Source organism: Lotus japonicus, chromosome 4, assembly GCF_012489685.1.
Source record: "Lotus japonicus ecotype B-129 chromosome 4, LjGifu_v1.2".
In the NCBI taxonomy this organism is placed as follows: domain Eukaryota; kingdom Viridiplantae; phylum Streptophyta; class Magnoliopsida; order Fabales; family Fabaceae; genus Lotus; species Lotus japonicus.
In genome coordinates this window covers 10,230,311-10,374,120 of record NC_080044.1, presented here as the reverse complement: position 1 = coordinate 10,374,120, position 143,810 = coordinate 10,230,311, and the positions used below count along the sequence as shown (strand labels likewise).

General features: G+C 36.6%; 13 protein-coding genes, 1 long non-coding RNA gene, 2 other non-coding genes and 1 pseudogene across 18 annotated transcripts in view; 12 read left to right on the top strand and 5 right to left on the bottom strand.

Moving 5' to 3' along the window:
• Nucleotides 1–31,445: 31,445 nt before the first annotated feature.
• On the top strand, nt 31,446–33,336 carry LOC130713860 (uncharacterized). The gene is made up of 5 exons (XM_057563681.1): nt 31,446–31,974; nt 32,130–32,217; nt 32,326–32,396; nt 32,525–32,581; nt 32,717–33,336. Exons 1-5 carry the CDS (start codon nt 31,864–31,866, stop codon nt 32,936–32,938), a joined length of 549 nt encoding a protein of 182 aa, XP_057419664.1. The 5' UTR covers nt 31,446–31,863; the 3' UTR covers nt 32,939–33,336.
• A 3,742-nt stretch (nt 33,337–37,078) lies between these two features.
• LOC130712269 (uncharacterized) lies at nt 37,079–37,964 on the bottom strand. Its single transcript, XM_057562102.1, has 4 exons — nt 37,836–37,964; nt 37,643–37,742; nt 37,297–37,393; nt 37,079–37,208 (listed from the first exon to the last, which is right to left on the bottom strand). Exons 1-4 carry the CDS (start codon nt 37,962–37,964, stop codon nt 37,079–37,081), a joined length of 456 nt encoding a protein of 151 aa, XP_057418085.1.
• A 2,133-nt stretch (nt 37,965–40,097) lies between these two features.
• LOC130711023 (pescadillo homolog) lies at nt 40,098–44,725 on the top strand (annotated as a pseudogene).
• A 7,127-nt stretch (nt 44,726–51,852) lies between these two features.
• LOC130711024 (uncharacterized) lies at nt 51,853–52,301 on the bottom strand. The gene is made up of 2 exons (XR_009010539.1): nt 52,113–52,301; nt 51,853–52,025 (listed from the first exon to the last, which is right to left on the bottom strand). It is a non-coding gene; the product is annotated as an uncharacterized LOC130711024 (long non-coding RNA).
• Nucleotides 52,302–56,347: 4,046 nt separating this feature from the next.
• On the bottom strand, nt 56,348–57,375 carry LOC130715118 (extensin-like). The gene has a single exon (XM_057565163.1). The coding sequence runs from the start codon at nt 57,121–57,123 to the stop codon at nt 56,704–56,706; it is 420 nt and encodes a 139-aa protein (XP_057421146.1). The 5' UTR covers nt 57,124–57,375; the 3' UTR covers nt 56,348–56,703.
• Nucleotides 57,376–62,215: 4,840 nt separating this feature from the next.
• Nucleotides 62,216–63,689, top strand: LOC130712268 (uncharacterized). Its single transcript, XM_057562101.1, has 2 exons — nt 62,216–62,900; nt 62,992–63,689. Exons 1-2 carry the CDS (start codon nt 62,216–62,218, stop codon nt 63,687–63,689), a joined length of 1,383 nt encoding a protein of 460 aa, XP_057418084.1.
• A 29-nt stretch (nt 63,690–63,718) lies between these two features.
• LOC130712267 (uncharacterized) lies at nt 63,719–64,565 on the top strand. Its single transcript, XM_057562099.1, has 3 exons — nt 63,719–63,803; nt 63,883–64,001; nt 64,089–64,565. The coding sequence occupies exons 1-3, from the start codon at nt 63,719–63,721 to the stop codon at nt 64,563–64,565; spliced, it is 681 nt and encodes a 226-aa protein (XP_057418082.1).
• Nucleotides 64,566–68,165: 3,600 nt separating this feature from the next.
• LOC130712266 (probable WRKY transcription factor 3) lies at nt 68,166–69,247 on the top strand. Its single transcript, XM_057562098.1, has 4 exons — nt 68,166–68,454; nt 68,546–68,651; nt 68,741–68,902; nt 69,070–69,247. The coding sequence occupies exons 1-4, from the start codon at nt 68,166–68,168 to the stop codon at nt 69,245–69,247; spliced, it is 735 nt and encodes a 244-aa protein (XP_057418081.1).
• A 5,237-nt stretch (nt 69,248–74,484) lies between these two features.
• Nucleotides 74,485–76,606, top strand: LOC130714419 (uncharacterized). The gene is made up of 2 exons (XM_057564316.1): nt 74,485–75,755; nt 76,046–76,606. The coding sequence occupies exons 1-2, from the start codon at nt 74,618–74,620 to the stop codon at nt 76,078–76,080; spliced, it is 1,173 nt and encodes a 390-aa protein (XP_057420299.1). The 5' UTR covers nt 74,485–74,617; the 3' UTR covers nt 76,081–76,606.
• Nucleotides 76,607–79,902: 3,296 nt separating this feature from the next.
• LOC130714351 (leucine-rich repeat extensin-like protein 5) lies at nt 79,903–80,635 on the top strand. The gene has a single exon (XM_057564247.1). It carries the CDS (start codon nt 80,073–80,075, stop codon nt 80,544–80,546), a length of 474 nt encoding a protein of 157 aa, XP_057420230.1. The 5' UTR covers nt 79,903–80,072; the 3' UTR covers nt 80,547–80,635.
• Nucleotides 80,636–82,756: 2,121 nt separating this feature from the next.
• On the top strand, nt 82,757–82,820 carry LOC130716405 (small nucleolar RNA snoR101). Its single transcript, XR_009012019.1, has one exon. It is a non-coding gene; the product is annotated as a small nucleolar RNA snoR101 (small nucleolar RNA).
• A 16,859-nt stretch (nt 82,821–99,679) lies between these two features.
• On the top strand, nt 99,680–101,809 carry LOC130715787 (pentatricopeptide repeat-containing protein At2g01860). Of its 3 annotated transcripts, none has more exons than XM_057565910.1 (2): nt 99,680–99,815; nt 99,979–101,808. In XM_057565910.1, exon 2 carries the CDS (start codon nt 100,022–100,024, stop codon nt 101,462–101,464), a length of 1,443 nt encoding a protein of 480 aa, XP_057421893.1. In that variant the 5' UTR covers nt 99,680–99,815; nt 99,979–100,021; the 3' UTR covers nt 101,465–101,808. The 3 variants fall into 3 exon arrangements, with proteins under 3 accessions (XP_057421893.1, XP_057421892.1, XP_057421894.1); XM_057565909.1 differs by having other exon boundaries at nt 99,684–99,815; nt 100,035–101,809; XM_057565911.1 differs by having other exon boundaries at nt 99,685–99,815; nt 99,916–101,808.
• Nucleotides 101,810–102,418: 609 nt separating this feature from the next.
• LOC130716404 (small nucleolar RNA snoR101) lies at nt 102,419–102,482 on the top strand. The gene has a single exon (XR_009012018.1). It is a non-coding gene; the product is annotated as a small nucleolar RNA snoR101 (small nucleolar RNA).
• A 485-nt stretch (nt 102,483–102,967) lies between these two features.
• LOC130713586 (probable aquaporin NIP-type) lies at nt 102,968–105,470 on the bottom strand. The gene is made up of 5 exons (XM_057563361.1): nt 105,272–105,470; nt 104,671–104,901; nt 104,356–104,553; nt 103,567–103,628; nt 102,968–103,384 (listed from the first exon to the last, which is right to left on the bottom strand). The coding sequence occupies exons 1-5, from the start codon at nt 105,371–105,373 to the stop codon at nt 103,168–103,170; spliced, it is 810 nt and encodes a 269-aa protein (XP_057419344.1). The 5' UTR covers nt 105,374–105,470; the 3' UTR covers nt 102,968–103,167.
• A 22,755-nt stretch (nt 105,471–128,225) lies between these two features.
• On the top strand, nt 128,226–129,260 carry LOC130712264 (uncharacterized). The gene has a single exon (XM_057562097.1). It carries the CDS (start codon nt 128,226–128,228, stop codon nt 129,258–129,260), a length of 1,035 nt encoding a protein of 344 aa, XP_057418080.1.
• A 1,016-nt stretch (nt 129,261–130,276) lies between these two features.
• On the top strand, nt 130,277–132,282 carry LOC130712263 (uncharacterized). The gene is made up of 4 exons (XM_057562096.1): nt 130,277–130,477; nt 130,651–131,272; nt 131,456–131,688; nt 131,788–132,282. Exons 1-4 carry the CDS (start codon nt 130,277–130,279, stop codon nt 132,280–132,282), a joined length of 1,551 nt encoding a protein of 516 aa, XP_057418079.1.
• Nucleotides 132,283–143,004: 10,722 nt separating this feature from the next.
• The window catches only part of LOC130710423 (auxin efflux carrier component 4-like), a 4,560-nt gene continuing 3,754 nt past the window's right edge, over nt 143,005–143,810 (bottom strand). The window contains exons 5-6 of the mRNA XM_057559700.1: nt 143,653–143,729; nt 143,005–143,549 (exon numbers count right to left, since the gene is read on the bottom strand). Of these exons, the coding sequence (XP_057415683.1) occupies nt 143,483–143,549; nt 143,653–143,729 (144 nt within the window). The 3' untranslated portion in view covers nt 143,005–143,482. The remainder of the gene's footprint in view (nt 143,550–143,652; nt 143,730–143,810) is intronic.

The following is a 143,810-nucleotide window of genomic DNA, read 5'->3' as shown; positions in this document are numbered from 1 at the left end:
TCAGCTTTCCTTTTCCTCAAAAAACGCCTGAACTGAGTCCTGGTCATCTGTTCAGGAGCATAGTAGTTCTCAGAGCCATAGGAGTAGCTTCGTGACACACGGGAATTGTTGATGTAAGAGGATCCCTGGCCTAAGTCGATTTTCTGCCACTTAGGGTATGGTTTTGGCCTTGGAGGCGTTGGCCTGAACCATTGGTTTCTTGGCAATCCAGCATTGGGGAGGTAAGTTGTGTCTTTACTGCTTGTTTTCTAGCCTTTATGGCCATCGAGTTCCTGGTCTCTTTCGACCCACTCCTCGTGAGGGTACTTCAGTCTCCTGGATACAGGAGCCTTCCTCTGATAATGCCTTTTCATTTCTGAATCTTGATAGGCCTTGGCTGCGGATTTGTCGAAAACAGCGCTGCATCGAGGGCACAACATAACTTCTTTCTCGTCATCTTTGCTGCGGGATAGAAACTCGACAAGGGTTTCTCCAGCCTTGGGGTAAACCTCTTCCAAGTTCACTTCTTTCACGACGTCTGGTTCTTCGACAGCCGTGTTTTCCTCCTTTGCCTCCTCGAGTGTCAGGCCCAGATTCAGCTTCTCGGAAATGTCAACCATGCCAATGTAGAAAGGTTCCACGTAGTTGGCTTCAGCTACCTGCAGTGGGTCGGAGTTAATCTTCATTTGACTTTTGGCTTTTTCGTCATACTTGAGCCTTCCTGAGTCCAATGCCCCCTGCACGAGGTCCCTGAAACGAACACATTGTGAGGTCCAATGACCAAAAAAGTTATGATATTTGCAATATTTCTTCCCTTTCCTTTGTTCAGGAGAGGGAAGTTTTTGGTCTTTGGGGACCACAAGCAAACCATCAGACACAAGTATATCATAGATTGCATCACATTTGGCCACATCAAAAGTATAAGTTTTTACAGCAGGAATCGTGTTCTTGGGGTTTTCCTCCCCAAGTTTGTTTTCACGTGGTTTCAATGCTTTACACACATAAGGATCCCCTGGCTGAAGTTCAGCCAGATTGACGTCATTCAAATCGACGTCCGCAGGGACTTCTCGATAGACACATGGACTCTGACCTACTGAATCCGCATCTATGTACGCTACCTTCTCCTTCTTTGGCCACTTAGTAGTCTTGGCCCTTTCCTCTGACTTTTCGGCCTTTAACAATTCGATGTGCCTCACTCTATCTGCGAGCAAAGACATATCTCGAATATACTGAGTGTCGATCTTCTTTCTAATAGAATACTCTAGACCACCAGCGGCTAAGACAACTAGCTCGTGTTCAGGAACATGGGTGAAGCATCGAGATTTAAGCATCCTAAACCTGTTTAGGTAATCATCAATAGACTCTGCTGGCTTTCTTTTGACACTAGCCAGGTCCTTCAAACTTACTTTGCACTCTCCCCTAAAGAACTGTTCATGGAAAATTCTTTCCAACTGGGCCCATGTATGGACTGACCTAGGAGCGAGGGTGGTGAACCAGGTAAAGGCATTTTTGGTTAAAGAACTCGGGAAGTACTTCATTTTTAAATTTTCATTGATGGCTAAGTCTCCTGCTTCGATTTGGTACCTGGCTATGTGTTCTACCGTGGACTCTCCTGAATCCCCTGAGAACTTAGTGAATTTGGGGACCTTCCAGCCTCGAGGAAGTTCTGATTCGAGAACCTCCTCTGTAAAGGCTGACACAAAATGGGGTCTATTCGCGAAACCCACGTTGAAACCATGTTGGTTCAACAATTGCTCCACCACGGCAGCAACATTTTGTTGCCCCCCAGCGTTCTGGTGTCGAATTCTTTCTAGCACACCATCAGCGTGTTCTTCCCTGTTTACCATATACACATTTTGCAATGGTGGCTGCACTGCCTCGTACAAAGGGTTTGCCCTCATCTCTTGGTGTTGCGGCGCTTGATAGCGCACCGGGGCAGGGACATGGTTAGGCAACAGGATTTGGTTAATCCCTGGTGCCGGTTGGACCTCGACTGGTGCCCCCAGGGCTGTCGCCAAACGATCCATCTGTCATGCCAAATGCTGATTATTAGCATTATTATTTTGGAGCACAGGGTTGATTAGCTCACCTATCTGTCGAGATAGCATGTTAACCATTTCATGGTTACTATCATCTACTTGCTGCCTAATGGCTTGAAGTGAACCATTATTCATACCTGTAGATAAATAAATTTGTGAACTAGATCCAGGAATAGGGGGACTAACTCGACTTCCCAAGTTTAACATTGTTCCATTTGCCCCAAAAGGGGGTATGCTGAATGGGGGAACATTTTCAGGGAACGTCGAATACGTGCCTTGTATGCCTTGCATCATAGATGTAGGCATACCATAAGGCATGTCCCTCGTAATCGTTGAAACAATTTGTGCCTGTACTGATGTAGATACAGGCATTTCTGCAACTGCAGAAATTGCCACGTTCTGGGTTGGCATACTGGTGCCATGCCCCATTCCAGTAGACACTTCTTCATTATTATTACCACTACTTCCCCCGGGACTACTCTGATTACCCACGTTAGATCCTTGAGGGGAGGTTCTTCCTCGGTTGCTTGCCATACTCAAAGTCTTACCACTTCTCAGGTGCATATAAATCACAATCCAGGCAAGTAGCAAATACCAAATAGCATGCAGCAAACAAAACACACAAAACGCTTCTGTAAAACTTAGTTTTCACAAAAACGGTCCCACCAGGTGTGCCAATTTGTTTACACGGATTTTTGGTAAACAAATATCCTCTTAGTTCGACTAAAGGAAGTTTAGATTTCAGGGTCCTTTTGAGAAAACGTTTTGCCAAAGTGTAGTGTGTGGACGGATGTGTTTTCGACAACAATAAACAACTTCAAACGAAACTGGATTTTATTGAATATGAGTCGATTACAAAATAGTTAAGCAAACCAAGATAACATGAAAGCAAATTTCGACAAAACAAGCTACACATAAGAACTGGGAATTAACAAACTGCAATGCAAGGAAATTAAAGCGTTGGTTCTGCAACATACTCCTCCATCATCACGTTCTGCTCTCGAAGTCTCATTGATGCGGACGTTTAGAGCTTTTAGTGAATTTTCAGAGTTTTTTAGTTGGGAACCCCTTCTTCTGCTGCTGCTTCCTTTATTTATATTGTTCTTTCTGCCCATGTTCTTGGCGGTTTTCCTTGGATGCACGATGGCTTCGTGGGTTTTGAATTTTGGCGCCATACCCCACGTTTAGCCGATGGTCTTCGCGCACGTGACTCTATTGCCACGTGGATGGTTCTGAGTCGTGGGCAACCGTTGCTATTCGTGGCATCGTGGGTGTATGCACGTGCTCGTACTCGCTTGTTATTCGGTAACTGCCTCTTCCATTAAGGTGATCGAGATTTCTTCATCTTCTGAGTGTGTCGAGTTATGGCTTTTACTAACTTGTCCTTGAGGGACATCGTGTGCTGAGTTGCCGGCTTCGCCCAACCCCTTCTGTCGAGAAACCACTTTTTGTACCATGGTGTCGATAATTGTAATGCTTGTAATTTTGGCTTAACACTTCCCTCATCATCTTCATCTTCTTCTAGCTAGTTTCTCTCAAACTTCATCCATGTCTTCTCTTCTTGGCTGCGATGTTGGACACTATCCACCTCAGCTCACTCGTGACCTCAGCCTCCCAAAACCCCTCCTCCACCAAACTTCTCAATCTCGAACCCCATACATCAGAAATCGCTCTTCACGATTTGAAGGGAAAAAAATTCTCATAATAGTCTTAAATGCATTTGAAGGAATAAAAAATCTTGAGTCAAGATTTGTCTCTTCTTCAAATGCACTAAAGACAAGTCTGAAAGCATTTTCCCTATTTTCATTCATGTAGAACATTTTGTGAAAGTTTTTAGAAACATAGTTCAAAACTCTTCCCTTTATGTGTCGCTGCGATCATTAGAAAGTTATATTAATTATAAAAATTAATTATTTTTAAAACTAATATAATTTTGAAAATAATTTTTTTATAGACAAATGTTAGTTGTTAGTAAATTAGTACAAATTATCTCTCCTCAAGGTTCGAACTCTGACCCTTCACCTGCAATTACTCTTAGCTCAATCATGTGAGCTACCCACCCCACCCTATTTAAGTAAAAATAAATTTAGGTGAAGGTAATTTTTTAGGTGAAATTTATTTAATGGTGTATTTAGGTTATAAAAGATGAGGTAAAACTGCTTTGAAGTTAAGTAAAAAATTATTTCAGCTCTATTTTGCCGAATACGTTTTATTATTTTTATGTTCTTGTCTCTTCAGAGTTTAGGCTTTGGGTCTCAACTCTATGACATTTGTTGGTTTTCTGTTGTTTGGTATTTTAGTTTGCACAACTGATTTGGATCTCTGTTTTGCAAGTGTCATGCAACTTAATAGGATCTCGTTTGGTTGAACCTATCGCTGCTTTCAATCTAAATGGGGACATCGCCTAGTGGTGTAGATGATAGGAGTTGTTGGTGTGGTGTTAAAATATATGTTTTTATGCTTGTGGAGTTTTTTAGAGGTTTTTAGAGGGTTTTTGATGTGGTAGTTGGGCCTTTGCCAACTTTATGTGTTGGTTTAGTTAATTTTCATGATGAGAGGTATTGTTTCTCACAACCACCCCAAAAGTAAAAAATAATTTCAATTATATTTCATTTTTTGTCGAACACGTTTTATTTTTAAATTCACAATTTAAAAAAAAAACCTGAAAACTCACTACTACCATTAAGTGACCTCCTCAAATGGGGTAGCATATAACTGTCCGGAATGATGGTTGCTATGTTGTCATCATCCACTTCAGGATATCGAATTAGTTCTTAAACACAAAGATTAGCATGAGGACCATAGGAAGGACTATATTCATCATGTTTTGGCAATTCCATGACCAAAAAACATAGTCAATAAGTCACTTCTCGTGCTATGTATGTCTCCCTAAATTGGTCGGCTTGACCATATTTTCCAAAAACTTGATTAAGGAAATGCCACAACACCCCACTAACCCTCAATTCGTGTTAAGTCGCACTCAAAATTAGATTTCTCACTAATTCAGATCGGTAAATACTAAATATCACGTCATAGCTAGCTAGGTGGTGCTCATGCTGAATACCTAAACATTTTTTTTTTGGTTATGTAGACCACATATGAATGCATGTATTCTCCCCGATGAACTCATATCATGGTAGCATAGCTGTTCATAATAATACCAAGTATTTAACGCAACTGCAATGACAGTAATTAAAGACTCGATCCATGTTGTGTTTAATTATAAGAGCATCTCCAATGCAAGTTCTTATTTCTTAGTTTTTAGCACTATTTATGTGAGCCCGTATTGTCACATGTGCTTAAGCAACTCTCAAGCAATTTTGCTCCAACCATGAGTTTTTAGTTCTTAGTTCTTACCACTATTCATTTGGACCCACCAACCACATTATTTATACTTTTTACTTTCATAAAGTAATAAACAAAACTCATAAAGTAATAAACTAATTTGTATAAGAGAGATATAATTAATATTTTAAGCTAAGAACTCAAAAAGTAAAGCTACTTATATAAGAACTGAGTTCTCATTTTTAAGAACTAAGAGCTTTATGTTAGCACATCCAATGGTAAAGTTCTTAGTTCTTAATTCTTAACTCAAAAATAAGAACTAAGAACCTTGCATTGGAGATACTCTAAAAAGGGTTGCATATACCTCTTCATTTCTGATTGATTACACTTGCATTGCATTTATCGTTGAAATTTGATGCTACAGTGACATGGTATGAAAAAAAAGGCAATTAAAGAATTGTGGGGCTCCCATATAGGATGGTAGAGGCTTTCAACTGGTTAAAATTGATGCTCTCCTGATAGATTAAATAGTTCCTTTGCTTTTTTGTACAAAGTTTGGTAGCTCCTTTTAAGTCTTGCCCCAGTAATTACGGTTTTACTGCTTATGCGCTTTTCAACTAACTCTAGACTGTAGTTTTTGTTCCTAAAGTAGGCACTTTTCTGTGGTATGACTCTAGGCCTTATAAATATTTAGTTGCCTTTATTCATTGCTGTATAATTCTGAGTGTTAGGTGATGGAGCATTTTCTAGAGCAAGTAAATTTAAATTCCAAGTCTCAAACCTTCAACCTCCAAATTTAATTTATGTTCTACGATTCTATAGAGGTGACTTTGCGTTCCATGAGAAAAGTGCCCATACCCTACCATAAATAAATGTTTATGTGTTAAACACAGTTATTGTTCGGTGTGTGTTTATTTATTTTCTGCAGAAAACATGTATGATTCCCTGCTGGGGGATTTTGTACTCTTTTATTTGGAGGATATCAATGCAGACAAGAGGTGGTTACAGCAGATTACAATGCCCATTTTCATGTGTCTCACTGAAAACACTTCACGGATCGGACCAACCAATAACCATACATATGACCCTGCCCATTTGATTAACTATAAGTTTAATTTAGTTTTTCATCATTAATTAAAAAATTACGAAAAGTAGTGTCACACGAAAGGAAATATGAGTCGTTCTGGATTTTATAAATGCAATTTCTTCGGTAACCATTTATAATTTAAAATATATTTAGATTTAATAATTTAAAAAATATTTTTGAATGATAGTAAAAGTAGTAAGAGCTGATGAACATATGAGTTTATTAGAAATTGGGAGGCCTATACTCAACCACAAAAGCTAGCTCAAGAGTTGAGGTTTGCACTACCCTTATAAAGGCTATCTATGCTCTATCTCTAGCCAATGTGGGACTTCTAACACACCCCCTCACATCCAGGACTGAACAACCTGGAACGTGGGATCAACAACAACGGGTGGCCCAATAATGGGAGGTCTCCACAACAAACAACAAATGGATCTAGGATAGGCTCTGATACCATATTAGAAATTGGGAGGCCTATACTCAACCACAAAAGCTAGCTCAAGAGTTGAGGTTTGCACTACCCTTATAAAGGCTATCTATGCTCTATCTCTAGCCAATGTGGGACTTCTGTGGATTTAGCAGAAGTTCGAAAGGTTATTCAATTTCAAGTATAAGAAGTTGTCTTTTGCCGCCATGGATTTACTAGAAGTTTGAAAGGTTATTCAATTCAGAGATTCGCCAAGACTGTCATTATTAAGGGATATCTATTAAGATAATTTTCTTCTTGGGTTAGATTTTGTTACAAGCTTAAAGCTAAGTAAGTTTTAGCTTGAGGGGGAGTGTTGAATATCTGTTAAGATTTAGTTTATTATGAGTCTTATCTCATGGAGATATAGTTAAGATTTGTTTATCTATTTTAGATTAGTATCTATTTAAATAGAGATGATATCTATTTAAATAGAGATAGGTTTAGATAGATTTAGTTTGTTTTAATCTCTTTGTTAGTCTATATATATTGTAGTCTAGTCAAGTATTATGAATGAAATACACAATAATTATTTTATCAAATTCAAGTGAGTTGAAGAGAGAAAAGTTCAGAGATCAATTTTAAAGAGCTGTAGTTTATCTTTCAAATGTATAAAAAAAATTAAAAATAGATCGAAGGGTACCAGACCTTCTTATTTTAAAAGGGTACCTGAGAAATAACCTTTTATAAAACGTGCTTTTATCCATAAATAAAACATGTTTAGATTCTCTTTGCATCAAATTTAATTCTTGCTTACGTAGGTTATTTGCAAAAATATATTTCCAAAATTAGCTTTTCTTTATAAGCAATTGTAAAATGATTTTTATACATGCACTGAGTTGGGATCCTTCCTTCTCGACCCTTTCTTTAGTGTGTGGTTGCTGATTCGTAAGCCTTTGGTGAGACGGGACTGTTCTGAGGTAGTGGTGGAGCCAGGTTCGCTGGGTTCTGCTGATTTAGGAGGCGTTTGGGGTTTGGGTTCCTCGTTGGGTGTTTCTTGGCGATGGTAGTTGGGATTTCACTGGTGGTTAGGGGTCGATATGCCCTTTGCTTGACGTGGCTCTTAGCGTCTTGTGGTTCTGATTCAGCAGCGCTCCTTTCTACTTTGTTTTGCTTCTGGTTTGGTGAGGCAAGACAAATCCAGTTTAATGTTGAGCCTCTTATTGGTGTGCCTCTAGCTATTTTAGATTCGTCAGTGATCCCCTCTGCCTCTTTTGTTGTTGGTTCTCTTTGAAGCTACTCTCTGATTTTGAGGTTCTTTTCTTGGGTGTTTTGGTTGTTCTCTACCTAATGTGCGTCTCTTCAATGATGGGATGTGGCTCTGTTTTTGTTGGGTTTATGTGACTTGGATGGATCCCGAATTGATTGATTTTGTCGTTGTGGTCCCTGATCAATGATTATTTTGACGCTTGTTTTGAGTTTTTGGTTGTTGGGGTTGTAATATGCACAAGTTGCTTTAGCGGGTTTTTCTAGGCATTAGCAGGTGTGTTAGGCTTTTTTTACCGTCTGGCTGTTGTTTTTGGTTGGGCTTGTCGTGTATTTGAGGGTTTTTTGGTTTGTTTGTCTTTTTGAATCTTTTTAAAGATGGTGAATATCATGTATATCTCCTCATATTTATCTCAACACATTTTTGGTTTCGGGAATAAAAATATTTCTATCTATAGAAATATACATAATCATTAAAAAAGAATAATTCAAGTGATAAGAACTAGTGTATACATGGGTTCAAAAACCAACTTTACGGGTTATAATTTATCTTTTCGATATAAAAAAATAAAATTTTATAAGAATCGTGGCCTCTATTGTTAATCCCCTAAATATGCCTTGGTCACAAGGTTGGAGATAAAATTGAGATTTTTCTCCTTTTGAATCAAAACAGTAAAGCGAAATTATGTTGTTTAACCTTTTACGACTAAATCTGTAGATCCAATCAGGTCATAGATTTTTTTCAAGTTTGCGTGCAAAGCTCTAAAGTTGAGCTTAGATAGCAACTACTTATCCAATAGGTCTAAATCTAATGCTACTAGCTAAGATATAAAATGATAAATTATATCACATAGCTCTCAAAGATGCGGCAAGACTAAACATGTATTTTACTTTTTCTGTTCTTTTTTTTGGTCAACAAACATGTATTTATAATTTAATTACTTGATGGCTTGAAAGATTATAAAGGAGATTTTCCGCAGACCATAGAGTTTGAAGATTTAAAGTGCCTTCCTTCAAGATAGAGTCGTAATGGAAATGAGAAGGGAAAAAGCCTGCAGACAAGGCGAAGAAAAGAATCATAAATTAGGCTGAACAATGTGATATAAATTAGACTTCTATGATTATATAGTTCAGGGTAAAATATTTATCCCTTAATCGTGACAAGGACAAGTCATTAATTGTTTTCCTATTTTTAATTTTTTTTTCAATCAATTGCATTTTTTATTTCTTTTCAAAACTACACGGAACAATTTTGAATACCTAATTTTTCTTTTTACAGCAAAAAAGAGCTTTATTGAATAAGTGAGAATAAAGAAATATGAGTACCAGCCTCTCATGGAAGCTAAATTGAAACCAAACCACACTTATACCATTTTTGAAGGAGCACACTTGGGAAATAACATCATTAAAACCTTACTAGAAAAAACTCATTGAGATAAAAACCAAGTTAGCGAAAAAAAAAGAACACCCAAATCACCAAGTGACAATAGACCTAAAAAAATCTCATTACATCCACTAGTAGATACCAAACGAACCAAACCCAAAAAACCATTACAAAACAATTAAACAATATCCTCCTTTGTCCCAAAGTTAAATATCACCTCCCAGCCAACATCCCTTTATTTGTCAAGGTTATTTTTCAACAAGCTACAGCCGCAACTAGAAAATACCTAATTTTTTAAAAAACTTGTTTAACTCCAAAAAAAATTAATACACATTACTGAATTATTCTATAATAAATGAAGTAAATGCTAAAATGTTTTATGGCATAAACATTCACAAAATCTCGTGTGTTTAGAAACCCGATCGATGCAATTCTTCATTGAAAGGGATATACTACTATTTTTCAAATAGGTGGTGATATCCATGAAACACTAAAGGAAAGAAACCTGATTGATAGGTTTACAAGTAACTTTAGTGGAGGAGAAGTGATCATGATATTTTGTTGCACGTGTTGGTTTTGCACGTGTTGGTTTTGCAGTGGGAGACTTCATAATCACTTTTGGGAAGAAGTTACAAAATATAACTTATGGAGTTATCGTGCTTTGGATTGTGTTCCCACTACAACAAAGGCAGCCAGCTAATGCTAATGTACTAAAATGCAAAAGCTAACACAAAAGATGAATTAGGATCGACGTTTTGTTGAAGTCATGTTGTTTGAGATATTGATTGATATTAAAGCATGTTGCTTGAGATATTGGTTGCTATTGAAGCATGTTGATTGAGATATTGAATGCTACGGAAGCATGTTGTTTGAGATGTTGACTAATATTGATGCATGACTAAATGAATAGTATGCAAGTACAAAATGGTCAACCGATGTTTGTCGCATGAATTGTCTCTTATAGAAACAATGTGTGTCGTTATAGATCATTGTTTGAGGGTTGCTTGTGCAAGACAACTCTGTTGATTGATTATTTTGTTTCTTGACTGAAGCAGAACATTTTCTGCTTGTTCTTGATGCGTTAAGCACTAACTTCTTGCCTTGACTTGTTCGATTCTACTTCTACCAAGACCTTAATTGCAAATGTTGTTTGCCCGCATTTCCATGTGGTATTTTAGGCAATGATTCATGTGTTATTGTTTGTGAAAAGACGTATGCATGAGACATAATCACTTGATGGTTGCGTATATGTTTTAACTATAGCAATTATACAGGGTTTAGAGAAGTTTGCTAAACCTAAAATCTTGTTTTGTACTGATGTGTTGGTAAGAAAGATAGAAGCTAGGGAATGAATCATAGTAGAATGTCTTATGGGTGCTAGAAGCGAGATGTTAAGGTTGTGTAACTTTTAAGGAATAATTGTTAAAGGTTGATATAAGCTTAAAGAAATCTCAGATTATGTGTGACTGCTTGATGTTAGAAATATTGAGAAGAATCAGCTTTGATTTGAATTGTTGATTAGTTGAGTGTGGGAAATAAGTTTATGTTAAGTACTTGATTTATTTTTGAAGAGGTTGTAATGTTAAGAAATGAATTTTCACTTGAGAAGTGTTGAAGAGTGAAAGAACAATAAAGGTTCAAACTTGGTGAAAGTTTAGATTCTAAGCTTATGAATTCTCGTCTTGAGTGTGTAAGACTTGGAGTTTTGTCAGATTTTGATTAAGACTAAGAATTGAATTGATGTGAGAATGATCAAGCTAGAGAAATGAAGTCCCTTAGTAGGGATGGCAATGGGTCTCGGACCCATAGGGTACCCGTAAAAAATATTCACGATGGGTAGGGTAAAAACCTGCTAGATGGGTATGAGGTTGGGTATGGGTAATTACCCGCAAAATGTAGTGGGTATGAGGCGGGTTGAGTATAGTACCCAACCCGCCCCATACCCGCACACGCATATTATTATTATTTAGTAATATATGAACAAATTAACTTAAACTATAGCTTTCAAACTTACTTATTTTAAAAAATATGTGAGTATTTAAAGTATTCATAATCATTGTTAATTTACTCTCACTTATTTTTAAAATTAGTAAGTTAATAACCTACAACTTTAGGACTATATTATAATCCAAAGTTAAAAATTAAAATTATATCTTTCTTTCTTATTCGTTCTAAGAATAAATATTCTTAGTTGAATGATTTTATTTGTTAAGTATTTGGATAATCTTTTGTATTTATTTTAGTGTTTTTTATTTAAAAAGTTAGTTGTGCTTTTTGTTTTCTATAAACAAAAAATAGTGAAAAATATATTTTGGTTAGCTAAATTGCGGGTAATGGGTACGGGTACGGGCATATAGGTACCCAGAGGGTACGGGGATGGACATTCAAGTTGCCATACGGGTATGAGGACGGGTACAGGTAATTTTTTAAAACGCGGGTATGGGAATGAGTACTATAGTACCCTACCCAGACCCTACCCATTGTCATCCCTATCCCTTAGTATCAAGTTGAATAGTTGATGTTATTATATTCAATCAATAATATTTAAAACATATTTAATTATAATATTAAATAAGGATAAATTAGTAATCTTCAATCATTTTCATTTTTGTTATACTATCACTTTTCTATTCTTTTTTCCAATAAAAAAAATTAAAAATATCTCATTTTCACTTTGTCCACACATTTTTCGTTTGTATTCATTCCTCTTCTTTTCACTCATACTAGTGTTTTTTACCCGCGCGTTGCACGGGGAATTTATCTATTGTATTTGATACATCGATCAATATTTTAAACTATAATAATTTTAAGATACTAAGAATGTAAGAACAATCATAATAAAGATGTAGATATTTAAAGAGCATAAATTTAGACATTCAATTCTAGTGTTTTGTAAGCATACATTGAATTAACTAATATAAATTTTTTGAAAAACACAGGAGTTAATATGCCAAAATCTTTAAGTTTTGCATATGTGAGGTATAACTGAATTTTGTTTGCGAAGATGTATACTTGACATATAGGGTGTTGTTTTTGTGGTTTAGATATGTAACTATACATAAATATATAATTATTGTTTAAATTATTAAAATTACACTTAAGTTATAGGAAAATGGAATTATATTTCTTTGGTGAAGAATCCACCAAATTCTTATTGGCCGGACCAATTTTCCCCATACCTCCTAGAGTTTGAAATAAGGTGGTTAGTTAAGCTTAAATATCACCCAAAAGCAAACCTAGAGTCTGATATTTGAAAAAACTGAAATATCACTTTTCATAGGGCATGGCCTCAAATAAACCATTTCTCAAAAGTTGTTATAAAACAAAACCTTAAATTTCAATCAAAGCTTGAATCAAATATTCACACTCAGATCGAATACATCCAATAATTTTTTTTCCACAACAACTAACTACGACAGATGATTCATACGATTGAATAAAACTATAACTTCCCATGGGTATTTTTTTTACCGAGTAATTTGAACAAAAATGAATGTAGACTATAGAGTTTATATTGATTTATGAATTTAAATTCCATTTAAAAAATTATTAAGAAATATTTATCTTTCTAGAAAATCTGTTGGTTCTTATAACCTTCTAAATTTATGCTTCATCTTATATTGGCACTCTGTCTAGTAAGCACCAAATATAAGCATATATTTAAAATTAACTAATTCATTCTCAAATAAAATCCAAAATGGAAGCACCGACTATTGGATTATTGGTACAAAGGAATCTAATAGAAGCATGTATACATTGCTAGTATTGTTCCTACAATTTTAAAAATCTTTGAGAGCATCATGTGTGAAGGAAACCTCATAACATTTCCCTGCCATGTATCTCATTCACAACAACCTGTATACAACAGAACCAATAATGGTAAGCATGGAGATTCTAACATGCTGATATAGAAATAAGTTAAAAAGTTTTTTGAAATGATGCACTATTTTGATATTTCCAGTTGAATTGGTATGTTTTCAAGGACAGCTAATTCTGCCTAAGGAAAAACTTTCATAATTGCCATGAAAATTTAAAGATACTTATCATAATGAGATCCTACTTGTGGTTAGTTGGTTTTTAGATCGATTAAAGCTATGTCAACCAAGTTAATGTGGTAGATTACTATCAATGATAGTTGAAGTTGAATTTTTTTGATAGATTGCTAACAATATAAATGAAAATTTTCACAAACTTCAAAACTTTTGGATTGCAACTTCCAACTGTGCTTCTTGGGACAGATTCAAATATTCTCTTAGCGGCAGTTAGAGCATAGGGGGACTTACTTCGTTTGGAGATGCATCAGCCACATGAAAATCTTCATTCAGCTAAAAAATCGATACTTCAAGGCTCAAGTGTGTGGCTATCACCATCATGAGCAAAGTTCATTAGCATATTCAAAAAAACTGGGTGACCAAATGTAACACCATCATAACGAACACTTGTCACACAATGTCACAATGAATGTCCATATTTTTTTCCTGTAGAAAAGAGATAAGAAATCAATGCTCTGCAATCAGGAGAGAGACAAATAACCATTCAATCAGAAATGTGAAGAAAGTGAAGTTGTGACAGATCCACCAAGTAACATTTGTAGGGAACCGGGTAACATGTAGTGCATAATCTGAAACTGATATTACATCATTACTAACAATGATAATTCATCCTCAAATATTTTCAGGTTGGCATGGAAAATTGGTATCTTTACATACAAATAAAGAATCAAAACATTTGCTTTAAATCATAAGTATAAAGACTTACCTTGCCTACATACTCGCAAACTGTATTTGAAGCTCTCAGAATAGAATATTGTTGCGAGAATAGTTCATGGGAAGTACATATTAGGGCAGTTGCAACAATAGTATCATGGACATGGCTAAAAATACCTGATCTCAAGATGTAAGATGAATCCAATTAATTGGGGTCCAACTCAAAAAAAAAATACATGATGAAAAATTCACTGAAGTAATTCAAACCTAATAAGAAAATAAACTACAAAATCACTTATAGATGAGGAAGTTTTCTTATCCCTCATCAAATCCAAAAATCTCAATAACATGCAACTCAAGTGAGAAACATAGAGCACATAAATCAAATAAAAATTTAAATTTCACATAAAATTAAATAAAGTAGATTCACAGAAAGGAGACTCACATGATTAAAACAATATCTCCAGCTTCAAAAGTCGACCCTCTTCAAAAATCCATCAAATACTACTCGTCATGGGTACGATTTAGCTTAGTTGTTGAATCGGACATTCAAATAGTATAAGCTTTATTAGGGCTTGAAATATTGATCAAATGAAAGTTTCAATACATAAATTATTGACTCAACATTTAATAGAAACATAAAATTAACAAAAAAAAAAAGGAGCCATAATTTGTGCTATCACGTTCAAATAGTATGACCATAATTCATCATAGAAGCATGGAGAACCTTGGGCGACTTGAGACCTACAAAAGAGCATATAAGAATCAGATTTAGAGAATAAAATAGACTTGGATGATGAAAATCACTCTAACAAATATATCAAAAGAGGATGAGGAAAATAATCTAATTACTCAACAACATTTATATCAAACACTTACACAATTATCAACTTATACAATTATCAACACCACATGAAGCAAGTTGCATACTTGAGTGATCTTCCTCATTTTTCCTCCATGCCAACCGGTTCACAGTAGAGACATATAGGGGAGGAGATGGCTGATGCAGTATTAGTAAGGAGTAATCTATGTAAATCTTAGATAATTAAGACAAATCTTTTTAAATTTTAATATTTTATGAAAAAATTTCTGAGATTTAAAATTACCTTTGAAAAATCGGTTTCAAGATGTGTTATGGAAATAAATTTTAGGTGTAGAAAAAGTTTATTTTTAGAGTATTAATTAAATTAAATTTTATGTTATTTTTATTGAATTTTCGGATTTTTATTTAATTAAGGATTTTATAAGTTTTTATTGTGATTTGGTAGTTTTTATTAATTAATTTTTATAGTATTTTTATTGAATTTTTAGTTTTTTATTTAATCTACGTAAATCTTAGATAATTAAGACAAATATTTTAAAATTTTAATATTTTATGAAAAAGTTTCTCAGATTTAAAATTACCTTTGAAAAATCGGTTTCAAGATGTGTTATGGAAATAAATTTTAGGTGTAGAAAAAGTTTATTTTTAGAGTATTAATTAAATTAAATTTTATGTTATTTTTATTGAATTTTCAGATTTTTATTTAATTAAGGATTTTATAAGTTTTTATTGTGATTTGGTAGTTTTTATTAATTAATTTTTATAATATTTTTATTGAATTTTTAGTTTTTTATTTAATCTACATAAATATTATATAATTAGGGTAATTTTAATATTTTATGAAAAAGTTTCATAGATTTAAAATTACCTTTAAAAAATCGGTTTCAAGATTTATTATGGAAATAAATTTTAGATACATTATATGCTCTAATTTAATCTAATATAATAATTTAACAAATCTAATTTAACAATATGACGTTTTGTTTGGTTTCAAAAAAATTTGACGTTTTATTTGGTATCTCCTTTTCAATTTTCTATTTATATAATTATTAATGTTTCCCACCAATCTGTATCAATTTTTTTCTTCTTGTTTATTTTATTATAAACATCCAATTATAAGGTTATTATGACCCAACATGATTTTCATGTTTCTGGTATTCTATCTTTCAAAGATTGTTTATTTTATTATAAACATCAACTCTTAATGATATTATGAGGCCACGTGAGATAAAAAAATATAATAAATTTTTTGGATGATTTGGTTTGAAATCAAAATAGGTCACGATTGATAAAAATCTAGCAAATCACAATAAAAACTCATAAAATTCTAGATTAATTAAAAATCTGAAAATCCAATAAAAATACCATAAAAATTAATTAATACTCTAAAAATAAATAATAAGATAAAATCATGAAATAAACAACCTAAATCCTAATCAAACCTAAAATTTAAAAAGGTACTAAATAAATATAGATAAAAACTATCAAAATCTAGCAAATCACAATAAAAGCTCATAAAATCCTGAATTAATTAAAAATCCGAAAATTCAATAAAAATACCATAAAAATTAATTAATACTCTAAAAATAAATTAAGATAAAATCAAGAAATAAACAACCTAAATCCTAATCAAATCTAAAATTTAAAAATTTATTTTTTTATGAGAATTAACCTGAGAATGACACGTGGAATTTTTTTTATGAGAATTAACGTGAGAACGACACGTCACCAAGAATTAATGTGAGAATGACACGTCACTAAATCAGTCTGATGAGAGTTCTTCTTTTCTAATATATATTGATGATATTGATATTGATGATATTGATATTGATATTGAAATAAAATTTAAAAATGTACTAAATAAATATAGATAAAAACTATCAAAATCTAACAAATCACAATAAAAACTCATAAAATCCGGAATTAATTAAAAATCCAAAAATTTAATAAAAATAACATAAATAATAATTAATACTCTAAAAATAAATAATAATATAAATTAAGATAAAATACAGAAATATACAACATAAATCCTAATCAAATCTAAAATTTAAAAATGTACCAAATAAAAATAGATAAAAACTATCAAAATCTAGCAAATCACAATAAAAACTCATAAAATCCGGAATTAATTAAAAATCCGAAAATTCAATAAAAATACCATAAAAATTAATTAATACTCTAAAAATAAATCAAAAATAAATTAAGATAAAATCAAGAAATAAAAAACCTAAATCCTAATCAAATCTAAAATTTAAAAATGTATTTTTTTATTAAGGAGAAATAAGGTAAGGAAAAATCAGGCACATGTGGCAAGTGGGGCCAAGGAGAAAGAGCTTACATGTAAAATATTAGGTGAGAATTAATCTGGGAGCGACACGTCACTAACTTGGCCTGTGAGAGCGACACGTCATGCTAGAAGTTGTTCTTTTCTAATATATATAGATAGATATAGATATCCAAACATAGCATAAAATTCAGAGTCTAAATATAGCCTTCCCTTTTCCAAGCCTACGTATGTACAAGTCAACAGACGAAAGATGCAAGCCTACAAACACACAAAGTAAATGTCATGAAACAATTTCTTGTAAAAAATTTCTCTTTCTGATCTCTCTGCCCATGTCGTAGATTCTAAGCATCACATGGATCTGTTATTTTCAAGTGACTAATCTAATCTCTTTCGTAACTAAGACAAATTAAATGAACTTTCCTAAACAGTTCTTATTCTTTTTGTTACATTGAAAAAATAAATTGCACCATTTAAAAATTTATCCCTAAACTCCTCTACTCAACTCATATGTTTCTTAGTTCTTACCGCACGAGCTATCATTCGGAGACCTAAGCATGTGTGTTATTCAATAAATCAATAATGATTTCACATTTAATACATTCAGAAACCAATAATTTTTTTATTTTCTTTCCCTTGTATCGTATGACTGACCTTTGAGGAATTGTTATCTAAAATGAGCTTGCCTTACATTTTAAACAATCAGAGAAAATAGAATAGTTCTTGTGTGTGGGGCTATCTCCATGACATGGAGGGGGAAAAAGAAAACTAGTTCAAGAGCCATCGTACCCTTTTATGCCCCATGAATGGAACTCTTGGGACAAGCACGCCAGCGGGTTTTATTATTGAATGTCAAGTACATGAAAATATATTAAGGAATGGCACTCACGCTTTTGGGTAGAATTGAATGATTATTTTGGTACAAGTTGCACGAATTGAGCTTACTTTCGTATCTACCCTCCAACCAACTAATGGCCAAAGTACCATTCATCTCATGATTCTCATCTAATGTATATATACAATTTTCACTGGATCGCACGACATCTCTTTAACATACATGTTTAATGATAATTTTTAATTGCCGCTAAATGTGAAGTGTTAAAGAAAAAAAGTTTAACGAGACTTATCAATTGCCGATAAATGTACCTAAATGTTGTGACGGTTATTATCGCATTTTTAAACCGTCGTGATTCTTTTAAAATACAGGAAATTATAAATTGTGGCAGTTAGAAACTCTCAATTTTACATATGTTGGATGAATGGATGTCACAATTTTAGTATGTATAACAAAAATTACCCTTTTTATAAACACTATGAAATCTTTGGTAATTGTGCATTATAACTTTAATTGGAGACGTACTTTGTCCCTTATGAGTTATGAGATACATAAGATATACAGAAATGAGAAAAGCATTTAGATTAGGTACTGCTAGAGGAAAAAAACAAGTGGTCACTTGATATCAAATGCAGCTTAATTACCGAGCAAAAGCAAGAATTGAATGCGTCTCTCAAACTCTTCTCTTATGTTCCCTAACTCTTATCACTTGAGCTAACCTGGTGACATGTAGAATACATGTGTTTCTGAAACAAACCCGCGAGAGAAATAAATATTTCATAAATAATAAGAGAAATGCATTAATTAACTGTAAATTCCCCGAATGATAGGATAAGTAGTAAGAGTTAGGGGACATGTGAGTTGGGTGAGAGAAGTCCAGAGATCAATCCTTGGCGGGTGCAATTTATCATTCTAATATACAAAAAAAAAATATTGTTTCGTTTTCATTCTTGGATCAATATTGCATTTTTTTTTTGGTTGAAATCAATATTGTTGTCACTCTGAATAGCTTTAAAATGTGAACCCAATCAGGCCTCCTGTGAGTTAAACTGCAGCCCAACTCAGCTAGCCATTTCTATCAAAAAAAAAAAAACTCAGCACTCCCAATTTCCTTTTTATTTTATTTTATTTTATCGAAGAGTGAAGTGAAGTGCTCTTCCTGGGATAATTTAGAGCAAACGATCCCAAAAGATAGAAACCCTAGGAAAAAAGGGGCACCAGATTATTATTATTGTCTCCAGGTGCTGCTCCTCCTTTCTGGATAGTGTCATTATTATTATTATTATTGTATGATTTACAAGCTCTAGTTTTCTGTTAATTAGCTGTCTAGTTGCTAATAATGTAAACAGCAAACATTGTATCCTAGTCCCAAATGGTCACAACCAAAATTCGTAGAAATTTTTATATTTGTAAGGATTATATAATGTGATGGTTCTTAATTTTATAGGGTAGCTGAAGGGCATGCCCCTGCAATTGTGGTGGCATAGTTGCACTTGGAATTAGAATTTCATTGGAAATGTCAGGCAGAGGAAGTGGAAGAGGATGGGGACGAGGGGGAATGGGAGGCAGAGGCATGCATGTCCCTCCAAAGCCATTCGTACTTTATCCCGAGGTAATTCTATTTACATTCATTCATTCATCCATACCATAGTTTCCTGAGCATATATTTAAGGTGATACATTGTAATCAACTTCCCGCTGCTTATTACACATGTTTATCAATCTGATGCTGCAGGAAGTTAATTGTCCTGGTAAAATCGATATAAATGATGATTATATGAAAAACTTGCTTAGCTGGAGTTCTAAGTTTCAAAGGTATTGAAAAGCTTCTCCTTATCTTCTGGAGGAGAGAACTTTGAAGGGTGGTAAGCATTAAATTGTACTTTACATGATATATGCATTGTGAGATTATCATACCAACATCTTTGACTTAAATACTAGTTATATTATTGTCTCTGGTAGTGCATGTCTTAGTTTGAATAACATTTGTAATTCTGTTAGTGTCTTTGTAAGTCTGATATCTGCACATGTGATATGCCAGCTGGCTGTTAATTATGTATTGTCATAACAGAATTAGGTAGTTACTATAGCTTCTCCCATAAGCTTCTTGTGAAACTCATATAAATATAAATATGAGAACCTGTGTATCACTCATTAGAATAATGAATACAATTTCATTTCAACATATCCGGTTTCTGTTCTTCTTCTGCTTCCCCTTCCAGTAATAGTCTCATGTATGACCTTATACTATGTAATTATACTTCCCACATCAGCTGGGGGTGAAAGGACCCTGTGAATATGATAAGGTTTACACCATGGAAAGCTGGGCAAACTGCTTCTTAAACATTTTCAATGCTATCATGGAACCATATTTATCCCTAAGTATGTGGACCCTCCCTACTCCTACAAGGATACTTCATTGATGTATATTAATTTTCTTGTGTCAAATTTCATTGAAGTGTATTTTTCTTGTTTCGTTGTCAGAGAACAGAAAAATGCACATAGAAAGATATTCTGACAGGAAGAGGACCATGCTTACTCGTGATTCTCTGTCGCAGGTTTTAATGTTGGACAATTTGCCTGAGGAATTGACACAAGTCACAAGGTGTGAAATATGGAATAGACTTTCACGGCAGTGGTTAAGCTTTTTGTCAAAATGTGCTTCTGCTTTTATTATGCATATAAGGTTCATGTTAACATTTGAGTTAATCTTAAATTTGTATTTTTCAGGTACATCTAAGCGAAGCCGAAAAAAATTTCAATGGAACCCAGAGGCAAATTTAGGTTTGATGATTTCATATAACCCTCTTTTTATTTGGTTAAACTATGAGTTATCTACAAATGTGATTGAGTTAATCAGAGTTTAAAGATTAACACAACACAAGGTTCATCTTCCTAAATATATCCCCTCCTCCTCGTTAAATAACTTTCTGAAAATTTATTTACTTAGGAATCGCATGTAAGCAATTGTACTGAGCACTGAGCAGTATACGCACATATGGTTTCCCTTTGTAATCTGGGTTATAATAATATTGTTATATAAGATTATAAATATGTTGATTATTTGATAGCTTCTATTGCTGAAACTATTTTGTACTGGTTTAAAACTTTTTTTCTGGAACTTAAAGGCGATATCGTCGTTTATGATATAGATTCCTGTTTACTTATATTTATGATATAGCCTTCAGATTTTCTTTAGACTGATAAAGATGTTTGCGTGACAGAGAAAAAGCTAGATTTCTTCGAACAAAAAGAGAAAAGGAACGAGGTATAGAATCTATGCTTTACAATTCTTTCCTTTATTTTTTCCATATTAACAGGAGTTACAGGACTGTTAACACTTTCAGTCATATAGGTATGGATATATGTTACTGGATCGGGATATTGTAGGTTTCTAACAAATAAGGATTTGTTCCTAACCACATGTTTTTCTACCCATATAGAAAATAGGAGCATAATCCTAAACCACACTTGATTAACCCATACCCGAAAAACATGATGAAGATCTAGAGCGGAAGCGTACCTGAATGAGCCATGGGAATCGCTGAAGGATCTGGGGTTGTGATCTTCCAATTGTAGATCACCCTTAGGGTTTCCTGATGTTCTCCTCTGATGGGGATGAGGAGAAACTTTTTACGTTGTTACGTTGTGTCTACAATTGGGGACCATAACCCTATAAGTAACTGCATCAGTTACAATTATGTTTTCAATATTTCTAATTTGGCCCCTCATCAAATTAGAATATTGCCTTATGGTATCTGCACAATACCTTTTCATAACACATATGCCCTTCGCCATAAGATCAATATTAAATAGACCACTTTAGTTTTGGCTAATTAAATAATGGCCCTAACACAATTAAAAGTTACATTTGTGACCCAAAATTCTAACAATCTCCCACTGGTCACATATGTAACTCTACACATGTGTTAGACTTTATGAGCTCAAAAATGCCATTATATACCTTAAGCATATCCAAATAATCTCGTCCATTAGCCATGCTAGTACATAGAACCAAAGTGATTTTCGTTATATCAATCATAACTAAACCCATCAATGATTACTAGTACTGACATAACTAAATGACATAGATTCATTATGAAATGTGCAGCATGAAAATCACAAGAAGGTGGCCTGTACTTGTCAATTTTCAACTGGTCCTACTTTACTTTAGTGAGATCATTCAATAACCTTATTGTACAAAGCATAAATGAGAGAATATCAAACTTTATAATTAACCAAAAAATATCCAAATACTAGAGTATGCATGCATAATACCAAACATAGAACACAAAATTTATATATGAGTAACTCCCACTAAACTAAGCATTCCTCACACTGCAAAACACCCATGTGAGCAGTGTGCTCATGAAAGACCTTAGGCGGAAGACCTTTTGTAAGAGGATCTGCTATCATGGAGTTTGTCCCTATGTGTTCTATAGAAATCTGTCCACTTTGTACCCTTTCCTTAACAACTAGGAACTTGATGTCAATATGTTTTGACTTGGTCGAGCTCCTATTATTGTTGGAAAATAAGACGGCTGATTTATTGTCACAGTATAACTTAAGCGGTCTTTCAATTCCTTCCACAATTCGCAGCCCAGTGACAAGATTCCTCAGCCAAATCCCATGGTTAGATGCCTCAAAACATGCTACAAATTCTGCTGCCATGGTGGATGAAGCTATGAGAGTTTGCTTGGCACTACGCCAAGAAACTGCACCACCAGCCAACATGTAGATATAGCCTGAAGTGGATCTCTTACTATCTTGGCATCCAGCAAAATCAGAGTCAGAATATCCAATGATCTCCAATTGGTCTGACCTCCTATATGTGAGCATATAATCTTTTGTTCTCTGTAAATACCTCATAACCCTTTTGGCTGCTTTCCAATGATCCATTCCTGGATTGCTCAAATATCTGCCTAACATCCCAACTATGAACGCTATATTTGGACGCGTACAAACTTGGGCATACATAAGACTCCCTACAGCTGATGCATAAGAAATCTTTTGCATTTCCTGAATTTCTAAGTTTCCTTTTGGGCATTGACTGAGACTAAATTTGTCTCCCTTAGCAACTGGAGTATCCCCTGATGTACAATTCTGCATGCCAAACCTTTTAAGAACCTTTTCGATATAGCTCCTTTGTGACAATCCCAGAATACCCCGAGATCGGTCTCGGTGTATCTGAATTCCTAATACAAAGGAAGAGTCACCAAGATCTTTCATTTCAAATTTTCTTGATAGAAATCTCTTGGTTTCGTGCAACATGCCTATATCATTAGTGGCAAGCAGTATGTCATCAACATACAGAACCAGGAAAATATATTTGCTCCCACTGAATTTGTGATACACACAATCTTCAACAACATTCACCTCAAAACCGAATGAGAGAATTACTTCATGAAATTTGTGGTACCACTGACGAGATGCCTGCTTTAGTCCATAAATGGATTTTGTCAATTTGCAAACCGTATTCTTTGGGTCTCCTGACACAAAGTTTTCTGGTTGCACCATATAGATTGTCTCATCAATGTTTCCATTGAGAAACGCTGTCTTGACATCCATTTGATGGAGTTCCAAATCATAATGTGCAACAAGAGCCATGATTGTCCTAAAAGAGTCTTTCGATGAAACCGGAGAGAAAGTCTCTTTAAAGTCAATCCCTTCCTTTTGAGTATAACCCTTAGTCACAAGACGAGCCTTATACCTCTCCACATTACCATTAGAATCCCGCTTGGTCTTAAATATCCATTTGCAACCAATGGGTTTCACACTTTCCGGTAATGGGACAAGTTCCCAAACCTTATTGTCTTGCATGGACTTATACTCTTCCTTCATTGCTTCAATCCACTTTTCAGAGTTGGAATCCTGCATGGCTTGCTGGAAGTTGATTGGATCAGCTTCCATCATACCATTATTTTCCTCATGTTCTTGGAGAAAGACTATGTAATCATCTGGAATAGCATTTCTCTTTTCTCTAGTGGATCTCCACAAAGGTATTGGTTCTTGTAACACTTGTTCTTGAGGATCTTGAGTTTGTTCTTCATGAACCACCATATCATCTTGAGTAGGAGGAGATTCAACCACAATGTCTTGTAGAGGTCCCGTACTTGCTTCATCAGAAGCAACTGTATGAATCAGTTTTGGAATTGTTACCGACTCTTCCTCTAAAGCAAAGTCCCTAATCTTGTTCTCCCCTCCAAACTCAATTTCCTCAAAGAACATGGCTGTTCCCGTCTCAAAAATTGTCTTTAATTTGGGATCATAAAATTTATAGCCCCTGGATCTTTCAGAATAACCAATAAAGTAGCTGCTCACTGTTCGGGATTCCAATTTCTTTTCATTTGGCCTATAAGGCCTTGCCTCAGCTGGACATCCCCATACATGAAAATGTTTCAAACTAGGCTTTCGCCCAGTCCAAAGCTCATAAGGTGTTTTGGCAGCTGCTTTAGTTGGCACTCTATTTAGAATGTAAGCTGCAGTCTTTAGTGCCTCTCCCCAGAGTGACTCTGGCAAAGTAGAATGACAAATCATACTCCTTACCATATCCTTAAGAGTCCGGTTTCGTCTTTCAGCCACACCATTCATGCTAGGTGACCCTGGCATGGTGTACTGTGGGACGATTCCGCATTCCTCTAGGTATTTGGCAAAAGGCCCTGGACGTTGTTCACCTGAACCATCATATCTACCGTAATATTCACCACCACGGTCAGATTTGATACTCTTAATTCTTTTGTTGAGTTGGTTCTCAACTTCAGCCTTAAATGATTTGAACACATCCAATGATTGAGACTTTTCATGTATAAGAAATAAGTATGCATATCTCGAATAATCATCTATGAATGATATAAAATATTGTTGACCATTCCAAGAAGGTGTTGGAAATGGTCCACAAATATCTGTATGTATCAATTCCAAGATGCCTGTAGCTCTATATGCACCAAATTTCTTTGTTTTGGTCTGTTTACCTTTAACGCATTTAACACAAACATCAAAGTTTGTGAAGTCAATGGAATCCAAAATTCCATCTAACACTAGGCGCTCAACTCTATTTTTAGAGATGTGACCTAGGCGCTTGTGCCATAATGCTCCTGAATTGTTATTATCAATTTTACGCTTAGTACCACGTGATTCCACATTCAGGGATTCACTATAGGTGGCTACAGTGCTCAGCAAATACAGATTATCATATCCAATAAGTGAACCGGTTCCAACAATATTTGAATTAAAAGACACTCGGCTTTACTGTTTCCAAATGAACATGAATAACCTGATTTGTCCAAATTAGAAACTGAAATTAAATTCCGTCTAAATGACGGTACCACAAAAGTGTCTTTCAAATCCAAATAAAATCCAGTACACAATAATAATCTAAAATGCCCTATAGCTTCCACCTCCACCGTCTTGCCATCTCCAACATAGATGTATCTTTCAACATCATTTGGCTTCCGGTAGCTTAGGCAACCCTGCATTGAAACACTGATGTTAGTAGTTGCACCAGAGTCTAACCACCAAGTGTTTCTAGGTACTGAAGCTAAATTGACCTCAGAACAGACCAAAGCAAAAAATGTACCTTTCCTTGCACGCCAAGCGTGATATTTAGTACATTTCTTTTTCATATGCCCAGACACATTGCAAAAGTAACAGGTATCATCCTCTTTCTGTTTCTTTTGTGCTGGAGCATCTGCAGCTTCATTCTTGGGCTCAACAGTTTTCTTTCTTTTTCCCTTGTCTTTAGAGGTGCTAACAAAATGAGCACTTTCTTTCCTTTCTTGCTTCAACCTTTCCTCTTCTTGCACACAAAATGAAATGAGCTCGTTAAGAGACCATTTCTCCTTTTGACAGTTATAAGATATCTTAAACTGACTGAATTGTGCAGGAAGAGAAAGCAATACTAAATGAATGAGCAAGTCATCCGACAGCTCAAGCTTTAGCGCCTTAAGTTTTGAAGCAATATTTGACATGCCCATAATGTATTCCCTTATATTTCCTTTGCCCTGATATTTCATGGAAATCAAGTTCTGAAGAAGAGTACTTGTTTCCGCCTTATCGCTTTTTGCAAAGCGCTTTTCAATTTCAGCAAGGAAATCTTTGGCACCTTTTATCTCTTCCGAGATAGTACCCCTAAAGACCTCAGGAATGCCGCGCTTAATGATCATAAGACTCATGCGATTGGAGCGATCTCACTTCTCATAATCTTTCCTCTGTTCAGAGGTACTAGATTCCGTAGGAGAAGCGGGTTTCTCCACCCTTAGTGCAAGGTCAAGATCCATGCAGCCAAGAACAATTTCCATGTTCTCTTTCCAATCCTTAAAATTTGTTCCATCAAGGATCGGAACCGAATTCAGATTAGCAGATATCGAACCGATAGTAGCTGAAAATAGAACAAAAACAAATGCTATAAATATACTCACATTAAGAAAAATTGAATCATCAATACGTTCAAATAATGGCATAACCCATCTCAAGATACCTAGTGCACCATCAATATCATGTCTTTTGACAGTAATACTAATTGCTAGTGGTACTCTTGTTGTAATGATCAAACATTGATAATAAATCATGTCAAATAACAAACCCTTCTTTGGATTGATTTATCATTCACATGTAAACCCTTAAAATTATCACATGTTTATCATCACAGGTGTGTATGAAATCCGGCCAAGCATTAACTTTTCCTTTGGGGTCCATTAATACTCGCATGGATAAACATACACACGCACAAACTTTTAATATTTCTTATGAGCAATCTCCATAAAAAGATGTCACTTTTGTGACTTTCTTATTTTAATTGACTCATTTAAAATATCAAACAATTGTATAAAAATACAAACCATAACCAAAATTTGAACACACTAATAATTTTCCATATAGTTTCCATATATCCATATTGAAAACAAATTTCTATTGCCCAAAAATATACTAACAAATACTAATACTATAGTATCAGTTTAATATCCTGAGAGAGCAACAGACATGCAGTTTTCGTTTTTATATTGATTTTGATTCAAATCAAACCATACGAAATTATAAAACAAAATGGCAATCTAAATACAATTCCCGTCAGTTATACAAAACATCAATTCAAATTCAGTTTCGACTTCAATCTAAATTCACACTTATATAATCAATCGATGGTTTCTTGCAATGGCAAAAATAGAATTGAAGCTTAAATCACATATTGCTTGGACCGTATGAACAAATTGCAGCGAAGGTTAATTTAAGAAAACTCATGACCGGACAAAGATTATGATCGGAAAAGACTGAATTCATAAAAACCGACACTGCAAACAAGAATCAATTACCGAAAATTGAAACCCTAATTTTTAGAATTACCAAAGTCATACATGAATCAGGCATGAGTGGCTCTGATACCACTTGTAGGTTTCTAACAAATAAGGATTTGTTCCTAACCACATGTTTTTCTACCCATATAGAAAATAGGAGCATAATCCTAAACCACACTTGATTAACCCATACCCGAAAAACATGATGAAGATCTAGAGCGGAAGCGTACCTGAATGAGCCATGGGAATCGCTGAAGGATCTGGGGTTGTGATCTTCCAATTGTAGATCACCCTTAGGGTTTCCTGACGTTCTCCTCTGATGGGGATGAGGAGAAACTTTTTACGTTGTTACGTTGTGTCTACAATTGGGGACCATAACCCTATAAGTAACTGCATCAGTTACAATTATGTTTTCAATATTTCTAATTTGGCCCCTCATCAAATTAGAATATTGCCTTATGGTATCTGCACAATACCTTTTCATAACACATATGTCCTTCGCCATAAGATCAATATTAAATAGACCACTTTAGTTTTGGATAATTAAATAATGGCCCTAACACAATTAAAAGTTACATTTGTGACCCAAAATTCTAACAGATATGGCAACTTTCGGAATTATTTGTGTTCTTTGAGGTCTTGATGTCTTGTGTGGAACATGGAATTGGAACTGATTGGAATTATTAGACCTTGGAAATGGAACCCACAATTCCATTAAAGCATAATTAGGTTTGATTGAAAGGTGTCAAGTGTTTGTGGTGAATGTCCTTTTAACATTAAAAATAGTTGTGCTGAGTATATTAAGTTGATAATGGAAGCTTTGTTTGATAGCTTTATCAGTATGTAATCTTTTCCCTTCTTTGTTTTGATAAAGCAAGTCCTGCGGATCCGGCTGATGATTAATCAGCTCTCTGTCCGCCTTCACTGACACCCTAAATAAAAAATTGAAAAAGCGAAAAGATTGGTTTAGGAGAAGAAAATTGGGTAAATGGTCACATTGGTCCCTAAATGTGTCCGCCGACTTCAAAGTCGTCCCTGGAAGAATTTTATTGTGCTCGCGGTCCCCAGATGTGGCAAACGTCCGTCATATTAGTCCCTGACGTTAAAAACCTCTAACGGACGTTAACCCAATTAATAAAAGTCAACATTATCTTTCTAATTTTCTTTCACTTTGGTCCATTTCTTCTTTCTTTCATCATCTTCATCCCCTTTTTCCATCATCTTCACCAAAAACTCCTCCCCTTCTTCATCAACCCATTCTTCAACTAGATGTGATAATGAAGCATGACATAGAAATCCTACTATGTGCGTGATAATTACAGATCTGATAATGGAGCATCCCAATTCCCAAATAACTCAAAAATCCTACTTTTACATGCTTCTGCGCGTGATCTTCACTTTTACTTCTGAAATTGAATCATCCCAACCCAGTTGCAAAACTCAAAATCACAAATCCAAACAATCCCAAACCAGATCGGTGCGAACATGAAGAGGAAGAGATCAAGAAAGTGGAAAATATGCACCTTGGTCCTGTTCTCTGTAAAAAATTGAAAATATCTACCCGTTGATAAATTGGGGACAGTGGAAAGCGATTTCAAGTTCAAACTTCAATCTTTTTGCGGATCTCAACCCCTTTTTCCGTTTTCTTCCTCCCTCATAAACTTCGAACCCAGATGAATGGGTTGATGAAGAAGGGGAAGAGTTTTTGGTGAAAATGGTGAAAGGAGGGGGTGAAGATGGTAGAAGAAAGAAGAAAGGGACTAAAGTGAAAGAAAATTAGAAAGATAATGTTGACTTTTATTAATTGGGTTAACGTTCGTTAGAGGTTTTTAACGTCAGGGACTAATATGACTGATTTTTGCCACAACTGGGGAGCGCGAGCCTAATAAAATTCTTCCAGGAACGACTTTAAAGTCGGTGGGAACATTTAGGGACCAATGTGACCATTTACCCGAAGAAAATTAGAAAATTTAAACCTCAAGGGTTTAGTTTATCTAATTTTTTGCTTCATGCTTTGAAATTTTAGAAAGTGGATTCTATATGCTACTCTGCATTTGTTCAAATATTTACACATTGTGCTCACTCCCCTTCCACCACCAAAAAATAAAATAAAAATAGTGAGTTCGGACGGGAAAGAACTAGAAAATGAAATTCATGAGCTTGGTCTTTCTTTTCTCTTGTACATAGATTTGTGAAGTTTCTTGAAGATTGTATTTGTGAATTTATGTTAAACTTAGCACATTTGTTCAAATGTGACATACGCATACATTTTTCCTTTAGACATCTGGTGGTATATTATAACATTATTTCAGCATTGGAATATTTTTACAGTTTGGGGTTGATGGTAGTAGTTCAAAGGGTTATTTCACTATTCTTCCCTATGAAGCATACTGTTACTAATAAGTTTTGTATTTAAATTTGAGATTAGTTTCTATGCACTGATAGTGTAAAAAGTTTTACACAGTAATTCAAACACAACTTTCCATTTTCTATTTTAAATATTATTAAATTCAAAATTAATTATGTACTAGCAAAATGGAGAGATATGATTGAATGATTGTGTAAAACTTATTTACACTGCGGGTGCATAAAAATAAATCTCTATAAATTTTCACGCTAAAAGAAGTACTAACTCAATAATCATCTTGCAGAAGGAAGATTTTGATGATGATGAAGATGATTATAATGTTGTGGATGAAAGGGAAGGTATTGTCACGTTATTGGTTCAATGCTTTTTTTCAATTTTTCATTCATTTTAATCATTGTAATGCAATTTAACTGTGGCATGTTTGTGGAAACAACTTCTTAATGCTTTACGTATATTTTCATTTATTGCAGATGTCTTTTAGCATATATCCCTATGGACAAGAATGATCATCTCTACCATTCTGTGTCAACTTCTAAACCAAGTTGGAGATTCAAATTATTCCTAGGCCTTTTCTTGCTTCTAGGATTTTACTTGCCCCTATTTCAACTTACTCAATTACATACATACCAGTGCCTATCTTTTTGTAAATGTTTAGTTTTAAAGTATACTGCAAGCTGCTATATATTCTGCTTCACAGGTAGATAAGGCCACTACCGCAAGCCGATGTATCAAAAAACGTATTACCTTCATGATAAAAATATGAGATGTTCCATTAATTCCATAACTTTGACATAGTTATGACACCTCTCCACTTCTTTTCCATCTTCATTTCTATCTATTTTTCTTTTATCTATCAATTAAATCATATATCACATCTTTATTTTCTCTCTTATTTCTTCATATCTATCTCTTCCTCCACCTCTCCACACCTTATATTTGAGGTGTGAAGATATAATTATTCGAACAATAGTATCCTAACTGGTACTGTTACTGAAAAATGAGCTGATCCATGCCCAAAGCGTCATGGTAAGGTTATCCAGAACAAGCCCCTATTTTTACAAGTTTTCTTATATTTTTAATTGTATTGCACTAGGTAGTGGTTAGTTTTTTAAGAAACATTCTCATGATTTAAGTGGTACATGTTTCATTTCTCTTAAATAAAGTCTCGAGTTCGCCTTGTGAATGAAAAAAAATCCGACTGAGTTAAACTCCCGATACTGCAAATGTTTCCGGCTCGAACAAGATTGCCTAAAAAAAATACCTGGAAAAAAACAAAACTTCCCAGCAACGCCGTCCCATTGGTCCCACTGACATACAACACGTGGAACTGTGGAAGAACAAAATAAACTAAATTGGGGAAAGCCAGAAGATGAGTATGCGATAATATTATTGTGATCGCCTCCCTTCGAAATTAAGTATTAATTATTTGTTTTACAAAATTGTACGGGAATGATTTTGTGCAGTTGAAAGGCAACAAACTACCAACCGGTGGTTGGTTTAAGTGATACATACTTATTTTCTTTAAATAAGGTCTTAGATTTGAGTCTTGTGGATAGAAAACTCCATATTGTGAGAGTTAACCCTATTATGATATAGATATTTCCGACTCGAACAGAATTCTTAAAAAAACAAAAAGCAACAAACTGAAACTACAGACAATCCTAATCCGTGATGATGAAACTTCCGACACCAAAAATATCTCATCATCATCCAAACCACAAGTCCACAACTGCATTCTTTTTCCATTTTTGGTAATGCATACGAAATATCACTATCCCACGTCACGCAACCCCAAAAAATATCTATGTGTAGTACATTTCTTCAAGAACATTCCAGGCTTGAAATTATCACGTTCTGTGGTCACCACCACCCTTCTACGTGTCTCTGATTCTCAAGATATTTTTTTTCCTGTCAAGTTAAATCCTCTAGAGCTTTCACTTCCTAATTAACCGCCATAAACTCATGATCATAATTTATAAATAGCACCTTATGCTAGAGCATTCCCTTGCTCACCAAACCAAAGTTGGGTGCAATTATATGTCACACTAATCAAAGGTGAAAAATAGAGTATTTCATTATTTCAATGGTTAGAGTTTGATTTTTTGGATAATGGATGCGTGCAAAGAAGAAGGGTTATCTTCATCTTACTACACCATTCTTGGTGTTAGTTTAGATTCTTCAGTTGATGAGATAAGACGTGCTTATAGGAAACTTGCAATGGTTAGTTTTTTGTTTTTTTCACTTGAGGGCATGTTTCTTGTTTTGGATATGTGTGTATTGAATGCAAAATGTTTGTGTAAATGCTGCAGTGATGTTTTTGGTTTGAATTTGAATGCATGATGCTGATTTTGAGTGTGGTTATGAATTCAATGCAGCAATGGCATCCTGATAGGTGGACGAGAACACCTTCTTTGCTTGGTGAAGCCAAGCGCAAATTCCAGCAAATTCAAGAAGCCTATGCAGGTATGGTTCTTGGAATTGTTGTTTCGTATCTTGAAATTTTTGGTTTTGGTTTAATTTTTCCTTTTGTGATATTGATGTGATTGAACTTTGCTTATCTATCTGGTGCAGTGTTATCTGACCCCAAGAAAAGAACGATGTATGATGCTGGTTTGTATGATCCTCAAGAGGAAGAGGATGAGGTGAGTGTATTATTTTACAGATTTATATTTCTTTTATGCAGTTCAAGATTTGTTTCTTTTCTCCTATGGTTCATTCTTTGTGTTATGGTCATGAAAAGCTTGTGCTTATTGTGATCCTCTGCTTTCAGGGCTTTTCTGATTTTGTAGAAGAAATGGCATCTCTCATGGCACAAGTGAGGAATGAGGTATGATTGTGGAGTCTTCGAACTATGAAGGATCATCTTCTTGAATCAATGTTGGAATTTCAGGTTGTGGCATTAAGGATTTAGTGAAAATAGTGTATAAGTAAACACTACTCATAATTTTTGTGTCGATTGCAGGGGAAGGATTATGGTTTGGAGGAATTGCAGAGCATGTTGATGGAAATGGTTGAAGAATTTGAGTCTCCTTCAATGTACTCTTGTGAGGTACCATCAGTGATTGATGAATCCCAGTGCTCGAAGAGGATGCGTTTCGAGTTCGACACAACCATGGAGAACAAGGGATCACATTTTCAAGTGCCGGGTCTTAACTTCTATGAAACAAGAGGATACTGTAATTAGCTGTTTCACTTTGCTTTTTCTTTCTAAGCAGAATGCTAATTTGTAAAACTTGTTTTTTTTTTTTTTTGTCATTGAAGTTTAGGGGATATGAATTGGGAAGATTTTAGACACACATTGATTGGTTAGCTGGTAGAATTTTATGTTCATCAATGAGTTTATCCTTCTACGGCGTTGTGGAGATTTTTCTCTCTCTCTCTCTTTATAATGATATTTGGAGTGCTTCTGTTAGTAACGTTTCTGTTATCATTTGGAAATAGAAGTAGGTAGTTCTTTTATATTATGGCTGTGGATATACATTTGGCTGGATAAACCTTGGAATCAGGGGTGTTCACGGATTGGATTGGATCGGTTTTCAGAGGAAAAATCATACAATCCGATCTCATCGGTTTTATGATTTTATCATCCAATGAATTTTTTACTAAATTCAAATCCGAACCAATCCGATCCAATCTATAGCTGTTTGGATTGGATTGGATTGTTCGGTTTTTGTTTCATTTTTTTATACTTTGAAATTGTGGTGTATGAATCTTAAAAATATATAATATATAATAAATATAACGATACATAATTTATGACATCAATGTAACACTCATAAATTATAACATAGTCAATATATTTATAAGTTATGATCATAATTGTTTACTTTGATGTATGTATATAGTTTAACTAATTACTTGAAACATTTTTTATTCAAACATAATTTTATCAATAAGCATGCCTCATATAATAAATATATAAACAATAAATATGTACTATGTAAGTGTAAATGGTATGATATATGTATAACTAAAAGTATATATATTTGTGAATGTTCGGTTTCGATTGGATGGTTCGGTTTTGGAAATCGAATCCGAAATCCGATCCGATCCAATAAATAATTTCGGTTTTTTCAATTTTTAGTCCGTTCGGTTTTCGGTTTGATTGAATTTCGGTTTTTTTGGATCGGTTTTTCGGTTTTGTTTGGATTGGTTTGGTTATGAACACCTGGCATATAGTATAAGGCTTTATTAGTGGGCCTAGTATTTCCGCCAATGGCATTAACTTTTTATATCTACTAGCGTTTTTATCCCGTGCGTTGCACGACGAATATTGATCTCATTATTAATTAGGAACGTATTAATAAATTAAGATATGAAAAAAATGAGCATTCAACCAAATAAAATCACAATGAGATGTCATCAAACTTGCAAAATTTGACAAAAACTTCATATATATATATTTAATCCTAAATATTTGTTCCCAAAAGTTAGCAAAAGTAGTAAGAGAAATGAGACATAAAGGTTGGAGGAGAATGAAGAGTTGACAAAAATTATTACATTTCATATGAATTTTTTTGATGTAAAATGTTTTTACTTGTGGAAGTTTTTTACCATGTAAGTGTGTGTGTATATATATATAAGTGTATTTTTAAATCATATTTTCACTTTCAATTTATCATACAATTACTTATATTTACTCTTAAAGTTTTTAAAAAATACTTAAGTAATATGAAAAATCAATTTTGTATTAGTTTTAATATGAAAAATACGTATTTTTTTTTGGTAATTACAATATAGTACATTTGTACATAAATCAAATCCCCATAATTAATATAGGTACATAGTTAAAAAAAAAATTGGCACACACAACCGTTTCTTTTTTTTTAAATGAAAATAAATTAAAAATCACACGATATTTTGGTAAAAATTATCTTTAGACATAAAATAGGTTAAATTCATTAACCACCATCATTTTGATTTATTTATTGAAAATTTACAAAATAGTTTAAAGGTAATGTAATATATTTCCTACGAAATTTAATACAGTAATTACGTTGAGTGAATTTTAAAAAATCATGATACAAATTAACATTATATGAAAACGGTTTTCTTAAATGCATTAATTACAAATTATATTAAATGAATTAGTTACATTCATATTTAAACATATTTGAAAACAATTTTTTTTTTAAAAAAAAGAAAATTAATACAACAATTACTGCTAAATAAATTAAAATTTACTCCATTTTTCTATATTGTTTAAAGGGTTAATCCTCTACTTGGTCCATGTGGTTGTGTGGCCGTCTGAAATTAGTCCCTCCCCGGAAAATTTGAAAATCTAAGTCCTCGTGTTTGGAAAGTGTGTGGAGCAGGTCCTCGCCGGAGCCCGGAACTCCGGCGAGTGATGAATTGGCATGATGACTGGATAAATGAGGCTGATGTGGCAAGGAAAAATAAATAAAAAATAAAAAAATTACAAATCAGTTTTATTTATTTAACAGACCCCTGATTAACCCTAAAAAATAACTAATCATAATTAACTTACTAACACTAATTTAATTAACAAAAAAAAAATTCCTCCCAAATGATCTTCATCTTCATCAAAACCAAACCCATTTTAATCTTCATTAACCTCCCCCATCCAGTGGTAATGGATCTACTGAAGAATCAGAACAAAATAACAAAAGAAAAACGATTTCTCAGCCCAGATCAGCTTCCGGTAAGAGATTTCTCTTCAATTTCTCAGCCTGCACCTCACAATTCAGCGATTCCACATGCTCAACAAGGTTCCGATACAAACCCTTGCTTTCCACCCTCTTCAATTCCAACTCTTCAGCCTCTCGCGTTTTCTCCTGCAACCTCTCCTCACATCAAACCTTCAAACACAAATCAAAATCTAGAAGACAAAACCCCAATCCCCACCACCACCATAACCAAGCATACAAAGAATTGAAAGGGGAAGAAAAGAAGAAATGGATCGGGTCAAAGGGTCCATGGAGCTCCGACGAAGACGAAGCGTTAACGAAGCTGGTTCAGATTCACGATCCAAGGAACTGGACGACGATTAGCAAATCGATTCCGGGTCGATCAGGGAAATTGTGTCGTCTGCGCCAGCTCTCGCCGGACGTGGAGCACTATCCGTTCACGCCGGAGGAGGACAGGGCCATCATCAGGGCGCATGCCAGGTTCGGTATCAAGTGGGTATAGCTTGAATTCTCCAGCTTCACGGTGGAGTTTTGATTCGTGGTCTCGTTGATGGAGCCCTCACCTGGGTTCCTCATTCTCGATCTCTCTCATCTCCCAACGCGGGGGGCCACATGGTTCACCGCCTTGTTCCAGCCAGGGAAGGAGCTCCGTTTTGTCGAGGCCTTTCCTGAACCGGCTAAGGATTTTGGGGTCGGTGGCGGAGAGGACTGGCAGTGGAGAAATCGCCGCCGGGAAGAGGAGAGTGATGAGGAGGAAGGTTCCAGAAGAAGAAGAAACGTCCATGGCGGTGGGTGATGATGTTGTTCATGAGAGAGAGATGAAGGAAGGGTGTTTCTATTAGATTTAGATGATGGTTCATCCCCTGCATTTAGATCTGGAATGCAATGAAGATGGTTAGATGGAAGAAAAATTAGGGTTTGGAATTGGTGTGTTTCTGTATAGGTGATTTAGGATTTGGGGTTAATTTGGGGAGGGGGAATTGATTTTGTTAATTAGATTTGGATTAGATTTGTTAAAAGGTTTTATTTTGGTTAATTGGGTTAAATTATTTGACATGTAATTTTTTTATTTTTTTTAAAATCCATGTCAGCTCACTTAATTGAGTCAGCATGACACTTCATCACTCGCCGGAGTTCCGGGCTCCGGCGAGGACCTACTCCACACACTTTCCAAACACGAGGACTTAAATTTTCAAATTTTCCGGGGAGGGACTAATTTCAGACGGCCACACAACCACAGGGACCAAGTAGAGGATTAACCCCACCCTTGTTTAAATGCATAGACCACCATCATGGACAATTCGATTATGTTGTACTAAAGAATATAACATTTTGAAATAAAATATAGAATTAAATGCATTGATTACATTCATATTTAAACATATTTGAAAACAATTTTTTTTTAAAATGAATTTTAATACAACAATTACAGATAAATAAATAAAAAATTTCTCCATTCATAAAATTGCTTAAATGCATTGACCACCATCATGGACCATTCGAATATGTTGTACTAAAGAATATTTCATTTAAGAATGAAATATAGCATTTAATGCATTAATTACATTCATATTTAAACTTATTTGAAAACGGGTTTTTTTAATAATGAATGGGTCGCAATTGCGGTGATAATACAATTCACGCGAAATTTAAGAATGGAATATAGCATTTAATGCTTAATTTATTCTCACCGCCTTTATCTTGCCACATTGCACAACCACAACAGCATTGGTTGCATCAACAGATGAAAGATAACCAACGACTTCAGCAACATATTTTCCAAAAAAAACACATTCAACCCGAACCCTAATCACAAAAATAGTTATTAAAATTAATTTTCGTATACATAAAATTAGGATCGATCAATTGAATAAGCAAAGAACATGAGGTGTACCCATCTTGGTCATGTTCAATAGTTATCCTTTTTTGTTTAGTACCATCTTTCTCGAACTCTTGTTCTCCACTTGCTCTAGCCAGAATTCCAATTACATCTGGTGAAATACAAAAAAAAATGTAAGGAAAATTAATAACAATTTTTCAAAAACTCAAAAGGCTACATAAGAGTTAATACCTATAAGGAATGATGTATCAAGGTCCTTATACATTATGTCACCAAGTGGAACGAAAGAGTACGGGGTTAAGTTGATAGCCTTGTTAGGAAGCAATCGTACAGTAGTCTGAATATCAAAGTTGATCTTGAATGGATGCTCGGTTGGGTGAAAAATCACGACCGCTTTCACCAACACCAAATAATGAAATCTGGTATACTTTTCCTTCAGTTAGCAAAGACTGAAATCGATAAATCAAAGTCTTCCTAACTGTAGCATGAATCTTACAGCCCTGAAATTTTAAAAGTTTACAAACTAAGCAATTTATGAATGCATTCGAAAGATTACATTAAATCTGAGTGATTCAAAAAAAAAAGTGTTATACCTTGTCATCCATAAGTATCATGTCCATTGAAAAGGGTATCTTTGAGCCATATAAGCTCGGACTTAGCCATAGACGATTGATTTTCGCAACAATTGTCCAGGTCTCTTTGGAGGCATCGATTTTGGCCATATCGTCGATTCTTGAAGCCATCAGAAGAAAGGTTAATTTCAAATATATCAAGTGCTGAAAAATGGATGGAATGATGGAGGAGAAATGTAACATAAGGGGGTATATATAGTTGAAATTAGGGTTAATGATGACTAAAGTTGTCAAGAATATTCCATTCCCAAATAGAATATGTATTTTTAATTCAAAAACAGTTTTATTAGGCAACCAAAAAATCAAGTGTATTAATTTACCAAGGTACATAGTTCGTACAGTATAGTACATACAACCGTATTTCTATTTAATGATTATACAAACATATAATCAACTTTATTTTGTGGTATTCCACACACGCAAATACTGTTTAATTATTTTGATTTTTTCGAAAATTAATGACTTTGTAATTAGGGAAATATTACTTACTTGGATTAGTTATTTTAGAATCATTAATCACCTTAATTATTGCTTTTAAATTGGAAACCATTAATTATAAATAAAGTTAATAACGTAATTTTGGCTCAGAATTAATTGCATGACTATTTGAATTTTTGGCCTAGGATTGATGTGTAATAAAATACTTTTAATTCAATTCAATTAAATTTATGTTAAATAATGAAATCAGCGTTTTCAGTTTTTTAAATATTAATTAGTATTAAATGTTGTATTATGATGTTTTTAAATATGTCAACGAATTAAATGTTTAAAATTGTCAATGATACATAATTAAATTAAGTGATGGTAATAAACGGTTATAATTAAACTGTTTAGAATTAATCAATGAAATTCGAAAAAGAATTTCCTTAAACAAATTTTCATTGCATTAAAATGTAATAAATTATTTCAAATGAGATTTAAAAAAACGGATATACCATTTATTTAATATTGCATTTAAGTCATTTTATGAGTGTAAATACAAATTAATTTAATTAAGTGGTTTATTTAAAGAATTTGAAGGAAACAAATAATTAATTGCAAAAAATAATTTCCTTAAATAGATAGCTAATGAATTTAATAAGTAATGTATTATTTAAAACGTTTTTTTCTTCATTTTAAAAAAGGAAATTATTTCAAAACATATTTGCACTGATTCACGTCATTAATTAGTTTATATAAAGTTTGTTATTAGGGAAATAAAACTCATTTGGATTAATTATTTTAGAATCATTAATCATCTTAATTGTTGTTTTAAAATTGGAAACCATGCAATTATAAATAAAGTTAGTAACGTAATTTTGGCTCAGAATTAATTGCATGACTATTTGAATTTTTGGCCTAGGATTGATGTGTAATAAAATACTTTTAAAACTATTTTAATGAATATGAGATGAAATTAGCAATAAGAAGGTTGATTTATAGGAAATGATTTTGAAAATTTCATTTAATGGGGGACAAACAAACCAATATATAGGGAAATCAGTGCAAATAATTAATTTGTGTGAGTTGCTGTGACTGTGACACTTGTCAGCCAGAGAGGGGGTGAGATGAAATTGATTCTTGGAATGACATGTGTATAATTGTTTTGGATAATGTTGTTCTTTTTACCCAAAATTTCAAAATATTGTGGCTGTGACACTTGTCAACCAATTCCTTGAAGGTCATTTTTGTAACTTTTACTGAAATTAAGTATATTGGTTGGACATATGAAGATAAGTAAATGCACATATAATATTTTTCCAATATTATATCTAATAATGTATGTATCTACTACTTCTTATTCTTCAGTTTGCTTTATACTATTCCTAAAAGACCTCCAATGGCGTTTCGCCACCTGTCCTGCTCTTTTAACGTATCTGTTTATTTTTTTTTCAACCGGAGCCTGGAAAACGACATCGTTTTACACTCTACATTGTTTCTCTCCCTCTTCTCCAACTCGAGAGCTTCCCCGTTCCGCCTTTATCCTCCCCGGAATCCATGGGGTTGTGTCGTCCCCTTTCCTTTCTGTGATCCTTCCCCATGCAAACCCGTCCTTTTCCCCCAATTTCTTGCTTCCCCCACTGTATCAACGTCACCAATTTCCCTCGTGCCATCTGTTTTTGACGTCACTGGTCATAGAAGATTTCCTTCCACGATCTCCGGCGCCTTCACATGGCTTCTTCGGCGTTGGCCATCACGTCGGCCCATCAACCATTACATAGGTAAGGCATCGTTACAGTTCTTTCTTGAACTTCACTACACTGTAGCTTAGCACCTCTTTATACGTTTCATCCTAATTTCGTCCTTTTTACGAATTTTTTATCTAATATTGTTGATTACATGTGCATTTTTTTGGGGGATTTGGTATAGCTTTTTCATCTGTCGTTCCATTCTCATGTGAATTTGGGACTAGGTTTGTAGAGGTTTAGGGTTATAGGTGGAAGGTTGCACACAACCTTTTCTCATTTGAATGTTTCCTCAAATTTGCCTATAAATACTCACACAACACTTCCTCTACCACCATTCACACAACCCTCACCCCACCACAATTCACTCCACCACATTTCACATAAGTGGTAATAAGGACCAACGCACATTCATTTTGTGGGTGATATCTGTGTCTGGTAAGAACAGTAGTCTCTATATTTGTTATACTTCATGTTATCTAAATAATTTTTGGAGACTATGTATGTGTTGTGTTCGACTTCGATGTATGAATATCAATTGATATAAGATAAAAAATAGAAAAATCATTGTGTGAGAAAGGTGTTTATTTTTACCCCCTTCTTAAAAGGGAGCAAAACTTATACTCTTGAGAGAGAGAGAGAGAGAAGTATGAAACTTTTTGTTGTGGGTTCTGGAAATAGTGTTAGATTTTTGTTAGTTTTTTTTTATTGAAAAGCCTTATCATCTGTTAGTGGGGTTATCTACATAGCTTTTTTTTCCATGGGAACTTGGAAGGTATTTCAAGGAATCCTTCAAACCATTTGAAGCTTTGATTCTGTGCTGGTACGAAGCATTCCAGGTTATATTGCAAATTGGTGTATTTGGCTGTGGAGGAAATGATCATTGCTTCTGTATCTAGGTGATTTGGTGGATATGGCCTTGGGAAATGAATATGTTTCTAGATACTGTGGTCATGAAATGCATATGTTAATTTGTTGGCTTTGGTTACCCTTGGTGTTGGCTTATGTTACTGAATTGTTAGGTCCTAGCTTATACTGTCAAGAAAGCTTTCTGGCCAAATAAGAATAGAAATGACAGACTATAAAGCCAATTTGTTTGTGATCCTGTGTTTTTGGGATTCTATAGAAAGCTTTTGTAATGTTTTTAATCTAAATTTGTACATGGTATGGATATGGATATGGATTATGGATTGATTATATTGCTTGTGCAGGCCATGCTAAGTTTTCTGCAATTATACAAGGTCAGTTTCGTATTCATGTTTCTATTTAGTATTGTCATTCTGTTCACCCATTGATATATGTCATCTCAATTAATAGGACTATTAATCTAAATATTTGAATCATGTTGTATTAAATAAGTTCAAGTGTTCAACTGTTGTGTCAGGGTCATGTATAAACCCAATTTAGTTAACCAAACTGACATACATCTCCTAATTGATTTAGTTAGTTTTTTTTCCTGATTTGTTAAACTTATTTAATGAATTTCCGCAGCCTCTTCTCAGTTTTGTTAATTTCCGGCTCTATCATTCTATAAATTTGAAGTACCCCCATACTCGATCCTCAGTTGGAAGCTTTGGCAACAGGTACCATTTACTCAACTTAAATTGAACTTTAGAAATTTGAATTGCTACTAATATCATATGTTTCTGCTGACCAATTTTCTTTTCAAATTATGCAGATCTATATGCACTGTCAAGATATGCCAATGCTGATCCCAAACCCTCTTTATTGAATTCCAAAGCTTCTCATTTAGCTGGATCTGAACAAGTGGAATCCAAGCAAAATAGGGCTGTAACTGAAAAAGAACATTCTGAACTAAGACTTGCTCAACTTCAGCATCAACTTCCTTCTAATGAACCTGGTGCACTAATGCAACTGGTTGACGAAGTCGCAGGTCATGAAGTTGAAGAGGACCTATATACATTAGAATGTAAAAGTCTCTTTAAAAATATGAAATTCTTCTTGAGTAGAGAGGTAAGAACTTTTGATAGTCTTAACAAGCACCATATTAATTAAATTTATTGTGTCCGTAAATAGTTGGCATTCGAGCACAAAGCATGTGCCAGGTGTCATTTTTATTTAAATTTAAGAAAGTAAGAGAGTCAATATATGGATTAGTGATGCTAGAGAAGATATGTTATAGGCTCACCTTTAACTGATAGGCTCAGCGGGAAGGAGACAAATCTAAGGCTAAACAAGGAGGAAATTAAAGCGGAACCACTGTTAATCTATGTGTTTATATAAGTCTAAGGTGGGTTTATTTTGTAAGATTGTTTTTTAATCTCATTTTTTAGCTGTTCGAAAGATAGGACCTTTCCTAAAGGTGAGGTGGTTCTGCTGCTTCATTTTTTCTAGGATGTTTTTCATGTGACTGGTTTCACTTTAAATCAAAGAAAGGAAATACATTTGAAGCTGAATTTTCCCCCCTTCAAAATGCTCATCATTTTCTTCTTGATTAAACTCTAAAATTTCATTTCACTTAGAGTTATTCTGATTTTTCATTCTTGATTTATCAGACAATGCAAGAACAATATTACTGACTCTATTGTCATGGGAAGTTAACTTTTATACTTCAGAAGTACAAGGAGGGGAAGATGGCACAAGTTGTCCCTGCATCTCCACTCTATTTTCCTATTGGTATGTTTGTCTATTTCTTAGTCATACTCACAAGAGTTAATTGGTTTGGTGTGTCAGATAAGCTGTTTTTTATGATTTGTAGTTGAAAGTGTTGTTGTTTCCCTGTTGCATTATTTTTTCCTAATCTTATTCTAAAGTTTCCCAATCTGCTGATCTAATCATCCAATGTATGCCCACTTTGATGCTTTTATAGTTGGAGTTCTTATGACTATTAAAGTTGAAAGGCTTAAAGTTTCATATTGGAGAACTCAACAATCATACCTCATTGCTTGAAAGGTTTGTGTTATATTGATCTATCCAACTATGAAATCCTAAATTAGTTTCCAACTATGCTACAAAGAGAATGGGAGAACATGGCAAGTAGAGAAACCAAATTTTAGAATAGGAGACACCTCATGTCATGTACCATTTTATTCCATGTTTCTATATAAGATCATTACTTTAGAGAACGTGAATACACTTGCTAAGTTGCTAAACATTCTGTTTGCCTCCTATGGTTACTAATATTTTGAGGTTTAACTTTTGTTGGTAGAAAATATTAAAAGAAGGGAGGGAAGAAGGTTAGGTAGGAAAAAATTATGTAAAGAGTGTTTTAGGTTGGTTGGTCATTCCTAAGGGTGGACTTCTCTCACTTGAAGAAAGTGTTATTTGCTGGTCTTTGCTGCTTTACACATTGAAATTAGAATGAGTGAACTTTTAATTGGTGTTTACCAATTTATTAATTCTAAATTCTAATCCACTTGATTTTAAATTATATTTAGTTCTTTTACGTCACCTTCTATGTACTTCATCATTTTATTTTGCTCATGATTTATGATTTCTTTGTTTACTTCAATTTCTGAATTGTTCAAATTGAAGATATTTGGTTCTTAGCTTTTATTCTTGATAATTGTATATGACTCTAAAATCTATATAATGGATATTTCACCTTAACAACTCCACTAATTGGAGAAGTGATGACTTCTCCTTGGTAGTTGCTCGGAACACAGGGGCATCTCCTTAACAACCTATAGTATTAATCAAACTCCCCAAAAGTCAATCTCATCTAGCTAACTGCTTTCAAAACTTTATGCTTGACTGTGTTTTTTTGGGTTACTTTTTTAAGCAAGAAAACAACTTTTGATAATGGGACTGATAGTTTTGTCTGAGTTTCATTTTTCTTGATTTTCAGTGAAGAGGAAACTAAGAAGATTTTTTTTTTCCAGTATTTCTCGTGATTGTGAGATGAGATGTACTCTGGACTTGGATGCAAGATTGATGAGGAGACATTTGATAAGCTAGAAGGTCTGTAATAAAAGTATTGTATGTATTTGCCTCAGTAATTCTTTCTGTTGCAATTGTGTTTGATCTTTTTTTCTATTTCAATAGGGTTGCCTGTAGTTTTGTGTGTTCTCTTGGATTATATGTTGATCCTGATGAGCATCTAAGATGTGTTGATTTAAGTCTTGAGCTTTTATTTTTCTCCCTCTTATTACCATTCATGTTTGCGCACCCACCATTTTTCTTGCAACAATTGGATAATTAGGTTGATAATATACATGTTTACTTTTTTTGAGTGTCAAGCTGAGATTCTTCTAGAAGTGAAAAAAAATAAAGTTATCTGATACCTGTACAAGTGTCCATCCATATTATAGAGGCTGAATGTGCTGTTAAGATTTTATGTTTATCTTGGCGTTTTATATTTGGCCTCTTATTATATTACTTTTCAGTCTTACTATACCTGTAGAAGCCTGATTCTTTTGTGGTCCATTACTGTGACTATTATCTAAGGTTTTTTTTTAAGCACTATTGTCTAAAGTTGACACTTGCCTAATGTTGCTGGTGTATGTGAATTACATGTGAATGGAGAGACCCATACAGAAGCCACCAGCTAGGTTCTCAAATTCTGAGTTTATGTGAAGTCCCTAACATTTACTTTCCTTAGATTGTTGTCGTATGGTTAGGAAAAGATGTATTAGTTTTAACTTTGTGTTCAATGTTTTAGTTGTAGTAATGTGTGACTAAAACAATTTATTTTTCCTTATGTAATGGCGAATGTTCCTCTAATTGTTGATTAATCAATAACTGTTAAAGATAAATTAATTCATACCCAAGTATTTATCATTTATAACAAACTTATTCTGCATCTGCATTTGTTGAGAGAAACATAAATTATACTCCATATATTTAAAATGATATTTTAAATTGGATTAAGTTATAGATTTGTATTAAATTTGCACAAATATTTATTTATGTTCCATTCTCTTAATCATCTGTAGATAATGGACATTAATATTAGATAACATCGATTTTTATAAGGTGACCCATAATGTGGACCACTTTTAAAGTAGTCTAATTTTAGACCACTTTTTTTAACCTGCTATAACAGGTCAACACATCTTTTTTTAAAGATATTTAATATATGACAAATTTTTGATGATATTTTTTCTTAAAAAAAATAATGTGTTGACCTGCTATACCCAGTCAAAGTAGGTGGTGTAAAATTAAACCACCAAAAAATGGTGCATATTAGGTTCCTTTTTATAAATGTGTGAATTTTTCAACAACGAATTTCTTAGAAACATAAAGCAATAGTTTATTTTACGATTGTTCTTGATCATTTAATATCCATGTAGAAGGAGCATCGATATCCATTCCTTATTTTAAATGCAAATTTGGTATATTCAAAAGGAACACAATCAATACATTCACAGCAATAGTGAAACCAAATTTTCTCTTAGTTGTTACGTTCCTACTTAACTGTCCAGGAAGAGAAGAAACACACATATTAAGAGTGCAATTAATTTTGTTACTTTTCATAAAAAGTATTATTTGTTTTCCTATTTCACCCTTTAAATTGTATTTTATCTTTCCTCATTTATCGTTCCTGCAATGACATTTCTTGGAAAAACATCATTTAATGCTCTCTTGAAACTCTAAGTGGACATATATATAGGAACAAATTTTTTTCTCCAAAGTGGACAGTTAATAAGGAACGAAGGTAGTACATTCCATATGTTTATATGATTCTATACCAAGCATTCGACTCAAACAATTTATACAAGATGTTACTAACAACATTGTCTTCAAGAATTTTTTTTCAAAAGATTCACAACAATTAGTTTGTATGATTTTCTAATTTTTTTTCTCTCTAAGGATGGGTACTAATTGAATAAACCAACATTTGAGCAACATAATAACTGTAAAGGGCGAACCAATATATACCTTATTCATACTTCTTTATATGAATTATTTGTTTATCTTTTACATGCAAAATTGCGCTGGAAATCACACCCACAAGCTTCATAATAACTGTAAAGGGTGAACCAAACTTAATATTGCAGCGCTATTCAATTAATGTCTATGTAAAATGAAAAGATGAAACATAAAGGAAAGATAACAATAACATATAAGTGTTTCACTAATTAAAATTGTATGTCTTAATAAATACATCATTGTATTATTCAATGTATAACAAATAGTCAATAATCATAATTAACAATTGATTTGGTAAAAAATTACCCGTGCATCGCACGGGCAAACGGGCTCTATCCTAGTGTGATATAAACTTGACTTTCCATTAGTGATAATTAATTATTTATTTGATATGTAATACTTCCAGTTGTATATTAACACCAAAATATAATAGTATTTTACTAAGACAATACAAAGTAAAATTAATTCAAAAAATTGTTAATTATGATAACAACTTGGGAATTAAATTTAGAAATTATTGTAGCCGAAAAAAAAATTAGAAATTATTAAAAATACCTTCAATTATTAACTATCACATTCAAATACAATTTTTGTATTAAAGGTATAAATTGGTATAAAAAATTTATATCAAGTTTTTCTATTAAATTTTCAAATAATAATAAATATATCATATCAACAACGTGTAACAAAAATGGTGGATAATTGAGGTCCTCAAACATCTAGTCATCAACTAAAAAATATATTATTTTTAAAATATTTAATTAGTTCCTATCTTCACATTTAACTTTTACATTATATCATTATATATTAAACTGTGGTATCTTTTTTACAGCTGTTATATCTTACATTATATTTTATAAATTTATAATATTTTTCAGTCATAAATAATATAATATATTTATTAAAATGTTTAATTTTTCTAAGAATCTAGATATGCCCCACTCAACAAGAGGTGATACTCTATATGATCCCGATACACTATAAATAATGAGCAAGACACACTAGAGATCTTGTGAGAAAACAATATATATATATATATATATATATATATATATATATATATATATATATATATATATATATATATATATATATATATATATATATATATATATATATATATAGAACTTGAAAACCTTCAAAATGGTGGCGTACATCTATCCATCTCAGCTCTTGACTATATTCCTTGCTTTGATTTTGGTTTCAGGTATGGTGTAAAACATTTATTTGATTTCATGATGCATTCTAAAGAACAATTTACCAACTAAAATTCAAATATGATATATAATTTAAATATTATTATCTAGTGATAAAAAATAAAAACATTTGTCTTGTGTTGTAAATTAAGTAGTATTTAATAAGTTTTTTAGGAGATTTAATGTTTATAAATTTTATCGGCAGATGCACCCAACATATTAGATGATAAATGATAATTTGCTATTTCATAAAGTCATATTGGGTGGTTATATATCTACTTCTCTGAGGTGTGTTGGATTTTTTGTTTTCTAATTCTTTTAAGGTGTTGGGCTGTGTTTTTTGTTTTGTTACATGGGGATGCCTTGGGAGGAATTTTGTGTTTATCTGTGATTTCATCTGAAAAAAGTTGTTCTCATGAACTATTAAGTTATATAATTATTTTTTATTATATATATATAAACTATTTGTGCATTAAAATTTAAATTTTCTTTATGATAGATGCAGGACTAGCGATAGGTTTTGAGATTAATGACTTTGATCCTCCAGGCTTAAAATGCTTTGGACACGGTTGTAACTCAAATGTAAAATGCAATCAGCTGTGCCATATCTTCGGATACAAGAGTGGGGGCACGTGTTATGGCTTCATCTTTCCTGTAGTTGACACGCGATGTTGTTGTAATAAGTGATGAGATATTTTTTCTGAGTAATGATGGTTAGTATGATATGAAAGTTAAGAATGTTATTTTGGACTATTAATAGTTATATAAGATGGTAGTATTTATCAAAACTGCAAATTTTAATCAGTTTCTCTCTCCACTTTTATCTGTTTATAGTAATTCGTTTGATTTGTTTAAAGATTTCTTCGTAAGATATAGCAACACTCATTTTTTATTTAATGAAATAAAATATTGTTAGCCCAAAATATTTGGCCCAAAACGCATGAGGCAGTCGAAAATGGACCAAAGGAATTAAGAAAAAACGCCAAGTTAAAGAGGTAGTCGAATTCGACAAAGGGACACTGGTAACCGTTGCTACAAACACGGGCATATTTAACACGTGCAGCATTGACTGAGAAGGCTGAGTACGTGGCCAATAAGCAGTTGAAGCAGTTGAAGAACACGATCTCCACAACTATGCAGGGAACTTCCGGGGCAAGCATCAGATCGTGGGGGGAAATCAGACCCACTAACCCATACAATAAGGAAGAAAACCGCCAAGGACACGCGGGACATGAAGCTCTATAAATAGGAGAATCCAATTCAGAAAAGGGGTTCCCAACTCGGCTCTAAAACATCACTAAAAAAGCTCTCATGTCCGCATCAATGAGACTCAACGAGCCTAACGTGATCATGGAGGAGTATGTTGCCGAACCAGCTGTTTACAATTTCTGCACTTAGATTTTCGAATTTGTTGTCGTTGTTACTTTCGTTAGATTTGCTGTCGAACTTATGAGTTTGGATTTATGTAAAGCTTTTCTCAATTAGTGAATTTTATCCTCAAGCACTTTTGATTGCCTTGTGTTTTGTCTTCGAATTTTTATTTTTTTTTATCCCTTGACACACGGTTGTCGAAAAACTCAATTTCACAAGCGCTTTGACAATACGTTTTCCCAAAAGAGCCCTTAATTCGCAAAAATCTTAAACTTTTTCCAATTGAACTTGGAAGATGTTTGTTTACCAAATATCACGGTAAACACAGAGACAGATTTGATTCCCCATGACATGGTCTTATCAGACTATGAAGGCAAAACCAGCACATCCATGGGTGCGATCATGCTGAATATAACAGTGGGGACAGTAAGTAGATCGACCTTGTTCATTGTTGTGCCTTCAAAGGCCAACTACAACCTTTTATTAGGCAGAGAATGGATCCATGGAGTAGGGGCAGTGCCTTCTACCCTACATCAGAGAATCTCCATATGAAAAGCAGATGGAGTTGTCGAGAATGTGCAAGCTGACCAAAGTTAAATTGATAAAGAAAAAAAAAGGATAAACTAGACTATAAAACATAAAGAGATTTCAAGTGTAAAGGTTTTTTATTGGCTTAAATGCACTTTTGGACCCCCAAGTTTATATAATCTGCGATTGTTGACCCTGATCTTATTTTTCTACGAATGGAGACCCTAATCTTTTAAAATGTTGCACCGTTTACCCTTCCGTCCAAATCCGTCAAAAACTTGACAGAACCCACTTACCTGGCCTTCCGACGGAAGGGTAAACAGTGCAACGTTTTAAAAGATTAGGGTCTCCATTCAAACTAAAAATAAGATCAGGGTCAACAATCGCAAAAAATGTAAACTTAAGGGTCCAAAAGTGCATTTAAGCCATTTTTTTAAATCCCCCTTTTATCCACGTGGAAGGCCATATCAGCGTGTTCCGTCATGTTTTTGAGGATTTGGACAGAAGGGTAAACGGTGCAGCGTTTTGAAAGAATAGGGTTCCCATTCGTAGAAAAAAAAGATAAGGGTTGACAATCGCAAAAAGTTAAAACATGAGGGTCCAAAAGTACATTTAAGCCTTTTTTATTTTACGTAAGCCAAAGTTGATATATATATATATATGGGAATACTATGGGTACTCCAACCATTACAAAAGGCAAAGAAGTTAGCAAAGAACCAACTTCTAAATAAATCAGCATGAGGAGAAAAACTCACGTAGGAGCAAACCAAATCCCACTCAAAACAGATACTAACAAAATAGAACTAGTTCCCCACTAAATTTGTAAACAAATTAAGAAGTCCCAGTGGCAATCCTTGTGCTAATAGCTCCACGGAATCTGCAATAGGAAGAGCCAGGAAGGTACAACAGCGAAAGTAGGAATAGTGCTTCCAGACAGATAATATAAAAACCAGAATATGGCACACTGATTACAGGGCAGCAATAAGATGAGCTGGTTGCACTTGCCATTCATAGAGCGAGCAATGGAAGGTCTTTTTCCTTCCTCTGAGCCAGCTCCATGATCTAAATTGGATCCCATCCAGCACCTTATCAATGTCCAATTGATCATTCCTGAAGATGCGTCCATTCCTGAGGTTCCATAATGCCCAAATTATCGTAGTCCAGACCACCCAAGCACCTTATTTTTGTGAATTAGACCTCCATGGGTAAATGTGCTGCAGGAAATGTTCTTTCCCATCCTTTGGAAGAACCGTGGAAAATCCAAACCACTTATAACAAGTCATCCAAACATTCCATGCTCGTAGATGGTACAAATACTTGCAGAACATTCAATAGCTGATTGAGAAGCTCCACCTCGAAGTCTCTTAAGGCTCTTCTCCAAGTAAAGTGCAAACCCCAAGCTCCATTTTGCCAAGATCCCATCTCTTTGATAGAGTGCTCCTTTTGTGTTGACAAAGAATGCAGCTTTGGAAATCTGTCACTCAGTTTCAGATTATTAAGCCACACATCAGACCAAAAGAAAGTGTCATTACTTTCTTCTATTTTTCTACGCAATTGATCCTCAAACCACGAATCATTCCCTTGTGGGAAGCACATGATTTTCAGGTCTTGCCACCACGAAGAAGCTTTAGATACATTTGGGCCCTTATACTTTGCACAAAGCACCTTATGCCACAAGCTGTCTTTCTCATTCAAATACCTCCATCTCCATTTTCCTATTAGTGCTTTATTGAATCGTCCCCAATCCTTGATTCCCAAACCTCCCTCTTCCTTAGGGTTGCATATTTTTCTCCCAACTTATCCAAGCTATTTTATTGTTATCTTCTCCTCCACCCCACAGAAATCTTCTCAAGATTTTATGACAAGTGTTAATTACAATCATTGGTGCCTTAAAGAATGATAGGAAAAACAATTGGAGTGATGATAGAACACTCTTTATCAAACAAATCCTTCCTCCAAAAGAGAGCACTTTGTTCTTCCAAGGAGCTAATCTCTTCTTTATCCTTGATACCACCGGGTCCCAAAAAGCCACCCTTCTTGGGTTTCCTCCGACCGGTAACCTAAGGTATTTAAAGGTAATGCCCTCGATCCTACAATGCAGTGTATTAGCAAAGCCTCTCAGAATCTGATTCCCCATTGCAATCCCAATCAATTTGCTCTTAAAAAAGTTGACCTTCAGACCAGAAGTCAATTCAAAACATCTTAAAACACATTTTAAGGTTAGAGTATTATGTGGCGTTGCATCACCAATAAAGAGTGTGTCGTCTGCAAACTGTACCATTAAGATCTCCACTTCTTGATGCATACCCAACCTGAATCCTATGAATTTATTGAGGTGAACCGCCCTCTTGAGGAGGCCATTTAAGCCTTCCGCAACCACTAGAAAGAGAAATGGTGCTAACGGATCTCCATATCGTGTAATCCCTTCCACATTTTAAATTCCGGTCCAGGGCTACCATTAACCAAAACAGAAACTGAATTGGATTCCAAGCAACCTTAAGTCCAGTTGATCCACCGGCTACAAAAATTCATCCTTTGTAACATATATAAGAGAAAATCCCATCTTACAGAGTCATACGCCTTCTCATAGTCCACCTTGAAGATAATTGTTGGCTTTCTTTTCTTCTTTGCTTCATCAACAACTTCATTGACAATCAAAACACAGTCCAACATATTCCTCCCTCCAAAGAAAGCAAATTGATTCAAATCAATCAACTTAGGCAGCACTAATTGACAATCAAAACATTGTCCAACATATTCCTCCCTTCAAGTCTAGAGGTACTGGCTGTAGAGCAAAACAGACCAGCGAAACCCAGCAGTGGCAAAAACTTTAGAGAGTATGATGATAAACAAGCATTCACCCACTTAGAGAGTTCTCGCAAAAAATACCAAAAACTTTGTTTTTTTTTTGAAAATGGATAATATATTAAATCAAAACGCCATAGAAGCTAATACATCCGAAGTCACCAAAAGGTCCAATTCCGGGGGAACCTCCTCAATCCAAACAACGTTGGAAAATTTTGAGGAGTTCTTAGCCAAGAAATCAGCCACACTGTTTCCTGAACGGCGAACAAAAGACAAATCAAAACTAGTAAAGAAAGAGACCATGTCTCGACAATCATTCAAACCAGAAAATAAATAAGAACCTCCTGGCCTATTCTTCTTCCAAGCCTCAAATAATTGGAGACAATCTGTTTCGAACACCACCCGGAAGAATCCAAGGTCCTTAGCCAAAGATACGCACCATCGGAACGCTAGTGCTTCAGGCATTAATGCAGAAGCTGCACTTATAGAGTCAAGAGCAGCCGCGGCCATAACATCACCATTGTTATTCCTAGCGATCATACCAAATCCTGCACCACTTGTAGCTGTCCAAGAGGCGTCGAAATTGAGCTTTATTGTGTTGCCAATCGGTCTTCGCCAAACTATCAGAGTCCTCCACGCGAGCTGGAGCTGCTGCCTCAATACCGCTGCTGTTCGCGCATATCAGCGCCTGAACCCGGTGCAGCAACACCTCAAAGCTGGCCGGTACGCCGTTATGAACCAGATGAACTAAAAACTTTGTTAAGAATATAGCAAGCATTTAAAAAAGCTTTCACCCACTTATTCTTATGCCTACCAGAACTAAGCAATAAAATATCAATCATTTTATTTTAAATTCTATTTATCCTTTCCTCCGCATAAAAGAAAATGTAAACAACCATAAAACATTTTAGTTTAGATATCATGGTAGAATAATAGCACTTTTATTAACAAATCTTTTTTGGCGGAAGCATTGAGTCATTTGTTCCCTTGAAAATTCCACTTCTCATGAATTAGCTCTGCCTAGTTGTTATTTATTTTTATTTTCTTTTTTTCTTTTTTCATGACGACTCTACTTTTTTTTTTTTTTGACAGAATGACGACTCTACTTATTGTATCACTTTCCCAATAATTTCATAACATCAAAATAGAGAATAAGTAGCCAATGATCCGAAAGATAAACATTTATCAATATGGTCAATACTTTTGTCATATATGATACGTTTGGCTTCTGCTATACCATGAATAAACTAAACAAAAAAATATGCTCACAATTTTCATAATTTCATGAGATATAACAGTACTTTTTTTGGCAATTTGCTTTTTCCGTTCTCGTTTTGTTTAGCAGCAACGTCATCAACGCAAATAACGAATAATTTTTTGCTTTCAAATTATTGAAAAAAAAAGGGAAAAAAATTGCGCCCTAAACGAACCACTGTTTTGAAAACTGAAATTTCGGCAAACCACAGTGCAATCCAGTGATGGAGTGACTCTTCAAAGTTAACACAACCACATGCTAAGTCCTTTGTACTCAAAACCAAATCTCTACAGCAATGCTCAGAAAATAAAATGAGATGATCAAACTTCTTTTTTTGTTTTTCAATCTTGTCAAGGTTTATTCCTCCTACTCTTATAAAAAGGGTCATATCCTCTCTTTTACTTCGATCCTCCTAGCATTGAAATCCAATCCGAAGCCAAGATGGTGACTAAATTAAATGTTATAAAAACAAAGTCCATTAAAATAGTTTTAAAGCCTTTGAAGGTAAAAGATGTAACCAAAGACAAAGACTAAAAAACCATTTAATTGAGTAACCAGCCATATTGCAAAAAAGCTAACGGTGGATAAAACCAAAACTGACAGTTAAGAAAAAATTGCATACCATTATTTCCTACATGTTGTACCACTATAGAGCTTGGAGCCAAGGGATATGATTGTGGGAGGATTGTGCTGTCCAACATGCCTTTGCAGGGTTCTTGCTGCTAAAGAAAGACTAAGGGAGGGAATAATAATAGACATATATAAGTACATCGATGTCTCAAAGATAAGATTTGAGAAACGCACTAATTAGCAAGTGTAGTGTGACGTTGATGACTCAAAAACTAAAGTGACAAGAGTCCAAGATGATAACTTAAAATTAGATCTATAATAGTCCAAGTTTATGACCTACCCTGCCCTTTGATTAATGAGATTTGAAAACAGTACAATCAGGGATAAGTCCTACAAATTAAAATTAACAAGGCAATGTATGGCTTGTCGTATGTTTGACCATAATCGTCATACGCGTCAAATCTTTATTGCTGGTGCCTGGTGGAATCAAATACATGTGAATGTGTTTGTGAATTGTGACTAGCTAACAACTTATTCCCAGTCATTTTCTCGTTTCCTTTCATTGTTTTTTTGTGCTTGTTTATAATTGCAGTGAGTGTATAACATAATGTAGACTTTGATTTCAAATACTTTCATATATAGTGACAGAATATATTAGCTTGAAAATGGGAGATTTCGAAGAATTATAGAACTTGTGTGTGGAATCCTATGGTCAATAATTGGCTAACATTTTTGGGGTATAATGATCATGTGGCAACATGCAAAATGCCCATCAGAGAAGCCTTCATCAAGTGAAATAATTAATGCTGACGAAGGTGTCACTTAAGAGGAATTTTTTGTGCATATATGGTTGCACAAATGGTAGTGGTTGATTCATAGAAAGTGGAATATGGTTAGGATAAATTACCAGGTATATTGAGTTAATTACACAATGAATTAACCCGTATAATTTGTTTGTTAATTATATTGCAAGATCTAAGGAGAAGAGTAAAGTTGAAGGAGAAATTGAGGCAGGAGGATATGATTTTAGGAGTTGGTGTCCTCTGTTGTCGGGGTTTAAAGCTCCACAAAGGAAATCCCAAAGCTCATCATTAATTTTGAGATCCATTGCTATCTTGAAGAACACTCATGGGAGGGAAATGGTTCTTCTTTACAAAGGAAGCTCTCTAATATAACATTATATTAAATATTAAAAACTTGATGAATTGTCTTATAATATAAATAAACCCCTCAATATATATATTGACACAATGTTGAAAAGATTGGAAATTACAAGTCTCAACAAGTCACAAGTTATAATGAAGAACAGACAAAACACCATTGACAAAAGGAAAAATGACTACAAATTCACCGTTGCAAATGATATTAGTGGCGATTTATGATTTGATCACGATGAGTTATTTAATGCTCCCTATTTGGTCATTATATCCAATGTGATTGGATGATGAGTTATTTATATTTAACTCAAACTTTTTCATTAGTCATTTATACAATCCTTAGTATAAAGTCTTTCATTGGGTATAATAATTTTCGCTTCTATTATAACATAACAGGCCATGTGTGCCGATAAGGCAACGCCAAAATTAAGAGGCATGAATTATTATTATGACCAACAAAACTTGGACCTTCCAAGTGCTATGAGCAAGTTAAAATTGAGACGCATCGAGAAAACAATGGCTGGCTCAAAAAGGAGGTGTGGGTGGGTGATCTACATCGATCATATGTCTTCATTATAACTTAATAATGGATCACGTCGGCAGCAATTTAACATTATTTAAATATTTCATCATTACTACCACCATTGTATTACTATCATTGCATATAGGACTGGTTATCACATTTTTTTTCAATTTAATTAAGGCTTAATTGCAATTTTGGTCCCCGACGTTTACCAATGCCACGATTTTAGTCTCCCACCTAATTTAATTACATGGATGGTCCCCGACGTTGTAGGCTGTGTGCAACGTTAGTCCTACCGTTTATTTCTTAATGGATGAGGTTTACGTGGACGTCCAGTTGGAGAGAGAAAGGAGGTATGAGGAGAGAGGGAAGCACGTGAGTATCACGTGACCCTTATCTGAACTCATTATACCCAAACCCTTGACCTCCCTGGAACGAAGAAGGTAACGCGATTTAGATCCCTAGGGTTTCAGATTTGGGTATAATGAGTTCATATAAGGTTCACATGAGTTTACGTGCTTCCCTCTCTCCTCAGATCTCCTTTTTCTCTCCAACTAGACGTCCACGTAAGTCTCCTCCATTAAGAAATAAATGGTAGGACTAACGTTGCACACGACTTACAATGTCGGGGACCATCCATGTAATTAAATTAGGTGGGGGACCAAAATCGTGGCATTGGTAAACGTCGGGGACCAAAGTTGTAATTAAGCCTTTAATTAAAACTAAAATATAATTCCTGACATGCGTAAATTAATTGAACGTATGTAAATAAATTCACAATGCACAAAAATTTTCCTGGAGAAATTATGGTTGTTGCAATTTCTTTTTCAGTGCCTTGCCTTTTTCCTTTGTTGGTTGAAGCAGCGTCCTAGCGTCACTCACAACGGTTCTTGCCTTCTTGGCTTTCAAATGGATGGTTTGCTTCATTGTGCTTAATTGATGCATTGATTTCTATCATTTTTTATTAATATGATGATCCTTCCAAAAATAACTTATTTTTTCTTCAATCTTAATCAATAATTAAAAATTGAACTATTAGTATTACAATAACATAAATAGAGAGGGACAAACTTCACAAATTTAGAATAATAAGCCATAAAAACACCCCGATTTTTTGCATATTTGGAGAAATTACCTGGATAATTACTAATATATATAGCACAGAAATAAATCATTCCTGGCACATTTAGCAGAATGTTACAGAAGAAAGATTGTTATGAAGGAACAAATTATTATCACATATAGAAAATTAAGAAGAACAGAACATGATGTCAAGCACTAATTACTGAGTACAAAATTCTCCTGTCCATTATGTAAAATATCTGGTTATATATATTCTTGATTCTAACCGCATAAAATTCTTCCCCTGTTTTTGGGATGAACTGAACGATTGATCTTGATCAACGATCACCTTCTTCAGATTTCAATCACCAAAAAGCAACCACGGTGATGAACAACCCAATAAGAAGTGGCAGAAAGAAGCTCCGGTGGTGGCTCTTGTGGTTTGCTCCGCTGAAATTCGTGTCAATGGGATACAATTCCCCTGGTGGCCCTGTTATGTATATGTATGATGATGATGATGGCGCCGGTGGTGGGGGACAGTACACTGTTGATGGTGATGGTGGTTTCTTCGGTGATGGCGGTGGTGGCGACGGTGGAGGAATCGCCGGTGATGGCGGTGGAGGAGAGGTGTAGCCACATGGTGCGCACTTTTCATCAGTGCCGTTTACGGCAGGCATAGGGGTCTCATCAAGTTTCCTTGATTCAACGGCAGTGATGTAAAGAAGCATAAGGATCAAATTCAGAACCATTATTGGTACCTTGATTTTGTCTCCTTTAATGAACATGGTGGTGGTTGCTTCAATGGGAGTGAGTATTTCACTTCAAATATTGCTGAATTCTAGTTTGTGATAGAGTGAGATTGTTTTGGATTGGTGGAGAGTGAAGAGAGAGAGGAAAATAGGGGAAAGGTGAAGGATTTGTTACGTTTGGTGCAAAGGGACTATATAAAATTATAAATTGGTAAAATGACCTATTGGTTATGGAATTATGGGTGATTTGGTTTTCTAGAAGTGGGAGGTTGGGTGAGGAAAGTGAGTCATTTCTGTTTTGAACTCTTTTTGCTTCTTGAGAGTCTAAGTTACTTCTGGAATAAGGAAACCTCATAAGTCATAAGCATGTGGCTAGAGTATACTTGTGGGCTCCACTTCTACCATGCACATGAATATACAATGCATGTGCATAAGTCTCATGAAAATTTAATTAGCAATAATCTAGGCCACTTTGGACGGTTTAAGTTTTGGCACGATGGAGTTTGATCTTCGATCCCTATATTCCGTTGCTGTGTTGGTACAATTGGGGTCAAATCAATGGTCATCTTCCCATGAAATGTCCTCTTATTCCTAGTGTCTAGCTAGATCTTTAATTTGTTGAAATTAATGCACCTTAAAAGTTGATAGGAAAAGTGCAATAGCAGTTCATCAGCAGTGTCATCACCATACGTTAGGCGTATGTGTCAGTGATATCTTGCAAAGAGGGTAAGCAATTCCTTTACTTGGTGAAAACAACTTTCAAAAATTAAGGATTACATAATTCCCACGATCACATAATTTTTTATCTTCTAAGGAGTAAATTGTAATTTGATTTTTTCGAAAGCAAAATCATAATTATATAAATGAGGTGAATGTTATGATATGGGGTCAAAAAATCAAAACCAGCAACACTGGAAACAACCCAATCCAAGAAGAAAGACTAACAAACCTAGAAAGGATTCAAAAAAAGCCAAAACCGCCCAAAGCCTATAGACAAAACCTCGAGGCAAAATCCAACCACCCTCTAAGACCTTGAAAAACTAAAGGAACACCCAAACCCCAAGCTATCCTAAGAAGAAATGCGAGCAATGATCTAATTTTATTTCTTATAAGAGATTGGAATGCTCACGTGCCCGGCCGGTTGGAAGTAATGTGGTAAGGTACACGTGTATAAGTAAGTTTATGTGGCAGTCCACGTGTGTTTAGTTAGTTACACATCACCCAATTAAACCCATAATCCCCCAAATTAAAATTAAAATTAAAGGCCTTCATTCATTTTCCAAATTCATCTAACCTAATTAACTCTTCAATTAAATTGATAAAAGGACTACCTTGGTCTCTTTCCCCATGCATGTTCTCACATTAATTCAAACTGGTTCCTCTTTTTCGTCGTTTCTCCTTCAGAACTCCCACCATTGTCATTGTTGTTCTTAAGCTTGTGATTAATCTTCCATCGTGGTGCTTCACACTACTTCCTCAAGCTCAGTTCGGCTTCTCTAGGCTATTCTTGAACTCGCTTTCATGTTTTCATTTTTGTTTTTAGGTTTTCATCTGTTAATGTGTGTGTGTGTGTGTGTATGTGTGATAGGTAGCGGATCACACATGATGAGGTTGAGGGTGATAGGCAGGGGCATAAATGAAGAGGTTGGTGATGGTATTCAAAAGAAACGGGCATAAGAAACAAGCTATTGGAAAATAGAAGGACCTAGCAGAGGGCGGGACTGGAAGATCAGGAATACCTGCTAGCAAAAACAAGGATTTGGCAGACGATGAGACTACAAGTTCAAAAACAAGGGCTTCCATAAAGAAGAAGGTTGCACGAGGCAAGATGGCTCCGAGATAAGAGCAGATACTAAGAAGATCTTTAAGATTACACAAAGCTATTAGGCTTGCTAAACACATATTTGTTGTTGTTGTTGTGGACATTTGGGTTTTAGGTCGTTCTCTGTCCATCGTGGTTCATACTTCGAAGATGGATGTAGCCTTGCTTCTTTCTTAGTTATTTTTTGTCTTTTATGCTTGTTTCTCTTGGTTTTTCAAGTTCTGGTGTTTTACGTTTTGGTCGGATTTGCTTTCACTCGTGCTCTTCTCGTTGTTGTTCTGCACCTTTTCATTGTCAGGATGAGACTTTGTTTTAGTTGGGTTTGCGGCTTGGTTTGATCTTGTTTTGGTTGATCTGTTCAACGCTTATTGGTTCCTGATGGAGGCCTCCTCTCGGTGTGGGTTATTGATTCTATGTATTGTTTGTTGGGCTTGAAGCATGCTTTCATACTGGTAGGATTTTGTTGGTTAAGATCTCGTTTGATTATTCATGAGACTTTTTAGGGCGTTTGATTTTCACTACTAGAATTATGTCTTTTAGTGATAAAAGTAAGTGACGATTTTTTATTTTGTCACTAAATATCTATTATTTGTGACCGTTTTCTATTTCGTTACTAATACTATTCACAATAATGACCAAATCATAAATCGTCACTAGTACTATTCATAATAGTGACCAAATCATAAATCGTCACTAATACTATACCAAATAGTGACCAAATTACAAGTCGTACCTAATATTAAAACGGATAAGAATAGTACTAGTGACGATTTATGATTTGGTCACTATTATGAATAGTACTAGTGACGATTTATGATTTGGTCATTATTGTGAATAGTATTAGTAACGAAATAGAAAACGGTCACAAATAATAGATGACAGTGAAAATCATGGATTTTGAAAAAGGATGTGGCAGTGATGTGTTGTAGTGGTAAAGGGCGATGGTAACAACGATGAGTTATTCCAATCCGAAAACACATCTCATCCAGTATATTAATGCTGGTCAAGGATGTGCAGTGATGTGTTGTAGTGGTAAAGGGCGATGGTGACAACGATGTCCGAGGAGGTGCTGGCAACAATGATGGAGGTGGTGGTAGAGGGTACAGGTAACAATGGTGATCATGGTAGTGGTGGAGATTGCTGCTAGTGGTGGTGGAGCGGTGAAGGTATTACAAATATAGTGGTGATTTATAATTTGGTCACTATTACAATTAGTATTAATGACGAATTATAATTTGGTCACTATTGCGAATAATAGTAGTGGCGATTTATGATTTGGTCACTGTTGCAAATGATATTAGTGGCGATTTATGATTTGGTCACTATTACAAATTACATTAGTGATGATTTTTAATTTTATCACTATTGCGAATAGTATTAGTGACGATTTGTAATTTGGTCACTATTTCGTATAGGATTAGTGACGATTAATAATTTGGTCACTATTACGAATAATATTAATGACGATTTATAATTTGGTCACTATTTGGTATAGTATTAGTGACGATTAATAATTTGGTTACTATTATGAATAGTACTAGTGACGATTTATGATTTGGTCATTATTGTGAATAGTATTAGTAACGAAATAGAAAATGGCCACAAATAATAGATACTTAGTGACAAAATAAAAAATTGTCACTTACTTTTGTCACTAAAAGACATAATTCTTGTAGTGATATTATTATTGATTAGGATTTCTAATCCTATCACTCAACTACTTTTTTAATTTACTATGATTTCAATTAAACAACAAATACATGAAGCATTAGATGAATTTTATACTCACTGTAATCAATGTTTCGAGTAAGATCTATAAAATGATGACAGACAGGCGGGTAATTAGGATTAGTTAACTGTTTCTCCAAATTTCATCAATCGATCTATTACATATAGTTCATAATTAGATATTCAAATTTTTCTTTAGAAAGAGGTTAATAATCTTTTTTTTTCTTGGTCGCTACACTTAGGGCCTGCCCAACACTAAATGAGGCCTAAAGCCAACCTTAAAGTGAGGCATTTTTTTGGGGTCTTTTTAACTTAGTATTAATGCTTGGTTTTTTTGGGCATTTTTTACTTAGTAAAAAGAATATTTTTTGAGACCTTTTTTCCTTAGTAAAATATATTTTTGGGAGGCCTAAACCCCTTGCTTGGGTGACTTTACCTTTGGGCCAGCCTTAGTTGAACTATGAATCATGATTAATGTTATAACCAGTGTTGTCAATAGTGTGCTATAGCGCCGCTATCCCGGCGCTGCGTGGCGGAGCGACGGCTGGGCGCGACGCCGGTGGTCGTAGCGGCGCGGGAATCGCGTCGCGGTGGTAGCGGCTGGAATCGCGGTTGGTTAGGGGCTATAGCAGCGCGATCTGAATTGGGGAAGGGGATGAAGTCAAAATTCCGATTTTGTCCCTACTTAGGTTAAAAAAATGAGGGCAAAATTGTCTTTTCCCTCAATTAATGAAATATCTATACAGTTGTACTTCCCCCCCCCTTTTCCCTCCCTGCTTCCTCTGTCAAAACCGTACGGTTTTTCCCATCTTTCTCTTTTACACGCTTCTATTCTATTCTTCTTCATCTTTTACCTCACACTCCTTCTTCCTCTTCAAACTTCTTCTTCTTCTCCTCCACACCCTCACCACTTCCGGCGGTTTTCTGGCGTGGAGGTTCTGGGCCTTCTCAGAACAACACTGGTTTGAGGTGAGGATTTTATGCTCTGTCTTTCTTTTTCTTGTTTTTCTTCTCTCCTTTTCTAATTTTCTATGTTCTCTAAGCCTTATTTCTTTGTTTTCCATCTTCTTTTTCTCTATTTTCCATATCTGTTGATTCTGTTCCAGTTTTTTCTTATTCTTTTGGTGTTTGTTCTACCTATTCTTCATCTAGACATGCTCTGTTTTCTGTCTCCATATGTTCATGCCTTCATGGTCGTGTCTTGCTTCAGTTGATGCTCTGTTTTTCCTATCTCCACATGTTTGCTTATGTTGATGCTCTGTTATGGGTTCTTTAGGATGACTACTCCCAATGAACAAGCCCAAGACCCAAACTCAGCACCTGCTGCAGCCTTGTTCAAGCCCAAGGGTGATAATCTTGACATAGCATGGCAGTGGAATAGTATGAAGACTGTGGATAGTAGAAGATCAGTGATATGTGATTTCTGTGGTTTTTTTGTCAAATGGAGGAATTACCTGAGCCAAAAGACACCAAATGGGAATAGCGGGAGATGCTAAAAAGTGCCTAAAGTGCCCTGCTGAAGTGAAACTCTTGCTGAAGGAGGCTCTTGAAAAGAAATAAGGGATAGTTAATGACTCGATGTTGAAAGAGATGCAAGATGCTCATGATGAGATGGAAGAAGTGCAAGAAATTTTGAACCTCCAAAGTGGAAAGAGACATTTACCCCTGGGATCTCAGGCCTCTATGCTGAATTCCAAGAGAGTGAAATGCCCCTTGGATCTAATGTTCTTTAAGGATCCAGAGATAACTATGAGGTTGGCAAAAGACAAGAGGCAAACAAGCATAAATGATTCTTGTGACAAAGAAGCTAGAGCAAGAACCATTCAATACATAGAATGGTTTCTTTATTCAAATGGGATTGCTTTTAATGTTGTCAAATTAAAAAGCTTCAAATTGATGGTGGAAGCTCTTGGAAATTATGGACCTCACCTAAAGCCTCCTAGCTATCATGAGTGTAGGGTTCCACTCCTTAAAAAAGAGTTGGAATACACAAAGGCATTGTTGAAGAACCATGAGGAAGAGCGTGTTTTGCACGGATGTTCCATTATGTCGGATGCTTGGACGGATAGGAAGAATAGAACGTTCATAAATTTCTTGGTGAATTGTCCAAAAGGATCATTGTTTGTCAAGAGCGTTGATGGCTCTTCATTCATGAAGACGGGGGAGAAATTGTTTGAGCTCTTTGATAGCTTTGTCACGGAGATTGGAGAAAACAATGTGGTGCAAGTGATCACGTACAATGGGAGCAACTATAAGTTGGCCGGTAAGAGACTAAGAGTTATGTTTAGTGTTCACTTGTGATTATTATTTTATGTTTGATTTTCACTTATGTTGTTTGTTGATTTTGGTCTTAGGGAAACTTTTAGAGATAAGAAGGAAGCATTTGTTTTGGACTCCTTGTGCTGTCCATTGCATAGACTTGATGCTAGAGGACATTGGGAAGCTTACCAAAGTTCACAAAGCAATAGAGAGAGGCATCAGCCTTGTTGGTTTCATATACAACCACACATTGGCTTTGAACACAATGAGGTTGTTCACAAAGAAGATGGAGATGATTAGGCATGGGGTTACACGGTTTGCTACGTCATTCCTTACTTTGCAGAGATTGCATACTCAGAAAGATAACCTAGAAAAAATGTTTCGTTCAGATGAATGGTTGAAAACAAATGTAGCTAAAGACCGCAAGGGGAAGAAGGTGGCTTCCATTGTTTTCATGTCTTCATTTTGGAATGATGTTCTCTACACACTTAAGGTTATGGGGCCTCTTGTCCGTGTGCTAAGACATGTTTATCATGAGAAAAAGCCCGCAATGGGTTACATTTATGAGGATATGGATAGAGCAAATAAGGCAATTAAAGCTTCTTTCAATGACAAGGAAGAAAAGTACAAAGAAGTCTTTGAAATCATTGATAGAAGATGGGAGTGTCAACTCCACCATCCTTTGCATGCGGCTGGTCACTTCTTGAACCCCGGCATTTTCTACAAAAATCCAGCAGCAATTGAGATGGATGCTGAGGTGATGAGTGGACTTTATGTTTGCATAGTCCGCTAAGTCGAGGTGAAAAGGAACAAGAACAAATTATGGATGAGCTGGTGAAGTATAAGATGAGTGAAGGTCTCTTTGGACTTGGTTTGGCAGTTAGGTCAAGGGATACACTTTCTCCTGGTAAGTGAAATTGAATTAGATTTCTAATACATTTTATTTCAGAATGTGTCCTAATAAGGTGCATTGCATTGTATTGTAGCTACGTGGTGGAGTGACTATGGATCAAGAACTCCACATCTCCAAAAGTTTGCCATCAAAATATTGAGCTTGACTTGTAGCTCATCGGGATGTGAGCGTAATTGGAGTGTGTTTGAGCATGTAAGTAATCATGATTTCAATTTATGCTTGATTTGAAAAGTGAAAATGAAACTAAATAACTTATATCATTTATTTTAAATTGCATAGATTCATTCAAAAAAGAGGAGTAAGCTAGAGCATCAAAAGCTACAAGACTTGGTATACATCAAGTATAACCAAGCTCTTGCTCACCGCTTTGATTGTCGTGATGTGATTGATCCAATTCTACTAGATGATATTGATGGAAGCAATGAGTGGTTGATGGGACAAATGAGAGATGGTGAGGATATTGAAGCTGAAGATGATTTGCCATTTGAGGATCATATCTTGAATGAGGAAAATGTTGGTAATGTAGCTGATGTTAGTGAGCCTATTATATACACTAGGAGAAGGGGAAGAGAAGCTCCTACACTTGCACCTACACATGTGGCCTCAAGCTCTAGGGGGAGGGGAATGGAAGTGGATGAAGAATATTCTGAAGAAGAAATAGAAAATGATGAAGGAGTTCACAACAATGTAGATGAAGTCATTGATCTTAGTGGAAGTGATAAAGAGGAAGACCTCTATCTAGAGGATGATGATTGATTAAGAAGCCTTCACTTGATGATTTATGTTTATATTAGTTAGAACATTGCTGCCTTTTGTATACTAGCAGCTAGTAGTATGAGCTTTCATTTGTTGTTCATGGTTTTAGAAGTTAGAAGTAGAACACTAATGTCTACTTACAATCTAGAAAGCTTTATTATAATCACTCATGTCTTTTTGTAGCTAATTATGAGTGAAATATAATTTCAGACTTCAATTCTATTTATCATTTTTGAGCAGATATATATATATATATATATATATATATATATATATAGTATAATTATATGTAATATATATAAAAAATATGCGTAGCGGCCGTAGCGCTACCCGCTATAGCCCTTTTTGGACTTGTCGCTACGCGACGCTATCCGCCATTAACAACACTGGTTACAACATGCAAAAAAGGCCAAACTCTTACATAAGCCACGTTACGTTCACAGCAAAAATTATCATTATCACATCCGCTATATGGTTGAAAGAGAAGTAGCGAATGATAATTTAAATGCTTATGTATGTGAGAGTTCAATTGATTTTTTTAGATCGAAAGTGTCAGTTGCCAGTTGCTTAAAACGTCAACTCCCAACTTTTTCCTATATCTTTTCACTATTTGATCCCTATTACCGCTTCTAGGTTTCAGAGAGTTTCAGTGGGCCACCGCTTCTAGGTTTTGGACCTATTGGTGAATGTTTGTGTGTTATTCTAGAATTTAGTATAGAGATTCTCCATTCAATTGTGGTATGATTCGCAAAGAGCACGGTGGAGCTTCGAGAATTTATAGTGGAAGAGTACTTACAAAAGACACTATGATACTTCAACCAGAAAATAGAGAAAATTTCATAAGTATTGGAGGTCAATGTGAAAGAAATTACGAGTAATACTTAGCTTATATACAGTATGATCAAACCTATACATACATATTTCGAAGTGATAGGGATGAGAGTATTGTTTACCTTTTCCCAAGTTGTGTAGCTTACATTTGGGGTATCAACTCTGCTTTGTTGAAATTGTCCATCAACTATACCAACTTAGATAGCCTTATATACTAGGCAATTTATGGTCCACATGAGTTCTCTCTCAAGATGAACAAATGTTTTAATGATAATAAAACAATGAAAACCAAGACAAGACCATGTAGACTACAACAAAATGATAAAAATGACAAAGCAACAAAGCTCTCCTACAAGAAGATCAACATGAAGAATGAAGAAGACAAGTGCAAGCAAGTACATCAAATTACTTATAGAAGAGTCAAATGAAGTACTCAAGTCCAATTCAACAACGGTTATAGCATGGTATTGACTACAAGCGTCGCCTGAAGACTTCAAGAATATACAAAGGCACAAGCAGTGTCTGAAGATCCTTTAAAGAATGATTTTGTGTAGTTTGTAATGACTTATCTCATGCATCAACAGGAAAACAACAACTCAAATTTATCAGGCATCATGATTTGAGCGTCAAACATCTACTCTGCGCTTTAAAGAGTAAGGATGCTGAAGAAAAGAAAAATGTTGCAACATGACATCTATGAGGCAAAGCCAGAAGTAACGTAAGAGCCCTTTGGAATACCACAATAGCAGACATAGCCTCAAGTTGATACCTCATGGACATATGTGAAACTACTTGTTGTTAGTGTTATATTTTTTATTTATATATATTATATGAATTAACATCAACCAATTAATTAGAATGTGTGATGTTTGAATTATTAATATATCAATTAATTAAAATCAATATTAATTATGGTTCATAGCCACTTGATGAATATTGCAAATAATTTTTGTTATGAATTCCTTGTGATGGATTGGGTCATGCACTTATAGCCCATTTAGAGGTCCATGCTCTCATATGATTGGTTATAATAGTTTTGCCCCATTATATATTTTGATACAGTCCATACGCTTAAGAAAAAAAATAGGGTTTAGGATTTCTCTAGTTGCCGCTTCACAAGATCTTTGCTCGTGATTGCTCTTCAATCTTAGTAAGGGCTCTCCTTATTCATCCTTCACAAGAAGAAGGTTCAAACACTATTTATATGTAATTCTCTATTTCTTGTGATCGAATAAGCAGTATTGTGTATCTACATCATTAGGCTACTCATATAATTTCAAAAATTGGTTTCAAAGCCTCGCATATACATACTTTGGTGGTTCTTTTGTGTTTATCACAATTTAGAAATCTAAAATTTTTGAACCCTTATTTATGAATATAAATCGTATTTTCAATTTAGATTTGTTCTCTCTTCGCTTACGTGTTTATGAATCAGTTGTTTTATGAGAAGCCTGTTGATTTTTGTTTTGGGGGTTTGTATGCATCTTATTGGGGTGGATTGGTGAATCTCGACTTGTTTACCGCTATGTGCATTGGGAAATAATAGGGATTTTCATGAATAATTTCTGAAATTGCGATCAGAGCCTCACAGATACATACTCTGTTTATTCTTTAGTATTTTATCACAATTTACAAATCTAAAATTTTTGAAAGTTATTTATCAATATAAGTCGTCATTTCAATTTGGATTTGTTCTTTCTTCACTTACATGTTTCTGATTTGGTTGTTGTTTTGATAAGCTTGTTGTAATTTTGTTTTGGGGGGTTGCATGCGTCTCGTTGCGGTTGATTGGTGAATCTTGACTTGTTTTCCGCTATATGCACTGAGAATCGTGAATTTGAAATTGGAGATATTGTCATGATTTTCATGGATAAATATATAATTTATTAAATGTTAAGCTTTACTTTGAATTCTAAAATGCAAGTAACTAATATAATAATAATAATAATAATTATTATTATTATTATTATTATTATTATTATTATAATAATGATACATTGAACTGATTTATACCAATAATCTCTTAGATGTATTTCTTGTCACTTTCAATTATATCCAAAATATTATGTGACAAGTTCACAATTGGTATTCTCTTTATAAAAATGTGGTAATCACAAAATAAAATTGTGGGTCTTGATATGATATACAACATATATATCTAATTGATGTCACTTTCTCATTATATCTCTTATTTAATTGTAGATGTTTGATTCATTCTTTGCAATTTCATTTTTCTCTTTGATTTTCTTATCTTTTTCCATCCGTCATTCTTTATATGAAATATATGATACATATGCCCATCGTATGCTACGGTTTTAAAGCTTTTATGCTTCTGTTTTGGGTTGTGTGTGTTTTTCCTATTAATGATATTCTAGTTTTAGTTTCTCTTGTATTTATGTTAGGTGACTAATCCTATTCAAGTCGGAGAACGTTAGTAATTCTTGTATTTCACTTTTTTTTTTCTGTTAGTTAAAAAAATTACTACTCCATTTAGAAATTTGATATTCTCTATATAATTAATAGAAAACAAAGTAGTTATTCTCACATAAGAATTTCCACAGTTCTCTCTTCACAAGATTTTTGTTTATAATTTATCTTTAGATTTGAAAAAGGTTCTCCTTCTTCATCTTTAACAAGAACAAAGTACGCACAGTGTTTATTAAAAATTCTCTATCAGTTGCTATAGGACATGTTATATTGTTTATCTAAATCATTGATCTTGTACAAACTACTCTTATAATTTCAGTAGTTACACCCTCAGTGTCAGCAATGGAAGATTTTATTGACTTTTCTCACTTTGAAGGAGTGAATTCTTTTTCTCTGAATGTTGAGTTTCATGATGATGGCTACAACTGGAAGAAGTATGGGTATAAGCAGGTGAAAGATTTTTTGTTCACTCGAAGTTATTATATGTGCACACATCAAGATTGTCCCGTTAAGAAGAATGTTGTGCATTCTCTTGACGGCCATGTAACTGAATTAGGTTATAAGGGAAATCACAATCACCAACCTCATCATCCCAACAATCTCACTTCAAATGAAAGTTCTATTATGAAAGGTAAACTTTATTCAATGTGGAAGTATAAATATATTGAAATAAGTTCAAATTATATATGTTAGTTCTCACCCAATGTTTAATGTGGATTTAGAATCTATGAAAACTACAGTTCAACATGTGTCAGAAATAAGTGAGAGGCAGGAAATAGGTGGTCAAGAATTGGTTGAGAAAAATGATGAACCAGATCCTAAGAGAAGGTGAGGGTTAAGTTCATAATTTGAACATGATAATTGACATGATTAGTTGGCTTTAAGTGACAATATTTGATATTTTTATTATTCTGCAGAAACACACAAATGGATCTTGTGGATATTCCAATATCTTCACGCTTCAATACCTTAAAGGATAGACTCATTGTGAAAATAATAAGCGATGTGGATATTTTGGATGATGGATATAAATGGCGCAAATATGGGCAAAAAGCTATTAAAGGCAGCCCAAATCCGAGGTGACATTGTTTTCCTTAACACTTAGTTTGGACCTATTTGTTTGAGATTATCGAGAACATCTTTAAAAATAATAGGTTTCCCAAATGTTCAATTATTCATCACGCAAAGTTTATGGAAGTTTGTAAAACAAATTTTAAATATTAGTTCATGTTTTTATTATATGTAGGAGCTATTACAGATGCACAACCCCAAGTTGCATTATTCGAAAACATGTTGAAAGGGATCCTACAGATATAGCAACTGTTATAACAACATATGAAGGAAAGCATAATCATGATGTGCCACCACCTACTACTAAGAGCCTCATTCTTGCCAAAGCTAGCGCATTGCGGCTAAGATCATAAATTCCATACTTGAAGGGCATAGTTTCAGCAGCAGGACGAGACTCAGGTTCTAGTAGTAGCCTTAGTCTTTGTATGTCTAAAGGTTAAAGCTAGAGAAGATATATAATTATTTCCTATTTAACTATGATGTGTTTTTTTGAAACTCAACTATGATGTTCAATTTTATGCTTTCTTGACTCATGAGTTTAGGACCAAAGTTTTAATTAAGGCTTATCAATTCAATACATGATAGTCTGATACTAAAGTTTTATGTTATTTAAGATAGTTGTTTATAATCAAATTTCTTACATTTTATGTTGCGCTTAAGAAAGTACGAAAATATTTGATCAATACTCATTGAGTATTTATATTGCGCTTAAGAAAGTAAGAAAATATTTTACATTCAATAGTCATTGAGTATTTATTTTCATTGTAATTAAGATAAGTCATGTTTGAAATCTAAAATTGAATTGTTTTCTCAAGCAAGGTGACGGATAAAATTATTGTTGTTCTTCTGTAAAATTATGGATCTAGAGGATATTTCATTCTCTTCTCCCTTATTGATCTTGGGGATGTTGCTTATGTCAATCTATCTCTTAATTTTGTTGCCTTTGGCCATGGCCTGAGGGTGATCGGGATCTACAGCACCCTCCACCTTGGCTAGGTGATTTAGGATGCCAAAAACCCTGACCTATTCTGCTTTCTGCATTACGGTCACTACAAGAAATGATCAATTTAGAGTCAAAACTTTAGTGTGGGCGTCGGTTAGCATCGACCAAGCCAACTCAAAGGCGACATAAAATGGAAAGAATAAGGATTTTATTTAGTTAAAGTGTGCATCGGCCAGGTACACGCTATTTATTGTTGGCTACGCCCACTCAAATTCATCAAATGGTTGACACTCTTGTTTTATCTCATTAGCATCGGCCAAACCGACATCATTGTCACGAATCAGAAACTTGGCTCAAACATTAGCTTTGGTCCCCAAGCCACACTACCCTAAACCACACTGCGACAACTCCTCTCCTATTGAATCCCCACCACTTTATCTATGGTTGTGACTATACCTTGGTGTTTCTCCATCTCTTTGTTGAATTTCCATCTCGATTAGTGTTTCTCCTTTCCCAAAACCTCTTTTTCAAAATTCAAACCTTAGTGGTTCTTCCAATCTTTCTCTCAACGCCTTCTCATTCAATCCTTGCCTCAACTCCAGTGTCGTTGCCGACCATCGCGCCACATGCTAGCCCGACTCTGCTTGTGTCTCCTACTCCCACAATTATTAGGGCTTCCTCACCTGCCAAGTTTACAATCCTTCAATTTTAGGGTTATTTATCTGTTTTTTTCAACCATAAGTTTTAAATTTCTTGAGTTGCTTGTGATAGCTTATGTGCGGTTGTTGTAGTCATACTACATGGTGCGCCCGGTGTTGATACAACCATGGCGGCCTTTGGCTCTGGCCTTGCATGCTCTTATCGCAACGTGTTCGCAATGGACATTGACGAACACACAATCGTGATGCGTGTCAAAATATTTTTGCTATTAAGTGCAGTCCAAAGTGTTGTACACCAGGATCGTTCTCACCAGGACTTGGTGAAGAATTATTTGATATTAGCGTAAAACAAAAGTAAATAAAACAAGGGGGTTTTGATTGATATGATTGCAAGGTAACCAAGCAATAATTAAATAAATTAGATTCAGAAGACAGAAAGCGTTAGTCATCATATTATAACATTCAAGTGCAACAAAACTTCATTGGTTATAAAAGATTAATTCTTTCTTATTGTTTCCCTAATTCGTGAGAATTAATTAATTAAGCGAAAATCAATTCATAGTTTCAAAAACTAAGCAATTGTGAAACAGTTACGAATTAACACAAACTAAGCATTCATGCATTAACCCTTATTTCTAATACAACGGAATTAAGAAAACCTTAGATTTATAAACAGAGAGGAAGAGAATTAATAAAGAACGAATTTTCATTAAGAACAGAACCTCAAGTTTGCAAACACAATAAGATCAATAATCCTAAGACTAACTAAGGAGTTTAGCAACTCATACTAGAAAAGAGGAAGAGATAGGAGGTGTGGTGAGATGAGGTGACTAACAAGAGCATCAGCTAGTCTATTTATACTATTAGATAAACTTATTCATCAAGTAACAATCCTTGTTATCTAAATCTTTTCTAAGTCTTCACAAAATTGAGCCCACATAAAGGAGTAAGCTGTTGAACACTCAAGTATTCGTGGGTCCCACAAGAAGTCTGAATCTTCAATTGAAGTAAACATGAGAGTCTTAGCTCTTTAAGTCAACTTCGCGGGCCTTCAATCGGATCCTAATTTGGAATTCTATAGCCCAATATATGATCATTTTAGTGCATACTATTCCACACTCACAAGATTAGTGACAACAACCTTGAAATGAAATTTTGACCAAGTTAGAAGCTGATTCTCAAATGGTTATGAACATGAAAGGTGTAGGGCTTCCGATTAGCTTTCCAACGATATACTGTTTGGTTTATTTGGATAAATGTAGCTCCATATTCAACCTGTCCTAGTGCAGAGGGTCATAAAAGTTAAAAAGAAAGAATTAAGAACTTTTCTATGAATAATCCTAATAAGCACTAATGATCAAAACATGGCTAAGTCATAACAATTAAGCATTAAAATGCATATAATAAAGTTAGAAAGACACACATAAAGTGCATCAATTATGCGCTTATCAAACATCCACCCAACAATTAGGAAGGGGACTCTCTTCGATCGCGACTGTTGTCGTGGTTGGGAGAAACGATAACAGTAGCAAACATGCTTATTCAGTGGTTTTGATTCAACTCACATATGGACGATTGGGCTTATGTCGTCACACGCTTCCACTTCCACTTCCGCTTCTCTTCTCTTTCTCTGTTTTTCTGACTCCTCGTCTTATGTCACCTACAAATTGTGTATCATATTTGGTGATATGGGAAAGGTAATTTTCTTTCTTCCTATTGACCTTCTGAATTCTAACCATGTCTAAATTGAGGACCTTCAATTTCTCTAGCAAAAGCATAAGGTTTGCATAGCCATGTGGAGTGTTCCCTTAACATGTATTTATACGTGATATCTACAGAAATTATCCAATAATAATTTATATAATCTCAATTAGGAATCTTTATTCTCATATGTAGAACATTAATTTTCAATGTTAGACCAAAATACTCGGCCTATCACTTTACTCTTTAACACCGTCCAATGTATATAATTACTTGAGATTAGAAATTGATTTCAATTTAGTTATACGATTATGGTTTTTCAGTATACACTTCCTTGCCATTGGAGACATATCATGTGCAATCATTGTTATTCTTTGCCATCGAAACAATAGAAGTTTTTTATCCTAGTTTTAATTTTCCAATAACCCAAATGAAAGGATTTGCTGTCCTCCAGCCTCTTCACTCCTTTTTATTTTTGCATATATCAAACTAAACCATCTTTTATTTTGCTTATATATTAAACTAGACCAAAATTATCAACAAGGTATGGAGCTAATAGGGCTGCACATGAGTTGGGTTGGATGAATTTTCAGGCTAATCAAGATTCGAACCGATCAAAATTGTTTGGGTTGTGTTGGATTTTGTGAATTTTCACCTACAAACCCGAACCAACCCAATCCGACAATCTTCGGTTGGTTTGGTTGGATTGATTGGATCGTTATATTAAAATAAAAATAAATTTAAAATATTGAAAAATATTTTAAAAAAAGTACTTCGAGTCTTCGACATGCAATTACATCATAAGTTCATAACTAACATCTACCCACAACTATACAACAACAACACATGACTAAACAAGTACTTCAAGTCTTTAAAATTGCAAGTAATTACAAACAAGTTAGTTTTCAAGTCTCCTAAAAATCACTCTAGTAGTAGGACTCCAAGTCTCCATAAATCACATACCCTACTAGTAGGTTAGGTAAAAATTTAAATTATTAAAAATATATAATCAATAATATTATTATTATTATATAATTGGATTTCGGGTTGAGTTTGATGGATTATTTTGGAATCTGATATCCGATCCAAAAATGATTGAATTGTAATAAAATCCATCCGATGAACCCGTTTGCCCAATCCAACCTGCATTTTTACCATTGAATCAGATTGAGTTGGATAATTTTACTGGGTTGAGCCGGTCCATGTGCACCCGTAGAAGCTAATCTACCTGAAGGAGGCCTAACTCAACCACAAAAGCTAGCTTAAGAGTTAAGGTTTGCACAACCATATATAAGCAATTGCTTGGCCACATCTCTAGCCAATGTGAGACTCTAACACACCCCCTCACGCCCAGTGTAGAACATCTGGAGCGTGGAATGAAACAGGTGGCCCAAATATGGGAGGTCTCCACAACAAATGGATCTAGGATAGAGGCCCAGGCACATGGTCAAATAACCATTGGCTCTGATACCATGAAAGATGTCTAACTCAACCACAAAAGCTAGCTCAAGAGTTAAGGTTTGCACAACCATATATAAGCAATTGCTTGCCCATGAAGGAAGGCCTAACTCAACCCAAAAGCTAGCTCAAGAGTTAAGGTTTGCACAACCATATATAAGCAATTGCTTGGCCACATCTCTAGCTAATGTGGGACTCTAACACTACTGAAGCCGGATGGAGTTAAGGATACAAATTCCAACTTTGAGAAAGTTATCTATTCTGTTTTGTTGTCAAAGTTTTCTAAACTAATTTATATCCATAAAGAAAAAAAATCAAAAAGTAGTTAATTTATAGCCCTTATTAGCAAGACCAAAAATTTCTAAGCGATTTAAAGCCCAAGTTTGGGTAATGTCTAGTGTGGGTCAGTGTCAAACTGACCCACCGTGCTGCAGTTTCATTTTACACCAATAGATATAATATTTTTTTAATTCAATGGCCAAGATTAACTAACATTAAAATAATTTATTTGTTAAATATATATTAATTTACTAAAACACCCATACTTCTTTCTATTCACCCACACCATTATTTCTGGTGACATGTTAACTCCGACCACCCACCACTTCTTCTTCCTCCACTGCTACCCTTTCTTCTCCTTCCCACCGCTCTTCATGTTAAATATATTTTGATGCAAGATCTGGAAATTTTGAAGCTGTTGAATAAGATAGTGTTAGCTTACCACCTTAGGTAGTTAACCATGGTTTGCTCTACTATGGTTAGTTTAGTTTGTTAGATATCTGGTTAAGTTGTTAACCGGTTAGTTAGAGTTTTCTTAACAACTCTCTTAGTATAAAGCTTGTAATAACAGTAGATTTTACATTCATTCAATACATTCTCAGTTTTCTCTGCAATCAATCAAGAAACTTCCGCTTTGTTATGGTATCAGAGCTCTCTTAGAGAGAGCTCTGCTGCGCGCTCCCATGGCGGCGATCGCGACGCCGTACCCGTTCTCTGTGCAAGATGCACAAACCGCCTCACACGCTCTCTACATCCATCCCAACGAGAGCCCTTCTACCGTTCTGGTTTCTCCTCCACTTTCAGATGGAAACTACCACAACTGGGCTCGTGCAATGAAGATGAGTCTGATGACGAAGAACAAGCTGGGATTCGTCGACGGCACGATCGGAGAACCGCCGCAGGATCATCCCGTTCTTCCCTACTGGCAGCGTTGCAACATGATGGTGTTAAGCTGGCTCATCAAATCGATGAACGTGGAGATTGCCCAATCGATTCTATGGCGTGACAAAGCTGCAGATGTGTGGAAAGAACTCAGAGAACGATTTTCACAAGCAGATCTATTTCGGATTTCAGAATTACAAGAAGAAATCTTCAGCATAAAACAAGGTGATTCTTCTGTTTCCAAGTTTTACACAAGCATGAAGACTCTTTGGGATGAATTAGACATACTCAATCCTCTACCCATTTGTACCTGTAACCCTGTTTGTGCGTGTGGTGCGATCACGAAAATTGCTGAAGAAAGGAACAAGAATCAAGTGGTGAGGTTCCTTCGAGGGTTGAATGATCAATTTTCGGGTGTTCGTTCCCAATTGATGCTTCTAGATAATTTGCCTAATGTGAATAGGGTTTTTGCTATGATAGCTCAACAAGAGCGACAATTTTCGTCTGAAAATGTTTCTGGCTCGAAGGCTCTGTTAGCCTCAAGAGAACATGGTGGTAACGATTCCAGGGGGGTACAGGGTCAAGGCCAATCTTGTGGTCAATCTTCTGGTTATGGAGGGAGCAAGTATAACTCCAAGAAATGTTCCTACTGTGGCAAGATGGGTCACACAATTGAGGAATGCTACAAGAAGCATGGATTTCCTCCGGGTTTCAAGTTCAAGAATCCAAAGTATGCCAGCAAATCAGCCAATCTGGTTCAGACAGATGGAGATCATCAAGATGATGATGATCAAGAGGGCAAGGATGCTGGAAATACTCGTTTTGGGTTCACTGCAGACCAGTATCAGAATTTGCTTGCTTTGCTACCAACACAAGATCAGAAGGAGTCAAGAACAGCAAGTGTGAATTCATGCACACAAGTAATTCCAACTCATAATGGTAATTTTCTCAATCCTATCTGGGTCTTGGACACTGGAGCCACAGATCATATTTGCAACAAGCTTGAAGCTTTCAGTTCATACAGACATGTTCCCCCTGTGAAAGTTTCTCTGCCAAATCGTGTCATTGTTCCTGCCACCGTCAAAGGGACTATAAAAATTACACCTTTCTTTGAGCTACACAATGTGTTGTATTTACCTAGCTTTGAATTCAATCTCATTTCTGTTCATAAGTTAGTTAAATGCCTGAAGTATAAACTGACTTTTGAAGATGATGATTGTATTATACAGGATTCCATTGCTTACAAGAGGATTGGCACAGCTAGAGCAGTCAAAGGCCTATATCTACTCATGAAAGGAAATCCCAGGTCTTCTACCAAAGCCATTTGTAACTCTGTTTCAGTTCCGGAATCTATTGTTGATAATACAAACTTAGCTTGTAATTTCATACCTAGTATGCATAACCTTTGGCATTTTAGGCTAGGCCATCCATCTTTTGTAAAAGGGCAGTCCATTAGAGACCTATTTCCTTACATTGAGTGTAATAAAGAGCAAGTTTGTGACATTTGTCCTCTTGCAAAGCAAAGAAAATTGAGTTTTCCTTTGAGTAATTCTTGTTCTTCAGCTATTTTTCAATTGGTTCATGCTGATATTTGGGGTCCTGTGTCTACTGTTTCACTTAATGGTTTTTCTTACTTTCTCACAATAGTTGATGATTTTACTAGACATACTTGGGTTTATCTGCTTAAATCCAAAGCAGAGGTGAGACCCCTTATTCAAGATTTTTGTGTTCTAGTAGAAAATCAGTTTGCCACTACCATTAAAACCATAAGAAGTGACAATGGTAAAGAATTTGATATTCCTCAGTTTTATGCTTCAAAAGGAATCACACATCAAACTAGTTGTGTGGAAACCCCTCAACAAAATTCTATTGTTGAGAGGAAACACCAACATATCCTGAATGTGGCTCGTGCTTTACTTTTCCAAGCCAGCCTACCTACTTCTTTCTGGACCTATGCTATAGCACATGCTGTGTTTTTAATAAACAGGTTGCCTACACCAGTGTTGGGACATAAGTGCCCTTACCAACTTTTGTACCAAGAGCTACCTGACTTGTCCCATCTCAAAGTCTTTGGATCCCTTTGTTTTGTCTCCACACTTACAAGTCATAGGACTAAGTTTGATCCTAGAGCTAAAAAGTGTATCTTTCTTGGATATAAAGCGGGTACCAAAGGGTATGTGGTCTATGATCTAGGAACTAGAGCCATCTCAGTTTCTAGGAATGTTGTCTTTCATGAAAATGTATTTCCATACAAAATATCAGCATCATCTTCTCTTGAGAGTACCACTGATAGTACTTTGCCTTTACCTAATTTTTCATCAAAAGAGCCATTTGATTATTCACCCATTGTTTCACCCGAGACACCTATAGTACAACCAGTGCCAGCTAGTTTGGCTCCAGCACAAGGTGTTATCCAGCAAACATCACATCGAACCAGGAAACCACCTTCTTATCTCCAGGACTACCATTGCAATTTGGCTGTCTCTACTGCTGTGCCAGACACTACAAGCAAGGGTAATCCTTATCCTCTCTCTAGTGTTATTTCTTATGAGCATTTGGGTTCAAATTATCAAACCTTTGTTATGAACATTACTACTGCTGTTGAACCTACACATTACTTTGAGGCTGTTAAACACGAATGCTGGCGAAAAGCCATGGATCAAGAGCTGGAAGCACTAGAGAGAAATAACACATGGATTTTGGTAGACAAACCTCATGACAAGGTTCCCATTGGATGCAAATGGGTTTACAAAATCAAGCACAAGCAAGATGGTTCAATAGAGAGGTATAAAGCTCGGTTGGTGGTCAAAGGCTATACCCAGATTGAAGGGATCGATTTCATGGACACCTTTTCACCAGTAGCAAAAATGACTACACTCAGAGTGCTTGTAGCATTGGCTTCTTCTCAGAACTGGTTCTTACATCAATTGGATGTAGATAATGCATTCCTTCATGCCACTTTAGATGAGGAAATCTATATGTCACTTCCACAAGGGTTGTCCTGTTCTAAGCCTAATCAAGTGTGTTTGCTCCAGAAATCTCTGTATGGACTCAAGCAAGCAAGCAGACAATGGTTCTCTACACTTAGTAAAGCCATTCAACAGCTAGGATTCCAGCAAAGTGCAGCAGATCATACACTCTTTGTTAAGAAGACTTCATCTTCATTCACAGCTCTTCTTCTATATGTGGATGATGTCCTATTGACAGGCAATGATATGACTGAGATTGTGTCAGTGAAACAATCACTTCATGCTCAGTTTAGGATCAAAGATATAGGAGAAGCCAAGTTCTTCTTAGGATTGGAGATTGCCAGATCTACTGCTGGGATTGTTCTAAATCAGAGAAAGTACACTTTGGAACTCATTTCAGATTCTGGTTTGCTGGGTTGCAAACCTGCTTCTACTCCAATGGATCACTCTCATAAGCTTGGAGTATCTACAGGAAAACCACTTGATGACATTGGCTCTTATAGAAGGCTCATTGGCAGGTTACTTTATCTCACAACTACAAGGCCTGACATAGCCTTTGTTGTTAATCAACTCAGTCAGTTTTTATCTTCTCCTACAGACCTTCATGAGGCAGCAGCTCACAGAGTACTGAGATACCTCAAAGGTACTCCAGGTTGTGGTCTTTTCTATCCAGCTACATCTTCCACTACCTTAACTGCATTTAGTGACTCTGATTGGGCTGGTTGTGTGGATACACGAAAGTCTATCACTGGCTATTGTGTGTTTCTTGGTAGTGCACTGATTTCATGGAAGTCAAAGAAGCAGACAACCACATCTCGTTCGTCTTGTGAAGCAGAATATCGGGCCATGGCAGCAACAGTGTGTGAGATACAATGGCTCAATTACCTTCTTCGTGATCTAGAAGTTTCTCATTCTACTCCTGTATCAATGTATTGTGATAATCAGTCAGCTATGCACATTGCTCACAACCCAAGTTATCACGAAAGGACCAAGCATATTGAGCTCGACTGTCACATAGTCCGTGAGAAGCTTCAACAAGGACTCATTCATCTTCTACCAGTGTCTTCCTCTTTGCAAATTGCTGACATTCTTACAAAACCTTTGACCCTTGCCCCATTCCATAGTATCTACTCCAAACTGGGGATGCATAACATCCATTCTCCAGTTTGAGGGGGGCTGTTGAATAAGATAGTGTTAGCTTACCACCTTAGGTAGTTAACCATGGTTAGCTCTACTATGGTTAGTTTAGTTTGTTAGATATCTGGTTAAGTTGTTAACCGGTTAGTTAGAGTTTGCTTAACAACTCTCTTAGTATAAAGCTTGTAATAACAGTAGATTTTACATTCATTCAATACATTCTCAGTTTTCTCTGCAATCAATCAAGAAACTTCCGCTTTGTTAGAAGCAAAACAGAAAGAAACAGTGATATGGAAAGTTTTAATTTGCAAAATTAGAAGTAGATTTCAGAAGCCCCTTCTCCCTCCCTCACCACCCACCCGTTCTCATTCGTGAACTGCCATGTAGCGTAAAATGCAGTTTCTGGGTTTGTCAGATCTAAGAAAAAGTTTGCGTTTTGTTTTAGAAATTGGTCTCATCCAGTTAGTTCATTGTATTTGGAAGCTTGCATCCTCAAATCGTTGTTAAATTTGCAGCGTGATAATTAAGAGGGATGCTATTTTACCTGGACTCAATCTCCCATTTAGATGGACCTGAAATTTGTGGATTTAAGATTTTTTTACAGATAGGGTGAAGCCCCATTTTCTTCCTTCAGATCCCATTCACTTTCAAATCACCAATTTTTTCATGCAAATCTCAACCAAGACATAATAAAATGGAGACATTTGATTTTAGCAGAACCCCCTCTCTCTCCGATTCGTTGTTTTCTGGGTTCATTGCATTGGAGAGAGACAGTGGGAGAAAAGGAGAAGAAAGGAAGTAAAAAGAAAAGGTGGGGGTATTTTTATAATTTAAGTGTAAAACAGTAACTGTACTACCGTGGGTCAGTTACGAAACAACCCACAGTAGACGCAGCCCCAAGTTTGACTTCTCCTTCCTCATCATCACTCCAAGTAGCTACTACTTTCTTTTCGATCCTTGCCTCCTCTCTATTTGTTGCAATGTGACAAAACACCCGTAGCAATCTAATAAGACCACCCACACATTTCTTACAACCCACTTGTTTCCTCACCCTAATTAACAAACTTACAAAGCACTTGCTTCTCTTCCTTCTTCTTTCCCACCTCATCTTTTATTGTTTGGTTTCCCATCTTTTTCCTTCCATCCTAACATGTCCTCCTCTCACTCAAACTCATCTACTTCCACTCTCTTCTTGCTCTCAATAATCCTTCTCTGTTTTCCGGGCACAACAAGATCCGACAACCCATGCGCATATCCATGTTACCCTTCACCACCAATCGTTGGCGGCACCACTCCTACAACTCCTTCAGGCTCAACTACACCACAGACACCGCCACAAACCGGGTTAACATACCCACCACCTTCAGGGTATTACCCTTACAACCCAACACCCCCTTATGGCGGCGGTGCCGGTGATGGTAACAGCGGAGGTGGTGCTGGTGGTGGCAGTTTTGGCACCCCACCACCCCCGGATCCTATTCTACCTTATTTTCCATTCTACTACAGAAAGCCTCCTCACCAGACAGAAGATCAATCTTCAGCATCAACTACTTTGGTGAAATGGACAGGGATGATTTCCACTACTACTACTTCTCTATTTTTATCTTCACTTCTTTTTGTCTAAATCTAATTCATGTGATCAATCTTAATGTAGCCGAACATTATTATTCTATTTTCTTTTGCCAAACAAGAATATAGTGCTTGTTTACTTCATAGTAATTTATTCTAGTTTGTTCATCTATAAAAGTTAACGTTGTTTAAATGATTGTAATTTGTAAGTAAAATTTTGGTTAAATCATCATAGTCTTTAAGATATGTGTGTTAAAAATCGAACTTTACCTAAAATCATTTAAATAGTTGTTAAATATACGTGTGTTTCTCCGAGGATGGTAAAAGATGAGAAGATGAGGCACAGAAAAGGTTAGTAGAATTTTGATGTTGAAGAGCTTGTTAGAAAAATAAGATTCAAAGACAAAAAAGATTGGAGGTATAAATTTAGCTTGGTATTCGTAATGTAAATTTAAAAATTTGATTACTTTCAAAAAAAAAAATAATTGATCAAAGTGTCGTTGATTTTGAGCATTTTTTTTCTTCGGTGCCGTCCCGTATATCATTACGACACTAGCATCACCTACTTTGGATGGTTGTGCATTTTCGGCTGTAAGCACTTTTAATTTATTTCTTATTTTTCCTTCACTTTCTACCTTATTGCTATTGCGTTTACCTTAATTTTATATATGATCAATCCCTCTCATGTGCCAAAAAGTAAAAGCAGAAAAGTATGATGCTTTAATAGAAAAGATTTCTAAAATTAAGTCCAGCTTTTTGTTAAAAAATTAAGCTCCGTACACCTAAAAATATAGGATTTGAAACCATAATTTCATCTTGTAAATCAATAATGTATAGATGCATGGTATGTTTGGGAACCATCTTTAAAGTACTTTAACTTTCATAGGAATGCAGGATGCGGCTTTTCAAGAAGAAGAAAAAGTGAGAAAACGTGAAAGCTAGAAAATTGTCTGGGAACTTTTCATATGAATGTAACTTTAAACAACAATAAGGATAGGTGAACATAAAGTGATGGACATCCAATAAACATGCATTTGTGACGGTTTGTAACCCTGCAAACATTTGTATAACAATCTGTATGTATGAAGGATGTTGCTAATTTTCAGATGTTCAGGTATACTTAAAACAAAACATACACGTCCCTCATGATAGAGAATCCTTTGGTGGCGAGACTTGCAAGAATTTTAATCAATGAAAGTGAGAATGTTAGAAAGGGCCTCAAAGATCCGTTGCAGCTCATTAGTTCTAGATCTGTTGCAGTGCTGCAACTCTTTGGTCAAGTTGCGTCGACGTCCTTGTCTCTACCAGACACTGATGGCAACTCTTTTAGTAATCCCGGGAGAGCTAGGCTTGAGGGAGTGGTTCGTAATTCCCTTGGGGTTGGGTTGTTGGCTATTCTTACTTGCCGGGGGTAATAGCAATTTTGGAGGCGAAGCTGGTTACTGTCCTTCACCGTCTGCAACATTATTGAGATCTTGGGTTCCGACAGATTGTGTCGCATACAGACTCAACCTCGGTGCTTCATCTTCTCTAACAAAGTTGGTTAAGGTTCCACCAGTATGCGGCTATTATTGGTGCTATTTGTGGCCTTCTTAGGCAAAATTGGAAGGTTGTGTTGCGTCATACTCTTCGAGAGGGAAATGTAGTGGCTTGTTGGTTGGCTAAGCATGGGGTGCTCTCATAGGATGCTTGTGTTTTTTTATCACCCTCCTTTGGGGATGAGCTCATTTTTGTCAGCAGTCTCTAGGGGATCCTTCTTTCTTAGAGGCTAGTTTGCTTGTTGGCCGTTTTGTTTTTTCCTAACAAAAATATATTTTTCTCAATATATATTGTTTTTGGTCCAATCAGCAATTTTTTTTCTGAAGCCATATTATTTGATAAAAAATTGCGGGCCAAATCTTGATTCAGATTTCTGGCCCAAAAAGAAGATCCTGGGTCACCCATGTACACTATATTGTGTCACCCACATACTGTGTTGGGAAAGGTTAAACCTAGCCGCTACCCCTTGCGTGGGTTTCATTTTGGTGATGCTTTGGTTATCTTTTTTCCCCTAAAGCTTAGTGATAGCAGCACACAGTTGATTTTGCTTTCTTGACTGTGAAAGAACACTATAGAACTCTGTTCATAATTGTGAATTTGTTGCATCTGTAGGTTTTATGCATTAGATGTTACTTGCTGTCTGATTTTACTTTACAGTTTGCTTTTTGTGTAATGGTCATGGTCATGGTCTTAAAAAGTGCAAGTGCGAAGATAGAGCATGTGATGCTTTTACACTTGATCTCTGAACTTCAGGTAAGTTCTTATGTTGACAAGCTCATTAACTGATGCTTTTCTTCGCACTTAATTGTGAATTTGTTTTGCCGTATGTTGTGCTTCTGAGTCATCTAAACAAGTCCTGTGATTATGAAAGAGGCTAGTTAACAGTTCATGAAGATACTTAACATATTTCTTTTTCAATCAAATTTTTTAACTTCATTTTTTTTCTTAGTCTAAGTGGCAAATTTGGTACCGGGCGTGCCTTGTGATTGTTCTGTGAATTCATCTTAGGGACATAGCTGCAACTGACATGACACTGACGTGAGTAGCTCTATGAATTTATGCAATTATGAGTTACTAAGTTGTTAGATGTTAAAATTACGAGCTGAAATTGCTCAATGGTTGCAACTTCTCCATCTGCTAAATTGTTGATTAGTTGTATAGGTGTTAAGCCAAAATTACAAGCATTACAATTATCGACACCATGGTACAAAAAGTGGTTTTTCGACAGAAGGGGTTGGGCGAAGCCGGCAACTCAGCACACGATGTCCCTCAAGGACAAGTTAGTAAAAGCCATAACTCGACACACTCAGAAGATGAAGAAATCTCGATCACCTTAATGGAAGAGGCAGTTACCGAATAACAAGCGAGTACGAGCACGTGCATACACCCACGATGCCACGAATAGCAACGGTTGCCCACGACTCAGAACCATCCACGTGGCAATAGAGTCACGTGCGCGAAGACCATCGGCTAAACGTCGGGTATGGCGCCAAAATTCAAAACCCACGAAGCCATCGTGCATCCAAGGAAAACCGCCAAGAACATGGGCAGAAAGAACAATATAAATAAAGGAAGCAGCAGCAGAAGAAGGGGTTCCCAACTAAAAAACTCTGAAAATTCACTAAAAGCTCTAAACGTCCGCATCAATGAGACTTCGAGAGCAGAACGTGATGATGGAGGAGTATGTTGCAGAACCAACGCTTTAATTTCCTTGCATTGCAGTTTGTTAATTCCCAGTTCTTATGTGTAGCTTGTTTTGTCGAAATTTGCTTTCATGTTATCTTGGTTTGCTTAACTATTTTGTAATCGACTCATATTCAATAAAATCCAGTTTCGTTTGAAGTTGTTTATTGTTGTCGAAAACACATCCGTCCACACACTACACTTTGGCAAAACGTTTTCTCAAAAGGACCCTGAAATCTAAACTTCCTTTAGTCGAACTAAGAGGATATTTGTTTACCAAAAATCCGTGTAAACAAATTGGCACGCCCAGTGGGACCGTTTTTGTGAAAACTAAGTTTTACAGAAGCGTTTTGTGTGTTTTGTTTGCTGCATGCTATTTGGTATTTGCTACTTGCCTGGATTGTGATTTATATGCACCTGAGAAGTGGTAAGACTTTGAGTATGACAAGCAACCGAGGAAGAACCTCCCCTCAAGGATCTAACGTGGGTAATCAGAGTAGTCCCGGGGGAAGTAGTGGTAATAATAATGAAGAAGTGTCTACTGGAATGGGGCATGGCACCAGTATGCCAACCCAGAACGTGGCAATTTCTGCAGTTGCAGAAATGCCTGTATCTACATCAGTACAGGCACAAATTGTTCCAACGATTACGAGGGACATGCCTTATGGTATGCCTACATCTATGATGCAAGGCATACAAGGCACGTATTCGACGTTCCCTGAAAATGTTCCCCATTCAGCATTCCCCCTTTTGGGGCAAATGGAACAATGTTAAACTTGGGAAGTCGAGTTAGTCCCCCTATTCCTGGATCTAGTTCACAAATTTATTTATCTACAGGTATGAATAATGGTTCACTTCAAGCCATTAGGCAACAAGTAGATGATAGTAACCATGAAATGGTTAACATGCTATCTCGACAGATAGGTGAGCTAATCAACCCTGTGCTCCAAAATAATAATGCCAATAATCAGCATTTGGCACGACAGATGGATCGTTTGGCGACAGCCCTGGGGGCACCAGTCGAGGTCCAACCGGCACCAGGGATTAACCAAATCCCGTTGCCTAACCATGTCCCTGCCCCGGTGCGCTATCAAGCGCCGCAACCCCAAGAGATGAGGGCAAACCCTTTGTACGAGGCAGTGCAGCCACCATTGCAAAATGTGTATATGGTAAACAGGGAAAAACACGCTGATGGTGTGCTAGAAAGAATTCGACACCAGAACGCTGGGGGGCAACAAAATGTTGCTGCCGTGGTGGAGCAATTGTTGAACCAACATGGTTTCAACGTGGGTTTCGCGAATAGACCCCATTTTGTGTCAGCCTTTACAGAGGAGGTTCTCGAATCAGAACTTCCTCGAGGCTGGAAGGTCCCCAAATTCACTAAGTTCTCAGGGGATTCAGGAGAGTCCACGGTAGAACACATAGCCAGGTACCAAATCGAAGCAGGAGACTTAGCCATCAATGAAAATTTAAAAATGAAGTACTTCCCGAGTTCTTTAACCAAAAATGCCTTTACCTGGTTCACCACCCTCGCTCCTAGGTCAGTCCATACATGGGCCCAGTTGGAAAGAATTTTCCATGAACAGTTCTTTAGGGGAGAGTGCAAAGTAAGTTTGAAGGACCTGGCTAGTGTCAAAAGAAAGCCAGCAGAGTCTATTGATGATTACCTAAACAGGTTTAGGATGCTTAAATCTCGATGCTTCACCCATGTTCCTGAACACGAGCTAGTTGTCTTAGCCGCTGGTGGTCTAGAGTATTCTATTAGAAAGAAGATCGACACTCAGTATATTCGAGATATGTCTTTGCTCGCAGATAGAGTGAGGCACATCGAATTGTTAAAGGCCGAAAAGTCAGAGGAAAGGGCCAAGACTACTAAGTGGCCAAAGAAGGAGAAGGTAGCGTACATAGATGCGGATTCAGTAGGTCAGAGTCCATGTGTCTATTGAGAAGTCCCTGCGGACGTTGATTTGAATGACGTCAATCTGGCTGAACTTCAGCCAGGGGATCCTTATGTGTGTAAAGCATTGAAACCACGTGAAAACAAACTTGGGGAGGAAAACCCCAAGAACACGATTCCTGCTGTAAAAACTTATACTTTTGATGTGGCCAAATGTGATGCAATCTATGATATACTTGTGTCTGATGGTTTGCTTGTGGTCCCCAAAGACCAAAAACTTCCCTCTCCTGAACAAAGGAAAGGGAAGAAATATTGCAAATATCATAACTTTTTTGGTCATTGGACCTCACAATGTGTTCGTTTCAGGGACCTCGTGCAGGGGGCATTGGACTCAGGAAGGCTCAAGTATGACGAAAAAGCCAAAAGTCAAATGAAGATTAACTCCGACCCACTGCAGGTAGCTGAAGCCAACTACGTGGAACCTTTCTACATTGGCATGGTTGACATTTCCGAGAAGCTGAATCTGGGCCTGACACTCGAGGAGGCAAAGGAGGAAAACACGGCTGTCGAAGAACCAGACGTCGTGAAAGAAGTGAACTTGGAAGAGGTTTACCCCAAGGCTGGAGAAACCCTTGTCGAGTTTCTATCCCGCAGCAAAGATGGCGAGAAAGAAGTTATGCTGTGCCCTCGATGCAGCGCTGTTTTCGACAAATCCGCAGCCAAGGCCTATCAAGATTCAGAAATGAAAAGGCATTATCAGAGGAAGGCTCCTGTATCCAGGAGACTGAAGTACCCTCACGAGGAGTAGGTCGAAAGAGACCAGGAACTCGATGGCCATAAAGGCCAGAAAACAAGCAGTAAAGACAAAACTTACCTCCCCAATGCTGGATTGCCAAGAAACCAATGGTTCAGGCCAACGCCTCCAAGGCCAAAACCATACCCTAAGTGGCAGAAAATCGACTTAGGCCAGGGATCCTCTTACATCAACAATTCCCGTGTGTCACGAAGCTACTCCTATGGCTCTGAGAACTACTATGCTCCTGAACAGATGACCAGGACTCAGTTCAGGCGTTTTTTGAGGAAAAGGAAAGCTGAGAGGGAAAGAGGTGGCAAGTTCCGCTCATTATGGGACATAAAGCCAGAAGACAACTCTCGCAATGAACCTAGTGTGACGTCGATTATCAACCAGCTGGATCACGCCATCAAACAGGGAACAACCATACCACCAAATCCAGCTAAGGAAAAAGGGAAGGATGTCGTCGAGGATGAGGATGAAGACATGCTCGAAGATTTCGACGACAGTGAGGGAGAAGAGCTCAACATCATCTGCATCGTGTCCATCCTACCTGCAGAATTCGATAGAATCTCAGAGGTCACTGAAAGCGAGGAAGACTACTATGTCGACGACGAACCAGATGACAATCCTTTGTGTTATTATGTGATGCAGAGAGGATCCGTCGAAGATGAAAGAGTTATCTTCCAAAGGCCAACCGAGCAAATGAAGAGCCATTTGAAACCGCTATTTGTTTGGGCCAGAGTCGAGGAGAAGGGTGTTAACAAAGTCCTTGTCGACGGGGGAGCTGCAATTAACCTCATGTCCGGATTTATGCTCAAGAAGTTAGGAAAAACTGAAGCGGATCTAATCTCACATGACATGGTGCTTTCCGATTATGAAGGAAAGACAGGTTCTTCCCTAGGGGCAATCATGTTGAACATAACCGTAGGAACAGTAGCCCGTTCCACATTGTTCATTGTGGTCCCTTCAAAGGCCAATTACAATTTGCTGCTGGGAAGAGAATGGATTCATGGCGTGGGGGCAGTGCCTTCGACCTTACACCAACGTATATCCATTTGGAAAGCTGATGGAGTTGTCGAAAATGTACAAGCAGATCAAAGCTACTATTTAGCAGAAACAAGTTACGTTGGTAAGAAGAATTTTGAGAAGAATTTAGCCACAATTGCTCCTTTAGACACAGTGGCTAGCCAATACTTCAACCCCTACTCAGAGTATTCAGTAACGTTGGATCTCATCCGAGGCCTAAACCTCAATGAAGCATGTAAACCTGATGCCATGAGCGGATGGCACAGTGATGAAGAGAAAGATGCCACTGATGGGTGGCAAGCCAATGATAAAGATGATTAATTCGAGCATGGCTCGAATTTCGGCTTACGCAGCCGAAAACAAAATAAGAACGACCCTGGAGGCCGAGAGGATGGCCAAAGAAATGGCTATAGACGAAGCTAATGTCTCAATCCTGCCTGTCGAATTGACACCTCAGGAGGAGGCAACAATAAATAAGGATGACACGTGCATAGAAATAAACGAGCAGAGTGCTGAGGAATGCGGATTCGAGGACCTTTGCAATCTGAGGCTAGATTGCATCTATGATGACGGCCCATTAGGCTTCGAGAAGCCAGTGGTCGAATTTTCCAAGAAAATGGAAGCGCAAGACCCTTTAGAAGAAGTAGACCTGGGTGATGGCTTAGAAAAGAGGCCAACGTATATTAGTGCTCTCATTGACCCGGAGCTAAAAGACAGGATGGTGAAATTACTCAAGGAATTCAAAGACTGTTTCGCTTGGGATTACGATGAAATGCCTGGCCTCAGTCGAGAAGTGGTGGAATTGAAGTTACCCATCAAAGAAAACAAGAAACCAGTCAAGCAACTGCCCAGGAGGTTCCATCCAGATGTGTTGGTGAAAATCAAGGAAGAAATCGAAAGACTCCTCAGGTGTAAATTTATCAGAACAGCTCGATATGTGGACTGGTTAGCCAACGTGGTTCCAGTAATCAAGAAGAATGGAAAGATGAGAGTTTGCATAGATTTCCGAGATCTTAACGCTGCCACTCCAAAAGACGAGTATCACATGCCTATTGCTGAGATGATGGTGGATTCAGCTGCTGGTCATGAATACTTAAGCTTGTTGGATGGTTACTCAGGCTACAACCAAATCTTCATAGCAGAAGAGGACGTGTCGAAAACAGCTTTTCGATGTCCCGGTGCCTTGGGGACGTACGAGTGGGTGGTCATGCCATTTGGGTTGAAAAACGCTGGCGCGACCTACCAAAGGGTAATGAATACCATTTTTCATGATTTTATAGAAACCTTCATGCAGGTTTATATTGATGACATTGTGGTGAAATCCCCATCAAGGGATGACCATTTGTTGCATCTAAGGAAATCCTTTGAGAGGATGAGAAAATATGGCTTGAAGATGAATCCCCTTAAATGTGCCTTTGGTGTTATTGCAGGTGATTTTTTGGGTTTTGTGGTGCATAAAAAGGGTATCGAGATCAACAAAAACAAAGCTAAAGCCATTCTCGACACTAGTCCATCAACTAGCAAGAAACAACTGCAATCACTATTGGGAAAGATTAACTTCCTAAGGAGATTCATTGCTAACCTCAGTGAGAAGACCAAGTCATTTTCCCCACTTCTTCGACTTAAAAAAGAAGATGCGTTCCGCTGGGAAGCAGAGCATCAAAAAGCGTTCGATGAACTCAGAGTGTACTTGTCTAGCCCACCTATAATGGCACCACCTATAAGAGGAAAGCCAATGAAGCTGTACATCTCTGCCACGGATGGAACCATCGGAAGCATGCTGGCTCAAGAAGATGAAGATAGCAAAGAAAGAGCCATATTTTACTTAAGCAGGGTGTTAAATGATGCAGAGACTCGATACACCATGATCGAGAAATTGTGTTTATGCTTGTACTTCTCTTGTGTAAAGCTGAAATATTATATAAAGCCAATCGATGTAATGGTTTTTTCTCATTATGATATAATAAAGCACATGTTATCCAAACCTATCTTGCATAGTCGAATTGGTAAATGGGCTTTAGCCCTAACCGAGTATTCACTAACTTATGCCCCACTAAAGGCAGTTAAGGGACAAGCAATTGCTGACTTCCTGGCAGACCATACTTTGCCTCAAGAAGTCATAACTTACGTAGGCATCCAACCTTGGAAGCTATTTTTCGATGGTTCTAGCCATAAGAATGGCACTGGGATCGGGATGTTCATCGTATCCCCAAGGGGCATCCCCACGAAATTCAAGTTTAGGATTAAGAGTAACTGCTCAAACAATGAGGCTGAGTATGAGGCATTAACATCAGGCCTCGAGATCTTGATAGCCCTCGGGGCAAAGAATGTCGTCGTAAAAGGGGACTCTGAGTTGGTAATAAAGCAACTTACCAAGGAATACAAGTGCATTAGTGAAAATCTAGCTAGGTATTACACGAAAGCTAGTAATTTGTTGGCCAAGTTCAACGAAGTTAGGCTAGGTCACGTTGCCAGAGTGGACAATCAAGAAGCCAATGAATTGGCACAAATCGCATCAGGATATATGGTCGATAAATGTAGGTTAAAAGAGCTTATCGAGGTCAAAGAAAAATTGAACCCCTCTAACCTCGACATCCTGGTCATTGACAATATGGCACCTAATGATTGGAGAAAGTCAATTGTCGATTACTTGCAAAATCCTGTGGGTACTACAGATAGAAAGACAAAATACAGGGCAATGAGCTATGTCATCATGGGAAACGAGCTATTCAAGAAAAACGTCGACGGAACACTACTGAAGTGTTTAAGTGAAGACGACGCGTTCATAGCGATCTCGGCCGTTCACGACGGGCTATGTGGTGCCCACCAGGCAGGGATCAAGATGAAGTGGATCCTATTTCGACAAGGGATGTATTGGCCTACTATTATGAAAGATTGTATGGAGTATGCCAAGAGGTGCCAAGATTGTCAGAGACACGCGGGGATACAACATGTGCCAGCAAGTGAACTACACTCGATCATTAAGCCTTGGCCATTCAGGGGTTGGGCTTTAGACCTAATTGGTGAAATTAACCCATGTTCTTCTAGGCAGCATAAGTACATCATAGTGGCTATAGATTACTTTACCAAGTGGGTAGAGGCAATTCCTCTACAAAATGTGACCCAGGACACGGTGATCGAGTTCATTCAGAATCACATAGTGTACCGCTTTGGGCTACCTGAGTCACTTACTACAGACCAAGGCACAGTGTTTGTAGGCCAAAAGGTAGCATCATTCGCAGAATCTTGGGGTATAAAACTCCTAACCTCGACCCCCTATTATGCTCAAGCGAATGGTCAAGTCGAAGCGGCCAACAAAACGTTGATCTCCTTGATTAAAAAACATGTTGGTCGAAAACCTAAAAACTGGCATCAAACGTTAGGCCAAGTGCTTTGGGCTTACAGGAATTCACCTAAGGAATCTACCGGAGCAACGCCTTTTCGACTAGCATATGGTCAAGAAGCGGTACTACCGGTAGAAGTATATTTACAGTCATGCAGAATTCAAAGGCAAGAGGAAATTCCAAGTGAAGATTATTGGAGTATGATGCTTGACGAGCTAGTCAATCTCGACGAAGAAAGAATATTGGTGTTGGATACCTTAACCAGGCAAAAGGATCGCATTGCTAAAGCTTATAACAAAAAGGTTAGAGCTAAATCTTTTATGCTTGGTGATTACGTATGGAAGGTCGTCTTACCAATTGATAAAAAAGATAAACGTTACGGAAAATGGTCCCCAAACTGGGAAGGCCCTTTTTCAGTCGAGAAAGTACTTTTAAACAACGCTTATTCGATTAAGGAATTAGGAGGTAATCGACAAATAACGATAAATGGCAAATATTTAAAAACATATAAGCCAACATTGCATGAGATAAACATCGAATAAAGAAGTAAAAGAGAATCAATTGCCAAATGCGAATGTTTTATTGAATAGAATAGAGCATTACAACTATGGCAAAGAAATTTTAAAAAGGAGGGTTGGCCCTACAACTATTGTATCTGGCCCTAAGAGGCTCCATGCGCCTCAAGACATCTTCTTGTTGGGATTCCAGTCGCGATTTCTCCTGTCGAATATCCAGCTCTTCACGGGCAGTAGAAGAAAGCTTGTCCACCAAGGGTTTCAGAGCTCCCACATTCCCCTCGAGGTTCGCCTGGCTAAGAGCAGCCTTCAACTCTTCATACTCCTCCATCTTCTCATCAATCTGGTGTTCGGCAAAGAACACTCGAGCAGTAAGCTCTCGGTGTTCTTCATATAGAGGTACAGCTTCGTGCAAGAGGCCCAAGAACTCCTGAAGAGGAATTCTTACCGAGGCAATAATATTCCTCGAAAGAAGTTGGTTAATGAGCCCCGTAAGCTCTTCAGCCAAAGGGAGGAAAGAGTGCAACTCCCGGAATAAGTCTTGATCAAAAGCCAAGTTCCGGATCTGGTTAAGAACACGACGGCTAGCCATGGCTGAAGGGAGTTATGAAAGCAGGAAAAGAATTCTGGAAAAGAAACAAGGGAGAGTTTGGAGAAGTTACTGAAAAGGAGTAACCAAAAACGCTCCATTTATAGGGTAACAACCAAGGAATGCATTAATTAGTGGCAATCAGTTGCCAACTCTTCATCTTACGGTTATAGGCCATGCAGATTACCACCACCATCGTGAATAGCTTTGGCTTTTAATGAACAAAGACTTGCATTGAATCAAGAAAACGTGGTATAAGATTGCAATAAATTGGTTCATTCCCCAGAAACAAAGCGACGACTGTGTGAGGGGGTGCAAGGAAGTTTGAGCGATGCAACAATAAATGAATAGCCGTCAAAATAAATGCGTAGTGGAAACTGAAAAGACTTGGCAAATTAAACGTCAAATTATATGGCTTAGGTGCCAAAACCATTGTCGAAATATTACACGCAATTGGCATCGAAAGCCATGGTTAGAATTGTGCCATCATTACATATTAATAAAGAAAAAAGTCCTACAGCAGGGTCTTAAAAGAGTTCAAACAATCAGCAAAGGTGGCAATCTTGGCATCGAGACCCTTCTTCACAGCCTGATCAATCTCCAATTCCTTGACAACCTCTTTTGTCGAGATGATCAGAGCCTTGGAGTCTTTAGTAAGCACGTCCAATTGATCCTTCACAGCAGGGCCTTCCTCGACCAAATCAACTCGCTTTTTCTCCAGTTTGGTAATCTCTCGATGCAGCTCTTCAAGTTTGATGTCGACTTCAGAGATTTCATCTGCGATCAAAACCTTCCTAGCAGTGAACTTCTTGAAGTCCTCTTTCATTGCTGCAACTTGAGCTTTACCAGCAGAGACTTTTGCTTCCTTAAAGCTGACAGCTTGACCAACGTCCTTGATTTGATGAAAGGTGGCCGAAGCATCCACTAAAAAAGATTGAAGGTTAGCCAAAGCAGCAGCCTGTTGAGAATCGAGTTTTTGGCCAAGAAGAAAGACAAGCAATTCCTTAGCAGCATGGCTTGCTTGAGGATCAGCTTGGATCTGGTCGAGAAACCCATTGGCGAAGACAATAGCCTTCAGCCGACCCATACTCTCCTCGATCTGCTGAGAATTGGCTACCCCACTTGATTGAGCAGTCTCAGCAGTAGCATCAGCTTGACGGGGTGGAGAGTCCCATTCCAAGGTGCCATCGAGGAAGCTATCTAAAGCTGCCAGCGGGTCCTCCTCAAATAAAGTGTCGAGCTTTTCACTAGACACATGAGATGAAGAGCCACCCTTGTTATGAGGCGAATGTTGCACAGTGGCAGTCGATTTTGGAGGAGGCATAGGGCTGTCATCCTTGCCTGGAAGGGGCTCTGTTTTGCGGATGGGAGAAGTTGTACCCTGAGTCTCCTGCAAGAAAAACCTCTTTTATGCCCTTTCGATAAAGTAAAACGCATATTAAAGGAGTCAACAAAACATGAAAAGTATAAAGATACCTGGCAAGCAGAGTCTTTGGAAGGGCTCGAGTTGGTGGAGCTTCTGGAACGGCGAGGAGACTTATTACAAGATTTGCTCCTGACCTTCCTCCTTCCCTCAGATGTGGAGGTCTTCTTAGCTGAGGATGCGGCCTTGGGAGGTTTCTCGACACCTTCAGTTTTGGATTTTGCAGGAATGGGAACTGGAGAATTCTCACGGGATGGAGGATTGGAGGTAGAGTGCTCATGAACATCAGTCTAAAGGAAACAAAACAAACAAGAGATGACTCAGATTAGGAAACCACGGGTTAAAAATATCACAAGGTACCCTCGAGAATGGAGAACATACCTGAATGGCGGCGCCGCCACCACCCTCTTTGTCAGCGACTTCTGTTTGAGCATCAGATGCCAACTTAGAAGCCCCACTAGGGGTGGAAACACCAACCCCCTTGGCCCTCTTCTGACTGGCCGAAGCAACAGGCTTAGGTTTCCGTTTCCGGCTCTGTCGAAAAATACGTCAGCCCATAATCCAAGGAAATCGAAAAGGAAAAGGTAAAAGCATGAGGAAAGTACCTTGAGCTTGTCAGCAAGACTGACATCATCATCCTCATCATCATCATCATCATCCTCAATCACGACCGGCTGGTCCTTGGAGGAATGAGCCACTGGGGAAATAACTTGAGGAGCTGGTCGAATAATGACTTCAGCTGTAAACAAAAGAAAAATTAAGAAGTAAAACAGGAAAACCAAGGCCAAGTCGAAGTATTACCTTGACCAATACGCATGTTCAGCGATATGTGGTTGAAGATTTCGACGGGCACATGATACGGAAAGTTCCATAGGTGGTACTTAGTCCAAGTCACTCGCTTTCGAGGAGGTAGAGCTTGATTGGCCAATACATTTATGTTTATATGGTCAACCCATTTAGGCAAGACCGGTGGAAAAGCCAATGCAAACTTACTCGTAGGCAAAGACGGGAACCTAAAGCCAGTTTTTCGAATAACAAAAGATAGACCTTCCTCACCAGGAGGAACCACTAACTTGGATTTCTTGGCTTTAAGTTCCCATTTTTGCCTTAATACTTGAGCTGCTTGCGCAACTGTATCTCGAAGGCGAAGAGTTGGGTAATATACCACACCAAAGAACTCTTGAAAAGATCGAATTTCTGCCAGGTGCATACCTTTGGTCTTCTTCGGATCCTGCTTCTGCAAAAGAAAAGCATCTGTCATGCATTGCAGACAATCGACGAGGGGCTTCGAAATTTGAGCCCAATACTCAGACCACCAGGCTTTGAAAGCATTAGTGGCATAATATGAAGGAGCGTAAGTGAAGGGGCTCAGGTTGAGGAGTTTCTTGTTATAAAATTGAACAGTCTTGTCGAAAACAGAAACCCTCTTAATAGTTCCGGGGTACAGGACTAGACTCTTGTCAAATAGAGTGTTGGGTAGAACTTGGCTAAGCCCAAACTGTCGAGAAACCAATTGAGGGTTGTAGCCACATAGAGTGTAGTCACTGCTAGCAAAGCCCACAGTTAAAACCCTAGGAGATAAGAGGGTCCTCCAAAGTGTGATGTGGTGCTCCTTGGGCAACGCAGAATCAGAGGCATTAGGATAAGAATTCCTCAGCCAGAAAGGGCCACGAATAGCCTTGCTGTAAGGAGAGAAACTGGAACGGTAGTGTTTCAGCTCGAGAAACATGGTAAAGTACTTCCTGAAGTCCGCTTCGAAACTCGACACATCATAAGCAGGGGTCAGGGTCTCGAGCCTATGGGCATCAATCCTGGTGTTAGAAGCAGTTAGAGGATTATCTTGTACCGGCAGAAGAGATTCGAAGACTGCATTCAACCAAAGTTGAAACAGCCAAAGTGGTCCAGCCGCATTCAGAGAGACGGTCTTGGTGTTCCGGATATCCTCGACAGCTTCATTCAGCATTTGATACAGGTTGCCAAGGACGAGCCTAGCCATAGCAAGTTGTCGACCCTCGTGAAGCAGATTGGCTAAAGGCAAAAGCTTGGCGGGTATGCGCAAAGATTTGGTGCAAAAGACATAAGCAGACAGCCAATACAGCAAGAAAGCGACATGTTCAGCATCAGACACCTCACCACTCTCGACATAATGGTCCTTAATGAATCGACTAAACGAAATGTTGTCAGTAGGAATCGAGATGGGTTTAACAGGAGCAGGTGCAGAATGATAATCATCACCAATGGGCCACAATCCGGTGATAGCAGCAACATCCAAAAGGGTGGGGGTGATCATACCAAAGGGAACATGAAGGCAATTAGTGGACCTCTCCCAGAAATAAAGTGCACTCAACAGCATAGCAGGGTTATACGAGATTGGAGATCTCGACAACTGAATCAAGTCGAAAATCCCTACATCCTTCCAGTGTTGTTTCTTATCTCCCTCAACCCTATCTAACCATTTCAGGTAGGCCTTGTCGTTAGCAGAAGGGTTAGGAGGGGCCGAACGAAAGGCTCGTTTCGGGTCAGAAAGAAATGGCATACGGTAAGAGGGTTGAAATGCCAAAATGAGCTCCTCTCCCCTAACGCTAGGGTGAAATGATTCATGTTCTACAGGGAGACTATTGGGCCTATCATGCTTCACTACTTTCAAAGGGCCTAAAATGGCGCGTAAAGTACCATTAACAGAGAAAGGAATGAGTACCTGGGATTTCCAGATAGCTCTCTTCTCTGCTTCGTTGGGAGGTTCTGGGATTGGCACGCGTTTGGACTCATCCAGCTTAAGCTCGGTGGCCAACGGAATGGTTTGCTCAGGATTGGAAGCCATTGAAAGACGCAGCAAGTATTTCAGAGAAGACGGAAGAAGATGAAGTGATGAAGTCTGGAAGAAGAAGTTGCAGGTTGGATGAAAGAGTAAAGCTTGAACAAGGAATACCAAGAGGGTATTTATAAACGGAAGGGGAAACGGAACCCAAGCCGCATTGAGCAGCAATTTATAAAAACTTTGGGTTCCAAGCGATTATTTTATTAATTAATTCATGTCACCTTTCAGCTTTTTGGCATAGGTGAAATCATGGCCCTAAAAAGGCTATAACTGTCAGCTAGTGGAGAAGTCACCAGACGTTATGGCTGCCGATTGGACTTGAAGATCGAATGGTCGAGAGCACAAAGCATTTGAATCGTTGGAATTGAACGGCTGCGATAAGAAAAAATGCTTGGTGTCTTTGAGCTAAAGCAGTCGACAACCAACATTTTTGGGGGGCAACTGTTAAGCCAAAATTACAAGCATTACAATTATCGACACCATGGTACAAAAAGTGGTTTCTCGACAGAAGGGGTTGGGCGAAGCCGGCAACTCAGCACACGATGTCCCTCAAGGACAAGTTAGTAAAAGCCATAACTCGACACACTCAGAAGATGAAGAAATCTCGATCACCTTAATGGAAGAGGCAGTTACCGAATAACAAGTGAGTACGAGCACGTGCATACACCCACGATGCCACGAATAGCAACGGTTGCCCACGACTCAGAACCATCCACGTGGCAATAGAGTCACGTGCGCGAAGACCATCGGCTAAACGTGGGGTATGGCGCCAAAATTCAAAACCCACGAAGCCATCGTGCATCCAAGGAAAACCGCCAAGAACATGGGCAGAAAGAACAATATAAATAAAGGAAGCAGCAGCAGAAGAAGAGGTTCCCAACTAAAAAACTCTGAAAATTCACTAAAAGCTCTAAACGTCCGCATCAATGAGACTTCGAGAGCAGAACGTGATGATGGAGGAGTATGTTGCAGAACCAACGCTTTAATTTCCTTGCATTGCAGTTTGTTAATTCCCAGTTCTTATGTGTAGCTTGTTTTGTCGAAATTTGCTTTCATGTTATCTTGGTTTGCTTAACTATTTTGTAATCGACTCATATTCAATAAAATCCAGTTTCGTTTGAAGTTGTTTATTGTTGTCGAAAACACATCCGTCCACACACTACACTTTGGCAAAACGTTTTCTCAAAAGGACCCTGAAATCTAAACTTCCTTTAGTCGAACTAAGAGGATATTTGTTTACCAAAAATCCGTGTAAACAATAGGTTAAGTTGCAAGTTGTACAGAGTTTGCTAATAATGGTTGGAAGTTGCAATTGTCTTGGATATTCAAATAGAATATTTAAAATTTTCGGCTTTATAGTGGGTGAAGGAAAGTTACAAACCAAGCTCTTCTCAAATTAAGACGGCATATAACAATGAAATTTACCTATATTATACAAATTGAACTGATTTTAACTATTCTCTGTGACTATCATAGACTAATAATACGTTTACAGTTTTCACTTTCAACCTTTATCATCAAACCATGTCCAACTAAGAGTCTAGGATTTCAACATATCATATTCATGTTAATTTTTTTGCCATGAGTTTCAATTTCCCTTTCAGTGCTACTCTAGTAAGTATCCTAATAACATCTGTACATATGTAATAGACCACTTTAACAATGTATTTCAACAGTGAGGCAATAGTAGATATATGTAGAGGATATAAAAAAATTTGTCGAGTTGGGTGTCAAAATTTAAGGGAAAGGAACAGAGCTGAAAGGTCCATTGGATGGATGTCAGAGGGTGTTTGGATCAACATTAGTAGAATTGAATTTGGTCATAATTGAATCGTGTAACGTGATTTAAGTTTAGATACATTTACCCAGAATCGATTTTCGTAACTGAATTTTAGTACAAATACATAAAATTGGATCAGCCAGATGGAGAAGTTACCCCAAGCCAATTCTGCCAGATTCATATCAAACTCGTAGAATTAGAATTGATTCTCAAAATTGGTTACCAAACATCTTCAAAATAATAGATATCCACATTTGACGCTTTGATCCATGTTTGGAGTCCAAATCCACGTTTGAGAATTGGAACAAAACAGTCAAACACACCTCAGTCTTGAATTGGAAACTCACTTTGAAATCATGTTTAATGGTCTTAAATTCCCCGATGTTTTCAACAACATCAAACATTGACCGGCAATAAACTTTCCAATCAAGCAAAGCAAGTTCCACTTAAACGTATCTATTTTATGTTCACATGAATCTTACTACCCTGAAATACATAAAAATCAATGTCATGAACTCCAATATTCAATAAAAATAACATTGGATCAACTTACCTGTTTGTCCATAACAACCATATCAAGAGATAAGGGGAGCTATGAGTTTATGAACCCTTGACTTACCAAATCTGAATGACTTTGTCCAAGATCCTCCATGTATCCTTCCAAGAATGCAGAGAAGAAACATCATCAAAGGCAACATTCATTTCTAAGCCAATAGTATATCTGAGTAGTTTGTGTGTAGATGTGGGGCGTGTTGAGCCTTTTTGTAGTCCCAAATTGGGGGAAATGAGTTTTGAGACCAATGTGAATTCCGATCATTAATTAGATCTAAATTTAGCGCGCTAGAATGGGGTTCACAATAAGAACAATTTTTTTTTTCGAAATATGCCAAAAGATCTCATTAAATCAAAATGGGCAAAGATGCCAATACATCTCCAACAATCAAATGGTTCGGGACAGCAGGAACCTCGTCTACCCGAACACTAGTGGGAAAAAAATAGGCATTCCTTACCAAAAAGTCAGCAACCATATTGCCTGAGCGGCGGGTAAAAGAAACAGTACATAAAGCAATAGAACAACAATCTCGTAAAATAGAATCTAAATAAGAAACCCTAGCAGCGTTCTTCTTCCACTTCTCTAAGAGTGAGAGACAATCAGTTTCAAAGCAAACTGGCCGAAAGCCAAAATCAACCGCGAGCTTCATCGCCCATCTCAAACACATAACCTCAGCTAAAACAGGGGAAAGCACCATTGTAGGGTAATTAGCTGCAGCACCTAGGAAGTCTCCACGATCATCTCGCGCCACTAAACTTAGACTAATCTGATGCTCTCGTGTTTTCCCTTATTTTCTCTTTTAAAATATCCCTTAGACTAATTCTCTCGATGCTCTGATATCACATTAAGTGTTTGTCTCTCTTTCAATAAATGATTTTCTATATACATCTTCAGAAATCGAACCCTCGACTAGATTATTAAAGAGTCCAACACTATATTCACTTACGACTTTTTATTTCTATCTCACTTTTTTGTATCACATTACATATAACATATCTAAAAAAATTGAAGGTTTGTGCATCATAAGTGAAAATAAATTTTACACTATCATTATTTGAAACTCCGCCACATGAAATGAAATATTTTTTTGTTTTAGTTAAAATTTAAAATAAAAATTATTATTCTTATATGGTATATTGTGATTGGATGTCGTCACAAATCCATTAAACTTAAATTATGTTCCATTAAACTAAAAAATTCTTTCAGAAAAAAAAAACTAAAAATTTATTATTCCGCTTATGCGTGTCTCTCTCGTTCAGTGAGTTGAATGACTCTGAAGATAAAATAACAAGTTGCTCATTGAGGCTTCACCGCCTTCACCAATTTCATTCCCTTTCCACTCATGCTCGACGGAACACAAGGTACACTCACCCTCTCCACTTATTTCACTGTTTTCTAGGATTTTTCTTCATTCCTAATTTTTCTCACACTCTGTTAAAGTTATCTATTTGAATAATGCAGACCACTTGTTTGATGAAAGTCCTCCTCGGACACTAAAATACTCAGTGACAATTCTCTGTGCAGATTCTCAGTGACAATGCAACTACCACATTTTTAACACCTAATAATGGACTGTGCAGTGTCATTTTCTAGTGTGTACTTCGTTCCGTTGCGAAGAACCGCTTTCGCAGCACATTCAAATAGGAGAAGAAGAACACCACCACCACCACCACCGAAGCACCTTCGATATCCACGTCGTTCCAAGCCACCTCCTGAGTTTGGTGTCAATCAGTTCCTGAGGAAGCCTGATACCGCCCCTAAACCTACGCAGCAAGAACGTATTGATTTCGTTGAAGTAGAGGAAGAAAATGCTGATGTTGTTTGGGAATCAGATGAGATTGAAGCCATTGCATCGCTTTTTCAAGGTAGAATACCGCAAAAGCCTGGAAAGTTAGACCGAGAAAGGCCTCTTCCTCTTCCAGTTCCGCATAGGCTTCGACCGTTGGGATTACCGACACCAAAAACACTAGTGAAGTTGACAGCTCCAGCTGTAGTTTCTGCTCGAGCTTCTATGGCTAAGAAGTTGTTTAAAAGCCCGAGTTTCCTGGTTGGGTTAGCCAGAGAGATTGGTAGGCTTAATCCAGAGGAAGATGTATCTATAGTTCTTGGAAAGTCGGTGCATATCCTGCGGAAGGGGTCTTTATCGCTGACTATAAAAGAATTAGGCCAGATGGGGTGCCCTGAGAGAGCTCTACAGACATTCTGTTGGGCTCAAAATCAACCTCATCTCTTCCCAGATGATTGGATTCTGGCCTCAACTGTTGAGGTCTTGGCCAGGAATCATGAGTTGAAAGTTCCATTCAACATGGACAAGTTTACTGGTGTGGCGAGTCGTAACGTGTTGGAGGCAATGATAAGAGGTTTTATAAAAGGAGGAAACCTTAGACTTGCGTGGAAGGTGCTAGTAACAGCCAGAAGGGAAAAAAGATTGTTGGATCCCAGCATTTACGCAAAGCTAATATTGGAGCTTGGAAAGAACCCTGATAGATACAGACATGTGGAGCCCTTGTTAGATGAACTTGGAGGACGAGATGAATTGAATTTAAGCCAGCAAGATTGTACTGCTGTAATGAAAGTCTGCACTAGGATGGGAAAATTTGAGGTAGTTGAGAGCCTTTTTAGTTGGTTCAAGCAGTCCGGGTGTCAACCAAGTGTAGTTATGTTCACTGCTGTAATTCACAGCCGCTACACAGAGAAGAAATACAGGGAAGCATTGGCTGTGGTTTGGGAAATGGAGGCTTCAAATTGCCTCTTTAACCTTCCAGTTTATCGTGTTGTAATAAAGCTGTTTGTTGCTCTAAAAGACCTATCTAGAGCCATGAGATATTTTTCAAAACTTAAAGAAGCGGGATTTTCTCCCACTTACGGTTTATACAAAGACATGCTTGAAATTTACATGGCCTCTGGGAGGATAGCAAAGTGCAAAGAGATCTGCAAGGAGGCTGAGGTAGCAGGTTTCAAACTGGATAAATATCTAGTGTCACTTGATTCCATAAGTAAAACACTGTAGAGTCTTAGAATCCTCCAAGCATTATCATTTTTTGCATTCTGAATCCCGATTGATAATTTAGCGTCTACTATTCCATTTGTACATTGTCAAACATAATGAATTCCTTGACATTTATATGATTATAAGAGAATATGCAGCTGGACCTGGGATTGTAGAGGCATCAGACATCCCTGCAGCTAAGCTAGTGTGGAAGAGAAGTGACAAAAAAATCAGTTACTTCCAACTATAGGACAATAGAATCTGTTTTGTTTGAGAAAGTGTTTTCTATTTTCACTTGATGCTTTTAATATTAATTATAAAAAATGCCATTTTATCCTTACTTCCCCCCTATTTTAAAAGATTTTAATGGCAGGCTATGTGACTAATATTTTGTTACCTTCACCATTTCTGGTGATTCTCTTTTTTCTGTTTTCACCATTTCAACATTTTGCAGCAGATAGGTAATGTTGGCTTCTTGATTGTGAGTTCATTTGAGTTGTGATTACCATTCTGCATTTCTTGCATCTACATGTGTTCTAGTTTAGAGGTTACTTTTCTGATTTTGTTTATTAGTTCCATTAATAAGTTGAAATGCGTCGGCGCTTAGGTAAGGTTGTTGCCATGTGTTGCAGTCACAGGTTCAAGTCATAGAATCAGTCTCTTGTAAAAACTTCAAGGTAAAGCAGTCTACATTAGATCCACAATGTGAGTCCAGCCCTCCTGAACCTCGCACGTAGCGGGAACTTTATAGCACCAAGTTTGCCCTCTAATAAGTTCATATACCTATTAAATTTCATAGTGATAACAATCTTTTTGCTTGTTATGACATTGCAGTTAGGTTTTTGTAACAGGAAGTCTACTTATTTATGTCCCTAGATTTGGTTAGTATGGATATACACGTCTTATATTATTTCAAGTTTCAACAACTATCCTGCTTGAAAACTAAAACGGTAGTGCGAAGATTCTGCATATGATGTTTTACACTTGATCTCTGAACTTCAGGTAAGTTCATGTGTTGACAAGTTCATTCACTGATGCATTTTTGTTGCACTCAATTATGAACCTCTGATGGAGGGCAGAAAAATGTGAACAATGAGGTATGCTATAATGATTAAAGATGTTGATGGATTTAAAGTTATGGCTGTATGCTGTGCTTATGTCTCATCTAAGAAAATTTTATCATTGTATGATTTAGGCTATTAGGCTAAAAAAAGCAGTTTTTGCCCCTGATGTTTCAACTTTGTGCAAAAGTCATCCATACTTTTTTTTTGTCTACGTTAATTTCTACCATTGATGTTTCACAAATGTGCATTATCTGCCTCGTTAAAAAATGTACGACGTGCTATTAAATGTCACGTCAGCATCCTACGTGGGGTTACACGTCATTAAACAAAATTCAGAACTTGGAAAAATGGGTGGGGGGATCCAAACCAAGAAGGTAAGAACCTTGTATTGACAAAACACTCACTTTACCAATTGAGCTATACAACCAATTGCTAAAATTATGAACAAAATTGTATTTATATCATGCTTATTCACCATCCTTCTTCAAAAAGATCATATTCTTTATATTTTGAAAGGTTGTACAAATTGAAAGATGTATATAATTACATACAAATTCTAAAAATAAAATTCTAATTTTACACTCGGTATTGGTTCGAGACATCGCCTTATTGTAGTCAAGCAGTTAACATCTAAAAGTGATTTAAAATGATGGCCTGCGTCTAGCGAACACCTCTAGATACGCTTTTGAGGAAACTTGAGCTTTGGCTGATTTCTCTTAGAGGCTTATCAGTAAATCTAATAAGGTTATAAGCTGAGGCACCTAATATGGCACCAAGAAAGGGTCCAACTATGTAAATCCAAAATCCTTTATAAATGTGCATCACCAAAGCAGGTCCAATGCTTCTGGCTGGGTTCATAGATGCTCCTGACACAGGCCTGATTCCAATACCAAACATTCAACTATATATATGAGTAGTGACCAAAAAAAAAAAAACTATATATATGAGTAACTAGATTTAAATTTGAATAATCTAATATAGTTAATCATGTAATCATGAATAATAAATTTAAATTTAAATTATATAAATTTCTCTCAATATAATTTATAGTTAAATTACCCAGCAACGAAGACGTCTACTAAGACTGTCATGCCAACAGCAATCCCTGCCAATTCTCCAATCTGTTTAGAAAGGGAAAAAAAGGGACTTGAGCCATTTTATAAGTCAAAAGGAAAATGATGAGGTGTTTGGAATATCTACATATATCATGGCATATATTTGTGATAAGCCAAGGAATGCAATATGAACAATAGATGTTATATATCAAAATTCATTCAATATTCATCATTTTAAATTTTTCCACTATTACTTTTGTGTGTCATGTAATCAATTATCCTAAAATCTTAAGCTGTTAGGTAAGTGCTACATGAATGGTTTTATTATATTCTTCGTCCCCTCACGCAAAAGCCCTTGAACTTGAAGCGTTGTGGTTAAGACACAAACCCGCCTATCATGTGTTTTTTTTTAATTCAACTTTTAATTAGAAGAATTGGGGAGCGGCATGGATCGAACTTTGGACCGCTTGGTCATAACACTCTAATACCATGTCAAGTAACTAATTATCCCTAAACTTAAGTTGTTGGGTAAGAGCCACATGAATGATTTTATTATATTCTAATAATGCGCTCAATATTTTTCCACTATATATAATTAATACAGGGATGTTAAAGTATTTATTTAACACTTTGTCTACAATGTATGAACAATCATTTGCAATGTAAATTCAACACAAGAATAATATTATAAATAACATATACTAAATATTAATATAAAAGACGTGATTCATGGGTTGACCAATTTTTAAACTAATCTACCATAGAATTGCTGGAGTAAATGGAGTATACTTACTGCTCTATTGTCAGTGGCAACTGCTGATACAACAAACATCAAGAGAAATGATGTTAGGATCTCGAATACTAGAGACTGGATATGAGATCCTGCTGGTGTTGTTCCAAAATAAGAATTCTCATCAAGATCAAATAGAAGGAACAATGTCCCACTAGCAAGGATGGATCCTAGCACCTGCGCTATAAGATACAGAGGTACCTGCAACAATCATGGACATAAATTTAGATTAAAACAAATACAATTGTTGTACTTCTCAACAAAATAAAAATAAAATGTTACAATTGTAGTAGAAATAGTAATCAATAGTATGCATGCCTGTTTCAGAGGGAAATGACGATAGATTGCAAAGCTGACAGTAACAGCTGGATTGAAATGGCCACCAGATATATGACCAAGAGAATAAACCAAGATCATTACTGTTAGACCCCATACCACACAAATTCCTGGAAACGTTATTGTCCCTTTACTTCCTTCCACTTTGTTTAGAATCACAGAACAACACCCTGCAAATACCAAGAAGTATGTCCCTATAACCTCTGCTATTACCTGTTACATTGAGATTTGATTGTATTTATTTTCAGTTATCAATGGTTGGTGATAATAAAGAAATTAAATTAACTCTACATAACTCAACAACATAAGGGGGAAGTTGGTGCATTAAGGCTCTAGCGTGCGCGAGTCTGCGGAAAGTTCTGACCACATGGTCTATTTTTCGTGGCCTTACTTTATTTTTTACACAAGAGGTTGTTTTCAGGTCATGAACCCATGACCTCAGTTACTTGGCAACAACAACCTTTTACTGTTGCGCCTAGTCTCGCCTTCAACTCAACAATACAACTATATAAAAACTAAATAAGATTAATGAGAAATATATATTTAAAATTAAGCTTCTAGATTCATACATGTATTCATTTACCTTTTGTATGACTTGAACTACCTCAGGAGAACCGCAAAACCCAGACTCCCTTTCGGGCTTAAGTCCACCTTCTTCCATTTTCGTAATCTCATCGGTAGGCATGTTTACCTAAATAACAGTCAACTTCTTCAATTTTCTTTCTTTCAGTACTTTTCTTCTGATGAGAAGAGTTTCATAGTTTGTGATGGTTGAAAGTCTGTCTACTTGTAATAAAAACACCCTTTTTAATAGGAGCAATGAAGTATTGATGGTTCAGCTATTTTTTTGAGTAACCAATGGAGATAAAAGTGTTGTATTCCCACCAACATATTCTTAACGAAACTAACAACCACAATTTAGCTTCATTCAATATTGTACGCATGATTTTATAACTAATTATAAATCATTATATTAATTAGTTCTTAAAATTAATATGAACCATTGGCTGTAACTATGTAGTGCATCCAAAATCGTACTATTTAAGCATACGAGATTTACCATGGTGACTTCTGACAAAGCCAAAAGGTCAATGAATCCTGGATTAATACTCAAAAGGTTTCACAGCTGCACTTACATCAACGAAAATAAAATCCCAAAAAGTGATATTACAATGCAATCAAACATAACATAAGAACAAAGATAAAGACATGTTCACCCATGCTGATACAAGTAACTAACATACTAACAATCCTTCCAAAACCTATAAATTTCTTGGAACAAAACCAAACTTACTTTGAGCATAAGTTTATTATTATTATTATTATTATTATTATTATTATTATTATTATTATTATTATTATTATTATTATTATTATTATTATTTACCTATTTAATCAACAACTCACTTTTTGCAACTTATTTGATTGTGTTCGAGTTGCGATATGATTAGCCTCTAAGGAAACGTATGTCGTGGCTTCAGTGGCCCAAGGAGAGTCAAGCTTGCAACACTAAGCCCATGCAAAATAGGGCATGTTCAAAACCACCCGAGTTATGATTCATACACATCTCCACCACTTTTCCACCTTCATTTTCTATCTATTTATCTCTTCTCTATTAATCAAATTACCTATCACATTTTTACTTTCTCTCTTTTTTCTTTCTATCTCACTCGTCTTCCATGCATGCACCTCTTTACACCTTAAAAATGAGGTGTGAAGAGATGATTATTCAAACCACCCTTAGCCAACAACAGGAAAAAACTTAGAGGCGAGAGGAAGATGGTGTTAGCAATGGCAGAGGAGGTCACGGCTGAGGTGATGGCGGTGGTGTAATTTCAGCTACGGAGACATCACGCGGCGGAGGCAGTGTGTGGTGGTAGGCTGGAGAAAATTAGTGATGGCCACAAATAAGAGAAAATCCACATAAGAAGCTGTAAAATCCACTTATTGAGTAACAAAAACACCTAATATGCCGGATCCAATTTGATTTAATATAAGGTTTTTGTTGAGTTAAAAAAAAACACCTAATATGATAAAGAACTGGGCTATTTTCTTACGTATTAAGTTTTTGAGAATTGAGAGAGGTTTTTTATAGAATTGAGATAGTTCATGGGCAAGTATTGAGTGTTTATAGCTGGGCTATTTTCGCACCTTGGTAATATTTCTTTAGGGCTTTCTGTTGGGCTTTTCAAAATGTATAACAAAAACTGATTTTGACAAAATAAAGAACACTCATAAAAAAGGGCCACTTAACAACGATCGGTAGTTATGAAAAAGAAAAACGACCGACATTAATGAAAGTGAACAGAATGATACAAATACTACTATTTTTGGGAAAAAAATAGTAAGAAATATTGAGGTTTATTATGATATATATGGCCCATTTAAAAATCCATATATTACTTTTTTTCCAATACAACCTATGATTTTTTTTCCATTCGTGTTGATAATTGAACGGTTAACCCTTTTCTTTCTTAACGGACACATCAATATATATATTTTCATATATCACTGTTATATCTATATATATTACCAATATCACTGTTATATCATTATAATTCTTTTTGGTCTTGATTAATGTATCCCCACAGCCGACAGCCGTAAGACTAATCTTTCGCCTCACGGTCAGCGCACTAAGCAGTAGAGGGCTGGGCCAAGGAGTTTTTTTTATTCGCAATAGTTGGAATTCGAACCCCCAACCACTTGCTTAAAGATGAAGTGCTGAACCACTACACCAACTCACTTGGTTATATCATTGTAATTCTAGTGTTGAGTTTGTCTAGCTGACGCCTTAGTTTTAAATTTTCATTGTCGTTGTCAAACTCAACCCACCACCTTTGATGGTCCCAGCCACCACGAGTCCACACATCCTATACGGTTCATGTCCGTGGTTCACCCTACAAACGCCATCACCTCTCTCTATTGGTTTTTGTTTGCATTCATTTACTTTCTTCTGAAACACCACTTTAATATTTTTGGTCCATACCCCCTCCCTCTAAGGAATAAAACTTGTGCAAATTAAATATTCAATATCATATTCCACTATCAAAATCTCATTGTGAAAACGATGTTACTGGAAAATGTATATACACTTTTTTTCACCTGAATAAATTCTATACCAAAAGAAAATTGTTACGGCTTGTTATATATAGACAGATTAAATGCTGAAAAGGTTTTTCTTGCATTTCGTATTACTAATTAGATTGCTTGTTGTACTTTTCATTTGGAGACTGCGAATTTTGAATCTGGCCCCTATGTATGCTTCAAGATCCGGCCACGCACACGAGACTAGAACCATATGTTTTACTAAGTACAAGCCACCATTTTCTTTCATACTCATTAAGCTAAGGTAGTCGTACCATGCAATTATAGTGCCAGTTTAATTTGTTTACCTTAAGTTTTCAAGTTTTAGTTAAAACAAAACTGGGTTGATGAGTTGATATGCATGGTAACTGGGTTGATATATATGCATGGTTCCTATTTGTGTATCACATGCAAAATCTTTTCTCAAACAAGTGATGACATGCATCCGCAAACGAATAAAACAGAAAAAGTATACTTACTAATCAAAGGGTTACAAAAAGTGAATTACATGTTATTTTACAAGAATACAAATATGGATACACCGCCTTTTCAGTATTAATAGTACATTTGAGGAAATAACTCAACTACACACTTATGACCATAAGTTGGTCATAAACGTTTATCGCATAAGCCAACATTTTGCGTCGTTTTTTAGACCGACGCTACACATTAACGCTGGTTGATCGAGCAGACTCTAAGCCAATATATATACTGATGGCCATGACCCACACCAAATCATAAATATTAGCACTGGTTGTATAGGCTGACATTATTTGAACACCACTAGAGTCAGATTTAGACAACACTAACTTTTGTATTATTTTTAAATACAGTAGCACCAAATTCATGTACAAATTTATATTTATCATACACAAGCTCGTATTTTATTTTCAGGTTCTTATCAAGTGAATAGTTTGGTCATTGAAATATATATAAAGGTTTGTATTGCTCACAATGTTTTTTTTTTAACAGCTAAAAAGAATGAATTAAATGATTTCCCACAATGTTCTATGCATCATCATTAAATGCTTTGAATTCGGTCACATATTTTTGTCACTTGATCAATATCATTTCGCTGGAAAAATCTCAGTGACAAAGTCGCAAAGTTACATGACGTAATTCAAAGCATACATTGATGATGCATGTACATCGCCATATAAATTTAGCTTGAAAAACAACTAAAAAGTAAAGAGACATAACTAGATACTTATCAATTCCAACATAATTTGGCATTGTTGTGGAGAAAATAATTCTAATATATCTATAACAATTAGAAATAATTTGCAATACCAGTCATAACATTTTTATAATCATTTAAATTTCTAATTTCAATTATTATTTTGTTCTATCACATGATCCAACCTTTTCTACATATTTTACAATTTTAACTTTAAGCTTATGAATAAATATTTTGATCTTCAAATTCATTTCCAAAGAGTAGAGAAAGATTCTTCTAATGACGGTAGAGGGAGAAGGTGATCAGTGAATAAGATTAAGAGGAATGAGGGACAAAAGGAGCTTATAAGGAGCATAAGGCATAAAAATAAATGAACATGGGGTGGCAATGTAGCGGCACCATAGAGGAGATGCGGCGCAAAAATGGGATCATGAGGTGAAGGGAGAAGGGAGGCGAATTTGGTGGGCATCGTCAGAGGGCAGAGGAAGAGGTCAATAGAGACTGAGATAGAGAAAGAGAGAGGGTGGGGGGTGAAGGTGTAGGAGGAAGAGAAAAATGGAGGGCCAAGGGAGAGGATGACAGTGAGGGTCGTAGAGGATGAAGGTAATGTTTGAGGGTGATGGTGTAGGAGGCCGAGGAGGAGCGAGGGGCTGACGGTGAGGGAAATAGAGGGAGAAGGTGAGTGTATAAGAGTAAGAGGAATTAGTGAGAGAGAATGAGCTTATAAAGAACTTGTTACGTAGAAATATATTCATCTTTAAGCGGCGACACAACAACAGGGTGGCAGTGTAACAGAAAGGCAGAGGAGAGGTGGCGTTATAATGGGATTATGTGGTGGAGGGAGAAGGGAGGCGGATCTGGTAGCTTCGCCAGAGGGCGGAGGGGGAGAGAGAGAGAGATGGTGGGAGTGAGGGTGAGGAAGGAAGAGGAGAAGGGAGGGGACATGGAAGAGTGTTATAAATAAAGGAATATCCCGTAGTATATTATGTGTGAGATAGACAATGTTATTTATAATAGGAGAAATATTAATACATAATATGTTAAGGAATATTCTAAAGAATTATAAAGATCGAATATGTTGAATACTAATAAAGGAATATCCGTAAGATATTATGTCTATTTATCTCTAACAATGAAGGTGAGGGCGGTGGGGGGAGGAGGAAAAATCTGAGGGAGAGGGTAAGGGAGGTGAAGGATGAGAGAAGGGTCAACGAGAGACAAGGTGAACTGGTGAATGTATAAGAGTTCAAGGAATGAGGCGAATAAATTAATGAATATTAGTGTTAGCTTGACCTCGCGTCCCACAAAATAGATCGTGCCCTAACACATTAGCATGGGTAATAGCTGGCACTAAATTTACTGGTGATTGTACCGTTAGCCCAAAAAAGCCGCTAACTGTTAGCGGATAGATGCTAAGTTGGCCATTGGTTTGAGTGTATGTCTATGCTAAATGCTAGTTAACTATCGCAACCAATGCTAAATTAAAGTGGTTTTTTTGTTTTTTTGCTTCGACTTTGCGTCCATTGTGCCATGTCTTGTCAATTTCATGGTTAACGCTAATTTTGAATGTAAAAATCATTTTATGGTAGTGGAAAATACATCCAGCAGAAATACAAGTAGAAAGGAAACTGGACCAATATGGATTTGGGGTTGAGTGGTCAAGGCCTCAGATCGAGCAACTGTTGGTTCGGAAGACTTAGTCCTAGTTTAAAGGCCTTGTTGGCTATGCTATCCAACAATCTTGGGGGGATGTGGACCAATTAATATGAATTTGGGGTTGGGTGATCTAAACCTCGGAAGAGTAGCTGTTGGGCCCAGAAAAGCAACTACTGGGCCCGAAAGAGCAATATTGAACGTCATCCTACGTCAGAAAAGGTCACTAGTCAAAGAGGCAACTAGGTAGCTCTTATTCGCATAATCAATGGGGAAGATAACTAAGTCAACCAACCGCATCCCACGATCAACGCTCTATGTCACCCAAAGTCAGCCAATCAGCGATGCCGGCCACTCTTTAAGTCGACCAATTCTACACCCTGTTCAATGTCGTCCTCTTGTTTAGTCAACCTACTATGTAATGGGGGGAGACCCTTAGGGCAAGGAGGTCCACCTACTATAGAAAGGGAACCTCCGTAGGTCGATGGATGTTCAATACTCTAAATTTTTTTGCTCAAGCGTTCTTATCTTAGGGTTTCTAGCTATTCTAGAACATAAACTTTGAGACCTTTAATCCTCAATGGTTAAGAGTAGAAAAGCCGTTGGCTCCTCAACTATACTAGAAGAATCAAAATAAGGCAAAGAGAGGCTCACAAACCATGCATGGCATTTCTAGCCTTCTTTGCCCTAGACCTAGTAATAAGTCCTCAAATTAAAGTGACTCCAAGGCATACAATCCATATCCTCTAAGCTAGTCTCCACCAAGTATGTTGTTAGGTTAAGCGGTTGGCATATGGACGATGTTATCGTCTGTCACATTATCGATTACCATGTATTTAGGTGAAAAGATGAAAATTATGTATTACTGACGACCTCGGTAGTCATTGGTTGTGGAATAATTATAGGTTGACATCTCATTTTGAGGTTGAGAGAGGTGGAGGAGGAGAGAGATAGGAAGAAAAGAAAAAGTAAGAGAGAGAAAGTATGAGATGTGATAGATGATAAGATGAGAGAGATAGAAACAAAAATGGGTGGAAATGAAGTATTTAAAAAATGAGGTGTGTATATATCATTGCTGTTAGTTGTGCCCATTAAAAATTACGAATTATTGATGGACGGTAACTCTTTTCTTTTTTTATAAATGAATCTTGTTATTATTAATGGTCAAATCCTCAATAGTAACTAATTATTGCGACAATTTATAAGTCGTCGGCTAATATCTGTCAGTAATAACATGTTTTATTATATTAATGACTAAATTACAGAAATATTTTAATTCTCTATATTATTCACTACTTGAACACCATACATTGTATGGTTTGTTTTTAATATAGTGAGACAGATACAACAGGATAATAGTTCCATCCAGTTATGAGTACAGTTACTTAATTGTTTCCATTGTAAGGAACCCTTTGTTTGCAATGAAAGTATTATCATCCTCACTCACTCTAACTGTCACTGACAATTGGATAGGCATAAAACATCAGCACAACTTCTCTGACTACTGTTACTACCATATGAGTGGTTGATGTGAAATTGGGGTCCCTTTAATTCTTTTTCTATTGAAACCGTCAAACGTTACAACCTGTGAATTTGCTCAACTTCACTGTTCTCACTGGCCCCTACCTCATTTGCTAACCAAACGTAACTCCAGCCTTCAACTCTTTTTTTTATTTCTCTCTTTCTCTTTTCCTTCAATGCAAAAATAATATACACCAATCAATGTTTGGTTTCAATCACTGTTACACAACTATAGCACCCACATGAGTACAGTATGGGCAGCCACATGAGCGTGGACCACAAGGTATCGCTTTTGCTACGTGTAGACTTTTTGTAAAATGACTAATGCACTTTACTATACGTACTATAGCTCTTGTCAAAAATCAAGCAATGCCAACCTAGATTTGGTCCATGCTTATTTGTTTTTGTTGTATATACTCATCCACCATCAATGTAAAATACGTAGAGTCCACATATATAGAAATGACCACGGGCATTTAATAAGTTGATGGAAGTTTTTTTTAAACATGGACCTACACATTTATGCAACGAAATATATCATAATGTCAATGTCCCTTTCTAATCTTATTTTATCATAATGTCAATGTCCCTTTCTAATCTTATTTTATATTGATCATTGAAAAGCCAGGAGTCAGGACCAGCCAATGGCCTCAGATCAAATACCGGATGTTGATTGTATTATGAGTGGAAGAGTTCAATTTTTTCCTGAATGCCTCCCCAATTGGAGGGAAAGAAAATGTGAAATATTGAATTGAATGATATTCCAACATATTTAATTTTAAGAAAATTAGATAGGGTTTTTTTTTAAAGCACGTGTATTTTTTAATGAGGTAATTATATTGGAGTCAGATAAAATCTCTATGTATTGGAAGTGATTTGAGAATTTCTGAATCAGTGTATGTTACATTGATCAATGTTCTATATATATAGTAAAAGCTAAGAAGAAAAGAAAACTCAACTAACACTCTAACTAAATGCACCTGAAACTAATTCTAATTAACCTTAACTAATCACATGTTTAATTTCACTCTCACGTGTTTAATATAATTACATGTATTACTTCCCCTCAAGATGAAACATAGATATTTCGAGTTCTCATCTTGCTTAACATACTCCTAAAAGAGAGTAATGATAAGGTCTTGGTAAAGATGTTCGCAAGCATAAACTAGGCGCAACGACCGTGCTTCTACTTTTTCTCTTACAAAATGACAACTGACCTCGAGAAACCTTGTTCTTCACCGAGAGCGTAACGATCATAAATCGACTCCAAGTGTTGTAGTTCGATCCTATCAATGTCCGTGATAGTGTGGATTGGTCTTGTTGTAAGTGGTGGAATGGAAAAATGGTTTCAATGACATTTCTCGATATCACCACGGTTCTGGTTTTGAGATCATATGCCTTGTACCCTTTATAACACTGTGGATATCTCATGAACACAACATCCCTTGCACGAGGAGTAAGCTTATCTCATGGTTGAAGGTAGTGTTGAAACATAACACAAACGACCAAATACTCTCAAGTGTTCATTTAATTATATGACTGTGTGTGACTAATTTCTCTGTACCCAGTATTAATAATTTATTTTATCCACTCATTTCTTCTCATTTTCTCATTGGGCACTAGTTTTTTTTTTTGCATTTCTCCTTAATTTTTTTGTGCCTTTAATTTTGTCCAGGCTTTTTTTATTTAGAACGGTTGTGCTTACGACCTTAATTCGATGTGCCACAAAGCACGGTCGTGCTTCTTTTAGCTTGGCCGGCCGTGTTACAAAGCACGCACATGCTTCTTATAGTCTGGCCCTGCATGAATGTACTCTCTTTTGTTGTATTTTGTGTAATAGGGTACCATCTCCAAGTGTAATTAAGGAGTATATCCTTTCAATCCTTTGTACATTCATTTTGTATCTCTACCAATCGGGCATATATTACATTTGTAATTATCTAACTATCATTTATGGCCATAATATGGATCTCATTGATTATCATTGTTTAGAGTTTGAGTTCTAAAAAATGGTAAAAAGGAATAAAATTAAAAAGAAAAATTGAACACAGTTACGTTAGTTTTAAAATGTTTCCATTTTTAAGAGTTAAGCACCAACTGGAAGACTTTTTGGGAACTCTTAATCTTTAGTCATAACCACATATGTTGAGGACATGAGCCACGTTTGGGTTATATACACTTCACACCCTTGATTTTTGTTGGAATGATGTTATGTGCCTTGGCTGTGTGTTCTAGAACATGTTTTGACATGTGTATCATGTCATTCATTCTATCGGTGAGTAAAGAGAAAGTATAAGCTGAAAAGTGATATAAAGGCCTTTCTTTCTTTCTACAACCGTGCGAAATTAATTATCTGAGGTATGTACCTCCCACACATTAAAAAAGAACAAGGTGTTGCACTGAGTAATTAAGTGAATAGGGGTATTGAAAACACCACTGTTTTCTGCCATTATTTCAATATCCTGTTTGAAATGCAAATAATTGTTTGATGTTTTTTAGATAAGCCAAATTTTATTTAAGTGAAGTATAAAGAATTCTTCAATCCAATACAAAAGAAAGAAACTAAAAGAAGGCTATTATTTTTTTTGTCACATATCGTTGCAAAAAAAAAATTGTTTGATATATTGAAAAAAAGTTTCCTATCTATCTTTTGAAAAAGTGAAAAAGATAGGGATCACCACTTCACACTACTACAGAAAAAGCCTTTCGTCACGGTTAAAATCGTCCATTCGTCACGGTTTAACCGTAAACCGTGACGATAGAAGGCGTGACAATTGCTCAATTGTCACGGTTATAGGCGAACCGTGACAATTGACTCACATGTTATCGCGGTTAGTAAATCGCAACCGTGACAATATGTTCCACCTATTGCCACGGTTACGTACTTAACCGTGACAATAGATGGAATCTATTGTCACGGTTAAGTACGTAACTGTGGCAATAGGTGGCCTCTATTGCCACGGTTTTAACCGTGACAGTAGGTCATATAGATTTGTTCTGCGAAATAGCTACAGATTTTTTGATTTTTTTTTCCTGGTCTGTGCATAAATTTTAGTACGTTTATATTGAAAAATAAATTGCATAAAATCACCAACATTCAGATATTCTAGCCAAATTACTCAAATATTCCAACCTTGAATAAGAAAACAATACTAATTGTTATTGAGAACATACTCTCACAAGGAATCAAACCAAATAGCCCACACTAGCCAGTATAGTACACTATTTGAACCAAATACTCTCAAAAAACATGCAGTACAGTTACTAACCATAAGTAGTCCATACTCTCACAAGGAATTAAACCAAATAGCCCACACTAGGCAAAGTTTATTAGACTCCCCATTAACCTTTCACAAGTTGTAATTATTCAGATCAGATCTCCAGTATGCATTTTATTGGCAACAAGAAGATTCTGCTTGACAACTTGAATTAATATCATGTTAAATAACAGCTCATTCAATCATTTCAAATAACAATGTCTAAGAGGTTCAGGATTATAACTAATAAGGCCTACCAACCCTGAAAAGTGACTCCGCAACCACATATTAAATAACACATATTTCAAATTCATACAGCGTTGAGACTCATTCAAAAAAAAATTAGAGAAAGAGAACAAAAGTCCTATGCAGAACAAGATGCCCGTAAACATGAGTTGTTATCTCTTTTGCTCACCGGAGCTTAGCTTTTATGGGTACATATGTTGCCATGAGCTCATATAAATGAGATAACCAAACACAAGGTGACACAAATTAAACAATAGACATAGAAGTAAACTACACATGATAAGCCTCCGTTGACCTGGCCTCAATTAGTTCTCTATTTCTATTTGTCAACATGTACTGTACACAATTATCTCTTTTGCTCACAGGAACTTAGCTTTTATGTATACATATGCAGCTTAAATTCTGAACCATATGTCAAAACTCACTTAATTGATACAAAGCAAGGAAAAAAAAATCAAGCTGAAATGAAGGTAAGGCAAGGATAAACAAAGCAAAGATGTAAAACAAAATACCTTTTTGCCAAATTGATACAACAAATCAACCAAGTAACTTTGCCTATGACTACGAGCTCCAGCCGTGGCACTTGCTCCTCTGCAATTTTTCGATTCCCAAGCAGGATACACTGATTGCAATTCTAATCCTTCAAACAAGATAAAGTAGACCAGCAATATGAATCAAGGAATTTAATTAATCACAGTAAAGCTTATAGAAAATAACTTATAAACCCTAAACTTGACATGAAAATTCAGATCACGGTTTGTTTCCAGACACACACACATACAATTAATACAATGAAGATCTGTAGGCATGAATTGAAAACAAGAAACCCTAACCTATCTAGAATAAACATTGAGAAAGCAATGGAGAAAAATGAAACCCTAATTTTGCAGATAGATAAAAGAAAGGAAAGAAGATAAAGGAACGAACCATCTTTGAGAGAAGTCAAGCACTCGTAGGAAATCTCGAATTGAAAGGGGGTGAGGAAGGAAGCGGGGTTATCGAGGACGGTGACGTTCGTGATGTTCACCGCACTCATGCTTCTTCTTCTTCTTCTTCTGAGAGAGTGAGTGAGAGAGAAGAGAGAAGAGAGCTCCTCTCAAATAGAGAATGCAAAACAACGAAAAATGTTGGCGGGAGCGGGTTTGAAGAAAGAACGAAACCAAGAGCGAGCGAGCTCAAACTCACAAATATGTAAACCCTGCTTCAAACCTAAATCATGAACAGAGCGGTGGCGGCGGTGGGAGAAGGACAGAGCAGCGACAGCGGCGGTGGAAGATGAACAGAGCAGCGGCGGTGGTAGATAGGGAACGACCGATGGAGAGTGGGAGATCGAGTGGGAGAGTGGGAGATCGAGTGGGAGAGAGGGTTTAGGAAAAATTCTGAAAAAATTTGAAGAGTAAAGTTCTCTATTGTCACGGTCCATAAAAAAATTAATAAAATATTGTTACATATTACCACGGTTCCTTTTATAACCGTGGTAATTGCTCTATTATCACGGTTCTGCCTATAACCGTGACAATAGAGGCATGACAAAATGTCATTTCTGTAGTAGTGTCAGAAACTTGATTATATGAGAGCATCTCCAATGCAAGGTTCTTAGTTCTTATTTTTGAGTTAAGAACTAAGAACTGAGTTCTTAACCACTGGAGATGATGACGTGAAGTTCTTAGTTCTTAACATAAAAAATTAATTGTTTCTCTCTTATTTATTTAATTTAAGTATTGAATTAGCATTTAAATTTAAATCAAAATTATATGAAAATAATTATTATTTTTTAATATAATGGTATTGTGAGATTCGATGAATAGTGCTAAGAACTAAGAACTCATGGTTGGAGAATAAACAAATAGTTGCTTAAGCACATGTGGCAGTACGAGCCTACATGAATAGTGCTAATAACTAAGAACTAGCATTGAAGTCTCAAGATGCTCTTAGAACTTTAATTGACCATCTTTTGCTATTCCTACCTTGCATTGTAATTTGAGCACATTACAACATTTGAGGTCTCTCTTTTTATAAGCTACACCCTCCGGTCACTATTATAAGCAAAAGTTAGTTTTTTCGGTTCATTCAATAAATGATGTATGTAGTCATTAAAATGGTCACATACATCATTTATTGAATGAACTTACAAAACTAACTTTTGCTTATAATAGTGACCTGAGGGTGTACTTATGTAGTTGATTTTGAGTTGATTGATGAAAAGGGTTATGGTGAGTGATTTTTTCTTATGCACCTATGACAATTTATAAAGAGATCAAATTTATACTCCCTTTGTTCCTATTTATCTGTCAATTTTGAGAAAAATAATGTGTTCCTATTTAACTGTTTATTTAGCATTTCAAGAGAGCATTAAATGATGTTTTTCCAACTAATACCCTTATCAGAACAAAAAATGAAGAAAGATAAAATGCAATCTAAAGGGTAAAAATGAAAAACAACTACTACTTTTATATGAAAACCAACAAAATTAATTGCACTCCTTAATATGTGTGTTTCTTCTCTTCCCGAACAATTAAATAGGAACGGAGAGAGTATTTTTTTTTCACAAATAAAAAATGAAACGACATTGCACATGTCGTCGCTAGCATCCATTGATTATGCTAATTATTAAATTCTTTAACCATCTTCTAGCTAAGTAGAGCGGAAATTAGAAAAGTCATACAATGAAATGAACCTTGAATTTGACATCTTTTGCGAAGAATCCTGAAAAAGGCAATGCAGCAAGAATATATGTGCTATGACCTTTATAATTAAACGCAGACAATAGAGACATATATTTATATTCTGATGAGGATATATCTCTCCATTGTTCTCATATTCTAACCCGAAATCATAATAAAAAAATTAAAATCAGAATATGTCACAAATGAAACTACTGTACATTCATATAGAACAATAGTAGCTAAGTGTCCAATGAGTTGCACCTAATATCCATGTTAGCATGCTTTTGTCATCAAGGAAATGGTTACCACTGAAGTTGTCCTTCAAGATGGGATAATGACTTATCTTGAGTTTGGACTAACGTGTTTGTACTTGAATTGAGATTAGACGAGGGATAAAGGAATCAACTCTGATAAAAAACAAAAAAATCACAGCTAACTCTATGTTAAATACCCATCATTGTTCTATTATTGGCCTCGTTGATATTAAGCATATCACTCCTCTTTTTGACTGCAAAATTCTCCCTTTAGGAGTAGAAAATAGAAACACTTTCTCAGTTGAAAATTTTGACCATTCCCCGTCAAACTAATTTAGCAAACGTTCTTTCAAAAAAAAATTAGTAAATGTTACTTTCTATTTTGTAAAGTTAAAATATTAAAAAACTTGTTTGTTATGCCTTCCTTTTGTAAAAAAAAATCTGTTCGTTATTTTCTGTTTTTTGACCAATTTTTTTTTTGTGCAACTGTTTTTTGAACAATTGTTGTTTGTTCTCCACTTTCTATTATCAATCTATTTATTGGCCCATCAAATAGAAATCTATTTTTTTTATTAATGACACAATCGTGACATTGCTAAAATTTGTAATTTCCCAACCGAAACAACTCAATTTTTGTAAAAAAAAATTAATTAATATTACCAAACAAATTCATTAAAAGTTTTGTTTTGAAAAACACTATTTGAAATTATTTACAAAAATAATTTTCAAAAATAAAAAACAAGAACATAATCAAAATGACCCAAAATTTACAACCTAAGGAATCTACCAATAACATAAGGGGAAAGACCCTCCAGAAGAACATCCTGAACTGTCAACAAAGGCGAAGAAGAGGTAGCTTAGCTAAAAAATCTCCAACATCATTACCTTTATGAAGTAAATGATGGCAAAACACGACTCAATCACACTTAAAATACTTCTTAATCACACTTAAGAGACTTCTTATTAATCTTACAATAATAATAGATGCATAATGGTGGAACTCAAGATGAACACTATTTATAAGGCTGAAAACAAGCTTATAATCAGAAGAGAAAAAAATTACTCAATTTGCCTAAAATCATGTTGCAAACAAACACCCAGCCCATGAAGAATTGCTCAAAACTCAACATGCTGCCTTTGTGACCAGCCTAGAACCCAAATGGCATCCTCAGATCGCATCGCACCATTGAAACCTGATCAACAACCATGGATTTCCCAAAGAATTTTCGTCAGTAATAAGCGCAATAAAACCTGCACAAGGTGGTTGCCACTGAACCCAACGCTCCACCTGAATCGGCACAAAAGAAGGAAACACCTTCACAATCATAGTTTATAGTGTCTATGCATCATGAACAATATGATGCGAAACCAACAACTCATCAAAAAAATAAAACTGACATTAATGCATTCGAATTGATGACATAGTCGCCATCGAAAAGTAGCTTGTGAAAAGAAATATTGCGGCAAAATGAAACCAATAGTGCACTAAACTTGTTTTGCGACAGTACAGTAGTGAATACAATGCATGAGCCTCTACGAAACTGTAGAACTGGTTTTGCAAGTATCAAAAAGAGTTATCATGGTATGAGACAACAGTGAAAGAGTGGGCACATAACCACAAGTAGCTTGCCAAGCGAAGATGTGGATATTCTCATGCATGGGAAGCTTCCACCCCAAGACCATTGAAAAGAATTAATATTAGGCATTCCTTGTCAAGCTAGCAACCGGTTATAACCTGCCTTTGTTGTATACTTACCATCCATAAAATTACTCCAAGCAAGAAATTCAGAGGTATCATCATAAAAAAATAACATTTTGGAATTGAGGTAATAGATGAGACAGATCAAGAGGAAGAATAGCGAACAAAACAGTAGCATCAAAATGGTCGAAAACGAAAAAACATATGTCGATGTAACATGTGAATCATGGATATCAAAATACATAACCTTTCCACACATAGGGCAACGAAAGGACCAATTGGAATACTAGAAAGATGAATTATTGGAACCCAACAAAAAAACTAAACTCATTGTGCAATAAATTTCTAGCTTTTAAAACCGATTTCTAGAAAGGAGAGCTTGTATTGTCCAAATAAGTTAACAAATCACTTTCCGCATTATAATAATTATAAGCCATGATCACCACCCAAAAGTTATTATCCCACTAAGTCAAGGTCCTTCACCCTTTGCTCAACAAAGCAGCATCGTTCATCTTTTCGCTTTGAAGACCCAGGCCCCCTCTTTCTAGGACGCATCATCTTATCCCCAGCCACCAAAGGAATACTCGTATTGATAGAACTACCCCATAAAAAGCGACGTGTAACAATGTCAATTTGATCACAATAATATTTAGGGAACCCATTTAGTTGTATAACATAATAAGAATAGCGGACAGAACTGGTGTATCCAAAGTGACTCACAAACATGTTTATTCAACAAGTGACTCATCGAATCAACTAGTAACTCATTGAAGACGCTAACCTTGTGGTCACTCGATCAACAATGAAAGCAACGTGTGACATCCAGGGTCAATGAGGGCAGGGAGTGATTTATGGTGCAATGAGAAGGCACAAACAAGGAGCAACTACAAGCAACGAGTGACACCTGAATGAGAGGTATTTTGAGACTATATAGGTATGAGACTATACATTTGGCAATGGCACAATAGGTTTGAATAGCACTCATAACTCTGTTTGGCAATGGGCCCCGTGGGTGCGGGTTTGGCCATTCCCACACCCAAACCCAAACTTAACACCCAAACCCAAACCCAATCCCAAACTCAATATGGGTGCAAAAGTTAAACCCAACCCCAAACCCCTGGGTTTCGGGTTACCCGAACCCAAACCCAAAATCCAATGTGAGCACCGAACCGATAAAAAATAAAAAATATCAACTCAGAAACAACATGTACTTAAGAGCACAACATGAACATAAGCTGATTAAACATCATTATCATTCCAATACAAAAAAAAAAATACAGTTCATGAACATAAGTCTACTTATTAACTTTAAAGAAAACTCTACTTAGTAGCTTTAATACTATATATATAAGGGTTGGTAATTACATGCATAAGACTTCGGGTTTGGGTTTGAGTTTGGGTGCGGGTTTAATCAATCCCACACCCAAACCCAAACCTAAACATGTTTTAAAATTTGGGTGAAACCCAAACCCGAACCAGAACCCGAACCCAAACCCAAAGAAATCGGGTTTCACCCACAAATTCGGGTCGGGTTCGGGTTGGGCCCCGCGGGTTTGGGTTTTCCTGTCATCTCAACTCATAACAACAATGTGCATCTTTTTTTCGGGAGCCCAACTGATAAAAACTCCAAGGTTAAGTGTGTTTTCCTTGGAGAAATATTGGGATGAGTGACAAAAGAAGCATGTGTGTAAGGATAAAGTATGCACAATAGACTCGTGTTGTTACCATGATCTAGTCATTAGATTAGAATGTTACACAAAGTCCTCATTTCCATGACAACCTTGGATAATTGGGAATCCTATGTACTTATCATTAGCATTAAAAGGAACGAAGGTAATAATCAATACCTTAAATTTTGAAAAATTAATTTTAAGATCAAAAGAACCACAAAACCTGTCAAGCAAACTCTGAAGCACAAGAATCTCTGACCTACCTTCGTCTTGGCATACAATGCGAGTACAATGGAGATGCAAGTAATAGAGAAAACCTAGAAGATGCATAAAAGAGATTCACATAGCATGAATTAAGGACATGGAATTGTTATCAATGTTGAGGAATCGGAAAAGCATGAACTAGCGACTAAAATCACATTAGAGCTCACCCGTCTCCTTGTTCAGGTTCATGGAGCACAACTTGTACAACGTCAAGGTGGTTTGTCTCCACCATGACCTCCTCTCCCATATCTCCTCTCTCCACCATTCGTTCTTCACTTCTTCTGGGTTCAACGCCTTCGATCAGAGCTATCTAAACCTCACCGCGCCACCAAGCTTCTGCATCACTCTGTCCATGCCCTATACCCTCTAAGTTAGTTCGCAACCTCATGGTCTTCATCGAGCCGGAAGAGCTCTAAATTTCCAAGGTCCCGCAGCTCAGATCTAACATCAACCTCACTGCATCCATGTCTTCAACTATAACCTCAGTAGGTGAGGGGAACTGAGATCTATTGATGAACAAAGCAATGAAGGTGTTGAAGAGGTCAATGAGAACAAGGTATAGGCTAGGGTTTCGAGGAGAAGGTGATCCAAAAGATGAAGAAAGGGTTAACAAAACCTTGTAAAATACATTTTTTAAGGGAGATTCGGTTCCCGCTGAGTTATAATTTTTCACTTTCGTTTGTTGCATTTAGTGACGACTTTTGCGAAGGAAACTCAAAGAGAATATATCCATCGCAAAATTCTTGGCTAAAAATGTTAAATGAATAATCAAGGGGGAATTAGTGACGGATTGTTAGAGAGAAAATTATTTCATCTCAAATTTCATTGCTAATTCACAAAATTTCAATGCTTCGAAATAAACCACTGTAAAAGAAATAATATTCTAAATCTCTTTTTTATATTAAAGTGCAGGAAACTCAGAGAGAATATATCCATCACAAGATTCTTGGCTAAAAATGTTAAATGAATAATAAAGGGGGAATTAGTGACAGATTGTTAGAGAGAGAATTATTTCATCTCAAATTTCATTGCTAATTCACAAAATTTAAATGCTTCGAAATAAAGCACGGTAAAATAAATAATATTCTAAATCTCTGTTTTATATTAAAGCGCTTCAACTAAAAAACGCTTTGATTGTAGTGCAACCAATAGGAAAATGATTCAAAAGACAATGTAAGGTAAATGTTTTAAAACATCCCCCACTATTCTTCTTCTTTATTTTCCAGCAAAGTATCCTTTCAACTAGAAGCCTTGTGACTGAACACCTCGAAGCCATCTGAGATTACACTATGCAGTAGGTCTCTTCCAACAAATTCTTTTCAATAGACATTATCTTACTTTATTATTCACGACTCAAAATATATTGTTGTTACTACACCTTTAGAGGTGTCATCGTCTCTTTCACCCGCTCTGATGCGGGTTTTTCTTGCTGGTATTATACAAGATCTAGGAAGGCGTGGCTACTCGGGAAAGTCTTGAATACGACGACAGTGACTTAGATGCTTTTTTCGGGTTGGAGGGAGAACATAAGGGGATGTTCCCTTCCGAGCATCCTAGTGATACTGATCTAGGTGCTTGTTTCTTCATTTTTTTGATTTTTTTTAATGCATCTTTTATAGGTATTTTATTTGGTTCTTGTGGTTGTGGGTTTTTTTTTTGTGCTTTTAATTTCTCTCTTTGGAGATTTATCCCTCTTTTTAGTTGGGTTTGTCTCATCTTTTTTTCCCTTAAGAAGGGGTTCGCTATTTTTTTTTGTTGATATATAATTTTTGCTTTCAAATTTATATAAATATGTATTTAAATTATATCTCAAAACTATCTTTACCCGTCCAACAAAAACAATCATGATTCTAGCTCTTAAGGTATGTTCAAAGTGTATAAGAAAAGTTAGAGAAAATAAAATGAAAAGAAAGCCAAAGAAAAGAAAGAAAAAGAGTAATAAATGAAGTGATTTTGAGGTTGTTAATTTTTTTTTTTTGAACTTTCATACTTGTATTAATTAAGAGGCAGAAACCCCATTACCAGTACAAAAAAGAGCATCTTGCCTAAGCAAGGTAGATGTACCAGGAGAATCAAGTTCTACCCAAATATGATCCTGGTAATCAAAGGCTAAATGGGCCAAAAAATCAGCTACTGTATTAGCAGTTCTACGGCAATTAATTAAAGTACAGCTCCTAAAGGGGAGAGAAAGAGCTTTGCAATCTTGAACAAGAGAGGCTAAGTAGTTGTTGAATGAGATGGTCTGATCCAAGCTTGATAAAGGTTGAGGCAGTCAGTTTCAAATTCGATGTCTTGGAAGCCATGAGGTTGGTTTTTTTTGAAAGACAAAGAAATGTATTAAATAGAAGTACAAGGGGTACTTCAACCCAATACATCAAGAGTTAGGATACAAGGAGAAAAAGTACAAGAGATAGAGCACACAAGTTCTCTATATAATTCAAATTTCCCCTGCCAAAAGCATTTCAATTTAATCCCTACCAGACAATGTATCCTATTTATGCAGATTACATACCCAGTATCTCATCCTAGAATCCTTGCTGTCATATATCAACTTAGATAGAAATGTCCCCCACCCAAGCATTCTTTAGGATTATTGCTCCATTCAAAGAAAGAGTAAGAGAAGCTTTTGTTCTTGTGCCTTAGCCAGTTCCAAGATCTAAACTTTATAGCCTCCATAACCTTGAGCAAATCAGATTCTGCATTTTTGAATATAATGTCATTTCGCATCAGCCATATAGACCAGATACATGTGCACCAAATCAGCATCCAGCCATCTTTCTTGGTACAATTAACCTGGTAGAAATGTTGTTCAAAGTGTTCACAGCAGTCATTTGGGATTACTGATTGGATTCCCCACCATCGGTAGCAAGATGACCAGACTTCCCATGCGAATTTACAGGAAACCAGCAAGTGATTTGAGTCTTCTTCTGCTTCATTACAAAAGACACATTGGCTGTCCTGACCTGCAATAATGATATTCCTCTTTACTAGGTTATCTCTTGTTTGTAATCTGCCAAGGAGTGCTCTCCAACCAAACGCTATCACATTCGATGGGGCAGGGATTTTCCAAAGGGATTTAAAGACCCTATTTTCCTCTGTAGCATCTCTATCGTTAAGAATATGGAATGCTGAGTTTACTGAGAACTTACCATCCTCAGTGATAATCCATTTCCAGACATCTGGCACCTCAATCTTTGGTTTGAAGAAGTTTATCTTCAACATAAGGTTATTTAACATCTCCTCCTCCCAAGAGTATAGTTCCCTTCTCCAAGTCAAGTTCCAATCCCAACAGTCGCCCCTCCACGTTCCAGCTTCAGCAACGAAGCTACGCTGCTGTAGGGATAAATTAATAGCCTGGGAAACTGCTGCTGCAAACTTAGACCATCTCCTAGCCACTCATCTTCCCAGAAAAGTATACTTCCCCCATTCCCTACCCTACGACAGATGTAGTTTTTAAACCACGCCCCAAGCACTTCGTCGCTGCCCCATATATCCTTCCACCAGCTTGAAGCATTCCCCCCCCCCCAAACTCTATCCTCACCCCCCCTCACCTCACCATACTTAGATCGCAGAACCCTGCACCAAAGACTACCTCCCTCAGTGAGAGTCCTCCACCTCCATTTGGCCAGCAACGCTTTGTTGAAAAGCTCTACGTCCCTTATTCCTAACCCACCCTGCTCCTTAGATTTACATACTTTCTTCCAACAGACCCACGCCACCTTCCTACCCCCCTCTCCACCTCCCCACAAAAAATCCCTTTGCAATTTCTTACATTCATTTGCCACACCCCTAGGTATCCTAAAGAATGATAAATAAAATAAAGGTAGAGATGACAAAACACTCTTGATTAACCAAACTCTGCCACCGAATGAAAGAGATTTATGTTTCCAGCTAGCCAATCTCCTGCGGAATTTCATAAGTACTGGTTACCAAGTAGCAGCCCGTCTTGGGTTTGCACCTATAGGAATGCCCTGATAAGTGAAGGGGAGGTTATTAATTTGGTTGGAGAGGAAATGAAGGGAAATGTAAAAGAAAACAAAATGGGTCTTTGATAAATTATATTTACATTTAATATTTAAATATAATAACTAATTTGTATTAGTAAAATATAATTTTAAAGTTTAAAACATGAATTAAGAGCTCATCTTTCTCAAGTAGGTCCCTTAGTTACAATTCAAATCTGCACGGTGGAACCATGCATCAGGGGTTGCCTCTATTGCAAGTTTGCAACCTATGTTAGCTAAATAATCTGCCATACAGCCAAAGTGTTCCATTCTTTATAAAGATGTCTAACTCCTAAAGAGTTTCATAAAGAAGTCTATAAGTTAAAAAGACTCGTTATTGTATTTTATTAACATTTTAATATTTATTATTAGAAAACATATTCACCGTCCCACATTTACTCACCTAATCTGAGATGAAAAGGGAAGAAGATTTTGAGAATGAATGCTCATTTAAAAAAAATTGAAATTTGTATACTCTAATCTTTAATTTAATCCTGGCCTCTTCATTTTCTAGCTTTTCAAACAATGCGAGGGTCATAGGACGATGGCTTTGGTGGGACAGTGAGTTTAGTGACACATTGTGGTACACTTGAAAATTTTGCTTGTAATGACAGGTATACCCTTAATTTATTTCTTTCTTAGACAATAATATCCTCATCTTCACCACCTCTTCTCTACTACTCTGTTGGGGTTTTCTTCACCCAACACAGACTAAAAACCTCTTTTGCTCACACAACCCATTCAAAATTGAGAATTTTTTTCATAAAATAAGAATATATTTAAGAAAGAAATCCCAAATAAGAAGCAGAGGAACCGAAAAGTATAAGGATTAAAAAACAAGCATCACACAAATTCATTGTTCATGTTCAAAACACTCAAGCATTCACATGACATACAAACAGATCAGCAAAGTTTTAATCCTTTACACAAATTTTTACTAGGTCCTGTTCGGGTTGTCGGATCATGGGTTGCGGTGGTGACTTCGACATTGAGTTCTGGGTCGAGATGAATGCTCTTCCTGTGTCGGCGGCGGAATAGCGCGTACTCCTCCTCCGCCGGCAGCTGAGCCCGATGACGACGGTGACACCGGTGGAGGCCATTCATGAGATTATTGAGGAAGAGGATGATGAAGTGGAAGAAGAGGAGATGGAGCCCTCAGATTGATGATCTGGTGGATATTTTTGTAAATTAACATTTTAATCCCAATCAATCTCAGCTGTTCAATTTTAAAATTAATATATCCAATGGCTACTATACAACTGCACCACCATGGAACAGTTTTCTACTGTCCCACCGAAGCCAGAACCGGGTCATAGCGTCAAAACCAAAGAATTACAAAATCAAAGTCACTTTCTAAATTAATGCTGTGAAAGATAGACGCAAAGACGTTATAGATCCTACCTGTTGCGCTTTGACAAATGTGTTAATGGCCAAAATATAATCAAAAACACACATGCATGGCTGAGAGATATTTTAACTGGATAGAAAACTGTGGTAGGCCTGTACCACACGTGCAAGAGAGAGAGAGAGAGAGAGAGGATGAGAGTGAAGTGGCGACGCAGAATGCATAGCAGTTGTTGTTTTGTTGAATCATCAGGTTACAGGGCCATGTGACAGTGTAAGCTCATAAACACACACTAATTAGCAGGTCTACCGAAATTAAACCAATCACTTTCTCGCCCGAGCATGTTGGTCTTTGCGTGAAGTGGCCGTTAGTCTAATTCTGAACCATATGTTCCTTCCTATGAACTACACAAACTACAAGAACCCAAAACTCCTTAATGGAGCACACCTGTCTTATGTGTCTTTGGTCCTTATTCAATTGTAAAGAAATTAATTTTATATATTTGGTTCACACCTTTTCAACTTAGAGAGTTAAAATTAGAAGAGGGAGAGAGGGAAAATATTAGTGATATAATCATAGGTCATGTGATGAATGTAGAAAAATTTAAGAAGAAAAATTGGATAGTGAATGAAGGCGAAAGCCGCATGGAAAGACCAAGAGAACTCTTCAATCACTGGCGAACACACATAAGAGAGGCATGAGAGAGAAACTAGAGAGAGGGTGGGAGAGAGCGGGAAGTCGAGGGGGTAGCATTCGACGAAGAGAGAATGGTGGAAAGGCTGCTGGCGCAAGTGATGGAGATCAAGGCTGGATTACAGTTACAGGAAGAAGAAAGAGGAATGTCACTTCATTCTATTTCTCACACTTTCCCGACAACTTTGATGCCCAATCTATGTGGGGAGTTTTTGGAAAGTATGGAAAAGTTAAGGAGGTTGTGATTCCTAACAGGGTGAACCGAGCGGGTCTACGTTTTGGCTTCGCCAGATTCTGGGATGTGGTGGACTGCAGGTATATGGAAAGGTGGCTGGATAATATTTTGATTGGCAATTTGAAATTGCATGTGAACTTACCCAGATTTCAGAAAGAGAATGAGGTAACTGGTATGAAAGCTAAGGGGCAGAGATTTCAAGATGGGAGGCGGACAGAATCGCTGAATCACGCAGTTGCAGCGGTGCACAACCTGAAACAGGGACGGCCTTGTATTGAGCATGGTATCCAGGGAGGGGGCGGTGGATCTTCCTCCTACAAGAATGCCTTGATGGATGGCAACAAGGGCAAGAGCATCAAGAAACCAGCAAGTTTTTCTCTTGATGAGAAAGAACTGGAGTTGGGGAAGGGCTGTTCAATTGAGATAGAGGAAAAAGTGGAACCATGGCTACAAAATAGTTTGGTGGGGATTATTAAGGATGTTACTCTGTTAAACAACATTCAGGATATGTTTGTTCTTGCAGGAGGATTGCACTATGTTAGGGCACGTTATCTTGGCGATAACATGGTATTATTAACAGGGGAGGAAGGAGCAGATGTGAATGAAATTTGGGGACAATCAGGGGAATGGTTTGATGAACATTTCTCTGCAATTTACCCATGGAGATCCGACCTTACGCCAGAGAAAAGATTAATTTGGTTAAGGTGTGAGGGTATCCCCCTTAATCTATGGAATGAGAAATTTTTTCAATCTGTAACAAGGGAGATTGGGGAATTAATAGCAATTGCAGGGGAAACAACCTAGTTCGAAAAGCTTGATGCTGCAAGACTCTGCATTCGCACTGCATCCATGCAGCCTGTTTTTATTCATTACAAGATGGCAGTTAAGGAGAACTCATTCAACATCCGATTAATGGAGGAACTTGATTGTTATGGCGCTTGCAGAAATTTCAACGACAGTGCCAGGAGTGAATCGGAGGAGAGTGACGACTCTGGGTGGTCGAGGTTTGATGTAGATACCCCGCCGCCAAGCCCTAATGCTGCTGATGATTACGGCGGTGATGACGGTGGCTTTCCGGGCAACGCTCAAACTTCTTTGGGTACTGGGAATTTGGATATTAATGAACCATTATTGGGGCAGCAGGTTTCCAAGGGGAACGTTGGAATCATGGGAGAATGCAAAGATAATGATGGAGAGAATTTAGGGAGGCAGGAGGTTAATGATTTCAATCATTATCGGAATTTGAATATTACAGAGGAATATCAGGGGATTCAAAACTGGTTACCACCGGTCATGGAGGTTTCTAAGGGTGCGGTTAATGAGGGGCCCCTTTCAATTTTGGGCCCTGGCCCATTGCAGGGTTTTAGCTTTGGTTCTCTTCCTGGGCCTTCCCAACCAGGTCCAGTGGAATCAGAAAGTGATGAGAATACCCAAATTCCATCACCTGCGTGCATACCAGATGGGGAGAGCGTTGTGGGATTTTCTAACGACCATGGTGGCAGTGGGACGGAAATTGTAGAAGAGACAGAGGAAGAAGAAGATGCCAGAGGCAGTGTTGCACCTGTGTAAGGGGGGACCTGAATTCAAATACTATTGGAGGAGACTCGTCTAGTAGCTCTGTGCGTTCGACAGAGGACTGCACACTTGACCCATCAACAAATCTTGTGGATTCAGATGGGTTGACCCAGGGCAATCAGGCGCTCTCTTCTCCTAGGGCTGCCTTGGGTCCTTTGAACCATTCTTCTCATTCAGGAATCAACCATTGTAGCGCATCAGGGAAGTCACCAAGTCGACAGAAATCTTCTTCAATGTGCTTATCCATGTCAGATACATGTATCCGAAATTGCAATGGGGTTTTTTGGATGAGACACAGAGAGCAGGAGGCTAGGGAGTTATGGAATTTGGGTAAATCATTCGGTTTGAGATATGAAGGAGGTGATGAAGAAATTGTTAGACAGTTGGTAGAGATGGAGGTCAGAGATGAACAAGGGGTTAGAAGAGGAAATGGTCAGATTGGAGGGGTAATGAACCAGTTGTCCTAATAAGAGTTCTAAGTTACAATATCAGAGGGATCGGGAGCAGTGCAAAGGGAAGAATCATTAGAAATCTTCTTTCCAATGAGAAGATTGATTTTGCCTGTTTCCAGGAGACTAAAATTGGACTGATTGATGCAACTTTTTGTCAAAGGCTTTAGGGGAATGAGGAGTGCGAATATTTGTATTCTCCTGCTATAAATAGAGGTGGCGGCATACTGTGTATTTGGAGGAAAGGGAACTTTGTGGTGGAGGAAAGCAACTGCAATCCTAGATGGATTTTTTTAAAAGGAAAGTGGGGTGGAAGTGGGGAAACTTATGCATTTATAAATGTCTATGCTCCGTGTAGTTCAGAGGAGAAGCGTCAGTTATGGGGAGAACTTGTGAACTGCAGAAGGCGATCTGCGGCTGATTGTTGGTGTGTTCTTGGAGATTTCAATTTTGTTAGAGATCCGAACGAAAGGAAAGGGATTACAAATGATACATCTGATTCGCGAAGAGATACTGAATTTTTTAATGACTTTATCCACTCTATGGGGCTTGTTGATGTGCCAATGACTAGAAGAAGGTTTACTTGGTTTAGGCCTAATGGCTCGGCGATGAGCCGTCTTGATAGATGTTTGATCTCGCTTGAATGGCTTGCTCTGTGGCCATATAGTGTCCAACATATTTTGGATCGTGACATCTCTGATCACTGTCCAGTTGTATTGAAGCACCTGAACCAGGAATGGGGCCCTAAACCATTCCGTGTACTTAACTGTTGGCATTCAGATATCAGATTCCGTAAGTTTGTAGAGGAGAGGTGGGGTGGGTTAGCCTCGGAGGGGGATGGCATTATTATGTTAAAGGAGAAGCTGAAAAAATTTAAATGTCTCCTAAAAGGGTGGAATTCGGAGGTTTTTGGGGACTTAAATTCTCATAAAAAATAAGTTGTTAGGAGAATGAATGAACTTGATATTACTGCAGCAAATCAGGCTCTCTCTGTTGAGGAGATTAATGAAAGAAAGGATTTGATGGGTGAGTTTTGGAGGGTGACAAATCTTCAGGAATCTCTCTTGAGGCAGAAATCTAGGGTGCAATGGCTTAAAGACGGTGATGCAAATTCTGGTTTCTTCCACAGAATGGTGAACTGGAGAAGACGATCTAATGCTATCAATGGCCTTGTTCTTGATGATGTGTGGCAAGAAGATCCTACTGCTGTGAAGGAGGGCATTAAAGATTTCTTTTAGCAGAAATTTAAGGAATCTAGTGGCTCTGTTCCGACTCTTGATGGTATACCGTTTGCTCAATTATCACAGGTTGACAATGTTTTACTGACATCTGAATTTGACTTGGCGGAAATCAAAGCTGCTGTATGGGATTGTGATGGCAATAAAAGTCCTGGGCCAGATGGATACAATTTCAAATTTATTAAAGAATTTTGGGACCTTTTACAGTTTGATGTGAAGAGATTGGTTGATGATTTTTCTGTCAATGGGAGATGGCCTCGAGGTACAAATTCTTCTTTTATTACTCTTATCCCCAAGGTTGATTCCCCACAGAATTTAAATGAGTTCAGACCTATTTCTTTGGTGGGTTGTCTGTACAAAATCATTACAAAATTGCTGGCCGCCAGATTAAAGCTTGTGCTCCATAAGGTGATTGCAGAGAATCAGTCTGCTTTTCTTGGGGGAAGAAACATGTTTGACAGTGTGGTCATTGCAAATGAAGTGCTCCACGAGGCTAAATGCTGTAAAATCCTCTCCTTGATTTTAAAAGTGGATTTTGAGAAGGCGTGTGATTCAGTTAGATAGAGTTTTTTGGTATATATGATGCGTCAGATGAACTTCAGTGAAGTATGGATAAGGTGGGTTGTGGGTTGTCTTGAATCCTCATATGTTTCTGTTTTGGTGAATGGCAGTCCAACAAATGAATTTAGGATGGAAAAGGGCATCAGGCAGGGAGATCCTTTGGCGCCTTTTTTATTCTTAATCGTGGCTGAAGGTCTTACTGGTATATTGAGAGAAGCAATTTCCTCTGATAATTTTCAACCTATCAGTATTGGTAGGGAGGTTAAGGTGGATGTGGCACTGTTACAATTTGCTGATGATGCCCTTTTTTTTGGGAGAGCTTGTTTACAGACAGCAAAGTCGTTGAAATGTATCTTGAGATGCTTTGAGCTGGTGTCTGGCATGAAGGTAAATTTTCATAAGAGTAAGCTAGCTGGAGTTGCAATTGATGTTTCTGTTACGGAGCGTTTTGCTGCTTTGCTTAATTGCAGGAGGATGGACATTCCTTTTGTCTATTTGGGTTTGCCAGTTGGTGCTAATCCTTGAAGACTATCTACTTGGGAACCAGTGCTGGATAAATTGAGGAGGCGGCTTGCTAGTTGGAAAGGGAAACAGTTGTCGTTTGGTGGGAGATTGTGTTTGATTAAAAGTGTGCTTACTGCTTTACCTTTATATTACATTTCTTTCTTTAAAATGCCTAAGGGGATTTTACATAAATGTAAACAGCTTATGATGAGATTCTTGTGGGGAGGTGATGAGGAGGAGAGGAAGATCTCTTGGGTTAGTTGGACCCAAGTTTGCTTCCCAAAAGTGGTGGGCGGATTGGGTGTGAGAGATTTGGAGCTCTTTAATGTTGCGCTTTTAGAAAAGTGGAGATGGCGTTTTCTTCATAACAGGAACCAGCTGTGGTGTCAGATTTTACAATCCAAATATGGCAATGGCGAGCTCTCTAAGGCATCTGTCTAGTGGAAAGATTTGAATAATTCATGTGTGGGGGAAGCTGCTGGCCATTGGTTTGAGAAAGGCATTTGTAGGAGAATTGGTGAAGGTGATGATATCCGATTCTGGCAGGAAGATTGGCTTGGTGGGGGCTTATTTAGTGAACTCTTTCCTAATTTATTTATTATTTCTGAACAACAAATGTGCAGGGTTGCTGAGATGGGCATGTGGACTGAAAATAATTGGCACTGGGATTTAAAGTGGTCTGAAGAAATCTTGGGTAATCTTTTATCTCAGAGAAATGAGTTACTGAGGATGATCACCACTGTTCCATTGGTGAGAGGGAAATCAGACTCATGGCGCTGGAACTATGAAGGCAATGGGATCTAATTTGTAAGCTCTGCTTATGAAAAACTTATGGACTTTGATTTATCAGACATGGATACAAATTTCACGACTCTGTGGTCGACCTTGGCCCCTTCAAATGCATTAGCGATGTGCTGGCGGGTTTTCATTGATCGTATTCAGTCTAAGGTAAATCTTATTGCTCGCAATATTCCATTGGCTAGCTCACTGTGCTCTTTGTGTTTGATACAGGAGAAAAATACAAATCATCTTTTCATATTTTGTCCATTTGCTTGGCGTGTTTGGGCACTCACCTTAAGGTGGTTGGGCTGGCTCTTTGTTCCCCCTGCACTTGCTAGAGATCATTTCCAGCAGTTTATCGGTGTTGGTTCAGGCTCAATGAAGAAAGGCCTCGCAGTAATTTGGGTGGCAGTTATTTGGCAGATTTGGATATCTAGGAATGGGTTTATTTTTCGTTAGGAGCATTCGACGCCAGAACAGGCTTTTGATCAAGCTAGAAACAAAGCTTGGCTTTGGTTAAAAGCTAAGCATAGAAGGTTCCATCATACAATTTCTGATTGGTTGGGTGAGCCAATTGCATGTTGTGCAATCCTATAATTTCATGATTTTTTACTGTCATTAGAATGTTGCTGTGAGTTGCTTCCGGTTGGGTCATGTGCAATTTGTGTGAAAAGCATTACTGGTCTTGTTGTTTATGATTTTTCCATGTTGGTGGGACCTGCATAATTCTCATTGTTGCTACGAGGAAGGATGTTGGATTGCTACTCATCTATTTGTGAAGGAATTTCTTGGATTGTTGGCTGTGCTGTGCATACTTAAAAGGGATCATGGCATGTTGTTGGGCCTTGTCTATTGCAAAGCTAATGGGATTGGTGCGTGCAGTGGAATTGCACTAATTTTAGATTTTGTGCTTCTTGTGTTTTGAACTCCTTTGAGATTTCCTCTTGGTTATAGATTTCTAGTACTCTTTTTCCTTCACTAGGTTTTCCCAATGGGGTTTTTCCTGGTAAGGTTTTAATGAGACCTGATCTCTATAACCTTTCTCCTAGAAGGGGGTGGGTGGTGGGTTCTTCTATTAGTGGGGATCATTATTTTACTTTGTTGATGTAACTTGCTACATTGTACTATTCTTTCCCTTCTTTCTTTTTGTATTGGGTTGAAGTACCCCTTGTACTTCTCTTCAATATATTTCACTTGCTTATCAAAAAAAAAAAACTGGCGAACACACATGCTGATGAGGTATGCCACGGAGTGGCACTACTTGCCACACCCGTGTCCAAACGATGAACAATCTATTAAATGAACCTAGGATAATTAGAAAATAGAGAGTAGATTAACGCGCATTAAGAGAAGTTTTAGCATTTACTATGAGATAAAGAGTTAATCACTGAATTAGTATGAGTTATGATATATACACACCACTTCACTTTTTTTCCACCTCCATTCTATTTATTTCTCTCTTTTTTATCAATCAAATCATATGGAAAAATTTACTATGCACAAGTAAAAACTTGTGCATAGTTACACACCATGCTTTTGACCTACTATAATAAGTTTTTAAAAAAAATCAAAAAACATATTTATTAATAATCATTAAAACAGTAATTAACATTTACATTAAAAAATACTAAGTCAATTATTTCTCCAGAATCAAAATTACAATCTCCAAGACCGGTATGATTTTTTTTAAGAACAAAGAGGGTGAAAATCAACATTTATTAGGGATAAAAATCCTAAAAAATAAAGATGGACTTTTATGAACAAAGACCGGTGTGGTTTTCTCGTTCCTCACCAAAATTGAAGCCTCCTCCTCATCAATTTGGCTGCCACACCTACTTCATGAACTGGGGAAGAAGACAGATCCGGCGAGTTCGCCACCGATCCTACGATATCTTCCTCTTCGCCGTCGTCGACGCTGAGTAACTAGTTTATATGCTTCTTGCCCAGATCTGGGTAATGGGTTGGAGGTGATCTAATCTTCAGGGTTGGGGTTTTTCCAGTTGAGAGGGAAAGATCTAAACCCCAAATGATGGATCTTGAAGAAAGGTAAGGACTTTTATTCTTGGGTTTGCTTTGGGGTTCTGGGGTTCAAAGATCCCACCTTTATCTCTGATTTGGGTTGGGGGTGAGGGTGGGGTGGGTTGCAGTTGAGTTTCCGGGTGGGGTTGTGGGTGAGGGTGGGTGGGTTGCAGTTGGGTTTCTGGGGAGGGGGTGGGGGTGGGTTGCGATGTAGTTGGAGGTGAGTGGGTTTCTGGGGAGCAAGTTGAAGAGTGTGGCACTGGCGACGAAGAACATCAAGTGGACGGCTGAGATCAAGGGTAAATTGAAGCTTGAGGAAGTACACGTTTGAGGAATGGAATTGAAATTGAATAGAATCTTCTCTTTTATGCAATTCTCTTCTTTTTCAATCCTCTTCTGCAATTGAAATTGAGAAATGGGTATATTATACTTATACATCAGTTGTTTGTTATGTTCTCAATTTGTTTAAAAGCATGTATTTTAAGATATGATTATGATGAAAATGGGAGAAATTGAGAAATGGGTATGATGAAAGAATGAATTTTTTGATGAAAATGTTGATGATTGGTGATGGTTGGGGTGGTGGGGTGATGGAGGAGGAAGAAGAACTTAAATGTTTCTGGGTTGTGTTTCTGGATAGGGATGATCTGGTAGAGCAATGTTGATAGCAAGGAAGAACATGTTGAATAATTAACCTTTTTTTAACTATTGAATAATTAACCTAATTCTTTATTAACTAATGTACTAATATTTATGTTTTTTTGGTTTTTTTTTTAAAAAACCTGCTAAACCTGCTATCATAGGTCAAAAAGCACTTGTGTAACCTTACACAAGCTTCTATTTGTGTATGCTAAATTCCTCCAAATCATATATCACATCTTTACTTTCTCTCTCCTTTCTTCCTATCTCTTTCTTCTTCCACTTCTCCACACCTCAAAAGTGAGGTGTGAAGATATAATTATCCAATTAGTATAGATTCTGAGGATAGTACTTAACGATCACTATTTGTAAAATATGTTCATCTAGTGTGACGGAGAAAAGGACGATGTCTTTGGTGGAGCAGTGTGGTTAGTGACACATGGTGATTCAGTTGCATTTTTTAATGATAAGACAAAAATGTCCTTCAATTCACAATTTATTTTTTTTCCATCTTTCTCCTTATATCATTTGGTCACTTCTCCTCCACTCATTTCTCCCAGTGGTCATTTCTCTTTCCCTCTCTCTTCATATTCTTAATCATTCAAAGCCTTTGTCCCTTTACCAAGATCTGATCATCCAAGTTCCCTTCTTTAAAGGGGAGATAGTGCAAGCGTAATCTTATAAGTTCTCATCTTTTTTTTCCCTTTTTGTCAGAGGCAAAAAGAATTCAGAAGAAGAAGAATAACATATTTCAGATCTCGCTCTATAGCATGCTTGCTTCATTACAGACTTACCATTGCAACCAAGCAATTCTTTCTACCTGTTAAAAAAATGAGCTTTCTAATTCAAATAAACTAAAACTAGGTATAAATCTCCAGCAATGCAAGTAACTAGCACAACCACCCAAATTATTAAGTCAACAATAACAACACACACTGTCCAAATCCATATACTTTTCACATGTCCTGCTTTCAGAGTTGCATCATACACACAATTGAGATAATTCATTAGAGGAAGAAAATGCTAATGAAACAATAAAGCAATCAGAGAGAGAATAAGATAGGTGAGCATATCCATCAAATAGATAATAAGATTTAGCTTTATGAGCTCATAAGATTTACCAGGTGTAGAGTTTCTACAATTTTGATTAGGGTTCAATTTAGACAATTAGGAGTTTAATATTATGAATCTGAACTAGAGATAGATCACTTTTTAGAGGTGGATGTACGCAAGCCGTTGTTTCCGGTGGAAAGGAAAAGAGAGGAGAGGTGGGACTCAAGCACAACCTCCACCGGCAGTTGTTCAGCAACGAAATTGCAGGAGAAGGTGGAAGAAGATTCTAGGGGAGAAAGAGAAAGGGGTATTGTTGTAAATGCAACTTTAAACTGAATTGAATCTGTATCATTCATTTTTTTAAGAATATATCCAATGGCCGTTATTTAACTGAACCACGGTGAATCACTTTTAAAGTGACACACGGAAGACGAAACCGGAGAAAAGTGTAACTAAAACATGGTAGTCAGTATCGTGCGTATCGCACGATACGTATCCCGATACGATACGAAAATCAACCAAACGATACGTATCCCATGTATGTATCTTTTTGTGTTCGTATCGTGACCTGTATCGCGCATATCACATGAGTATCACACGATACGTATCCCGATACGATACAAAAACAGTTTTTCAAATGCCGTTTCATCTTACTCCCCTAGAAAAATTAGGGAGTGGGCATTTAATTTCATTAAAAATTAGTAAATTGCTCTAAAAAGTGATGTTTTCTTTGATTCTTTCACCATTTCACGTTCAACTTCACTTCAGCAGCCCTTTCATGTTTCACGTTCAACTTCAGCAGCCCTTTAATGGCTTGGAATTAGGGAGTGGACATTTAATTTCATCTCTTTGATGTTTAGTACTTTAGTTTGGCTTATGGCTTGGAATTAGGTTGAACTTGAACTTTGTGAGACTATTTTTCTACTTATGACTTGGATCTTTGATTATTTTGAACTATATTTAGATGATATATTAGTATATTATTTAATTTATGACTTAATTTTTTTTGTGTCCGTATCTTACGATACACGTTACGATACGATACGCGACACGGAATTAGGGTCTAGCGATACACGATACGTATCTCGATTTGACTACCTTGAACTAAAATTTTTAAGCAAATGGAGATGCTTATTACTTGAAATCCAAAGAGCAACAATTTTTTTTTTAATACATCACATCATTTATTTATGATATTTTCAGTCAAATCTCGTTTAGATCTCTCTATCTATTACTATTTTCCAATACGTATTATAAGCAACCAATAATTATTTGTCCACACCTCTAAATTGAGGTGGAGGAGGAGAGAAATATGAAGAAAAGAAAAAGTAAGAGAGAGAAAGTATAAGATGTGATAAATGATAAAAGGAAAGAGATAGAAATAAAAATAAGTGGAAATGAAGTGTATAAATAAAGAGGTGTGTATATATTATTACTCATAAGCAACATCTCAACTTAAAAGGTAGGCTATATGTTCTGCTTTTAGACCTAGTGGGCACCTTATCTGCTTTCTACTATCCATATAAATATGAAGATTGTATTGATTTTTCCTTTTTCTTGTTTTCCGCTCAAAACAGTCACCACATACATGAACATTATTGAACGACCCATTAGAGATGATTGAGTAATTTAGATGTGTGGGGATGACACAAGCGAGGTTGAAGTGCCATCATTTTCATGGTTGAGTGTTCTGACTTCTGACCGAACCACCTCCACTCTCTCACAGTCTCTCACCATAGCTAGCTTAACACTTCGATAAGAGTTTAGCAAATTCTGAGCTACTTTGAATTTTTTTTAATATGGCTTAAATACTCTAGGGGTCCCTGAAATTGTACCCTGTATCAAAATAAGTCCTTGAAAATTTTTTTTCCGATTCCGGATCCCTGGAATTGTTTTTTTAATCAGAATAAGTCCCTACGCCGGAGAAGACGGTGGTTGACGACGGCGGTCATGGCGGCGCTACGACCAGGGTGTTGGGCCGGCTTCGTCTCGTCCTCAGGAACTCAGTGGTGGTGGTCTCGTGGGCTGGGTCGTCACAGTTGAAGAGAAAAGGCCAGTCGCAAGTTGATTTCTTCTCGCCGGAATTTATGGAGCTTCTCGGTTTCTTCGTTTTAGCTTTGTTTCTTGCGATTCCTTCGCCCATATCAGATATATGAAGGTCTAGGAGTGTTTTAAACATGTTATTTCATGGTTTGTGGAAACAATGAGGAGGCAACCACTGTCTTCTCCGGCGTAGGGACTTATTTTGATCAAACAAATTTTTCTAGGGACCCGGAATCGGAAAAAAAAATTTCAGGGACTTATTTTGATACGGGGTACAATTTCAGGGACCTACAGAGTATTTAAGCCTATAATATATCATTAAGTAATTTAATAAATTATTATCATATTATTTAAGTTAAATATTATATTTTAAGATTTTACTTTCCTTGTCAAATAATTTTATCTCATAAAATTTATTTTTTATTAAAAAATGAACGACGAGTGGTGGAAACAGGTGATTGTGATAGAGATACATGTAAAATGATCATGGTTGATGGATGAATAAATGTCAGAAAACACAACTCGTAAATATCATGTCCCTAAGAATGGAACACCGCATTACTACAATAGAACTAAATCAAATATTTTAATCAGTACATAAGTCTTTATTATTGCACAAACTCATTTTATGTACTCAATCTTAATTATTTGGCTTAAGATATCACATTAAGCGCCATAATCACTTCACTTTTTTTACCCTCACATTTTTTCTTCTTTTTCATTTTTTTACACATTTTCTTTTTATTTCGCTCTACGTTTAATTTCTATCACATTACCTTTATCTTTTCTTCATATATGTTGAGATGAGAGTGTAATTGGCATGTGAACATAATATTTTTTCCTCCATAAAAGTGCTGACCGGCTAATTGACTACGATTTCCTGGCTAGTTAGGCTCCTGGGCACATCATCGATGACCCAAAAGCAGAAAAGTCCTTATGCTGTTGACATTGCCCTTTTCTCTTTATTTTATAAGTAAAAGTAGAACGATAACGTTTTTTCATTGATGCATTCCATCACACAACTTCTTCTGACAAAAAGTGCATAATCCCCACTAGTGAATGTGTTTGGACTTTGGACACTTCAAGTCTCAGTTGTATACACTCATGACTCATGGTCCCAATTTTACCATTGGTGATTCCTAACCATCAAAAGGTCTTCAGACACCGATTTTTATGGCGGTTTAAGACCGCCACATAGTTACAACCTTAAAAAAAATGCATTTGTTGGCAGTTTCACAAATTTGTGGCGGACAAATATCGATGTCAATGGGTGTTTTTATTATAGTGTAATTTACTACTTTTTTTTTGCAATTTCACTCACGTCAAAAAAATTAATTAACCAAGATGACTTTTTGTTTGTTCTTTTTTTATATATATAATGATGATTTTTTGTTTGTATTTTATTAGGGTTAATTAAGCTTCTAGTTCAGTGTAAAAGGTCAAGTTTAGAGATATGGTCCATCATCAGAGTAAGTTTGGATTGTTAATTTCTGAAAAATTATCCAGTTTAAATCTCTGCAGAGGTGGTGGTCTTGCAACTTTATAGCAAATGTCTTCATCAGTCCTACATGGCTATACCAGATGTTTAATGAGGCTCAAGCGGATTTTTTTCTTGTATCTTTAAATTCATTTTTCCACATCAATTTATCTCACTAACACCTAAACAAACCTCAATTTAATCATAACTCGCCCACAAATTAACATAATTCCACTAATTAACATAACCCAAAAAAATTCAACCCCCAAAACTGACGTAAAATCCCAAAAATTCATTGTCAAAAAAATACCTCAAGTACATCTCAAGAACATTGCGGAGAAAAGAACAATCAGCGACCGAAGAGGATGAACAAATTAAAGAACATCGATTGAAGAGCAAGATGAAGATCTATTGAGAAAGATCGATTGAACAGGAACATGAATACACACACACATATATATATATATATATATGTGTGTGTGTGTGTGTGTGTGTGTATAAAAACCCTAGATATGTGAAATCCCAATTCTATCGAACCTTGAATTGTCTTTTTCTCTTTGTTTTCATCTTTGAAGTTTGAAGCTCTTCACCCTCTCCTTTCTCCTCTTGTTCATTGCTTCTTTTATCTTCTTCGGTCCTTCTATTCTCCCTTTTCATCTATGTTCTTCCTAGTTCGTGACAATATATCATGAAAAAAACATCCTCATTTACTTCTTCTTTACATTTTCGGCCATGGTGCAACGCAATTGCCAATTCCTCAATCGATCTTTCTCAATTGAGCTTCCTCATCCTATTCAATCGGTGTTCTTTGTTTCTCCTCGTGTTCTTTCTCTTCAGTCGCTAGTTGTTCTTTACTTGATTGTATGCTACAAATATTTTTTGACAGTGAGTGTTTGAGGAGTTTATTCAAGTTTGGGGGTTTATTTATTTTTGAGTTATGTTAATCAATGAGTTAAATTGAGTTAGTTTAGACGTCTGCATCGTTAACCACGTGGTTTAGCCACATATAACTGGTAAGGTTGTCGGACCACCACCCACCGCATGAATATAAATTTGGTAGTTTCCCAAAAGTTAGAGACTAAAACCAAACTTTACTCCGGCGAGAGACCATTTTTATAACCATCAACGTATTCACATAAGAGGTAGTCGCGAGACTAATGTAGCCATAAGGCTAATCTTCTCAAAGCTAAAATTTCACATTAAATAGATAGATCATTTCAATAAATCATTTTTCATATACATTGTTCGAAAATCAAACCTTTCTCTAAATACTTAAGCACTTCGTTTGTTTGAGGGAAGTTTGTGTGGAGAGAGACCAAAGAGAAAAATAGAGGAGATGAGCTTAAACTAACCCCGTTTGGTTGCAACAACACCATGAAGAGAGAGATCACTTTTGTGGGGGCATCTACTTTTAGTTTTTTTTATAGGCAGCTGTTAGTGGTTTAGTTGTTAGTAAGTTAGAAAATCCCTTCAAATTTTCCTTCTAGGGTTCGAACTCTTGACCTTCCTCTCCCCAACCCTTATGTCCCCTAACTCTTACCACTTGAGCTAACTCACGGGAACGACATATACTTTTAGTATCTTCTCAATTTGAGAAGAAACCACAGCTATTTTTCCAATTTTTTGAAACTTTCGGTTCTGCCCTTCTATTTAATTTGCTTAATTATAACTTTTTTCCTTTTGTTATAAATGTTTTTTACCAAAAAATAATTTTTTTTCTCTCTTCCGCTTCGTTCTCTCTTTACTTATTTTTCATTATTATACCAAACAACCTATAAATCTACTATATGTATTTATCACTTTTTTATCTAATTATCTTCTCTTTTCCCTTCTCTCTTCTCTATCTCTATTTTTTATATCAAACAAAGCAGAAGAGTCCAACCTAGCAAACTATGGTGTGATTTTTTTGCTCTTTTTAAATTACTTCATCAAATAAAAATGAGTAATGATATATACACATCTCATCTTTTAAACACTTTATTTCCACTTATTTTTATTTCTATCTCTCTCTCCTCTTATCATCTATCACATTTCATACTTTCTCTCTCATACTTTTTCTTTTCTTCCTATCTTTCTCCTCGTCCACCTCTTACACCTCAAAATGAGGTGTGAAGAAATCATAATTCAATAAAAATGGTGACTGCACTACGCACTAAAGAAAGACGACAAACACAAATAATTGCGGGAACCGCGGACCAACAAAGACGAAATCACAAACAATAATAATATAAAATTGAAGAATAAAATAAACAAAAAGTTCCTCATATATTCCAATTTCATCATCTCCCTACCCATTTCTAAACCGTCTTTGTTACTAAAAAACACAAACTTGACCTTCTAATAATACTTTACAATGCAGATAACGAGGGACCAATCCAAGATTTCATTGAATCTCTCTACCCATGCAGCTAGCTTTCCCCTGTTTTCCTCTGCTTTGTCTCCCACAAGCTGTATTTTCCTTTCTCTCAAGTTCTTGAAACTTGCGTCAGTTTGGAACTTTGAGAATTTGGACCAATCAGTCAAATATTCTGAATTTCCCAAAACTTTTGGAAATTCTCATGGTTGCTAATAGCAGCTCAATCAATTGTGGTCATCAAGAATGCATGCTTAGTGCTTACTCCCAAAGTATAAAAGTTCAAAAGCGCATTCAATCTGTCTCCGTATGTTGGCTACTGCAATATAGATATCTTACAAACCAAGTAATATGTAGTACACTAGTGTAATTGGTAGAGCTATCAACATCCCAAATATAACCCTGCAATGAAAATTTTACATTTTAGAAAAAAAAGGTCAACTTCCTAATTTCTTAAGAGAAAGAATGAGAAATTAAACAGAATAAAACAAGTATAATTGCTTACCCTGTGCTAAGAATGGCCGGATGGACATTGTACTCCTTGGCAAACACAAATGGAACAATTCCTTGAGGAAGTGCAGCCTATTTCCAACAATTATATTTCAGTGAGCTAACAATCTAAAAGGTTTGTGTTTCATGTTTAATATAACAAGAAATATTATT

Bases quoted from the DNA above. Each gene is read 5' to 3' on its own strand.
- LOC130712266 (XM_057562098.1), top strand. From the start codon at position 68,166: ATGGAAGATTTTATTGACTTTTCTCACTTTGAAGGAGTGAATTCTTTT. The intron at 68,455-68,545 runs GTAAACTTTATT...ATGTGGATTTAG, and splicing joins TGAAAGTTCTATTATGAAAG to AATCTATGAAAACTACAGTT. The intron at 68,652-68,740 runs GTGAGGGTTAAG...ATTATTCTGCAG, and splicing joins GAACCAGATCCTAAGAGAAG to AAACACACAAATGGATCTTG.
- LOC130713860 (XM_057563681.1), top strand. From the start codon at position 31,864: ATGGATGCGTGCAAAGAAGAAGGGTTATCTTCATCTTACTACACCATT. The intron at 32,397-32,524 runs GTGAGTGTATTA...CTCTGCTTTCAG, and splicing joins CTCAAGAGGAAGAGGATGAG to GGCTTTTCTGATTTTGTAGA. The intron at 32,582-32,716 runs GTATGATTGTGG...TGTCGATTGCAG, and splicing joins TGGCACAAGTGAGGAATGAG to GGGAAGGATTATGGTTTGGA.
- LOC130715118 (XM_057565163.1), bottom strand. From the start codon at position 57,123: ATGTTCATTAAAGGAGACAAAATCAAGGTACCAATAATGGTTCTGAAT.
- LOC130712269 (XM_057562102.1), bottom strand. From the start codon at position 37,964: ATGGCCAAAATCGATGCCTCCAAAGAGACCTGGACAATTGTTGCGAAA. The intron at 37,394-37,642 runs GTGAAAGCGGTC...GTATTTCACCAG, and splicing joins GATTTCATTATTTGGTGTTG to ATGTAATTGGAATTCTGGCT. The intron at 37,209-37,296 runs GTACACCTCATG...TTTTGTGATTAG, and splicing joins ATTGAACATGACCAAGATGG to GGTTCGGGTTGAATGTGTTT.
- LOC130712264 (XM_057562097.1), top strand. From the start codon at position 128,226: ATGAGAGAGAAACTAGAGAGAGGGTGGGAGAGAGCGGGAAGTCGAGGG.
- LOC130713586 (XM_057563361.1), bottom strand. From the start codon at position 105,373: ATGCCTACCGATGAGATTACGAAAATGGAAGAAGGTGGACTTAAGCCC. The intron at 104,902-105,271 runs GTAAATGAATAC...TCAATGTAACAG, and splicing joins TAGTTCAAGTCATACAAAAG to GTAATAGCAGAGGTTATAGG. The intron at 103,385-103,566 runs GTAATTTAACTA...TATTGGAATCAG, and splicing joins GTAGACGTCTTCGTTGCTGG to GCCTGTGTCAGGAGCATCTA.
- LOC130712267 (XM_057562099.1), top strand. From the start codon at position 63,719: ATGGATGAGCTGGTGAAGTATAAGATGAGTGAAGGTCTCTTTGGACTT. The intron at 63,804-63,882 runs GTAAGTGAAATT...ATTGTATTGTAG, and splicing joins AAGGGATACACTTTCTCCTG to CTACGTGGTGGAGTGACTAT. The intron at 64,002-64,088 runs GTAAGTAATCAT...TAAATTGCATAG, and splicing joins ATTGGAGTGTGTTTGAGCAT to ATTCATTCAAAAAAGAGGAG.
- LOC130714419 (XM_057564316.1), top strand. From the start codon at position 74,618: ATGGCGGCGATCGCGACGCCGTACCCGTTCTCTGTGCAAGATGCACAA. The intron at 75,756-76,045 runs GTAATTTTCTCA...TGTATTATACAG, and splicing joins AGTAATTCCAACTCATAATG to GATTCCATTGCTTACAAGAG.
- LOC130714351 (XM_057564247.1), top strand. From the start codon at position 80,073: ATGTCCTCCTCTCACTCAAACTCATCTACTTCCACTCTCTTCTTGCTC.
- LOC130712268 (XM_057562101.1), top strand. From the start codon at position 62,216: ATGTTGAAAGAGATGCAAGATGCTCATGATGAGATGGAAGAAGTGCAA. The intron at 62,901-62,991 runs GTAAGAGACTAA...TTTTGGTCTTAG, and splicing joins GAGCAACTATAAGTTGGCCG to GGAAACTTTTAGAGATAAGA.
- LOC130712263 (XM_057562096.1), top strand. From the start codon at position 130,277: ATGTCAGATACATGTATCCGAAATTGCAATGGGGTTTTTTGGATGAGA. The intron at 130,478-130,650 runs GTAATGAACCAG...CAAAGGCTTTAG, and splicing joins GAAATGGTCAGATTGGAGGG to GGGAATGAGGAGTGCGAATA. The intron at 131,689-131,787 runs GTGAAGGAGGGC...CAATTATCACAG, and splicing joins GGCAAGAAGATCCTACTGCT to GTTGACAATGTTTTACTGAC.